Consider the following 144,179-nt stretch of genomic DNA (forward strand, 5'->3'; position numbering starts at 1 on the left):
GCTCATTTGGGGAATCGGTGTTTCAAAACCAAACCTCAACAAATTGTAAAAGGCCCTTGACTTGACCTGTAAATTTACTGGCTTCGGTGGTAGTAACGCTAACCTTAAAAATGTGATCTAAAAATTTTCAAATCCCTGCCTGGCTTAAAGCTCCTTACTTCCAAAAATAGCAATGACATAAACTACTCATACAAGAATGATTAGCTTCTATGCGTCACGTTAGCATGTTGCTATAATTAAACTATTTGGATCCAAACTGATCTGGACCTTTAAAATTCAAATAAAAAAAAAGTGGGCCACAATAATAATAATAATTGAGCTATTTACTGAGTGCCCAAAAGCATTCCAAAATGAGATTACGTTTCAGTAGACTAACAAACTGCAAACTTACAAAGTACAATTTGTTGCTTTCGCTAACGTTAGCATTTGTGTTGCTACAAGTGTACTACACAACCTAAAAATGCAAACCAAGACAAAAAAAAAACATGTCACGATAATGTTTGTGCTATTTCCTTCTTGCCAAAAAGGGAATTGTTCCCCAAACTTGCAATTAGATGTGGCCAACAAGCTGCTAATAGCCTGATTAGCTGCTAATTTGGCAGATCAATGCTGCTAAAAATGATTTGTCTATTTGCTTGTCCATGCAAAAAGAACGTGAGCCTCCAGGGGAAATTGAACGTCATTTAAAAGTATGATGTGTAAATAGACGTCCGGTTGACAAGCTTGCAATGTTTTTCTCAGACGCAAAACAAAGCTTCAAGCTAATGCGCGGGGCCAAACAAGCAGGCTTCGCCGTGGGACTCATGCTCCATGAATTCAGAGTTAGAGGACGTAATGAGGCCTGCAGCGCGAGCAACACACTGTGTGAGCGATGAGGAAGCTCGAGGTGGACCTGCATACAGATCAAGGCGCTCGCCGTGTTTGGGAACAATGGCACCTCTCCACGGGAGGGGGGGAGTGGGGGGGGCGTCTTGTTGCGCCAAGATTACGCCGGCTGACTCCGACAAAAAAAACAAAAAAAAACGGGGGGAGAAAGCGAGAGAGATTGTGTTGTGCCAACCAGAAATCAATACTCTCGAAAGCAACAGCCGCTAATAATTAGCTCAAGATTAGCTTGGCCTGTAAGGCTTTTATGGATATTGCAGGACTCCCCGCAACTTTTAAATACGAACAACAGTTGGCAACATTTGAATGTAACAACAAAATGGCAGCTGCTGTAGCTTTTGGGGTACATCTTGACACTGGAGTGGGACCATCAAAGTTTTTTGGACCCTCAACACTTTAACATCTTGCTTCATGTTCAGCACTGGAAACACTTCCAACTGCTGACTTGGAATCTGATTATGACAATTGGTACATGATATAGCGATAATGACAATATTTGTCTTGTAAACATAAACGACCTTCTACCGAACTACAGTAATTTTCTAACCTACCTATTTCTCCACCCTGCAAAACCACCCTGTCAGCAAATTTGGTGTGGCCCAGTGGTGGGCCACGTAAGGCACTTGCACTTGGCCCACATACCGCGATGAATTACGGTCCTTTGGTGGCCCACATCCGGCATCCACCATGTGGGCCTTATGTGGCCCACATGGTGGATGCCGGATGTGGCCCAGCATAGGGCCAGCTGTGGTTATATAATTTGGCTTAGATGTGGGCCACATAAGGCCCACATGTGGCCCTCATGGTTGCCGGATGTGGGCCACCAAAGGACCGTAATTCATCGCAGTATGTGTGCCAAGTGCAAGTGCCTTATGTGGCCCACCACTCGGCCACACCAAATTTGCTGACTGGGTACCAACCTACGCATCAACTCAACTGTAGCTGTTAATCCAGTCAACTTACCTGGTCATCTTTCTTACCTCTTTGTCGACCCATATTATCTGCCTCTCCTTTCGAACTACTTACCTACCTACCTATTTACTATCCACTTGACCTACATTCCGACCAACCGACCTTTTAGTCCATCCTACACACCTACATGTACCTGCCCATCTTTCCACCTAGCCTACTTACCTACTAACCTTCCTTTTACTCCATCCTACATCCATACCATATTTTACCTACCTCCAATATGCGTCCGTACCAACCTACCTTCAGGTTAGACTACCACAAGCGTGTCAATCTAGACAAGAGATTTCAACCAATAGATATTGCCACATTTGGAGCAATTTGTTATACAGGTACATATTTTTTGTTAGTAAGCTCAACTTTGGGTTCAGAGGCAAGCAGTAGAAGCAAATATGTCCCTAAGAGGCAAAATAAACTAAAATAATTTACACGCAGAAGTAAACATCCGTCTTTGATTATTAACGCGGAGTTGTTTTTATTATGAAAGTTAAATCTCATACAAAACGAGGCCAGTTGGATTAATAAAAGATTTTTGTGTTGATTGCAAAAACAACCAGCCAATTCTCACTTAGACAAACAAAAAAGGGGGATGTGGTTTCAGAAGTTTTGGGGGGAAAAAAAACGGTTCTTTTTTTTTTTTCTCTTTATAAATGGAACCCTTGAAAACCGGATCCAGTCACAACATGAAATTAGACTTGATGTAAAACAGCTCGTACCAAAATGTGACGTTTTGCATCGTTGCTGATTTTGTCACTTTTGTGCTGCTGTTACACTTTTGTAGCACATTGTGATGCATGCATTCTTTTTTTTAAACCTCAACTTTGGTTTGTCCCTAAGAGGCAAAAAAATTAAGGTAATTACATACTAAAGTAACCATCCGTCTTTGCTTATGAATAGAAGTTATGTTAAATCAGGTGCAGAACGAGGTCGATTGTATTAATAAAAGAACATTTTTTTTCTGCTGACGGAAAGAAGCTAATTAGATTTGTCATCCAACATTTACAGCAAACTATGAAAGCTTTATACGCCGTCTCCTCTCTTTTTGTTGGCAATCTGACATCGCTGGAACGTCGCCCGCCGAGGAAGACCATGAATATTTCAGCGCGCTCGGCTCTGGCGATTCCTCTCGGCGTTTTTTGCCGCGGCGCGCCGTCGGGGACGAATGGGGCGGGAGTGACGCAGGTGCACGTCTGCCTCTCCTTCCCCTTCACGCCGATGACATCTGACAGTGTCAATTTCCACTTGGTGCTTCCCACTCGCGCTTCGGGCACCTTGGCGGTGTCGTCTCATCTCCCGCAAATTCCGTTCATGGGAAAAAGCGCGCACCTGTCGCCTCGCGTTTCGTCAAGCCTTGCCCCCCATCCTAAAGATGTTACCTCAGCGCGGGGCTTCCTCTTGACTCACTTTGTGTTAAATAGTGCACTTCCTCCTCGGGCGCAATTGGAGTTCACAGTGCGTGTGGGACCAAAACAAGGCAGGCTTATGCAGAGTTCAGCAGTAAAAGTTCCATTAGTTTAATTGGTCCCTGCAATGCATGCACGGACAAAAGAGAAGAGATTCGAGGATGACTAAAAAGGACTTTTCTTTTTCTTTTGTGCTTTTGTGCTGAACAAAACACCCACAAAGGGCTTCTTTGGGAAGAGAGAATAGCTGTTAAACAGCCATGTGTCATTACAGTAAGTAGGGTCATTTGCGTTTTTGTCTCGCATTAAATGGCACTCGTGTTTTGTTCATAGCGTTCAGTCAAGTCGTCTTTCTCGTGTCTGAAAAGATTGCGAGATGGTCGTCCTCTTACAGTTGTGCCATAGACACAGCCGGCAGCAAGATTCCTTATCCATCAACATCGATGAGTCTTTTCATCAAAACAGTGAAAATGTCTGGTTTGTCCAGAGGTTCCGAAGTATTCAATCTTTCTACATTATCAATTAGGGATGTGGATTAACAAAAATATCCTAGTCCCAAATTCTTAACCCAAACCCATACACCTAACCCTAAGACTCATAAATCCTAAATGCCAATCCCTAGCCCCAACCCCTAATCCTGAAACCAGAACCCTAGACCACAACCCTTAATTCTCACCGTAGAACCGAAACTTGAACCTAGGCTTTCCCAATCCTGGTCCTCGAGGGCTGGAGTAGTGCAGGTTTTAGCTGTTTCTGTACTCCAACGCAGCTGTTTTTAAAAATCTGGATCGTTATCAGGCGTCTGAAGAGTTTGCTGATGATCTGATTGTAGGAATCAGGTGTGTTGGAGTACGGAAACATCTAAAACCTACAGGACTCCGGCCCTTGACGACGAGGATTGGGGAAGGCTGCTCTAACATATAACCCTAAAAGCTATCCCCATACCTAACCCCAAAATCTTAACCCAAACCTTTCAACCATAAAACTCTAAACTCTAACCCTAAAACCTTAATCCAAACCTATTATGCTAATCTAAAACCTTTACCCAACCACCAATCCTACAAAAAACAACAACAACAACCCCTTCTTTAACCCAATCCTTAAATGTAACCCAGACCCTCAAACCTTAACTCTACCTCTGAAACGCAAGAGACAATAGCTGCTTAAACAGCTGTATGTCATTAAAATAAGTAGGGTCGTTTGGGCTTTGTCGGCCATTAAAAAGCGGCCGTATTTTGTTCATAAAGTTGTGTTTATTGAGTGTGAAAAAGGTTTCGAGATGGTCTGCTACAGCTGGGCTACAGACACAGCCAGCAGCAAATGCTTTCTGCCAGGAAGTGAAACCTTTAGAGCCGTGACTTTCCATTATGTTCATCCATAAATAGCAATGCATCTTTTATGGGAGCTGCTTTCAGTAAAACCATGATTTGTCTAAAAAGTCCATAGATATTACAAGTTGCTACATTGCCAACTTGCGGATGTGGAAAATAAAAATTGATTTGCATTTTCATAAGTCGATCTCTGAATTTAAAAACGGTTCTAGATTTAAACCTGACTCCAACCCCTATTCCCAGCCTTTAAGTCAAACTCTAACCCTATCCCTAAACTCTGAACCATCGGAACTTGCACCCCCAAACCATAACTCTTAGGACATTTACTCAAACCACAGCCGTTATCCCTCAGCCTAAACCCAAGAGTTTTCTCTGCTTAAATGGCCGTATGTCATTACAATAAGTAGGATCATCTGGGTTTTTGTCAGCCATTAAATGGCGGTCGTATTTTGTTCATACAGTCATGTTTATCGAGTGTGAAAAGGTTAGAAGACGTCACTAAGGTTGAGCCATAGACACAGCCGGCAGCAAACGCCATCTGCCAGGAAGTGAAACCTTTTGACCCGTGACTTTCCATAATGTTCATCCATAAATATCACTTTACTTTTCCACCGCTGGACATCGCAGGCCCAAAGAATCGGTATGTGGCTTGGCTTAAAAAGCGCAAATCAAGTGTAGCTTGTCTTCACTTCGGATCAAATCAAAAGTTTTACACTCCCATTTCACACAATGGGCAGGTTGAAAAGTGAAAAGATGTTCGGGCGACGACAGAGCAGCTCGACCTCTGAGATCGACCGCCTCGTTCCGTGCACGTTTGCCACTAAATATGAAATACATCAAGTCTATTCTGTCTGTTTCTGGCCGGTGGATCAAATGTCAAAGCTCTTCTTGCGGGCTGCGCGGTCACTTTGCCCAGTTGGAACGCCAAAGGTGGGACTTGGATTTCATGCGCGGCTGCAAAAAGATATTATCGAGCTCATCAATGATTCAAAAGGGGAGACGACATGCAAGCAGCCATCGTTTCAGAAGAATGGTTGCTGACAATCGGATTTACACAATCGGAATCGGAGTTGTCGTCAGTTACACGACATCCTAGAATTGTATAAATATTCATCATTTTAAAATAGTGAGTTATAAATATATATTTTATACATAAATTGCTATCAATTAGGTTAGTGGACAAAAAAATGTATGCATCCATTCATCATAATTGTCACGATGTAATCACTTAATCACACATCTCCAACAATTTATTTTACCTAACCCAAAGTCCAAACAGTAACTAACTCTGCACCGTAACCTTGACCTATAATCCTAACCCTAAATCCAGAACTAGCCCAAACCTTAATAACACTAATCTGTATCTCTTTGCCATCAAAAAAAAGAAAAAAAAAAGAAAAAAAAAGAAAAAGAAAAAGATAAATCTTAAAAACTTAACCTAAGCCAAACCATAACCTCTTTGCCTAACCCTGGTCCTTACAATCTTGAATCTAACCCAACACTAAGGGGGTATTCAGACCAGAAAAGTCCTTTAGTCCGCTTGTTTGGTCCGGACCAAAAGCGGACTTTATTTTTTTTAGTTTGATGCGGTTCATATTCACACTGTGCTTTTTGCAAGTGGACTATATTGCGGAATCACGTTGACCCACGTGACGATCCGTGCTCCCATTGGACAGAAATGACGAGGGCTGTACGCGTACGAAACCCGGAAATAGCGGAAAACGTGAAATTCCGACGTGCTGCATTACTGCACTGCATATTTGTTGCGTTATTAGATGCAAGATATATGCGAGTGTCAAGGGCAGCTCATTCAACGGAGGTTCTGCCACGCTGTTTCTAATTTTGGAACGTGTCGTCGATTTTGCGTGTAGTAAACGGAGGAGCAGTTGCGCTCCGCTTACCCCGCCCCCACCACAACATGCTGACAGCAGAGTGGCTAAACAGAATACGGATGATTATGAAGGAATTTAGCACAATATTCACTACCGGGCAAAATTTTCCCCCGCGATACTTGACTACGATGGCTTGTTAAGCCCAAAAAGGCGCATATGTCCAGCAGTTGGAGTGGATCAGCCGTGGTTTGTATTCAGACTACAGCGCTTGTTTAGTCCGTACCAGGATTCGTTTATGTGTGTTCAGACCAGCAGAAAAGGTCCGCACCAGCGTGGGAAACGAACTCTGGTCCGTTTAAAGCGGACCAGACAGTGCAGGTCTGAATACACCCTCAAATGCATCAACCTAAACCATTACTAAATTGATCCCAACCGCAATGGGGTATATGCCACGGAAGAGGCGGGACGTGATTTTGCACATCAGTTTATTTCCGGTCTGGGTTGCGAACGCGCAACCCAGGGGCACAAAGTCGGAAGCACAAGTATTTTTGACGCAGCCCACACGTCGCAAACCAAACCGGAAACAAACTGTTGTGCAAAAACCAGTCCCTTCTCTTCCGTGGCATATACCCCATTGGTAACACTAACGAAATTCCAAACCCCAACACCTTCTACCCTTCCCAAACCCCTCGCGACCTTCCCGGCTGGTGCCGCTGTGACAAAAGTGCAGTGAATTTATTATCAACACTTCACGTCATCAAATATTCACACTGGTCCACACGAGAACTCACAACGGTTCTCAGGACGACCACATTTTCATAGCAATGGGATCAGAACGCTTACAACATAATGGTGGGAACTTCTGCCGCCCGCTCCTTCTCCCGCCTTCGGCAACGCCGCAGGGATCCTCCGCAGACACACCGACAACCCCCCCTCCCGTTCCGCCGTCCTCCCGCATGCACAATCCTCATTTAAGAGAGCCACAGTGGCTAGCTGTCTCACACTGAGACACAATCACCAGAGGTGCGACCATTCATCCATTCTAACGAGGAAATGATACGTTTGACGGGTGTGCGGAGAGACAAACACGCGGCTCCTTGCGTCGTCACAATTATTCATGTCGGCCATTGTTTATGGATGTACACAGTGCACTCCTCGTACTAAAGCACTTTATGGATTTTTAACGATGGGAAAACACCGAGCGCGGCATTAAGGTTAGATGCTTTGCAGCGAGAAGGAGCCGACTCATCGCAAGTGACAGGCAGCTCGCAGATCTTTCAAGGATGTCAAGAATACATTTCTGAAGCTACGGAAATTTGAATTAATGACGTTTGCAAACACACTCAACCCCTTTGACCCGTGTAAAAATCAATTCAGTTCAAGTCAACATTACGCCGCCATTTTACAAAGTAACCTTCTTGCAGTCTGCTGCTGAATGGCAGAATGAATTTGCGCCAGGAGGTGAAAAGTAGCGAGTTACTCGAAATTGATGTCACGGTTATTCTGCTCCAAGTGTCTTCACTTTGACCCAAAGGCTCATGTAGGGTAAAGGATTGGATGTTGCAGTGCAATATTAGGCAGGGGTGATAATTATACTTTTTTACCGGAACAGCCTCAAAATATGTGGACAAGAAGTACTAACAAGGATGATAAGAAATTTTTGAATTTCAACCTCCATTTATTTATTTATACGCCCCCTGAAAGTTTTTACCCCCAAAATCGGGCAAATCCTTCACTGACGGCTCCTACATAGCCTAAATCGCCAAATTATTATGTGTTCCTTAATGTATGTGGGGGTTCTGAATCCAAATGTGATATTTATAATTCCTGCCAAAAATCCAAAATGGCCTCAAAATTCGTTTCAAAGAAAGGAATACAGCATGTTGCATATCGTTTTCGTGTTTTTCTATGCACTGTCAATTGGTGAAGGGTGACGAAGAACACATGAAATCAAAGCACAGTAAAACGAACTGTATCGAGAAGAAAATGTTTTCAAACTACCATGGAGAAACCGGTTTGTTCTGAAAATTCTCACTCTGTGATCACAGCTACAAAAATGCTCCCTTCATGCGGTACCGTAATTATGACCACATTTCGAGTAGAAAACTGCACGTGAACTCATGTTATATTTTCCACTGGACAACTGGGAATTTATTTGGATACCCGAGTTTCCGAGTTGAGAGAACTATTCAAGTTTCAACATGGCGGAGAGCGCACAAGGATTTGTGAATGGCAAGTCATGTTAACACTTATAAGGGCGTTATCGTCCGCTCGCAGGTTTTAAACGTAGCATACACAATTCAATGTCCTGTTCTTTACAACTTATTTGCCGTAATTGTTCGGTTTTACGAGCAAAGAATACATCAGCGGTTACGTGGAGTTTTTAGCTACAACAACAAAAACACATCACCAGAACTCGGTAGTAATTAGGAGTTTCCGAGCGGTAAGGTCCATCTTTCCCATAGCACGTCAAGGTAGGGTAAATCACAATCGTTCTAAAGCAGCCTTGGAATCGTTCGTTCATTGTTTATGATGTTCTGGATTTGTGACGTATAGCTCATTACTCAGGTTTTGATACTCCTTTGTCAATTTCAAAGTGTCACTGCATTTCGGTACAGAAAGTGGCACAATACGATCAGGTGGTTCAAGACCAAAAAATTGGTTCAAGGTAGATAAGAAAGACGGGAACCGTAAACCGTAAGCTGAGGGACCACTTCCTTAGATGGAAGATATTTCAACTCTCATCTGAGAAGGCTTCATCAGTTCATGCAAACAAGGTTTGGTTCTTCGATGAGAGGCGAAACGTGGGTCACAAGTCCCCGTGTGACAACAGTCGGGAACCACTGATGTAGTACACCATTTATACTATCTTTAGTAACGGTACCAAAAAAAAAATAAAGAAATAAAAAATCTAACAATATAAATGCGTTATCATTACTAGTATTGATTGCGCATTTTCTTTGGAAAACCCCTCCGGCCACTCAGCACGAGAGAGCCAATGAGCCCCCCGGCTGTGATTTACAGAGCTGTCATTAAAAAGTCGTCAGGGAAACCGTCGCAAGATGTTCCAGTAACCTTTCCGGTGTTGTTAGGGAGAAGAAGCCGCTTGCCTTAACCAGGATTAGCACTTCTATGAGCCTGCGAGACCTCCCGGCGTGCATTCATAAATCATCTGCGGGATCCATGCGCGTTTACTAGCGTCATCCAGCTTTATAGGCTGTTTACTACTGTTTTAATACCACTTTACCGCCTCCCACCGGAGCCTTTCGCCGGGCTTTATTCAAGAGCTTTGTGCTTTCATCTTTTTTAACGCACAGTCTTCAGAGTGCCTCCTGCTCCTCTTCCTCCTCCTCATTTTCGTCTCCTCGCTGCTTCACAACAGACTGCTCAATACTCGGCTTGCTGAGATAAGGAACGCGATACTTGTTCGGGGGGGTGTTGACAGCCCGATTGTGGGGAAAATCACAACAAGAGCTGGAAGTGCAGAAGATGTCGGACTGCAAATGAGCTGTCGGTGACTTGGGACATCACAAAAGAAACGGCAGTAAGGATTATTTGGTTGGGGTTGCGTTTTAGGGATTGCTCAATTTTTTTTGTCCAATGCTGGATGAAACGACGGACAAATTCGACCTCATCACTCCCGGATGGGGACTGATGAGCAGTGTAAAAGGGGTTTCAGGAACTACTTTAAATGCCACAAAAGTTGTGCAAGTATAAACCCTCAAAGTTGTGCATATTACAGTAAGACTACTTTACATATACACCCGAAATTGCACGTTGGGCTTAATTTTTTTTCTCCCAAGGGTTACCGTAAAACTCCGTAAAAAGCCGTGCTCTCTCGTTACTTTCGATTGGATATCAAGACTGTTTTGTAACTTCCATGTCCAAATCGCACCTGATGTGACAGACGTAACCGAAAAACGTCGGGACACTCTGTTGTTAGGGATAGCAAATGATGAAAGTCACAAACTAATTATGCCAAAAAAAAAAAAAAAAAAAAAGTCAAAATGCTCTGTTGTTAGGGATATCAAATAGCGGAAATCACAAAATAATTGATGCCCATTTACGGTTACAATTTGTTTATAGATTGTATTATCTATAGATAATACAAGATGGTAACAAAGCCCCTTTTTTTTTTTTTTTTTTTTTTTTTTACAATTGGCCTGACTAAATGAAGAAGCTCCTTCACTCACAGTTCTTTGGCACAAAAGCACTATTTTTAGATAAGACATGGCTTTGACCTGACCACTGATGAACACAGGCTGCAAACATGACACCTGAGAACTGCTTGAAATTTGGAACAAATGCCACTTTTGGATCATACGAGTCCAAAATTGCTTGTGCGTGTTGCCAGGGCAATGATCCGCAAGCAAACTAAGACCCCCGCCCCACCCCCAGATGAAGTGTTGCTAATGGCGGCAATCAGCAAAATGGCTGACAACAACATGAGAAAACACACTTGCATTGCCTGAGAAAAACCCTCGGGGATGAAAAAATAAATAAAAAAAATCCCAAAATAAAAATTCAACTTCTGTTCCGCCGCATGTTCCTTCATCCGACTGGTTTCTGTCAATCAATTAGTCAGTCAGTCATGTCCGACCTGCGTCCGCCTCCGCCTGCCCGTCGCCTTAGGCCAGCTGTTGAGTCTGCCCATGATTCCAAGCCTTTGCTCTCCCTCCGCTGGATCCAAACACTAACTCCATGAATAATGAACGCCTCCGTGGAAGTGAGCGAGCGAGTGAGAGAGAGAAAGGTCCTTGAGGAGCAACAGCATGATGGAGAGCAGGGAGGGGAGGGGCAACTTGTTAGTGTTCCCTCATCAATTAGACCGTGGAGGAGAAATCAACAGGACGGAGAAAGCCATGCGTCATGGGCTGAGAAGTGGATTGGGGTGGGGGCGGGGTGAGGAGGAGGAGGAGGAGGAGGGAATCATTACAGAAAGGTGGTTGGCTAGTGGTGTACAAGATTTATAAAGTAGAGGTTGAGGTTGATAAGACATAAATGGCGAGCAGAAGTGAGCAGTCAGATGGCGGTCACGCACGGAACTTTCTAGAATGACACCCACAAATTACATTACGATGACAAACACAATGCAACCTTTCAGAGATTGAAGGTTGTTTTATTTTAACCTGCGCAATTTTTGCTGGATTTACGGGAATCTTCTTTCACCGAAAGTTTGACGGCGCTACCGTAGTCACATAACTGCACACATTTTTAGTACATTTTCAGTACTTTTGTTTTTACCTGCATTACGTTTGGTGGATGTCTGGCAGTCATATTTTAACATGCACTTTGTTTGGTGGATTTACGGTAATTTTTTTCCACCGAAAGTTTGATGGCGCTACCGTAGTCATAACTGCGTACATTTTTAGTATATTTTCAGTACTCGTTTTTACCTGCATTACCTTTGGTGGATGTCTGGTAGTCATATTTTAACATACACATTGATTGGTGGATTTATGGTAATCTTCAACCTGTGTGAAAGTTCGATGCTGTGGTAGTCACATAACTGCAGTCTTGTTTTAACCGCTGTTATTTTTGGTGGATTTACAGTAGTCATATTTTAACATGCACAGTTTTTGTTAGATTTACAATTGTTTTGTATTTTAACATGTGGAACCTTTGGTGGATTTATGGTAGCAGTCTTTTTTTTTTTTTTTTACCAAAATTTTGATTGTGTTACTTTAGTCACATAACTGCAACTTTTAGTGCACTTACGGTCGTCTTGTTTTAACCTGCATTATTTTTGGTGGATTTGCAGTAGTCATGTTGTAACGTACAACTTTTGGTGGATTTGCACAAGTGTTCTTTCATCAAAAGTTTTATGGCCTTAGCAGACAGTCGTCGCGTAACTGCAAATTTTGTAGTGCATTTTTAGTGCATCTTATTTCGACCTGTATATTTTTGGTGGCTCTACGGTAGTTGTACTTTAACATGCACACTTTTTGTGTCGGTTTATGGTTTTCATATTTCAAAATGTGCAATTTTTACTTTTTAACCTGTGCAACTTTTTTTTTTTTTTTTTCATAGGGTCGGCTATTACCAGATTTACGGTAGCGTGCAACCTTTGTGGGCTTTATCTTCGTCTTATTTTGAATCTGACTTCCCCCAGTGGTGTTATCTCAACCTGCCCATCTTTTCATGGATTTGTGATCATTGTATTTCAATCTGTACAACTTTGGGGGATTTGCTGTATTCTGACTTGAACCTGCACTTCTTTTGGGGGCTTTACAGTAATCTTATACCAGCAAACCTTTTGTAGGATTTCATGGAATTTTTATGTGAAATTTTAAGGTAGTCATACTTTAACCAGTGCAGCTGTTATTTTTATTTTATTTTTGTAACCTACTCATCTTTTCAGAGATTTCTGATAGTGTGCAACTTTTGGCTGATTTATGGTAATCTTATTTTAATCTGTGCAATTGCGTGGTTGACATGGATTTTACTTTAACCCATGTTTTAAGGTAGTTTCATATGAACCAACTTACATTTTAGGGATTTGGCCAAGTTGTATTTAGAGGTGTAAAATTTTGGATGATTTACAGTAGTCTTATTTTAAACTGCACAGATTTTGGAGGCTTTACGGCAGTCCTATTTTTAATCTGGGCTGCTTTTGGGGGTTTATGATGTTTTAGTGTATTTATTCCTGCATACAAATCATAAAAAATGTCCCACTCTGAGTTGTTTACTTCAAATGGTGACTGTTGCGTGGAACGACTCAGACGAAGACGCCGATGAACGGCAGCGGAGATGATGGCCGCGCCGCAGACGCCACGATACGGCAAAGCCCCGCGGGTCGCCCGCCCGCCCGCCCGCATCCTGTCATTGTCGCCAAATGTGTTGACACTCGAGCCCGGGAAGTGTTTTTGTCAGCGCCGAGACGCGGCATCGTTGAAAATCAGCGAGGAGTGCAAAAGCAAAAGCGTGAGCTTCAAATGCTGTTTACGCTTCCCTGCGAGCAGAAGCTCAGTAGGCAGTCGCGTCTGGATGCAAACGCACGTGACGATTTGATTTTTGTTTTTTTTAATCTTCTCACCATTGAACTGTCAGCGTCTCTGTCTCAAGCGTTCTTTTAATCTTCTCAGCAGATAGGCAAACGTCAATAGACACCTTGGTGCGATGGAATCGTCTTTCTCGAGATGAACGAAACACAAGTATTAGGGATGTAACGATATCAGCAATATCGTGATACGGTTTCAAAAGAAAGATTGGATGACTCCAACCTGCCGTCAGGAGAACATTTCACCTTCACAAATATTCCAAATATTCTGTTTTCCTTTTCATCAAAGAGAATTGTGGCACGGTTTTGCAACCTGTCAGGCTCTTCTATTCTGTCTTGTTTTTTGTTTTTTTTGTTTTGTTTTTTTAATGCCTTTTGGGCGGATTGTATCTCTGAACTTTGTTATTCACTACTGACGATGTATGACAATATAATTCGACTGCAGTCCATCCGCTCCAGGTGCATGTTCTACTATTTATTGTAAAATAGTTGGAATATCGATATTTTTGCTCCTGCAATTGATTCTGATGTGGCGAAGGGCCGGTATGGATACTAGGGATGTAACATATATCGCGATATCGTGATATTAACTCATTTGCTCCCAATAACGTGTAAATACGTTATTTTTTAACGGTTTAAGTGTCCCAAAGACGTATTTATACGTTTTGTTTTGTTTTTTTATGCTAGACCAAACATAAGACTTTGATGCAGCCTCTCACCTGCAAATAACGGTTGCAGAAATGGTAGTTGTGACACAAAAGGCCAGCAGGTGGCAGCAGAGCAAAGGAGATCAACCAGAGCCATGTAGAAAAAAGCTAAATTACTTACAATTTTGAATAGATTTGTGAAAATTGATGAAACTTAGCTCTCTAATGCTAATTACTGCAAAACGGAAACAGATAGAAACATACTTTTTTTCCTGATGAAAGAAGGGACTTTAATCTTTCTTTTTATAGGTTCCATGCTTTTATAGCAATCGAACACAATATTCTGTGGGCCTTGCAAAATCAGTCACAATCCAGTAAAACAGCCAGGAGCGAACGGGAGTGTTTCTGTGAAAATGGCTGGGAGTGAAAGAGTTAAACGGCCACAATATATCGTCGTCATCATGTCACGATATTAAAAGCAACACATCTTTTTAGAAAAAAAATGGCGGGTTGATTTCCATTTGTGCAGTTCTAGCACCTCTGGTGGCTTTTTTTTAGTGCAGTTTAATTTTCACAAGGCATGTTTTGGCCCTTCTCTGTTTCAAATCCACGCTAATGGTCAGATGAAGGGGATCGTAATATGCTTGTAAAGAGTCAATATGTGGAGGAACTCCGATGTGTGCTTGCATTAGCAAGTGCCTTAATATATATATTTACATATTTTTTATGTATATTTATATTTTTAATTGCTGTAATGTACCAAAGCACAATATTGTGTTGTTTTTTTTTTGTTAGTATGAGCTATTATTTTTTTTTTTTTACAATATTGTAACCTTTTTTGTATCGCCAACCTCCCTGCGATATCGTGATAATTATCGAATCGTGATATCATAATATCATATCGTGATGTTTGGATATCGCTACATCCCTAACAAGTAGACTAACATCTCTTTTTGTAGGGGCCAAATTGGTGTAGTAAATCTTCATAGCGGACTTCCTGAATAAATACTGAGGCCAAAATGCTGAAAAGGCGCTTGACTAATTAGGACTCGAACATCTAAAGCCGGCTTGCGTTTTTATTTTTTATTTTCTTCATGTGCGTGCCCAGGTTTACTGCAACTTTAGCAACACAACACATGGCCACGTCTCCAGCGTGTTAAATGTTCATCATTAATGATACCGACAAACTTCATTTCATTTGTCCTTTCTATTTCTATTCCCTGCACTGTTGGTGTTGCTTCAATATCCATATTTCTACAACTGAAAATCATAAATCTGGTTTTATTAATATTTATAGACGCTCTGTTGGCATTGAACCACTTCATTATATTCTTAAACTCTTTCTCTATTACATGTATTCATTATATATATTGTTCCTGACTTGATCAAGTGATACGATTCAAACAAACAATATATAGTCATATCAAAAACGACCCATTATTCCAAACATTTGGGTTCGATAAATTCATCGGCCCTCAAGAAGAGTACATTGACGAGTGTACCATCATGTACTGTGCATAACCTGGAGAGCAAATCATTCTCTCAGGTGGTCCTTGGCTTTTAAAAAAGTTTCTTTCCCCTCAAAAGTCTGGAAATTGGAATTTGTGTGCGCGGAAAATGAGAACGGGATTACACATCGCTTCCTGATGCCTATCTTATATCATCACGTGTTAACAGAGAAAGCGACGGATGAGGGAGGAGATAACGGGAGAGGTAAAAGAGGAGAGGATGAGGAGAAACAGGGAGAGGAGAGAGAGAGAGAGGGAGAGCGAGAGAGGTGGGGGGCGGGGCGTTCGAACGCCGATTGACGTGGGCGTCAACCAATCGGCAGCCGGAGGAGCCTCTGGCTGGACTCGCTCGTCCCGCGGCCGCCGTCCGCGCGCACACACGCGCCGAGGGAAGCGAGCAGGCTGGCAGGCAGGCAAGCAGGCAGACAAATTTGGTGAAGATGGTGGAAAATACGCGGGGGATGCATCTGCTGGCTTTTTAGGCGGGAGATCGCACAGGTAAGTTTTGTTGTTGTTGTTAAATATTCAAAAGCGTCAAGTTTGCCGGCGTGCGTGGGAATCCAAAGGGGGGGAAAAAAATCATGTTGCGAGGGAGAACTTGAGGATGATGAGGAGGACAGTGCGCACTTTTCACACCTTAAAGATGATGAAGGCTCCTCTTCATCCTCGAGTGCGCGTGCATGTCAAAACGCAGAGAATGCGCATGGTTCGGCTTGACCGACTGCTTGGTGAGTTGCTTGTGCGCGTGCACGTCGTGAGAGTTGAAGGATGTCCCGCCGCGTCGAAAAAGAGTGAGCGAGCGAGTGAATGCTGCAGCCGCCCCGCTGCAAAAAAAAAAAAAAAAAAAAAAAAAAAAGGGGGAAGAACGCCTCAGCGTTTGACGGCGTGCGCGCTCAAACCGCCGCACGTCGCCCGTGAACGTGCACGTTGATTGGCGTCCGTGTACTCGCTTGGTGTGCGGTTTTGGGCGCAGCAGGCACGCACGCACGCAGGCGAGTTGACGACGAGTTGGGCGAATTTGTTCCATGCCGCGGACGCTCATGCGGGCGGGACACTCGATTAGGTACACCTGCAGCACTTCATCACATGCAGCGCCGATTCGGGAGGCAAAGCGACGTTCGCTCACATACGCGAGGCAAAGAAAGGAAAAAAATCACGAGTTCAAAACGAGATTCGAATGAAAGGAAGGAGAAAATCAAAATAAAAGCAAAAGAAAATGATAAAAAAATGCATATAGACAAATTCACACGAAAAAAAAAGAAAGGCTGTGCTGATACTTTTGGTTGACGCTGTCCTAGAAATATTTTGGCTTATGCTGAGTCATAATTTCACGTATAAGAAGCCTGTGAACAAACAAAAATCGTGTCCACAGTAAACACATTCTTAATATAAACAAAGACATCCTTTTATGGACGTCATCCAGGCCAGGGGCGATTCTAGAAGTTTACAGAGCCGTCCGATTGGGGGTGGGGTGGTTCGGTTGGCGCAGGGTTGGGAGTGAACCATTTTTTGAATCAAAAAGGGAGAATCTTCATGTGGTGAAAGTATCACGTTCCAACCATGGTATGCTTTTAACATTTTGCTAACTTGAAAAAAAAAAGACTAATGCAAAGTAGGTAGGCTACATGTAAAGATCTCTCAAGCATAAAATGGTTTAAAAAACAACAACACCAACAAAATAATACTGATGCTATCTATATAGGCACAATGCTGACTTAAAGGTTTTCCATGTTCACAATCAACACGCGTCGATTTTGGCAATTCTGGCAAATCTGAGTTTTGCGTGCAACAGGCCAGGCCTGACTTTTCATTTGATGAACTCTAAAATGCTTCCGTTAAAGAAAATAATAATACAAACACGCGCGCACACGCATGCACACACAAATTAGGCTACCATGCTAGCTAGCATTAGCATCACTAGTAATTCATCTCATTGAATGCCAGCCATTTACAAGATTTTAACCCATTTTTTGACGGCCTACAGAATATTGTGTTATATGGGTATATAAACATGGGACCCACCAAAAGAAAGCTTAAACCCTCATCTTTCATCAGAAAAAAAAGTTTCTCTTTACCATTTGTCATTCCTGAGTAATCAGCAGCAGAAGAGAGGCAAATTTCACCGAAAATCCTGTTTTGACAAAAATAACGGCGAAATTGATGGTTTTGTGAAAAGATGCATTTCAAGTCAAAATTCAACCCTGAACTGACCGAATTGACTCGACCAGTACTTATCGTGCACTGATGTATACCACACATGTAGGTGCTTACCTACATGGCGATTGGCGACGCCGCTTGCCCGTCTTTGATTGGTTTTGTGAATACGTTTGCCCACGGCGATTCATCCGGTGAACGCGGCAGTCCGGAGAAGCTGGTGGCTTGACGAGGGGATGTTTAAGGTAAAAGCCATATGACGTATGCTGTGTGGCTTCTTTCATCATAACTCGATGCAGTTTGAACAGGAAGCATCATCGGCCGCATATCGAATCTATTCGAGAAATGTGTGCTGTAATATCGCGATATATTTCCGAATTGATTTTTTTAACACCCCTACTACCATTAGAGGGCACACTTGCGCTGTATCTTGAACTTGCGATCCGCAGGGAATTGTCAATCAGCGAGACGGCCCCAAATGATTCCTCATCAATTTTTGTCCTTCAGTCGACACAAAAGATCGGAAGAACGGGATCGCCTTTGACACGAGCATACCTCCCGCTCTTTGTGACCGCGCGTTGTCAGCCGCGCCGCCACCTTTCGACTCGGGTTCGCCGCTCCGATGATGCGCTGGTATCGGGGATGTTGATCTTTTGTGAGACAGCGTGCTGATATAATCAGCCGCGAACGTTCCCTTGGTCTGCAAAGGCCACGGCGCTAATTAGAGCCCTATTAGTCTTAAGCAAGACAAGGGAGTAAGTGGGGTGGAGTGGCGGAAAGGACTTTGAGAGTGGGGGGCGCCGTTCACACGTGAACCCGCCGTTGACACCGGCATGGCGTGGGAGGTGAAATGCTACGCTTGTGGCGCCGCCTGCTTATATCCCTTTAATTTTGCTGAATCCGCGCTCATTCTCAAGCGAGGAAATGATTTCAATTCACTTAAACGGCTTTGAAAATCCTCATTCATCCGCGACTGTCTCTCTATCTTTATCTATCTAAGCTTGTGATGTATAGTGACAGGCGGAGCAATGAAATGCTCTTCCACTCGATTTCAGAAGGTTACAATTCACCTGCTTGTCCAAGTGTTGACATTCATACACGTAAACGCGTCTCATCAAATCGGCCCAAATTTGATACGATATAAATTTGTGAACAAACTGAGATTAGAGTCAATCCATCGCTAGCATGTAAGGGATGCTCACGCTAATTCGTTGTTTCATTGACAGAGAGCAGTGCAGAGAACTCAATCGTTGTTGTCTTTGCAGTCGAAATTAGGCATGTAATGATACCGGCAATATCGTGATTTCGCGATATTAAAACCGCCACGATATATCGTCGTTGTCGTCATGTCACGATATTAAAAGCAGCACGTCTGTAAAAAGTTCAAGTTGATTTCCATTTGGTGCAGTTCTAGCACCCTCTGGTGGTTAGTATATTAGTGCAGTTTAATTTTAACAAGGCATGTTTTGGCCCTTCTTTGCTAAAGGTCAGATGAAAGGGAATGTGATATGCTTGTGAATCGAGTCAATATGTGGAGAAACTCAGTATGTGCGTGCATTAGCAAGTAAGTGCCTCAATATTAAGCCTTATTAGAGATTATATGTTGTTTATATGCATTGCTGTGATATACAAAAGCACAATAATGTGCTTTTATTTAATATGAGCTCTTTTCTTTTTTTTTCTTTTCTTTTTTTTAAATATTGGGACCTTTTTTAATATCACCATCCACACAATATTGTGATAATTATCATATAATTACTTCCCAAGTAGAAATCCGCCACAGCCACGGGGACAGGCAAACAAACATGCTCAGGCAGAATTTATGGTTGAGGGGATTGCGTTGTATTGTCTTGTGTGGATGCTTGTCAAACAATCAGACACAGGTTTGGCGGATTGGCCGAAGTGGGCGGGGCTAACCAATACTGGTAGACTGCGACATCTATCCAATATTTAAAAATAAACACCATGGGAGCGACGACAACTGAAAGAGCTTTTCTATTGGCTGCTGCGAGATGACGTCACTTCTGTGTGACACACTTTTGAACGCTTATTCCGGTTAATATAAAAATAAATTGACTTAAAATCACATTTAAAATCATCCCCAAAGGCTCATGCATTCAATTAAAGGGATACTTGACTCATTGAACAATTTTCAGCAGTGAAAAGTGAATATTTTGTCCAGAATGATTTTGATAACTTCATTATTTTTCATGTCCAATAAATACCTTTAAAAAGCCATTTTTCTACTCACTTTCAATTGATGACAACATCACCTGTGCTGAGGAAGTAGGTATACGGCCAATCATGGCTCACCTGTTTTCTGGGTTTGATCAGTAAATTGAGTCATCCGTCAACAGCAAGTAGAAAAATTACTTTTTAAAGGTACTAATTGTACATGAGAAATAATTAAGTTACCACATTAATTGTAGACAAAATATTAACTTTTTACTGCTGAAAATGGCTCAATGAGTCAAGTATCCCTTTAACTCATTGACTGGCAGCCATTTTCATTGAAGCAACCCCTGTTCGCTCCCGGCTGTTACTGGATTTTGCCTGATTTTGCAAGGCCCACATTATATTGTGTTCTATTTCTATAAAAACATGGAACCTACCAAAAGAAAGATTAAAGTCTCCTCTTTCATCAGGAAAAAAAGTATATTTCTATCTGTTTCCATTTTGCAGCAATTAGCATTAGAATGTAGCTAAGTTTCATCATTAGTCACAAATCTGTTTAGAACTGTGGGGAAATCAGCTTGTTTTCGACATGGCCCTGCTTGATTTCTTATACTCTGCTGCCACCTGCTGGCTGTTTGTGTAACCGTTCTTTGCAGTTGGCTGCATCAAAGCCTTCTGTATGCTCTAGCATATACAAAAAAAACATAAATATGTCTTTGGGACACTTAAAACATAAAAAAAGGTTATTGGGAGCAAATTAGTATTATTTATCAAAGACAAATAAAAGGACATTTTTGCTGTAATTATAGTTAGTTTAATATAGTTTCAGTTAGTTTTTTTTTTTTTTTTAAAGATTTTTGTTTTTTGTTTTTTTTTCATTAACGAAATTGTTTTTTGAATTTTAGTTAGTTAGTTTCAGATAACTAAAATAACCTTGGCTATAACTCTCAAAGTCTGGCCTTAAATTAATCTATGAAAAAAAAAAAAAAAAAAAAAAAAAAGGTTGCCACAACGTTACATATGAGTCCCCAAGAAGAAGAAGAAGAAAAAGATTTGTCTGCCAAAACGTTGAACGGCTCATTGAAAAGACGGATCGCACCTTCATGCATTCCGCGGCAATCTTATTTTCAGTGCTGCTTATTCATTTAGTGGGCATTTGGGGAATTGTGGTGGGGTGGTTCTGAAAAGCGAGACGGGTGTTGATCTGCGGTGCAATCTTGTGAATCCCGAGTGCGACAAGTGAAATAATCCCTGCCTTCCAATGCGGCGCGCATCTGCGAGATATAAACCATGCGTGGAATTTTTGTCATTACTCTTCTTATCATTTGTGATGGAAACGAACTGCCGAACACGTTGAGCAAGTTGGAGGCAGGAAGAAGTAGGGGTGTTCCGTATCATACCATCTACAATATTACCGGTGTATTTTTTTGGGGTGATAAGAATTTGAAATATCGCAAAATTGACATGGTGACGTAATTCATAAAATCATATGTCATGTTGTCCATTTGGACGTACACGCGTCGTTTAAAATCAATGCCGGAGCGCGTGACTGTGAGCAAAAGTTCCTTGCTGGAGCACTCTTGATCAGACGCACTTCTTATGAAAAATAAAAAAGCAGACGGTGGTTGGATAATGCTGAAGCGGTCACGTATTTTTTGGCCAAGACAAACAATCTGTGGTGGCTGCCACAAGCTGGCTGCTACCGTATCATTGGTGACAACACGAGACAACACCTGATTTTTAGGCCATATCACCCAGCCCTAGTAAAGAAGGATTGTTTAAAAAATTCCTGGCAGGAAGCAGAAACACACGCGAGGGGAATAGAGAGCTTCACAGAAGTCAAAACGTTAAAAGTGTCTCTCGGTCATTTGGATCGTTGTAAGGCTGTCACCTGATCCAGTGAAGAACCGGCCTTCTTCAGGTCCCAAGTGGATCCGGAATCCCGGGAGAGTTTCCCCCCTCTTCACGGTTCTTGAGGAAAGCATTGGATCACGAGTTGTCACCGTCAATCCCTCTTGGAGCCCACGTTTGAACGAGCGGTTTGTGAGTTGTAGTAATTACGACGGCAAAGTCGGCGTGATTTAGGAGAGACCACCCGTGGATGATATATTGCAGAGAAAACGTGATGGTTATTATCGTTTTGGAGAAAACGTGATGGTTATTATCGTTTTGGAATTTTTCAGTTGAGTTAGTTTTTATTTTGTCTTGAGTTCTGTTTTTTAAATTTAGTTTGAGTTCGTTTTCAGGGTGGTTCTGTTAGTTTTTTAGTAGTTTTAGTTATTTAACACATTCACTGCCATTGACGGCTATAGACGTCAAAGATTTATTTTAACTGGGCTGGCAGGGAATGAGTTAATAAATGCTTGTTTAGAGTTAGTTAGTTTCAGTATTAGTTTTAGTTTTTAAAAGAAATGTGTATTACTTGTGCGCAATATTAAAAAATAAAAAACAAAAAACAAAAACAAAAACAGCATGGGAGTCACATCATTTGAAGTGCTTTTCTATTGGCTGCTGCTAGATGGCGTCACTTCTGTTAATATTAAAAATAAATCTACCGGTACTTCAAATCACATTTAAAATCATTCCCAAAGGCTCATGCATTAAATTAATTACCAAAGACTAAAACGAAGGACATTTTTGCTATAATTATAGTTAGTTCTAGTTCGTTTTGTAAACATAAAATGTAGTTTCAGTTAGTTTTAGTTTTTGAGAAAGTATTTTCGTTTTTAATTTATTTCTTTAACGAAATTGTTTTTTGAATTTTAGTTTTTTCCTTAGTTTTAGTTCACTAAACTAACCTGATCCTGACAGAACATGGATTTGGTACCCCTCAAATTGGGTACGACATAGTGCGTTTCATTTGAAATTCATTTGAATGAACTTGTTCAAAAAATGCAATTTCGTTTGAGAGACATCTCTCCAATAAAAGACAACTTGATATATTTCAAAGTGGAACAATTTGCTTCGATTTGATGCTCTTGCATCTTTTAAGTAAAAAAAAAAAAAAAAAAAAGATTTTCTGTTTCAAACCGGTTTTCGTTACACCCCTGTTGGGATGATAATGTAAACAAGTCATAAACGAGAGGCGGTTGATTCTCGCCTGCAGTGCAATGCTGATGAGAGAATCTCGTCTCCGTTTCTCTCTGCGTGCATTTTCTTTCTTTTTTTTTTTTTTTTTTTAGTTTGCAAAGTGAGTCTCTCGGCCCAGCGTGCCGCATGAATACTTGATGCACTGTTAGGTGAGCCTGTTTTTTCTTTTTTTTTTTTTTTTTTTTTTAAGTCTCTCATAAGTGTCACGTTTGCGGCTTTTTAAACGACTCCGCCGTCATTATGTAATCGCGGCACATTGCTTGGGGGGTGGGGGGTTGCATGAAAACGTGTCAGGTTCCCCAACTCCTCCAGTACAGGAGAACTATGACATAAAATGCTCATTTCCATGATTTACACGTTTAATTTCCTTTTTAAAAGCACAAATAAATTGGATTATTTGCTTTATTGGTCATCCCAATGCAACAAAAGGCGGAAAATTGCAATTATCAACAAATCACTTCAGGAAGCAAATAATCACGTTTCGGAAATATTCCACTCGTGCGTTTTCATTCGTGCTGATTGCGTAACGCTGCTCAGAGGGAGAGCCGGTGGAGTCGATTTATCGAAGACGGAAAAAGAAACAGGTTGCTCGTCTTCGTTCGCTCATGCTCGAAAACCGTCACTGGCTTGAAAGCCTATTTGGAACCCTAATCCAGTGCTGATTAAAAAAATTGAAACCATAATTCACAACCTTAACACTCGGACTTCAAACCCAAATTTTAAATCCTAGCCCAGTTTGGAGACCCTCATTCAAAACCTTAAAATTGGCTTTCTAACTTTCCACCACAATTTGAAGCCCGAGCAACCCGAACACTAGTTGGAAGGCCTGGATTGTGCTTTGAAACCCCAATTTCAAACTCTAAACTTTTGTCTTGAAACCCTAATTTCACATTTAAAACCACAACAACTAACTTGAAACCCTAACAAAGTCCATAGTGTCTTGTCGTCGTATTTTCTCTCTGCTCTGACGGTTTTTCTTAAATCTGCGGTTTAAGCAAGCAACCCGCTGATAAAACCTGTCTTGAAAAAAAAAGCAAAAAAAAAAAAAAAAACTGCCACTGACCGAGCGGCTCGCACTCGACGCGCAAGAGTGAGCGGAGGCGCCGTAATTGGAGCGAGGCCAACGCTCCATAATGGGGCGTGGGAGAAGCACCGAGCGCCTCCGATAATTCAAAGGCGGACGAGGACGGCGCTGAGGGCGAGGATGAGGATGATGATGAGAACGAGTCAGGGGCGTCCGCTCCCTCCTCATTTCACTTCAAGTCCAGTTCAAAACCACAATGAAGCCTGGAAATAAGATTGACTGCGAGTCGACACAATCAATACCTTAACCCTCCTGTTATGTTGCGGGTCAAAATGACCCCCTTTCAAGTTCAAGTTTTTAGCTTTCTGCTATCAAACTTGGCACCAACGGAAAATTAAAAGAAAAAAAAAAAAGCCTAATTTTGGCATATTTGCAATGAAAACAGTTATGATACTTTTGTAACATTAATACTGGGTCAAATTAACCCAACAAAGTTTTTTTTTGCTATGAAAGTTCATATCAACAGACTAAGAAATAGTTGACGTTTGATGTAAGTGCAATGAAAATGGTTTAGCTATAAACATTTATTGGGTTGATTTTTTAATATTAAATATTCCGGGTCAAACTGACCCATTTTAAGTGAAGAGGGTATAAATATTAGTATGAAACGTCTCATGGACAGACAATTAAAATGGTTCACTTTGACCTATTTTTAATTAAATGTTCAATGTTTATCAGAATGCTTTTGTAACATCAAACAAAAATCGGGTCAAATTGACCCCATTCTAAAGTTAACGAAGCATTTTGTGATGAAACTTGTTATAAAACGGTTCATTTGAAATATTTGAGAGATGCATTTTTATCGTGAAACACCCGGGTCAAATTGACCCGAGAACATTACTTCTTTTCCTGAGAATGCAACCTAAGGATGGTTACATAAAAAAAAAAATAAAAAAAATGTCATGGTGGCAAATTTGTGTTTGCTGCAATGAGATTGTGGTGGTGTCCCGAATGAAGTGGCCGGAAAATGTAAATGAACCTTGCTCAACGCACACGCGAGCCCACGCGCACACAGTTGAACCTCGTCAATTTGCACTCTCACAAGGGAACGGACGTTACCTGGTGTCTGTGAAATGCTAATGCGAGAAGCCCGGCTGGCTGGGCCCCGCCTCCCTCTCGGTTTGCGAGCCCACCTGCTCGTCCAGACTCTGTGAATCTGTCGGCAAAAAAAGAATACATTACCATTGGCATTCGTCCCCGTCGCTTCGCCTCTCCTTCTTCTTTCACTTTTGGTGCTCCATCACTCCAAATCCCACAAGCGGACTCATCAGACCGCCGCACCGTGATTGGACCATTCGCAGGGAACATCCGCCACATGGCAACAACAAGCATGAATACCTTGACATTTTGCCGTTTAATGTTTAAGTACTTCATGGAAACTCTGACAGTAAGATTTCAAATCCTGGATTTTAGATGGGGATAGTGAAACCCTAACATTGCTCTCGCAAGATGAATTCTTGCGGTGTTTGTGAGTTGACAAACTCCGGAGAATACATCTTGTAGCGACCCCGTTGATTTCCGCCGATCCAAACTGCTGGTGGTTCGGACCAAACACAGAGCGACATTGTGTTCGGGGGCGGGACATGCAGCTGTTACGAAACCAGGAAGTCAGCGCAGACGCTGGAGCTAACAAACAAACCTAACGTGGACGAATGGACGCTGCAATTAATTCTGTTCTGGCAGAATTACTCACCGTTTCCTTGTTGAATTTTGAACCGCAAGAGGCACTTTGTGCATTTCTAGCTGCTAAGATGTTCGTGCTTTCCCTCCTTCGACGAGGAACAAAGACGACATTTTCATCCGTGGCCGTGATTGCTTAAAAGAAACGTGTACGATGTTGCATCGTCCAATCAGCTCGAATTATTGTACAGAATGTCCCGCCTTTCCCAAGCAAATTACTGTGGAATGTAGTGTTAATTTCGACAATGAAAACTAAACAAAAATAATTTCATCAACACACATTTTTCACCGGCGGATAAAATTAACACGAGTGGTGTGGTACCAGATGGATATTGCGGATAATTCCCTTGATTGAAGCGCAATATCAATCTGGCTTTTGCCAAGGTTAGTGAAACCCGTCTAAACACTAGACCAGTTCAATTTCGGGTTTCAAGCAAAATTTAGTACTTCCAATAATTGCGTCAAGGTGCAGTTAGGGTTCAAAACGAGAAATTGGTTAATTAAAGCCAGTTTACAGCCAGAAGTGGGATTTCAAATTAGGGTATCAATCTATATAAGGGTTTTAAGACAGGGTTAGGATTTCAAATTAAGGTTTCATCAGTTTTAAGAGTTAAGGCTTTAAAATCCAATTTTCAGCCAGGGTTAGAGTGTCAAATTCAGGTTTCGAGCCACAGGTTGTTTTTCAAATTAGGGTTTCAAGGTCACTGGGTTAGAATTTCAAACAAGACTTATGCTTTTTTGGCAGGTTTTAAAGTCAGAGTCGAGGTTTCCAGACAATATTTGGGGTTCAAGCAACAGGTTGAAATGAGACACAATAAGTATTTCCAGCATGAGTCTGCTTTCAGATTTTGTTTTCAGTCAGGGTCAAGGTTTCAAGCCAGAGTTCGTGTTGTGTGCTGAGAGGTTTGGATCCCAGAGTGCAGACACAAATAAGATGTGATTTATTTATTCACATCTAGAGGCACCGAAACTCATAGATGCTGTACACAGGAACAGGAACAAAATACACCCAATTCTCAGACTCTTAAATAGACAATCAATCGCATTGGATGTGGCTAGACATGCGAGTACTAGTACTGGCATGGAGTTCTCTGATTGGCTGTTGACTCCGTAATTACAGATTCCAGGTTCCTGACATTAACAAACATCATATAGCATAAAAGATTCCTGACATCACATAGTCCAGACATCATATAGCCTAAACTAGTTGAAACTGGATGCAGTTACATCAATACCCAAAACAGACACGTAACAGGTCGTGAAGTCTGGCACACGGTCAAGAACTCTACTCAAACTTAACCCAGGCATGACCCCAGACATGAGACAAGATCCAAACATTGCTCCTGCATGACAGTTAGGGTTTCAAATGAGGGTTTAAATCTGTTTTTTAAGACAGAGTTAAGGTTTGAAAATGGATTTGTCTTATTCAGGCTTTCCAAGCAAAGTTTGCCGAGCTCCAATTTGTTGTTTTCTTTTTTTGCAATTAGCAAACACGCAAAAGCGACGGCGGCAGAGTCAGACGTGACATTTGGCTCCCCAAAAGTTTGTTGTGCCGCAACCTCCCGAGAGCGAAGCTGATGCCTTCCTAACTTGGCAACTGGGTCACACGCACACACACGCTAATAACTTGTGCGCGTGCGCGCCTGCACACACAAAATGCTCATCAGCCAAGCGAGTTGGGTTTGCATTTGTTTGCCTGCAAATGAGACTCGGTGACAACTTTTACAAAGTTGATCTGGCAAAGACGCTTCTCGCTCGCTCACTCGTTTTGCATTTTATATTTAGCCAAAAAAAAAAAGATGCACATCAAGACAGTGAAGAACTCTGAGTTAGGGATCTAAATTAGGGTTTGAATCAGCGTTCAAGTTGGGGTCAGGATTTGAAATTAGTATTTGAAGCCAAGGTGAGGGCAAAATTCTCAAGTCAGGATTTGCAGCCAGGATTAGGGTTTCAAACTACGTTTTTGAAGTCCGGTGATGGTTAGGGTTTCAAATTGGGGTATCAACTCGAAATTAAGGTTTCAAAATGAGATTTCCTGCCATATTTAGGTTTACCAGATTAGGGCTTCAACTAGTGTTAATTTCCTCAACAAAAACTAAGCAAAAATAATTTCGTCAACACACATTTTTTCACCCGACTAAAACGAGATTAAAACTCTCATTATTAAACAATAAGTGGGACTAAATCTAAAATGCATTTTCGTCGACAAATGAAGATGAGGCGAAAATGTCCTTCACTTAATATTAATTGGAATAAAATCGATGGACATTTGAGTTCATGAATAAAAACGAGATGAAAATATGATTTTGCAAAAGATTCTCTGCTAATCTGTCATGTGACAGCACAAACATGTGGGACAGACAGGTTTAAAAAAAAAAAAAAAAAAAAAAAAAAAGTAAATTCTAGTTGGAACTTAACATTAATACTATTACGGCTATCACTTTCCAACAACAATGTTAATGTGACCGCTAACTAATGCTGGCTAACTTACTAGCTAATAGCATGGAGCCATAATAGCCACTGTAATTGTGTGTCAAGTTGTTTTTCATCAAAAAGATGAGAACATTTGATGTGAAATAGTTTGAGATCCAAAAAGGTTCAATATAATTTGCTGACAAAGAAAATATAGAAGAGTAATGTTTTTGCTGACTAAAACTAGACTGAAACGTTGACAGTTTTTGACTAAATTAGACCTATAAAATGTTTTCTTGGACTAAAATGAAGACTAAAATGCTCGATTTATAGTCAACTAAAAATGGACTAAATAAAAATGGGATGAGGTTGCCTAACTGTGATAAAAACTAACAAGCGTGATTGAAATTGGACTAAAAGTGAGACAAAATTTCAAAATGGCAGACAAAATGAACACTAGCTTCAACAGCTTTTTTGTCCGGCAAAGTGAACAGATGTTTTTGGAGAGTTTTGGAGCACACGCCAGTTGATTTTGGTGGTGGTAGTGACGAGTGGCGCGCCAAACGAACCTCGTCCCCTCGTCCCCGGGAGTCACGCGGTCCGATTAGCTAATCGGTGTTGGAAAAACCTGCTGCTGCTCCTCATTCGCGATTTGCCGGCAGAAAGGAGACCTGAACAGAGCCTCAAGCAAATCCAGGATTTAACAAAAAAAAAAAATATCCAGAATGTAACCTAAGTTATGCAGATTTTTGCCGTTTGCCACACAACAAGTTTTCAGGGAGGCAGCATGAAAGTGGCTAAAGTCTTTTTGCATACTGAACTCGAGCAAAGCAAGCATGTGGTGAAGGTCCGCTTGAAGTTTTTTTTCCGTCTCAAATCACCAATTGGCCCGCGGTGACAAGACTTTCTTTGGACCGCGGTGGTAAAAAAAACTTTCATCCCAGCAGGAGTTTTCCACGCCACTCGGGCCGAGCACAGAAAGAGCGGCGTTAGCTAGCAAGCGGCAAACAGCTGGACATAAATAGAAAAAGGGAGCGCGATAAGACGGCCTCAATTGAATGGGCTAGCACGGCGCTGTGGGATTACAAACGCGCACGTCTTAAGAACTTAAGAACGTCACGCAAAAGGACAAGACGCTGGAAGAGGAAATGAAGACTCGTATCGAGCAGCGGGAATGCCGAAATATTTCTTAGTAGTGCTCGCAGACTTTGGACTGAAGCTGCTTTAGATCAGCAACATGAAATTTGTGAAGCTTGTCTCTATATACATATGTGTATATATGTATATATATATATATATATATATATATATATATATATATATATATATATATATATATACTGACTGGATAGCTGATATCACATACACGCCAGTGCAAGCCGTTGAAGTCACAGGGCGGCCATCTTGCTACTCCTACCTCGCAAGCAGACTACTGTATAAACTAGGGGTGTTAAAAAAAAATCGATTCGGCGATATATCGCGATACTACATCGCGCGATTCTCGAATCGATTCAATAAAAAAAAAAATCGATTTTTTTTTTTTTAAGAGCTCAGAATTGTTCATTCGGTAGTCTTACCGATTCAACGTCTTATCATCATTGCCTTTTTTTTTTTTTTTTTTTTTGTGTGTGTGTGAATCGATTTTTAAACTTCCATTTTTAATGGAAAAATATTCAACAAAACGTCTGACTTCGGGTTAGGATTCACACCTTGAACATGGAAGAATGTTAGATGAACGGAACATTAAGCCTTAATATTTTATTTTAATGCTGTTCAAACATGAAACAGATTACAACCTCTATAAGACTGAAATTTCAGATAAATAAATAATACATTTTCATATAAATCTTACACTCTACAAGCTTACCGATTAGTATTTTCTAAATTTGAATGAAAAAAATCGCAACAATCGACTTATAAATTCGTATCGGGATTAATCGGTATCGAATCGAATCGTGACCTGTGAATCGTGATACGAATCGAATCGTCAGGTACTAGGCAATTCACACCCCTAGTATAAACTATATGGTATACATACGGGTGAGACATACAGGACTGTCTCAGGAAATTAAAATATTGTGATAAAGTCCTTTATTTTCTGTAATGCAATAAAAAAAAACAAAAATGTCCTACATTCTCGATTCATTACAAATCAACTGAAATATTGCAAGCCTTTTATTATTTGAATATTGCTGATTATGGCTTAATAGCTTAAACAAAACTCAAATATCCTATTTAAAAATATTAGAATATCAAAAGTATACTAATTTAAAGTATAGTAATTTTGGTCCTCAAAATTCATTTTAACCTCCAGCAAAACCTCCATTTTGGTTCATTTGTTTTTATCTTGTTTCATTAGCATTCCATTCCCATTAGCATTCCATTCCATTACCAGGTGCCTGATGCTGCTCGGTAGCACAGTTTGCATTGTCCAGTAACCAGGAGGTTAGAATTTCATAATTTATTTCTCAATTTACTTCATAAGCATTCCACATGCATTCAATTCTTAGCATTCAGCATTCCCACTCAATTTTTCCAGAAATTGCACTTAGTCTAGTTTATACATGTAGTTGTAAAATGTCTGAAGTTCTCTTGTTTGTTTAATACATTTCAAATATCATAAATTAAGCTGTTTCTACTAAGTACTGTCTCAAATGTTCTCCAATTTAGATAGTGTAAATGTATAGTATGGTATGCCGAGAAACATTTCTTGGAAGGAGCAATATGGCCGCCTCGTGACCTCAAAAGTCTTGGCCTATCAGCTATCCAGTCATGTATATAGATCAGTGGGAAAAAAGGCACAGCAAGTCGGCCATTTTGGTATAAAGTGGCCAATTTCAGCAATTTCCAAAGATCCTTCAAAAGATGGTCGATGCTAGTCGCAATTTTGTTTCACATGATTTTTGAGAATTCTGCCGTAGGATTTATCCAGCACGTTGACATTTTCTCGTTCCACGACATCATTTGAATACGCTTCCCATCGTGTACACTTCCTCGGATTCTTCCAACTGCCGCATCAGCATGGACCGCCCACCCGTGGTGGGGGCTGCTTTTAAATGGCTTCAGCCTAACGCGAGCGCGTCTCCCTCGCTGCGGTGGCCTCTCTCCCGCTCGCCGTCATGTGCCTAGCCGTCCCGGCGCGCCGGCTGTTTGTTGTTTGGCATCAGCGGGCGGGCGATCGCGCAGCGTGCGGGCGAGCATTAGCCGTTAGCGGCGACCACGGGGAAGCAAGCGGGGACCGACGACATCTCTCCGTCTTTTATTGGCCTTGGCAGGTGGCGGGTTTCCTGCCGAGCCGTCGGGGGCTGCGGGCAGACCTGCGAGGACCGTTGGTCCAAATTCGTGCTCGAGTCGCGTCCAATTGAAGTTGGAGGACCAAAACTGCCAAACTTCAAAATAAATAAATTAGTAAATAAATAAATAAATGACTAAAAGTGAAGATAAAAATGGATGTAAATATAATTCAAAAATTATATAAAAAAATAAATATAAATGGAAATCTACTAGTCATTTACTTAGTCATTTATGTATTTAAAATTTTGGCAGTGTTGGGCCATATATTCAAGTGAGGCGGGGGGGGTGGTGGACAGCAGAGTCCAACCCAAGACATGCTTAGGACCGCCCCCTCATTTGAATAACATTTCGACTTGGGCCCCGAATTTTTTTTTTTTTGCTCTTTTTATTTCCATTTATATTTATTTTTTGGGATATCATTTTCAAACATTTGTTTTATATCAATTTGTATTTTATTTTTATTTATTTATTTATGTAGTCATTTATTTATTTTGAATGTTGGCAGTTTCGTTCCTCCATATTTTACATGACCGTCATTTCAAATTCCCGTTTGAATGAATATAACACTTTTTTTTTTTTTTTTTGTGAGGTCTGATAGCGACAATGGACAGGGGCAAAATAAACAAGAAAAAAAAATCAACACTGCTTTGCATCGCGAGGACATCAAATATGACGCCTTTGCGGATTCTCTGAGGCAAACGTACAAAAAGTTGCTTGTTAAATTATTGAAGGTGTCACGGTGACCTCGTCTCCTGTGTAAAGCACGCTGAAGGTTCCTGCCAAGCGAGGAGGAGACGCCGGCTCTCTCCGCAGGTGCACCTCGACAAGCGCCGGAGTAACCGTGTTGTGATTTTACAACTCCGACCTCTGCCAACATTTTATGGAACTCAACTATCTTTACAAACTTTTGTTAATACTATTCAGGGAATCGGGACTTGAGTCAGTGCGACTTGGACTGGGAATCGTCGTGAGTGACTGTGTTGATGATTTGTGACTTGACATGACAAAAACGATTGAGACTCGACTTGGATTTGGGAGTTAGAGACGCAAAACTTGACTCGGGTTTTATACATACACATGAGTCAGATAAATTGGCCAATGATGTCATTGTTGGATTGCACCGGTCTTCTTGCTTAATGAGGATCAGATACTGCAGGTAAAACTGACTTCACTTGACTTATGTGAGTACAAGTGATAGATTATTAGTAGTCAAGGAGGCCGATAGTAGATATTTCAAGCCGATATACATTTGCAGTAAAAGAGAAAATATTAGCGTAATTTATTTTATTTTATTTTATTAAACTATATTGAGTTTAAAAAAATAAAATAATTGCAGGGAATTTCCAGGGTCATCAGCATGTGTTAAAGTGACCTATTAATCATTTTCCAGTATTGGATTAGACATTGTGTGCAAAGAATAAAAGTGCAAATATCTTTGGCATCTTATTCCCTGAATTTTATTTCAAACCGATTAAGTGTCCGAATTCGATCTTACGGTGTGGGGCGCCATGTTCCTGGTCACGTGATCGTTCATTTCAATGGGAAATTGTTGACGTAAGGGGCGAGAAAAAGACGTCTTCAATCCCAATTCCTGCACCAATTCTGTTCAGAGTGAAGTCCTCAACACGTTCGGTTTCATGTCATTCCGTGTGGGGTCGCTGTTCCTAATGTGGGCTAAAGCGTGCTTGGCACTCGACATGTAGCTTAGGCGAGCAAATTTCAAGAAACCCGGATGTTTACTGTCCAATTGGACTCGCCGGCGGCTGGATGTGTCAGTTTTATCCGGCTTTCGGTTGGAAACAAATCTTTGGCAAGTCCTCCGTGGCTGTACTGCTTTTGACGAAGTGTTTCTTTGCTCCTAAAGCGAAATACCACCTTTGATGTCCGCCATCATTCCTCGTGAGTTCTATGTTGTCATTCATTCAATGTTTATTTTATGCATACAATACATCACGATGATCACGTGACTGTCCAAAATGCCCGATGCAGTACTTAACGCAAAAATATTCATAGAAAGTGCTATAAAATCATAATCGCTCAACATAAATTGGCAATTCTTTTCAGGGAAGAGTTGACATTAACCATTTTACAGAATAGCTGGTTAGTTTTTCATAAAGTCTTGTGTTCCTTTAAGATAAATTAAAAACTAAGCAAGTACCGTAATTTCCGGACTATAAGCCACGACTTTTTTCACACGCTTTCAACCCTGCGGCTTATACAACGATGCAGCTAATTTATGCATTTTTTCTAACGGCCGCCAGGTTCGCTTGAGCAGAAAAGGTAAGAGTGAGACAGGTGGAAAATATGTGTCGAGGAAGATGCAAGTTTGTATGTACAAAATGCTTTTTCCCTTTGAAATGTACTGAGGTGCGCTCGAGAGCCCGGAAATTAATGAATAGTTCTTATTCTGTATGAAGTGGCAAATTAAATAGGTCCATAAATGAAAAGTAACCTCCATCTCACTGAGCGGCAAATGCATGTGAATGTAGCTCATTTGGGGTTTTCGTCGGGGTTGGTAAAACGATTCAAAAGATCTTCGCAGTGAAAAAAAAAATGCCTGAATATGTTCCAAGTTTGTTAATGACAAGTAAAAAGTGTCTGTGAACACCTTACAATTCCCGATGAAAACCCCCAAATTCGCTACGTTTGCAAGCATTCACTGCTCAGTCAGATACATAACACCTTTATTGGCCTTCAGATTAATCAAAAGGCTGATAATCGGTCTATCCCTAGTGAAGACACATATTTTTCCGTATTTAAAATCTGGTTGGAAAGTGTGTATTGCTATGAGGCCCCCCAGTAAGCACTGCTGAAAAATTGTGCCGCCCTCCATCATTGAAGTTGCCCGTCCCTGATAGAGTGATTTGGAAGACAACCATCGTCTCAACCCAAGAAGCGCAAATGATCTTATCAACGCTTGTCCGCCGCGCGCCAGGTATGGCATTAGCGGACACAAGGCGGGATTTGGGTGTCACTCTCTACCTTTTGCCGATGCCAATCTGGATGCAGATTACATGTGTCGTCGTCAGGCGTTTATCCGCGGCTTCTTAAATCCGCCACAACTTGCCTCGCGCCGGCGGCGAATCAATCGTCCGTCAACAAGCGCGGCGGCGCCTCCTTAGCGTTGCTAACAAGTGTCGCGCGGGATTAGCCGTGGCTTTCCGAGCACAAAAAAAAAAAAAATCTAATCAACATGTATGAATTATTTATGCAGGCGGGGGAAGTAATTCAGTCATTATCACTTAGCAAGTGTTTGGCAGTCGTTGTTGTTATGTGGCAGTCAACTTTTTGTATCCCGAGACAAAACAAATAAACGAATGCCAGTTTTCCATATTAATTAAAAAAAAATGCCTCCTGAAAATAGATTCAGAATCTAAAACGTTTTTTGTTAGTGTGCAGTAACCAAATCTGTACTGACAATCATTTGATCTGTCCGTGTCATCCATCCGTGTTGAGTTACGTCGCCATTTGATGATGTCATAGTGGAGTGACGCGATGCATTCGTTGTCCCCCGTCCAGCATTGCCAGCAGACACTTTGATATTTTTTCCACTGTACCTCCAAATTTAATGAGCACCTCCACATTGACTTTGCAAATGCAGACTTTTATTTATTTTTCTCCCCAGACTGACAAAAGCTTTCTTTGACTTTGTGTCTGGGTGACAGTCCCACTTGTAGAGTCAAGCTTGTCAGCAGAATTAGTTGGCGACATCCAACGTTTTTTTTTATTTTGTCTTGCGACTTTGAGAACCTCCGCAATGTTTGAGGTGAGCACGACTTGCTTGCTGTCACACCCCGAGATTCAATTCACAACAAATCAAAAGACGACAATTCCCTCTCTTACTTTTTGACTTCTGTGCACCAAAAAAAAAAAAACCTCAAGGAAAAAGTTGCGAGTAAAAGCGCACTCTGCAATTAATTGAGCCGACGTCACACTTACAACGGCAAACTTATAAGCCGACGTAGTCTTGTTGAAGTGGAAGAATAATAGAACAGGAGAATAATAGAATACTGCACTTTTTTTCTGGACGACAATGCGAACATTATAGCGCAAATCAGCAAATAGAACTCAGTTTGAGGCGGCTCGAGCTTTAATTGGTTGAGTAACTTTAGCATCTCTGTAGAGTTGGCGCACTCCCGCTCACCCCAGCACATACACCAAAAAAGGCAAAACAGAGATGTTTATTGTAGGGATGGGAAAATACCGATATCAGGGCATCTATTTCAGGCAAATACCAGCCTTAATTTAAAGTGTCGGGTACGTGTGGAAGCTGCCGAGTCAACGACAGCCACCGATTACTGAATTACTTTTTTTTTTTTTGGTAGTTGGCGAGTCATCTGCATCAGAAAAAAAGTTCACATTTTTTTTACAGTCAGGGTTTCAAGATCGGGGTAAGGTTTCAAATTACGGATTGCAGAAAAAAAAAAAAAAGAGTCAAAAGGGTTTCAAACTTGAATTAGGTTTTCAAACACTTTAAAGGGACATTTGACTCGAACAATTTTCAGCAGTACCAAGTTAATATTTTGTCTACAATTAATGTGGTAACGTACTTATTTTTCATGTAAAATGAATAACTTTAAAAAGTAATTTTCTACTTGCTGTCGACTGATGATGACATCACCTGTGCTGAGGAAGTTTGTAACGGCCAATCATGGCTGACCTGTTTTCTGGGTTTATATAGCTAAATTCCTTCCTTCCTTCCTTCCTTCCTTCCTTCATTCCTTCCTTCCTTCCTTCCTTCCTTCCATCCATCCATCCATCCATCCATCCATCCAATCTCAGCTGGCTTTGGGCAGTAGGCAAGTTACACCCTGAACTGGTCGCCAGCCAATCGCAGTAAATTTCATCATTATTCATGAATCTATTTAGAGTTGTAACTGAGCTTTTTTTTTTCAACATGGCCCTGGTTGATCTCTTATACTCTGCTGCCACCTGCTGGCCGGTTCTGCAATCAGTATCATTGCTTCAGGCATTCGCTTCAGTTCAGAGGCTGCATCAAAGCCTTCTGTATGCTTGTACATACAAAAAACAAAACAAAAAAAAACAAAAACGTATAAATACGTCTTTGGGAGCATTGTAATATTTAAACGGCAACATATACATTTTGGGGAGCAAATGAGTTAATGTGTTAACTTGATTATTTTTCATTTATAATTAATAACTTTAAAAAGTAATTGTTCTACTTGCTGTCGCCTGATGATGACGACGTATAGGTCACGGCCAATCAGTTTGCTAACCAGACCCAGAATAGAGGTGAGCCATGATTGGTTGTTGACTCGTTACCTACTTCCTCAGCATGGGTGATGTCATCATCAGTCGACAGCAAGTAGAAAAATTGCTTTTTAAAAGGTATTAATTGTACATGAAAAATAACGACATTATCAAATTAATTCTGTAGAAAATATGAACATTTCACTGCTGAAAATTGTTCAATGAGTAAAGTATTCCTTAAATGAGGGTTTTAAGACTGGGTTAGGGTTTAAAACTAGGGTTGGGTTGTCAAAATAGGGTCGTTGGGTTTTCAAAACAATGTTTCGAAAAAGGGTTAGGATTTGAAATTCCGGTTTGAAGTAAAGCATAGTGTTAAAATGAGGGTTCCAAAAGTGATCAAGGGGTTTTAGTTTGAAGCTCGGGTTAGTGTTTCAGGTTAGGGCTTTGAACTTTGCTTAAGCATTTAAATTAGGATTTAAACAAGAGTTAAAAAAAACAAAACAATATGTATGTATGTAATGCACTGTAATTGCTTCTAAAGTGGACGAAGGCTGCAAATAATGTCGTTAGTTTGCAAAAGCATGTCCGGAATGAAAGGCTTCTTTTGTTGTGACATGTGACGGGGTCCAGCCAGGGTGGGACCCCGACTCGGGATTAGCTCCAGACCTCTCTCCGTCGGGACCCTCCTAAGTTGAAGGCGCTGCGAAAGCATGAAATGGAGAACACTCCTTGAAAATGTCTTGGGCCCGGAACAAGCAGGTGCACAACTTTGAAGATCTGGCCAACAACTCCAACATTTCCTGCCAATTGGATGCCGCCACTTTCTTCTTCTTCTTCTTCTCCCTTTAATTTAGTCTTTCTTAATTTAGTTCCCCCCTAGTTAGTTTTTATGGATGGAGTTAGGCTTTCAAATTTCGATTTAAAGCCCGGTTTTTGTGTTGCCAATCAGAGTTTTAAGTAGTGTTGTTCCGATACCGATTCTGGTATCGGCAGAGGTGCCGATACTGCATTAAAACAGTGGTATCGGTATCGGTGACTACTCACAAGTAACATGCCGATACCATTAATTCCAACGCTAATATAGAATTTTGGATGCAGCATCTTGTGTCTTGCTCGTGCACGACATTCACTAATATGTGACATGTTCACTGCATGCCCATCTAAAATATCCTATTGGCCCTTGAATGATCTGAACCAATGGCAGGACAGCTTTTTTATGTTGAGGAAAAAAAAAACTTAAGTATCGGTATGGTATCGGCATCGGCCGATACTGCAAAGCTGGGTATCTGTATCGGTATCCAAAAAACGGTATCGGAAAAACACTAGTTTCAAGCCTGCCTAAACATTTCAAATTGGGATTTGAATGACATTTTTTAAAACGGTTTTTGGTTACTAACCAGTGTTTGGAGTTAGGGTTTCAAGACTGGGCTTCATTTTATTGTTTTGTTTCAAAATAGGGTTTTGAGACAGAGTTAAGCTTTTTAATTGGGTTTAGTAATCCCATGTTTGCTCTGCTCTCTCCCACAGGATATCCATCATGGCCTGTGGGATTAACCTCCGCGACTAGAATCGTTCGCGCCGTGACGTCCGTGCCTCAGCTGGGAAATTCCATAATGTAAAAAGGACCTCGTCTTTTTTTGGACCATGACCTCCCCTGGATTTACTAGGACCACTCTTCTCCTCATTGGGATTTAAAGTTTTGCCTTGGGAGAGGTCGGCAGCGGTGGCGGCTGCGAGGAAATTAAGGTCCCGGAGCGCTGGGATAATTGTACGAGACGCCGCGCCATGAGGATACCCGGCGCGGGCGGGCTCTGCCCCGTCCTGGTTTGCCTCTGCTTCATCCAGAAGGCCCACGGGGCGAGCCACCACCTGCCCGCCAGGGTGCTGGCCAGGAATCCCAGCAGGAACCAGAGCAAGCTGGCCAACGGGGAGACGGAGGTGCACCACAGGCCAAAACGGGGCTGGATCTGGAACCAATTCTTTGTTTTAGAAGAACACATGGGGACAGACCAGCAGTACGTGGGGAAGGTAAGAAGGTTTGGATCCATTCTCAATTTGTTTCATGCAAAGAGTCTCAAGAAATGTCTGCCTATGGAAAACACATGAATGTAGGCTTTATGGAGTCTTGGGATTCAATGGAATATGAACTACTTCCTCCTACTCCATTGGATGTTTTGAATCTGATCAAATGCTCATGATATGTGGGGTCCCTCAAGGGTCCTTGGACCCCTTTTGTTTAGTCTTAAACTTGGGTCAAACGCGATACAGGATGAACCCTTCAGTTAAACCAAAACAAAATTGAAGTCATTGTTTTCAGCAGTCAAGAAAAGAGGATTGCTGTTAGAAAACACCTCAAGTCACTGTCCACAGTAAACAACAGGATTGGGGAATCCAGGTTCGGAAAAGTAAAACTCTTGAAACATTTTGGCTTTAGCCGCAGGTGCTTCTACTCAATCGGCACTGGGGAGCTGGTTTACCTGCCAGTTGAGTATAAGCAACTGTGGCCAAGCCAATCTTTGGCAGGGGTTTTACTTTCAGGACCTGATGGATTCCCCAACCCTGGTAACCATAGAGCCTCGTCTGAAAATTTTGAGTGCTGTTAGACTCGGACCAGACTTTCAAAAGCCTTCTCAAACAATCCCTAAAGAGCCAAAAACAAAAAACAAATCCAGACTGAAAGGTTGAGTACTCCAAGTGGACCAGGAGAAGCTTATCCATACGTTTATCACCAGTTTACTTGACTATTGGAACTGTCTTCCCACTAGATTCCCTCAAAAGAGCATCAAAGGTTCTGAACAGAACAAAGAGATCAGAACATATTACTCCAGTCCCAAAGCATTCACACGGGCTCCTAGTCAGCTGTAGAATTGATTTCAAAATTCTGCTACTGGTCTATAAATCACTGAATGGTTTGGGTCCTGAATATATGAAGAAAATGTTTAATCCTCTGAAGTCAGCAGACCCTGATTCTATTAGTGGAACCCAGAGCTCAAAGCAAACATGGTGAAGCAGCTTTTAGCTGTTTTGCTGCCAACAGATGTGAAATATTTCAAAATTGGCCCTGGAAGATACTACGTGTGCATGGAAAATGATTTTGGGGCCTGAAGTCAGCATGTATTCTTCCATTTTCTTCTGACATTCAGAGTCAATTGCACGTCAGTTGCCACCATCTCCAAGTCTTGTCGGAATGTGTCAATCGTAACTTGCACATCCTGTGATGACTATCAGCTTCGGTGAGCACTCAGTGCCGTGTAAGACGACGTTCCCGCCTGGGTCAAAAGACTTGCGATTGGCTGACGTCTTTTGTTTTCGTGGAGCTGGCCCACATGCTGCGCTCAGGTGGATGGCAGCGTCAGCGTTGCGCCTTCTTCTTGTCTTGTGATGTGGAAATGCCGGGCCCGCTTTGTGTTTGTTGTCATTAAGACGACGTCGGCCATGTTTTATTCCGTGTGATTAACGAGGGCGCCTCTCCACTCGGCAGAGTAGCCCTCCACATGGAGTATCCTTAACGCGAATGATTAGAAACCCGGGTTCTCTGCGGGAAATGAAGCCAGATTTGATCTCTGCCTGGGAAATGAAGCACGGCGGGCAACGTAGTGTGTGGAATGTCATTTAAAAGTTTTCCCTGGCTGTGTTCGAAAGACACGAGTGGGTGTCGGCCACGTGACTGCTCGTGACTTGTGTTGTCTCCACCAGCAGCCACGGGGAGTCGCTTAAGTCCTCGTGCTTTTGCAGATTGCCCGCCCTTATCTCCCCAAATGTGAAAATGTGTTTCTCCGCTGCACTGATCATTATTCGAGGCACTCAGGCGCAGGCTAATCCCCTCAACTGCGCCGCCAGAGCCAGAAACGACAGCATACTGACTGCACATATGTCTGTATTCCTTTGGAAGAAAGAAAAGTGGGATGATGTGCTTGGGAAAAAGGCAACAACTGCAAATATCACTTTCCGCCTCAAAAGTCTGTTTATTGAATCAACGGATGCCGGGTGTCCTTGCCAGGCGGGCAAAGCCGCAAAGGAAGGTTGAAGCGTGTTCTTGCTAACATCATGTGAAGCTCCAACGCACCCAAAACAGACAACTTTCACCAAGCATCTTGTCCTGAGAAGCAGACTCACTCCACCAGAGAGATGGGCTCGCTGCAGCAAATCTATTCAGTCAGTTGACTCATAAAGACCTAGTCAAACTGTCCTGGTGATTTGTTTCAAGGCCAGGCCCTTGTAATTGGTCCCAGATTGGAATTAAATGGAACATTCAAAAGGATAAAACACTTTGTTCTCATATGCTTTGCCAGAGGCTGCTTCCAAAATGACTTTTGGCCACATGACGCTTAAAAAACCATCGAAATGATGACATGCTGACATTGGATATAATAAACCCATTAAAGAGAGGACATCTGATTGACACATAGAATATGTCGCAACACGAATCGGTTGTAACCAGATTGAGTTGCAAATTGGCCATTGTGAACCAACACTGAATCGGACTTTTTGGATTCGAAACCCAACGGATCTCGTCAGAAAGGACTGTTTGGATAGCACTTCCATCTCCGTGCATGTGACGCATCCACATGGACAGTGCACACTCAGGAACTCTACATTTGCACTACGTTCCCGCGGATGTCCGGAAGTAGTTGCGTGTGGCCATCCACGCAACAAAAACAATTTGTGTTCAAAAGAGTGATACATTTGCATCACAAAACTTCGCCCTAGAAAAAAAGTCACTCCGTTACCACCGGGCACTATTTTTCTGTTTTCAACTTGTAGATTAGTGCGTGTTTATCAGTTGTATGCAGGACGCCGCACAAGTGATACAAACAAACAGAAAAATAGTGCCCGGCGGTAATGGAGTCTGACTTTTTTTCTAGGGCGAAGTTTTGTGATGCAAATGTATCACTTTTCTTGAGCACAAACTTTTTTTTTAGAAGAAAAACGCTTTATTTCCGTGACCCCAGCCAACTTGCCGGAGTACTTTCCTCTCGACCAAAACCGGACCAGAACTCGTGTCACGGAACGCTGTCAGGGGTAAGTCAGTGGTGATCGCACACTACTAGAGGTGAGGATGAAATACAGATTCATATCCAAAAATCCAAACTATCCCTTTAACTGTTGTTTCCTTTGCAAAAGAAACAAGCCACCACTTCCAAGGAAGCATAAAATGGCTGACCAATGTTCCAGAAACGGAAGCTGCTGCGAAAACGAGGACAAACGCGACATATTTCACACGTCTCCATCGCAGGTTTTGTTTAGCATTGCACTCGCTGATGTAAAGCTTGCAAGGTTCGGAGTTGTGCACTACTTACTGAGTCAGCAGGAGCACTGACCACTCTTTTTTTTTTTCTTTTTTTTTTAAAACAAGCTGTGAGCTTCGACAAGCTGGCTCCCTAACTCACTCTGCGGTCTGCCACTCGGTGACTAAGTCCAAGCTGCGGTTTCCCAAAACACCTACGCTCGGCAATCACAGCGCTGAGAGTCGATGGAGGACGACCAAACGAGGGAAGGAAACATACATGTGGAAGGGATGCAGTCTCTCGATCTCTTTCGCCTTCACAGATGACGCCATTAGTGGACAAACCATTGTTTGTCACTTAACAAAGGCAGAGAGATTGAGAAAATATAAATAAATGGCCTACATGGTAACTTATTTTAGCTTTGCCTCAAAGGAGACGGAACGCTGAACGTCATTTATACTTCAACAAGTAAAGTGGTTTAAAAATAGACGAGTTGGAAATTCAGCCGTAGTTAATATAATCATTGAGGGGACTGGCTAATTAATTGCCTTTTCACGTTGCTTGGATTAATGGCACAGACGTTATCTTTTGACAGTGGAATGGATAGAACGTTGTAAAGCTGACGTTAGCGAGAAAGCTAGCCTACTTTTACTAAATTACTTCAGATGGCCCAAAATTGAAGTTGCAAGTGAGTTTTTCAAATTGGTGAAGAGAAAGGGCCACGATTGTCAGTTGTGTTGAGCGCTTTCTGAAAAACAAAAACACATCAAATGTAGATTTATGGATGACCTCCATGACTGACAACAGACAAAAGAAAAAAGTCCCCCCCCCATCACAACAGTATATATTTTTTTTAAAGTAAACATGACAAATAATAATAATAATAATAATAATAATAATAATAATAATGATAATAATGAGAGAATTTAACTGTCAAAAGCCTATTTCCGCCAGTGGATTTTATTTTCCTTCATTTTATTTTAATTATTATTATTATTATTATTTTTTTTATGTCAGAAGCCTGTTTTCTAACGGTGAATTGTTTGCTCCAAAAAAACTATGGTAGTAGAAGTAGGCGGGACAAAGCTCAAAGCAAAGTCAACTTTAATGTTTCAAGTGTTGCTTGCCTACTATTTGGGCATGATGGTGGAGTGACAGAAAAAGAAATCAAAAAGATTTTATTTTCCACTGCTGGAAATGGACTTCATACAGTAAAATGAATTATACATATATATATATATATATATATATATATATATATATATATATATATATATATATATATATATATATATATATATATATATATATATATATATATATATATATATATATATATATATATATATATATATTGTGCCATTTTCCCATTTAGTCACCTACTGTCCACTCTTTAATAATAGTCCATATAATTGATAAAACTCCTACTTAATCCAAATGTGTATTAATTATCTTCTTATCTTGTGGCACGAAAACCGTGCTATTTGTCTGTGACATGTAGCAAATGTCACGTAAACAAACCAACTTCATCTCGCATCCCCGCCCCCACCGATGGAGGCAGGCGGGCCCGACGCTATCGTCGATACCGCCGATTGAATCGGGGCGACGGCAGCGAGTTTGACATTCCAAATGCGGAGACGCTTTGATGGAGTCGCTCGAGCAACGCGTCGGCGTGTAACTCCCCTCGGGCGTGCTCGCCGATCAGCGCGGATACGTCAGAGGATCTGACGCCGACATCGCTGATAAGCATTCAGCCGTCCTCGTGTGAGGGAAAAGCCGCTGCGTAAATGTTGGGTTTGGCCCGACTGATTGCTAATGCTATGCTAACCTGAAGACGAGTGCTGTTCTCTCGCTACAGGTTGTCCCAATGTAGTCATTACTCAATAGAGTGACCCCCATTGCAGGGTCAATCCACGGTTATACTTCTATATACATATATATTAAGCCAGGGGTGTCCAAACTTTTTCATTTGAGGGCCACATACAGAAAATCAGAAGGACGCAAGGGCCACATAATGTTATGAAGAGAAATTGTGTAAATAACAAAATAATTTACAAACAAATAATTTAATTCTGCTTTTGCAGTTTTAGAAAAATGCTACAGTATATGAACCAATTTATTTGTAATATGGCAGTAGTTATTATAGTTTTGGATTTTTTCATTTTAATTAGTTTTTTTTAATTAGTTTTCAGAGTGGTTCAGTTAGATTTTATTAGTTTAGTTCTTTCACAAATGCTTAGTTTTAGTTTAGTTTGTTACCTTCAGTATTAGTATTAGTTTTTTTTGTTTTGTTTTTTAAGTGTATTACTTGTGCGCAATATTTAAAAAAAAAAAAAAAAAAAAAAACACCATGGGAGCAACGTCATCTTTTGGTGCTTTTCTATTGGCTGCTTCTAGATGACATCACTTCTGTGTGACATACTTTCAAACGTCATTTTTCCGGTTTATATCAAAATAAATCTACAAAAAAAATCACATTTAAAATCATCCCCAAAGGTTTATGCATTAATTGAATTACCAAAAACTAAAAGGAAGGACATGTTTGCTATAATTATAGTTAGTCTTAGTTAATTTTGTAAATATACAATGTAGTTTTAGTTGGTTTTCGTTTTTATTTTATTTTGGTAACAATATTGTTTTTTATTTTTATTTTAGTTTTTTCATTAGTTTTAGTTAACTAAAATAACCTTTAATGACCCAATTTTTTCAATACCCTCCCTTCTGACTTTGACCATCTCCAAACATTTTTGTTTTGTTTATTTTATTTTAACTGAGTCAAATGGCATTTTTAGCATATGGCGCGGGCCACTGAAAAATGGACGGCGGGCCGCAAATGGCCCCCGGGCTGTAGTTTGGACACCACTGTATTAAGGACATTTGCGTTTGAGTGCACCAACGTTATTCAGGGAATCAATTTGACATGCGTGCTTACATAGACTAGGCCTCCAGAAGGTTTGCGCAAATAAGGAAGAAAAAAAAACAAAGAATTTAATCATGCTGATGCGCTCGCTCCTTAAGTGGCCGACGGGGGCAGGAGGACCCTCAATTAGCCCCGAGTTTCATTTGGCCGCAAAGTGTATCTTGCCCGTATTTGCTTTGAATGCGCCGTCGAGGAGCTGCCGTTTTCATTGCTGCTGCTTTTGTTTGTCGGGATTATTACGGCTCGACTGGAGTCATCTGCACACGATGCAAACACGCCGATTCCATTTGGACCGCGACTAATTACCGAGAGAGAAAGAGATGCTGGAAATATGGCACATTAACAGTCTAGACTGCAAATGTGCCGTGTTAAACATGAATACGATGCAAATATAGAACAGTAAGTGTGTACATTGAATGCGATGTGAAAAGTGTCTGAACCCTCGAATATATCAATATGATATGTATATTAGAGGCACGGATATTAAATATGATGTTTTGAATTTCTATGTACTGAATGTTGCGTTTATTTTCAAGGTTTGTTACTTTTTATCAGCGTAATCATTCGGGATGTCACGATAACGGCAATATCGCGGTATTAAAAGGAACCCCGGCTGTCATGACAAGTTTGCTCTATATTATTTGATTGTTACTAACATAGCTATGAGATTCATTTTTCAAAAATAATTCACACTGCTTGGCAGAGAACCATCGCCATTCTACGTCGCGTTACGACGTAAATAACAACATCCATCTACATACATCGAAATAAAGTCTCTGCAAAATGTATTAAACTGGAAATGATTTTTTTTGAAAAATGAATCTCATAGTTACGTTAGTAACAACCAAATAAATAATATAGCACAAACGTCGTGACAGCCGGGGTTCCTTTTAAAACTGCCACAATATATCGTCGGCGTCATGTCACGATATTAAAAGCAGCACATCTTTTAAAAAAAAGTCAGGTTGATTTCCATTTGTGCAGTTCTAGCACCCTCTGGTGGTGAGCTTTTTAGTGCAGTTTAATTTTCACAAGGCATGTTTTGGCCCTTCTGTGTTTCAAATCCACGCTAATATGCTAATATGCTTGTGAAGTGAGTCAATATGTGGAAGCACTCAATGTGTGCATGCATTAGCAAGTAAATGCATCAATATCAAGTGTTATTAGAGATTGTAGGTTACTTATATGCATTGCTGTAATGTAAAAAAACACAATATTGTGTTTTTTTGTTTTTTTGTTTTTTTTACTATGAGCAATTTTTTTTACAATAATGTGACCTTGTTTATATATCGTCAACCTCACCACAATATTGTGATAATTATCGTATTGCAACCTTCATATAGTGATATCGTATTGTGATGTTTAGATATCGTTACATCCTTAATGTTAATTGTATGCAAATTTTGCCCATTCGTGGGTTGGCGCCTGCAAAATCTATTATAACATAAATGAAATGTTTAAAAGTAGATTGGATTGATTGGACCATCTTCTTATTGGATTGGTGATGGTGGTGCTCGGTTCTTTAGTTTTTAACTCGCTGATCCGTGATCGACTCTAAAAAAATTTGATCGTGTAAACAAAGCATGTACATTGAATAGAAAAAAAAAACAAAACAAAAAAAGATGTGGATTAAGGCCAGTTGCCTTTTGAATATTCTGGTGTCAGTCTATGAGGGAAAAGTAAAAAAATATAAAAAATGTTGATTTGAACGTATTCTTAGCTATCGAGGATAGAATTAGTGTTGTTCCGATATCGTTTTTTGGCCACCGATACCGATTCCGATACCCAGCTTTGCAGTATCGGCCGATGCCGAAGCAAGACAAGATTCTGCATCGGCATGTTACTTGTTAGTAGTCACTGATCCCGATACCACTGTTTTAATGCAGTATCGGGGCCTCTGCCGATACCAGTATCGGTATCAGAACAACACGAGATAGAATGATGAAGTTGAGTCTTGAAATGGAGAACATGAATTTGTGATTAACACCTGCAAGTGTCAATCCATCGTGGAAACGGTGCCTTCAAATTCTCTTTGTTCTGCGCTTCGTCAAAAATGCATGGAGGCCTTGCGTCGGGTTGCTTTGTTGTTGCGGAGGAGCTCAAAGGTTGAAGACAAAGATTGGCTGCCACTGGCGCCCAGCTGAGATTTTTGACAAGGAACAAGCGCCTGCTCCTCCTCCTCCTCCTCCTCCTCCTCCCTCTCTCTCCGCTGACATTTACATACGCGCAGCCAAACACGGGTACTTTTTCTTTTTCTTCTCCTTCTCCTTGTGTTGTCTTGCGGCCCGCTGCGTGCATGCGCGCGCCGCAACGCAACGTGACGGTTGCCTGATTCTGTCACAGAGCAACACGTTTTCAGACGACTGAATAAAACATTGTAGTCACCTCCTTGGCGCAAGGAGCGAGCGAGATTCTCCTCCGACTCGACACAAGACAAGATGGAGGCCAATGCGATTCGTCCCGGGTCGATTCCGACTGTTACATAGGCCGATTATCTGTCTTTTTTTTTTTTAGGAATAAAAGCCGATAAAGCTGATATCTCACTGAGCGGTGAATGCTTGCTAACGTAGCTAATTTATTGTTTTCATCAGGACTGTAAGATGTTCACATACAGTTTGTTTACTTGCCGCAAAGACATTTCAAACATATTCAGACAAATTTTCACTGTCTGCGAATATCTTTTGAAACCTTTTACGAACCCTGACGAAAACCCCAAATTAGCTACGTTAGCATTTGTCGCTCAGTGAGATACAGGGAAAAAATTTGTGGATTTATTTAAATTTTCACTTTCTAAAAATTATGCTACACTGTGAACTCCCAACACTTTTTATTGAAGAAAATAATAAAAATAAGAAATTACGTTGAAATCTTAGAAAATGTTTTACTATTTACAGTACAGAAACTATTTACTTGCTTAGTTTTTAATTGCTGAAGCATTCCCACATGTTATTGTGATTTTTATTCTCCGCCCTTTTTCATTCACGCCTCACGGGGTATATATCGTCTGATTCCACATTACTTACAGTATTTGCACAATTTAACGTTTAATAACTTTTCCCCATTCATTTTCAATGGGAGAGACATTGAACCTTTTCAAAGTGTCACTTTCCACGCCCACTTTCATATACATAACTTATGATCCTTACCAGGTGTCTGATGATACCAGGTGTCACAGTTGATAAAGTGCATTGTCCAGTAACCAGGAGGTTATAAATTCATAATTTATCTCTCAATTTATTTCAGAAATATTCCACATGCATTCAAAATCTTAGCATTCAGCTTTCAGCATTCCCACGCAATTTCTACAGAAATTGCACTTAGTCTAGTTGCTCTTTTACTGCAAATGAATATCGGCTTGAAATATCAGTTATCGTCTCCTTGACTACTAATAATCGTATGGTTATTGACCTTGAAAAAAACAGTATCACAATTGTGTTCCATCAACCGACCAAAGATATTTATTTCTTCTTATCAGGCACATTTTGCGTATAAGAGCTTTTCACAAGCAAAAAAAAAAAAAAAAGTTAGGGTTAGGGATTAGGGTACGCCCTATCCCTAACCTTTAACCCCTTTCATCCCCCAGCCACCAAAACTGTGTCTCCATCCATGGCGGAGCTGTCATTTGCCAAATGCGTCAGTCAGCCCTCCCGAAAAGGTGTCAGTGGGGATTACGGAACACCTGGCGAGGATTAAAAATGTTCTTGACAGGACGGCCACTTCGCTTCTTTTCCCAGCAGTCGCTCCTCGGTGGTGACGGCCCACCGAGCAACGGTAATAAAGTGCGCACATCTTCAAAGTTGCACGCACACTTTTTTGACATCAAATATCCATTGCCTCAACCATCCGTGCTAATCGCTAGCCCATGTTCCATTTTGTGTTAGCTTTAAGCTAATGGACGTTCCTGAGAAAGTTATGTGGTCTTAATGACTTTTGTTTTGCGTTTGGTTTAACAGTAACAGTTTGGTTTAACTAATACCCCTCTCTCCCACATGTTCAAGTCTTCGAGATTTGTTTGTTTCTATACTGGTTTTCTTTTCCAAATGCATACTGTGTAATATACGGCAGTGCCCTTATAGGAACATAGTAGGTGGCTTCTTTTTCCCACCCTCCCCATTCCTTATGTTTTTCTTTTTCATCTAAGAAAATTGGGGCGCTGTCTGGTGACCCGCCAGCCTTGCCATTCTGTCTTCTTACATTGTTCATTTACTTATTTATTTTGTTTATATCTGTCAAGTGAATTTCAATGTGACTTGTGCAAAATATCACTCCATTGTGTATTGAGCAATGTTTATACGCCTTTAATGTTCCAGTTACATCATATTTCACGCCTACTTGAAGCTGTGTACTATATATATCGTCTCAGTACTACATGTCCGCCATCGTTTTCATCTGTCTGCTGGCGATAGAAGCACAACCGAGCCCGTAACAACCCTCGTTACGCCGGCACGGTGACTCATCTCGGCGGGTCCAAGCGGCGGACGACTATTCAGGCGGAGCGCGGCGATTGGTCGCACTCGTCCGTCCTCTCCGTGACCCTCTGACGGCCCGCTCATTAGTGGCCGGGCTTAGCGTGACGGCGGCGAATCGGTGGCGAGCCGGCGACGGGGGACGTCGGCGAGCTGATTGGGAGGCGGCGATCGGACAATCGATGTGGGGGGGGAAAAAAAGTGATTAAATCCCATTGAGTGAGGTGGGAGAGGCGGAATGAATCAAAAGTGAAGCCGCAGACGCTAATTGCAAATATGAAGCCAAGGCAGCAGCTCGCCTGATCGTTTGCTTCACCCTTACCGCCTCCTCTCGCCGGGCTGCGATAAACACTCCAACAGCCTAACTTCCAACGCTGGCAAGTAGCAAAATACAAATACTTTGTTCCTGCACTCAAGTAGATTTTTCAGGTATCGGCACTTTCCTTGTGTTATTTACATTTGTCGTTCTCGCCCTGCATTTTTATACTTTCATTTACTACATTTTGTACCTCATTTTGACAAATTGACAGTGGTACCTTACCCCACAAAAAAAAGGGCACAGTTCACTCAGTAACGCAAGCATGCAACACGCTGCGGATGCTGATCCAGGTTGAGAGTCCATATATATGCAATCACCAGATTGGGCTGTGTTACAATAATGTGTACAATAATAATAATTATATTAATGATGATGATGATGCAGAGATAAATTAAACAAGCCTCACTGATATTTGTGCTATCGTTTTGATCAGTGAGTGTTAAAGCCGCCGTGACGACTTCCGGCTCGCGACATGCTGAAACAACTTTATTCCCTTCAAATGCTTCAGTTCAAAAACTTGTTACAAATAAACCGGCAGAATGAAATTGAAACTAAATACCATTTCATTGACTTCAGAAAAACAATTCTGTTACAATTGTTTCATTTCAAGTCCCACAAGGTCCTCCGTCATAAGTAAAGTACATTAGAATATTATCCACCGGAACTATTTTGAAACAAAAATCATAATTTTAACGTTTTTCTCTTTTAAATACGATGTTAACATATTTATTTCTACTGTTTTGTTTATTTTGGGGCAACCGAGCAGCTTATGCGTCAAGTGTGGTGTCTGGTTTTATTAGAAAACGTTCGTACACCAAATTAGATGGATTCATCTTTTCACACTAGTTCCACAGGGCTCAAATTTGGGGCCCCTTCTGTTTTCATTGTACTTGCTGCCCCTGGGTTCCATCTTAGGAATGGCATGGGATTTCCTTTCACTGCTATGCAGATGACAGTCAGATATTATAACGCTACGTCCCACTTTTTTCTTTCGGCTGCTTTTGTCCTGCCTCGAGGAAATCAAGTCCTGCATCATGGCGGTGTCCGTCCCTCCCTGTTGACTTAGGCCTTATCTAATGGCAACAGTCTCGAACTTGGGCTTTAAATTGGACGGGCAAATTGGCGCTGTTATTCAATCCATGGTAGCCGCCTCGAAATAATCCATGCATCCCAAATGTGGTCAAGCTGAGCGAATGGCGGGCCTTCAACATTACATTTGAAAGCGTCGAATGACATCCAAGTCGCTTTGCAATTCTATCAAATGTGATGTTGTTGTTGTCCAGCAATTCAATTTGTTGAGTCGGGTTTTTGGAGCAGAGTCGTAAGAGTGCATCAGCCATTTTTATGACGTACTTATCCCTTTTTTTGCGACCGCGGCGCTGGAGATGATGCCTCTTTACGAGAGGATATAGCGGACGGGCGGCGAGCGGCGAGAGTAGATCTGACAGCGCGTGGATGAGATGGATGGCGTCGATCTGAAGCACGGAGGCCGACAAGCGGCAAGTTTGGTGCAAAGGAAGTCGGATGAATGAAGGTCAGAGCGAAGCTTCAAAAGAGCGAGATGGAGGATTTGAGCAGCCACATTTGCCGCTTTGTCTTTTTCACACACGTGCTTTGTTCTGTTTTTTTTTTTTTTTTTACACAACCACAAAACCGTTTTGTGGGTGTTCACGTGTGTGTACAGAACACACAGTGACTCCTAATGTTTTGAAACCCTGCTTGGAACGTTCAATAGCGTTCCGAAAACCTGGTTTAAAACAACTCTACCTGAAATACCAATTTGAAAAGACTTGCTTTTCATTTTTAAAAGAATGGATGTTTGAAACCCTAACTTGAAAGACTAACCCGGGCTTAAAGCACTAAGAGTCACCAAGGCTTGAAACCTTCATTTGAAAACCTGATGTGAAAGTGTGATTCGAAACCCTAACGATGCTAAAACAGACTTGACAATTTATCCAAACCCCAATTTGAAACCCTGGCTTGACACCATGTTGGACTTGAATCCTTATATCGTCCTCCAAACCTGAAGCTTGGCTTGGGTCCGTATTTTTAATACATAATCTTAAATTGAACCCCTGGTTGTCAATACTAATCCTGTTTTGAACTCAAACTAGAAACCCTAGCACTTGTTTGAAACCACAACCAAGACCGGAAACATTCATTTTAAACCAATTATTGAAACCTTACTCTTATACCCCAACCCTGTCTTGAAACAAAGACTTGAAACCCAAACTTAGAACTGAACCAATTCCATCCATCCATCCATCCATCCATTTTCTTGACCGCTTATTCCTCACAAGGGTCGCGGGGGCTGCTGGCGCCTATCTCAGCTGGCTCTGGGCAGTAGGCGGGGGACACCCTGGACTGGTTGCCAACCAATCGCAGGGCACACAGAGACGAACAACCATCCACACTCACACGCACACCTAGGGACAATTCGGAACGTCCAATTAACCTGCCATGCATGTCTTTGGAATGTGGGAGGAGACCGGAGTACCCGGAGAAGACCCACACGGGCACGGGGAGAACATGCAAACTCCACCCAGGAAGGTCCGAGCCTGGACTCGAACCGGAGACCTCAGAACTGGGAAGCGGACGTGCTAACCACTCGACTACCGTGCCGCCCTGAACCAATTCCAAATAAACCCAATTTGAAACCCCTTTAAATCCTAATTTGAATCTTTGAAAATTCACTTGTAACTTCACCATTGCATGGAATGGTTGGTATGGTGCACCGATCACAACTTTCTGGCAGATCACCGATAACCGATCTTTAAAAAAGTCTGACCTGCCAATCCTGTTTCTGCCGATGCCGATTTTTTTTCCATAACAAGCAGCATATACCTTCAGTGTTCCAATTGTATTTTATTGGAAATCATTGAACAATATCGGTGAAAATATACAAATGGGTTGTTTTAAATGCACATGAATTTGTTCTCTTAAATCAAAATGAAAATCCGATAAGTCATCTCAGCAGAAGAGGACAGACTTTTTCACACCTCCGAGGAGGGAGATGAGAATGGTGGAAAAGATCGGTTAATTTGTAAGGGATCCGTCGATCACCGATCTTCCAAAATTAAGGAAATCGGGGCCGATAAATCGGCCGGCCGATTTCAATTGGCGCATCCCTAATGGAAACCTTTTGACGCCCTTATTTGAAACTTAATCCTTACTTAATTCAAGTCCTCATTTGAAGATGTAATTAGATTTTTACAAATCTTAACGTGAAACCCAAACAGTGTCTTGTCATTTGAAATCCTGATCATGCCTTGGAACCATCTTTCGAAAAAAACGCTAACACTGGCTTCAAACCCAAACTCGAAAACCTTAACTTTGTCTCACAAAAAACAACATGTCTCAAAACTCATTTGCAACCCTAAGCCCCCGTTTGAGCCGTGCTCGGCAATAAAAGCGTGAGCTTCTCATTATCTCTTTGCAAAGTTGCCGCGTGTTGTTGACAGAGGAAAGCGTCCCTCAATTGTCTCGCTGCCGTCAGGTTGCTCCCTTGAGCGCCAGATAAAATTGCGAGGCGGCTTTTCTCCGCAATGATCGCAGCGCCGAGACTCGGCTGATCTCCTTTAAACTCCCCCCGAAACGCCTCGCCTGCCGGCCGCCAGCTGCCTCGCTCCACTTATATCCTCCGGCAGCCTTTGACAGAGTTGCACGCAGAGGCGCACAGAAACACGAGGACCGGTCTTGCTTGGATTTGGGGGAGGATATTTCTCTACTTTTGGGGGGGGGGATGTAACCTGGCAATAGCATATCCATCTGGTATCTCTCCACAGTAATTTGGTCGGGAAAAGGCGGGGCATTCTGTACAATAATTCGAGCTGATTGGACGATGCAACATTCTACACGTTTGCTTTAACCCAGGGGTGTCCAAAATACGGCCATTTGCGACCCGCCATACATTTTTTGGCGGCCCATGGCAAATACTAAAAATAATTTTTCAATGCTGTTGAAAAAAAAAAAAAAAAAAAAAAAGAAAGAAAGAAAAAGAGGGTGGATTAAACATTTCTAGTAGGGCTGCACGATATTGGAAAAACATGCCGTATGTGATATACTTGCTGAACATCGCAATATCGATATTATTGCGATATTTAACATGTACCTAAAGAAATTAAAAAATTTTTACCTAATGAAAGAAAAACATTTTTCATGTGGCAAAATAAGCAACCTTAATGTAATCTTAGTTAATTAAGTGTAATTATGTCTTGATAATTTTCAACTATTGAATGGCGATGCACATTTTAGTTAGCATCTGACTGGTCAAATTCATATAAAAAGCATAAAATTCCATATAAAACTTATTGCATGCCTTTGCGATATGCATATTGCAAGGGCCAATATCGCGATATCGATATTTTTTCGATATATTGTGCAGCCCTAATTTCTAGCTATGCAAAGACACACATTTGCAGCTAATAATTCAGTTTCAGAAATAAAAATAGTTTCATCCACTTGTTGCTTAGTGTCAAGGTCCAATTTGTGAAAACATCACATTAAATTAATGGTTCTTAAGTGTGGTCAGTTTACTACTGATTGTTCTCGTTGTGGTTCAGAATGTCAAGCTGGGTTTCAGCTGCTGCTCAGTGGAGAAGCGTATCTATTATAGTGGCACACAAGGGTCACTATTTGCCTTGTGACTGTTAGCAGTTTTCATTAAGTAACTGTACATTATATAAACAATTTATAATTGCTTCATTGATTTTTACCACGTTTAACTCATTCACTGCCATTGACGGAAAAAGACGTCAAATGATGCATTTTTTGCTGGTCTGGCAATGAATGTGTTAATAAATAACCTGAAAAAAAAAATCAAAGTGGCACTTGCAGCTTTCTATTTTTCTGTATGTGGCCCTCAGAGGAAAAAGTTTGGACACCCCTGCTTTAACCAATCACGGCCATGGCTGAAAATTTCGTGTCCGTTCTTGCCGAAGGGGGGGAAACCACAAAATTCTTATCAGCTAGAAATGCACGAAGCGCCTCTCGCTGTTCAACATTCAACAAAGAAACGGTGAATAAATCTGCGAGAACAGAATTAATTGTAGCGTCCATTCGTCCATGTTAGGTTTGTTTGTTAGCTCCGGCGTCAGCGCTAGCTTCCTGTTTTCGTCACAGTTGCATAACCCGCCCCCAAACACAATGTCGCTCTGTGATTGGTCCGAACCGACGGTTATCGGTGGGAGCGGTACAAGATGTATTCTCCGCAGTTTATGAACTCACAAATACCGCCAGAATTCATCTTGCAAGAGCGAGGTTAAGGTTATTAATTTCTGTAGACCTTGATGGCCAAGATGGCGTTGACGTCCAATTCCGTGTTGGTTAAGGGAGGTGTTTAATTGTAAAGCCCACCATCACAAGTGCTCCATTGTTCTCCCTTTTTATCTCCTGCTGTTTCTCTGCATTGACTTTATTTCCACATTTAAAAGCGAATAGCATTCAGCTGGGCACTGGTGAAATTTTCTGCATGAGCAAAATTAATCAGCGGCGTGTCGGGCTCCCCGCGCAGACGAACGATCGGCGGGATTTGAAATAATGCGACAGAAAGTTAGCCGCCGGTCCGCTTTGGTTTCAGCTGTGATTAAGGACGTAAATAAGCACGGCGCAGCGAGGTCAGGATCATAAGTGCGCTTTTGGGGAATTGTGAGAACGCGGCGCACTGCTGCTCATGATGACTGGCGCTAATGACTTGCTGTAATGACTAATGCTAATGATTAGTGCTAATGTTCAGGCATCCTTACTTGTTAAATAACTCCGATTTTGGCCTCAGCATTGGAAAGAAAGTCAAGATGACACACTTCAAGTCAGGAAGGGGAAAAACAGTCAACATTGGCCAACAAACACAGTTAGCCCTAATTAGTAGGACTACATTTCCCATCATTCTTAGACACGGAAGCAGGTAATTTTATAACGAAAACACACCGGCTACCAATTCGATGTGGACGCAAATGAGAACGCAAACGTGAATAAGGAAGTAAATAGGAAGGAATTTAAACATTAAATTTAGTGGTCACTATTGAATATTTTTCAGATTGATTAATCGATTATTCAATCAATTAATCGACTCATCTGATTAATTATAACTTTGCATTAAAGTGTATTAAAGAGGCATTATTCCCCGTGATTCATTTTTTATTAACCAGTAGTTGTTTATTTTGTACTTCATATTCACATCGGAATTAACAAAAAAGGGGAAGGGGGGAGGGGGATTGATGATATACGATATTACCGATTCATCTGCAAATGTCTTATTTTGATTAAACACAGAAGATAATCAGTCTTCTTTAATGAAGGACTACAGAAATCAGTAAACAATTACTGTTGCTATGCTGAAATCAGACGATTTGGACCATTTTACATTAAAAAAAAAAAGTCTCTAAATGACTATTTGATTATTAAAATAGTTGTCAGTTAATTTGATAACCAATTTCTTGTCAATTAATCGATTCATTTTGACAGCTCTAACTAATTGCGTTCCATTTGAATGGGTTTAGCGTATGAATCGTAACCGTTTCATTTCCACATCCGTGTCAAAAAAAATGAGTTAGCATTAGGCAGCTAACATGAGCACCGCACACTTTTAATTTGACGTCGCTGGAATTTGAACCTCCTTCACACTTTTGTCGGCTCCAGCGCACATCATGCTTTTAAGCAGTGGATTTAATGGAAGCGCAGCCTGTTGGCCCCGAGGCACCTCCCAGATCTTTGGCTGCGAGCGCTCCTAATCTTTTCATTTTCTATCAACAACGCCGCCGAGGCGCGCAGGTGACTCGCGCGCCTCGGCGGGGCCGCCTTGTTTGCACCTTCCACGCTCGGAAACGAGCGAGGCCCGGCAGCCAAAGTGGTCATTACGCTCTCATCTGGCCCTCCGTCACGCCATCTTTGCTGTTTTTTTTTTTTTTTCCCCCTCGCTCGCCCTCCCCTCCGCTTTGCGCCTCTAAGTGCCTTTCAAAGAGCGAGGAAGTCTCAAGTTTGATCCCCACCGCATGAATAATTGATACGGCCGCACCAATGTTTATCTTCCGGGGCCCCTCCAAAGACTCGCGTGAAGCTCGTTAGGGATGAGACGGAGGTGTGCGGACAGGAGCCAAAAACGCCACCAGGAAGAGAAATGTTTTGGAAAGAGACATATTTCATGTCCAAATGTGGAGCAGGGGTGGGCAAACTTTTGTGGCTCGAGGGCCATGTTTCATTCTTAAAACAGATTGGCCTTGGCCAGGTTAATTATACATGAGGTATATATAAAAAAAAAAAAAAAAATATATATATATATATATATATATATATATATATATATATATATATATATATATATATATATATATATATATATATATAAATAAAAAAATAAAAAATAAAAAAGTAGGAATAGACCGATTATCGGCTGGGCCGATTATCGGTGCCGATATTCAGCATTTTGACGAATATCGGCATCGACCATTTTGAAGAATATTTGGAAAAATGTTAACTTAAGGGAATTAATTCAAATGTATTTATTTATTTATTTATTTATTTTTAACAAATTTAAATTTACAGAGATGCCGCTGACCCCGGGAGGTCTCTTCACCTTCTATTTTTGTTTGTAATTAAAACCAATTAACACTATGATAAGTAAAAAATTAATACTTCAGATATTTTGAAATACTTTATTTGATGTAGAAAACAATTCTTTGTTTTTATGTAACTTTTGAAAACATGCTACTGGTCCTGGGAGATCCCGGAACGTGTTTGATTTTAAAAAGAAACATGTCGATTGACTAAGATTTAAAAAAAAAAAAAAAAAAAAAAACTCAAATATTTAACTAAGCCTAAAAGTTGTTCAATAAACATATGCTTTAAAATTTGGCCTATCTCGGAAAAAAAACAAGAAAAGTAAAAAAAAAAAAAATACAGTATTTTAATAATAAAACATCATTGATTGAAGTTTTGTATTTTATCATTTATAATCAATTCAATTTTTCACCCATTATTTAATAAATACATTTTAAGTTATATGTACGCTGGTTTATTTTCCTCATCTGTTTTAGTTATTTACAATAAATTGATCAAACAATTATTCAATAAAATTCAAATAAAATGACAACAATAATGAGAAGTAAATGAATAAAAAACAATCCAAATTAATTTACTCCTTGCATGAAAAAGTGGTGAAAATGAATGTAAAAAGGACTTTAAATTATTGTGAATAACACTCATTTTTGAATATGAATATATATATATATATATATATATATATATATATATATATATATATATATATATATATATATATATATATATATATATATATATAAAGTGCAAAAAAAGTCATTTAAAATAGAATTACTCATTCATAGCTCATTTCATTCTGACCATACTTACAATATGGTTCATATACCGTCATTAAAATTAGAACATTTAAAATAAATAACTTACTAACACTACTAAAAGAGCATAGAGCATAACAGAAAGATTTGTAAAAACATGGTTTTAAATAGATTGTAAATTGTAAGATGTAGATTGTAAATTTAAAAAAAAAAAAAAAAAAAAAAAGCATAATTTTTAAACTGGATTGAAAATCATTCCCAATTTATTGGTATGATTTAAATGTTTGCTCATTCATGTTATTCATTCTGATAATAAAGCAAATTGGGGGAGCATGTAATACACAAGTAGAGGAAAAAAAAAATCTGCTTTTAAAGTAGGATTTGGTGTTATTCTGCATGCTTTGACCGTATTACAGGACTCTCGATCATGTCAATTCTCGATGTGGGCCGCATATGGCCCATGGGCCGTACTTTGCCAAGCCCAGCTCGCGACTGTTTAGAGAATAAATGCGTTAATCCTCTTGGTATCAATTAGAGCACAACTTGTCATTAAAAAGCCCCCTGACGCAACTCCCCCGAGGGTCTTTTTGCGTGTACGAAGCAGCGTGTCGTCTTCAGCGGAATAATTCAGCGGGAAGGCGCTGCGGGGTGCCGCCAAGTTGACGCCGCCAAAACAATAAACTAAAAGGACCCACGCAACTGGCGTCACTTCACGCTGGCTCATTTAAATGTTCTCAAAAAGTCATGTTATGCATTTTTTTTTGTTCTCAATAAAAAACAACTTCGCAGGTGTGTTATTAACATGAAAATGTCTTGCTGAAATGAGCAAGTTGAAAGGGGTCGTGATACATATTACATCATATGACCTTACCGTCGCAATGGAGGGGGCGGAGCTAGGGCGTTATCAATAAGTGAACGACTTCTATTTTGTGAAAGTGAAGTCTAGAGTGTGGGAAAAATATTAGCATCCAACAGATGATGATAATATTTTCATTGGTGTCGGCAGCACTTCATACATTGACTTCTTGGACTTGTCAAATAGTGTGCAGAACATGAGCGTGCATAAATATTAATTATGTCGCCTCCATAGCATCAATCAACTTCACCGACAAATTAAAAATGGCCGCTAATGTTAGGCATGCAAAAAAAAAAAAAAAAAATCAATGCAGCTTTGCTTACCTTTTGGTTATCGTTGAGCCTAGCTGTCATGTCAAGTCAGTTTTTTTTCTTTTCTTAATAAATTAGTCAAAATTGCATCATTAATTTTTCAAAATTATCCTTACCTCTAACCCAAAATTACAGATAATATAAGATTCACATTATTGTTTATTTCACACTTGATGGGTGGGCAGGTATGGAGGACCAAAACTGCCAAAATTCTAATTAGGTAAATGACTAAAAAAAACAAATGTCAAAAAGTGAAAATAAAAACGGTTATAAAAAATAGAAATCAAAAATTAAATACAAATATTATATATATATATATATATATATATATATATATATATATATATATATATATATATATTTGATCTTTTTATTTCCATTTATATAACATTTCTTGGATATAATTTTCTAATTATATTTTTATATCCATTTTTATTTTCACTTTTAGTCATTTACTTATTTACTTAGTCATTTATTTATTTTTTAATTCTGGCAGTTTTGGTCCTCCATAGGCAGGCACTCCAGATACACAATCATTTGTACACTTCCCCCCCAAAAAGCCAATTTGTCATTTAAAAAACAAAAAAAAACAAAAAACAAACAAAAAAAAACCTTTATGGGAATTTCAGAGTTATTTACCATAAAATATTAGAAGTCAGCATATTTGAAAACCTCTTGGGTTTCGACCATAACATATGTAACAGTATCAATTATTTGTGTCATCCTTTTCATTTTTTTTTTTTATTTAGATTTTTGCTTTGCATTGGACCTGGCTCACATGGTACAAAAGTAGAGCTTGAACGTTCTCTATTCCACTTTGAAATGAAAACGCCGACATTCGCCTGACGATTCCAACAAAGTCTCCACCATATCCGACATCATCTAAATCCCTCTCGTTGAGCTCTTCTCACCAAAAACATTGTTGGGAAATTTGTACTTGAGGGGAAAAAAAAAAAAAAAAAGTCCATGTCGGATTTTAAACGTGCGTATTTTTCCACACCTGTCTTCCCAAATCCGTCGACTTGTCAGTTGTAAGCCCCGTGACAGCTGCCGCTCACTTTAATAAGTAAATGTCCTCACATTGCCCATATAAGGACATGCAGACTTTAAATGTCATCATTTTGCCCATATAAGGATATGCAGACTTGAAATGTCCTCACTTTGCCCATATAAGGACATGCAGACTTTAAATGTCATAATTTTGCCCATATAGGGACATGCAGACTTTAAATGTCATCATTTTGCCTATATAAGGACATGCAGACTTGAAATGTCCTCACGTTGCCCATATGAGGACATGCAGACTGAAAATGTCCTCACGTTGCCCATATAAGGACATGCAGACTGTAAATGTCATAATTTTGCCCATATAAGGACATGAAGACTTGAAATGTCCTCACGTTGCCCATATAAGGACATGCAGACTTGAAATGTCCTCATGTCCTCACCTATATGAGGACATGCAGACTATTTGGTGCTGTTCTCTTTGCCGATTAATTTTGCTCAAGTATGTCGAATCTGCCGTCAATAAAAATGAACTTGAGTCCTGGTCGTTGTCCTCAGTTGAAAGCAATCCCACTCAATATCATCATCATCTGTGAAAAAGCGCCAAAAGTAGGATTTGAGAAGAAAATTGATGGTCGGAGCTGTAATTGGATGAGGTCCAATGAGCCATCGAAGGCTTTGCTCGTAATCTGGAGCTTCCAAACCATCAAAACACTTCTTATCCCGCTTTGTCTCGGCTGACTTGGAGTATATCCGAGCAGGCTTTGTATGCCGGAGACGTAAGGTTCACCCAGGACTGCTTGTCAGCCAATCACAGTGCACATACAGCACAATCACATTGACACCATGCATAATTCAACGAACCGTGAGGCACATTTTTCCGATTGTGTCATCACTGTTGTTCCTTGTTGAGCACCATCCCAAACCTGGCAACAGCCAGATTGATCATTGTGTTCACGTTTGTTTTGACCAATCACGGTCACGGATGAAAATGTTGTCTTCGGTCTCGAAAAAACATGAACATCATTTCTATATAAAAATGCACGAAGCGCCTCTCACTGTTCAACATTCATCAAGGAAACGGTGAGTAATTCTGCGAGAGCACAATTAATTGCAGCGTCCACTCGTCCATATTTAAGGAAGTTTGTTTCCCACGGTGTCGGCACTTCCTGGTTTCGTCACAGCTGCATATCCTGCCCCCGAAATACAACGTCGCACTGTGATTGGTCCGAACCAATCAACGGGCTCAGCACGAGATGTATGCTGCATTTGAGGATGGTCGGAAGTGGGACTTCACTTCAATGGCGACCCGTTCGGAAACACAGACCGTGAATGATAAAACACAATTTGCTCGAGTATAAAACTAGATAGCTTTCTTCATTCATAAATATTCAACATAACTTGACGTAAGACAAGGTACATGACCTTTTGCCACTATCTCCATGCATGAAATTATACGGTCAACTACTTAACTGTATAGAATGCTTATGAAATAAGATAAAAACAATAAATGAAGCAAAATTGCGAGAAGTTAAGTTTGCTGGAGGTCAAAACAAGTTTTAAGAACCAAAATAGAAAACAATTTACCGGTATCCGCCATTTTGGTTGTTAACTTTCACCTCGAACGCTTTCAGGTCGGAAGTGGGAAAAACCAACTCGGATATATCCGACTTCCGACCTTCCTCGAATGCAGCAGTATTCTCCGGAGTTTGTGAACTCACTCACAAATACCGCAATTCAGCTTGCAGAGCAAGGTTAAACAATCCCAGTCAATACCACAATCTTCAGTCAAAAGTTTCAGAAGAGGACATAAAATGAACTCATCCTTGCGTTTGTTTGTTATTCCCTTTGCAGCTTCACTCCAACTCGGACAAAGGCGACGGCACGGTGCGCTACATCCTGAGCGGCGAGGGAGCGGGGACCATCTTCCTGATCAACGAGGTGACGGGAGATATCCACGCCACCCGGAGCCTTGACCGCGAGAAGAAGTCGCACTACGTGCTGCACGCGCAGGCCTTGGACCGCCACACGGAGGAGGCGCTGGAACCAAAGTCTGAATTTATCATCAAAGTCCAGGACATCAACGACAACGCGCCACAGTTCCCCGACGGACCCTTTGTCGCCACCGTGCCCGAAATGTCCGACGTGGGTAAGTGAACAGCCGCTCGGTGTTGTCTGCACAGGGAAATGGTAATATATTCTAAAAACATTTTGGTAAAAAAATAACCCAATTTTGGTCAAACATGGACCGATCTACTAATTGGGTCAATTTGATCCAACTTTCTGGTTTGTTTTGTACAAAACTACTCAATTGTTTTTCAATTTTAAAAAAAAAAACGAGTCATTTTGTTCAGAACAATTCTGAACAAAATGACTCATTTTTTTAGGGTTGTTTTGCACGAAACGACCCATTTTTTTTCTCTCATTATTTTAAACAAAATGTCCCAATTTTAACACTAAACGACCCAATTTTTGGGGTTGTTTTAAACAAAATGGCTCATTTTTTCATTTGCACTAAACGACCTCATTTTCGGGGTTGTTTTAAACAAAATGACCCAAATTATTTAGGTTGTTTTGTACAAAATGACCCAATGTTTTGGGTTGTAACAAAACGTTCATTTTTCACCCCCCCTAAGTAGTGGATTGGTCCATTCTTGGCCCAAATTGGCTTATTCTTGATCCAATTGTTTTGAGAGTGTGGCGCTTGATCTACACTATATGGTGACCAAAGCCTCACAGTCACCCATTCACACACACACACCAGTGCCTTGCTCAAGGACACTTAGACATGGTCCTAAGGGGCTAAAGATTGAAGCCACAACCTCCCATTTGGGAGGCACCCACTCTATCACTGAGCCATGCCGGAGTAAGTCACGTATGTGCAGCTCAGAAGTCAGTCCCGAGTCTTCACCTTGTATTTTCAAGCAAGTCACAAGATGCTGTGGGAAGAATCAAATCGAGTGAAGTTATTTGGGTGAAGCAGGTCATGAGTTAAGTCAATCTTGCTCAGTCACAACATTGCTTGGTTGTGCTAATGAGGCGGCTTCATCGTCACATCTGCTGGGCTGCCAGGTCTTCTTCCAAAAACAACTATCTTGAAAGACCTGTCAATTCATGTGTCAAGTCTACTTCGAGTCTAGACACGAATACCAAGTTCAAGTCAAGTCAAGAGCAAGTCCCAAGTGTCAACTTCTAGTTAAGTCTGACTGGAGTGAAAACATTCGCCCACCTGTGTTTGTTGATGCTTCTACTCGGTTTTACAGCCTAAAGCCGATGCGGGATATAATTAGCCGGCCGCTCCTCTCAGTCTTCCGGCATCCCAAATGGGAAAACCTTTGGAAAGCACTCGACCAAAGCGAGCAAGTCCAAGAAAAGCTTCCCTCCGCCTCGGATCCCGCCCGATCCCTGCTCGCATGCTTCGTGTGGCAAGCGCATCCATTTTTTATACTTCTTTTGTTCTTTCGTGGCGGCCAACAAAAGAGGTCCTCTTCTCGCTTCAGCGGCTTCATCGCCTCGCAGAGAATCGCTCCGTACGTCTGACCGATGTTCCAAAAGTGCACTCGCCTGCCACTATCCGGAATACACAGCAGGGAATGCGCCAAACGTCCATCTATCCATTTCCCAGCTGATTTTGGTTAGCCGCACCATTTTAAAAGTGAAAATGCCTCTGAGAAGGAGTTTGAGAACGGAGGCGGTAACATGAAGCCGTCTGTTTTTTTGTATTTCAGTTGTGCGTCGGCGGCATGCTGTGAATGCATCCTCCAGACGAGACAGATTTTTTTTTTGTTGTGTGTCGATGACCCTCTAAATCCTCCTGTCCGTGGCGCTGAAGATCACATCACATAGCAAGTTTTTTGTGCTCTCCATGCAGGCATGATAAAAAATAAAATCAAAGAATGTCCTTGAACCACTCTGATGGCATCTCTGTTGGAGTGTACTTAAAAGTAAAGTCCTTGCAGGGCCTTTTCGATGACTAAAGTTCAGTTGTTAGGTTACGTGAGGGTCTCAGTAACTTGAACATTCTGCAAATGTGTAATGATTGTATTGTAAATCGGTGACATAGGACTTAGAACACAGCCTTGAGGGACACACATTTTTTTGTATCCCAATTATCTCAAGCCATCGATAATCGAGTGCTCACGGTATTCAAATGTGTTCCTAGAGTTGTGCTCGGCGACCATCTTCCTGCACCAAGTTGCACGGTAGAAATGAAGGAGGGAATGGCCATTAATTATGCAAACAACAACATAGCCGCGGGCGCCCTCTTAATATACAGTCAATACGTGCCAGCTCGCTCTCATGTGTATTCATGTACACATCGACAAGGAGCGAACAACGGCGCCCGTGCAAAAAACGCTGCAATGGCTCTTTTCATGTGGAATGTTTGTTAACATCAACAAACAAATGACGACGTTAATGCCAATATTTGCTCCATTTAAATTGGGCATTTCTCCATTTTCAAACTCTACCCTTGATCCTCGACTCGTCTGCATCCATTGGAAGAGACTAACCGAGGAGCTATTCAAGACCTGCATTGCGTAGCATCCTACTGAAATTAGGTCAGTTCAGTATTAAATATCGTCCAAAGTAAATCAGACATTCAACAAAATGTTGGACGCACATTTTAATTAGAATAATCGAGGAATAACAAAAACAAACTTTTTTTTTAATTTGAAGTTGTGTGCCATTGTTAGATGTTATTTTCAAGGAGCAAAAAGACTTTCAGAGGTTCCTTGATGAGAGCCCCTCCCTGGAACCTCCTCGATGCTCGATTCATAAGAATTGAGATGCTCCTTAACTCATTCACTCCCAAAAACGTACAAAATAAAACAAAATCATTCTATTTGAAATATTGCCATGGTCCTGTATTTGTTTTTTTTTTGTTTTTGTTTTTTTTTATGCTAGAGCATACAGAAGGTTTTGATGCAGCCTCTGACTTGAAGATCAGGTGGCAGCAGAGTATAAGAGATCAACCAGGGCTATGTTGCAACAAGCTCTTTCCCCCATTGTTTTGAACAGGTTTGTGAATAATGATGAAACTTACTTTTTTTTCCTGATTAAAGAAGAGACTCTACTCTTTCTTTTGGTAGGTTCCATGTTTTTATAGCAATCGAACACAATATTCTGTGGGCCATGTAAAATCTGTTAAAATCCAGGAAAACAGCCGGAAGCGAAGGGGGTTGCTTCAGTCGAAATGGCTGCGCGTGAATGAGTTAATAAGGCGACAGGAAAACAAATTTGGGGCTGCAGTCGAAGTATGAAGGAGCGAGGAACATTTCAATTAACAGAAGTGAGATGTAGCCAGTGTCCTTGAGACCGCTTATTTACATCCTGTTGACTTCCTTGGTTACCCACCAGTTAACATCTGCGTAAACCTTCACTTCCTGGGTTCTTGTCTGCTCTTATGTCCTCGTGATCTGGTGAAATGTCATCAGTCACGGCTAAAAGTCCTATTCCGATTGAAAGTAGTAGTAAAGAAGCCAAGAACACACGGAATACCAGGATGTTGTTCTTGTCTGCTCGCTTTAGCCATCGGTTGGTTAGTTGTGAATATTTGGCTCGGAAAATATGCCAAGATGCGTTTCTTGTGCTATCACAGAAATAGGTCAGCGTTACAAAACAACTTGCGTTTTTAGGAAGATCGTACTTGGCGAGTTCACGAGACCGTACACTGCCTTGTTCAGAATGAGAAACCACCTCTTTATATCTTGTTTAGTTTATATACTTTGGTATTTCCTGTTTACATCCTTTAACACACCCCTTCAGATCTTTATTACTTCTTGCTCACGTTCTTTTTGTGTCTTGGTTTTGTTCCCTTTTTTGGTTTTGAATTTCCTGTTGACATCCCGTTGACCCGAGAGAGGCTACGCAGTTCATGCTAGGTGCAATAACTGAAGCGACGGAAGGCCGTTGATGACACAAGGGAGGAAATCAAGGGCCGTGAAGGGGGAAGGTAATTAGCTCCCTCTTCCCGCCCCTCGCGCATGCTAATCTCCATGAAAGTAGCTGCTCTTAATCGTGCGTCTCAAATGCCTTTCAGCAGTTGTCAGAAGATGTAGACGTTAGCGGCGTCCCGTGTCTTCAGAGGTGAGCTCGCGTGCGATAATGGCCACTCGGCCAGGATACAAAATGAAGGAAACAGGGAGCTTTTAGCGCTCGGCTAATTCGTTTACTCCAGGAGGAAACAATTTGTTTGTTGGAAACCAGACAACTTTTAATGGATGTCAAATCTGATCAGGTCTTTAAGATCAATGAGATTACATACGGCGCACAATCAACTAGCTTATTTAGCATCAGAATAGGCTAAACTAAACAAAAATAATTTCGTCAACATGTTTTTCACCGGACTAAAACTAGACTAGATTAGACTAGACTAAAACCCTCATTAACAAACAATAATTGGGACTAAATCAGTATGAATTTTCGTCGACTAATAAAGATGAGACGAAAATGTTCTTCACTTAAGAAAAACTGGACAAAAATTCATGGACATTTTAGCTCATGAATGAAAAAACGAGAGGAAAATTCTGATTTTGTAAAATCTTGTCTCTGCTATTCTGTCAGGGCTTTGTCACTGTCATATGCACACAGCAAAAACACATCAATCAATCAATCAACTTTATTTATATAGCACCTTTCATACATTTAAAATGCAACTCAAAGTGCTGGACATCCATAATGCAATAAAATAAAAGAAAGAAAAAGCCCCCCCATCCCCATGATCGTACCCACAGACACACCCAAAACCCAACAAACACATGAAAACCACAACATGGCGGGGCACAGATGTACCCTGTAAGGAAAGGCACCCAGGAGGAGTTCATCCACAGTGAGATGGATGAAGACCAAGCATCCCTCTCACTGTGGAGGCTCCCCCATGAGAAAACACTGGAGCTAAAAATTTTATAACTACCAAATAAAAACATTTAAACACTAAAAGAAAACGGTTAAACACGATAGAAAAAATAAATAAATAAAAACAAAGCTACAAGACAATATAGATTAAAAGTTAAATAAATAAAAGGGGATAAAAAAGTAAAAATAATAATAAGTAAAATAAAATAAAATAAAATAAAAATAAAAAAGGTCAATCAAATGCCAAACTAAAAAAGTAAGTCTTAAGCCTCCTCTTAAAAACATAAATATTCTCTGCAGACCTGATGCTCTCTGGCATGCCATTCCATAGGTGAGGACCATAGTGGCTAAAGGCAGCTTCACCATGTGTCTTGGTCCTCACCTTTGGAATAGTTAAAAGGCCGCTGCCAGAAGACCTCAGAGGCCGCGAGGGGTAATAGGGTAAAAGCAAGTCAGATAAATAAGATGGGCCAAGACCGTTAAGACATTTAAAAACTAATAAAAGCACCTTAAAATCAATCCTGAAACGCACGGGGAGCCAATGCAGCGATTTTAAAACTGGTGTAATGTGCTCCCGCCCTCCGGTCCCCGTCAGCACACGTGCAGCTGAGTTCTGAAGGAGCTGTAGGACTGAAATATTCTTTTTGGGAAGACCAGAGAGCAGGGAATTACAATAATCTAAACGACAAGAAATAAAAGCATGCATCAGCACCTCCGTGTTGGCCTGTGAGAGAAACGGGCGGACTCTGGCAATATTCTTAAGATGGTAAAAACCGATCTTGGCTACATTTTTAATATGAGGATTAAAAGTTAGCTCAGAGTCAAAAAGGACGCCCAAATTCTTTACACATTGCGTGGGTTTAAAATCTTGTAGTTTAGGTAAAAGTTTCTCTCTCTGACCTTCAGGACCGATGACTAAAACCTCTGTTTTGTCCTGGTTGAGCTGCAGGAAATTTTCTGCCATCCATGACTTAATATCTAAAATACAATTTAAAAGGGTATCAATAGGCCCCATGTCATCAGGTGACACGGCGATATACAGCTGTGTATCATCAGCGTAACTGTGGAAGTTGACGCCGTGTCTCCTGATGACTTCCCCAAGGGGAAGCATATAAAGATTAAAAAGTAATGGGCCTAAGATTGAGCCTTGGGGAACCCCACATTTAATTTCATGGGTTTCAGAGGAACATGTATCCATACTTACAAAGAAATATCGGTGTGTGAGATAGGAATAAAACCAGTTAAAAACTGTACCAGAGATGCCCACCAGGCTTCTAAGTCTGTTTAATAAAGTGTGGTGATCTACTGTATCAAAGGCAGCACTTAAATCCAGTAGCACCAAGACTGTAAGCTTTTTCATATCTTCATTACACCTGATATCATTTAAAATCTTTAAAAGGGCAGTCTCGGTACTGTGGTTCATCCTAAAAGTAATGGGACAGACAGGTGGTGGATTCACGGTGAAAGGTTAAAAATGAATAGTAAATTATAGTTGTAACATTAATCCAACGGCTGTAACGTTCTAACAATAATGTTAATGTTAACTTAATAGTGTATAGCATTTGTGTGCGAAGTTGTTTTTCATCAAAAAGATGAGAACATTTTATGTGAAATGGTTCCGAAAAGGTTCACTATATATACAGCGGTAAAATGGTTGTCCTGACTAAAACTAGACTAAAACGTTGACAGTTTTTGTTGACTAAAACTAGGCGAATAAAATTAGGTTTTCTTGGACTAAAATATAAAGACTAAAATGCTAGATTGATAGTTGACTAAAAATGGACTAAATGAAAATGCGATGAGGTTGACTAACTGTGATAAAAACTAACAAGTGTGACTGAAATTGGACTAAAACTGAGACTAAATGTAAAAATGGCATACAAAATTAACACTACTGTGAAGCTAAGAGAATGTAATGTAACTTTAACAAAAAGTCCGAAAGTAAGATTCCAACATGCTAACCACTCATTCACAATGGAGCCCAGTTGAAATGTTTAGTGTTAATATTTCCACAAATGAAAGGTCGTGCTTTGCTTGGGGGTGTCTTGTCTTCTTAACGTAATTTGTATCCGCTAAAATATGAGGTCATGAATAAATATTGCCACAAATGACAAGAAAATCCAGCAGTGCCGACAAAACGAGCATGGGATCCACTCGTTTCGTGGGCCATTGTTCCGCTTTGACGGGCGTCATGTGATCCTCGCCCTCGTCATGTAATTATACGGCAATGGGTTAATGGAGCCTGTAATGCTATCTGAGCCGCACTGCCAGTGTTCAATTGGTGCACAATGAGCTTGCAGGCACACTGCGCAATGGCAGTAAATAAAAGCACCAGCAGGCCGCCATCATTTCTTGTCTTTGGAGGGAAGAAGAAGAAGAAAAAAAAAATCTTCACTTGCAGTGGAGATCAATGTCTTGAGAAAAAACAAAAACAAAACAAAAAAAAAACACCAGTGGTGTGAAGTAACCAAGTACAAATATTTTACGACTATACTTAAGTAGATTTATTTTGAAGTATCTGTACTGACTGACTGAAAAGTGACTTCTTTATTAAACGGAATGAACTGACATGCAAATACTGGGTAGATGAATCTGCTATAATTGTTATTGTCATCACATATTTGGACACGGTCGCGGCCCCTGATATGACGTGCGCGTCTGGTGCCGACTTGATGCTCGCTACGCTGCGTCAAGCCATCAAACCGGGAGTTACGTTTGAAGTTAATCGAGGTTCCCAGGAGAAAAAATAAATAAATAAAATGCATGGGAAATTACAAGCAGAATTGCACTGGCAAAGGTGAAAAAGAAGATATCAAAAACTGGCTTCCATCTCAAGGAGCTCATACATATCAAATAAAATCAATAATACTGTATTTTGTTTTGCCAGGAAAAAAAATTCATTTCACAATAGGTCAGCATGGACGTCACAAAAACAAGCAGACTTGTTGAAATGAGATCTTATATACTTACAGTCCATCAGCTGTCACTAATGGATTCATTTTAACTCATTCATTCGCAGCCATTTTCACTGAAGCAATCCCCTTCGCTCCCGGCTGTTTTACTGGATTTGGACTGGTTTTGCAAGGCCCACACAATATTGTGTTCTATTGCTATAAAAACATGAACCTAACACTTCTACCTGTTTCCGTTTTGCAGCAATTAACATTAGAATATAGCTAAGTTTCATCATTATTCACAAATATGTTTGAAACAGTGGGGGAAAGAGCTTTGGCCCTGGTTGATCTCTTATATGCTGCTGCCACCTGCTGGGCGTTTTTGTAATAACTACCATTGATTCAAGTGTTCTCTTTAGTTTAGAGGCTGCATCAAAGCCTTTTGTATGGTTTAGCAAAAAAAAAACAAAAACATATAAATACGTCTTTGGGAGCATGGTAATATTTAAAATAGAACGTATTTCTACGTTTTGGGGAGCAAATGAATTAAATGACATCTTAATCTGAAATAGTTCTGATTATAAAAGTTGCAAATCATAAAATGAGAAGTGTTCTCACTTTGCTGTTGAGATGTAAGGACCAATTTGGGCTTTTGGAGACATTTTGACCTTTTACTGTTTGTGATTGTCATGTCTGGAATCTAGTGATTGTGAATGATGTCAGATAACAAAAGAAAATCGAAAAAAAAGGTATGATATTATTTCAACTTGATTGCGTAATAACCTTTGAAAGATTGGTTTTAAATTATTGATGATTTTTAAGTGTCAAATATTTAGCCCAGCTAGCTTTGGCATCAAGTAATAACACGTTTGACAGCTCCTGATCATACAACCATTTCTTAAATGTACTGATTTAAAAAAAAGAACAAAAAGTTTTGTACTGAAAGCAGTTTTTGAGTTTTTTTTGTTTTGTTTTTTTTGTTTTAGGCACATCAGTGCTGCAAGTCACGGCCACCGACGACGACGACCCCACGTACGGAAACAGCGCCCGCATCGTCTACAGCATCCTACAAGGACAGCCATATTTCTCCGTGGACCCCAAAACAGGTGCGGTACCTCAAAAATTATTATTATTATTGTTGTTGTTAATTACAGTACTGGTCTGGATCCAGTAAGAAAATATACTTTGTTACTTGCTAGCACGGGTGCAAATGAGACGCTCAGGATGATAATTGTAAGAGGGATCAGCGTGTTCTTCATCACAAACAAACAAACAAAATTTCAACTCCCCTCAGAAGCACTTTTTTTTTTTTTTTTAAGTGTAGGAAAAATGTCACAGCATGAGCCTCCAAAGATCTCTTTTTTTTGTGCGTGCGATGAAATGTAAATGACATCTGAAAAGTGGACCACTTTTATGTGATGTGAAAAATGGATTGTCGGCGGCCGCTTTGTCGTCTTTGTCATGTCTGTCGACTGCTGGAAAGGCGAGCGCCTCCAAACCGCTTTGGCTTGAAAACCCTAATTTGAAACTTGAAACTCCAACTTGAAACCCGTCGCCTGGCTCAGAACCCTGCTTTGAAACCCGAACTTCAAAATCCAACACTGCCTTCAAATCTTACATGAAAAACTGTCTTGTCATGTTTTAAATCCTAATTTCAAATCTCAGGCCCTGTTGGAAAGCAAACCTTAATATCTGTTTGGAACCCTAATTTGAAACCCAAACCCTGCCTGGAACGCCAACTTAAAACCCCAAATCTGGTTTCAAACCCGACTTTGACACTAATCACGCTGTCCAGTCCCTCTTCAACAATCTATCCCAACCATAAAATCCGATTTTGAGACCCTAACTTGAAATCGTAATCCAGGCTGGAACCTTCGCGAACTTGGAAATCCTGACTTGTGTTTTACACCTGTTTGAGTTCCATATTTGGAATTTTACACCTGTTTTAAATCCTATCTTGAAATTGAACTTAAAATCCAAATTCTTTCTTCAAACCCTAACCCAAACTTGATTTTTTTGAAACCCTTACCTTAGCTTCAAACAAAACACTTGACTTCAAAGCCCAATCCTGACTTTGAAACCCTAACCCTGGCTTAAAACCTCAACTTAACCTATAAATACGTTTTTTTTAAATGTTTTAAGTGTCCCAAAGACGTATTCATATGTTTTTTTTTTATTATTTATTTATTTTATTATGCTAGAGCATACAGAAGTCTTTGATGCAGCCTCTCCACTGCAAAGAACTGTTGCAGAAATGGTAGCTATTATACAAACGGCCAGCAGGTGGCAGCAGAGTATAAGAGATCAACCAGGGCCATGTTGAAAAAAAGAGATTTGTGAAAATTTATTAAACTTAGCTCTGTTCTAATGCTAATTGCTGCAAAACCGAAACAGATAGAAATATACTTTTTTTTCCTGATGAGAGAAGAGACTAATCTTTCTTTTGATATGTTCCATGTTTTTATAGCAATAGAACACGATATTCTGTGGGCCTTGCAAAATCAGTCCAAACCCAGTAGAAAAAGCCGGGAGCGAACGGGATTGCTTCTGTGAAAATTGCTGGGGGCAAATTCGTTAAAAGCCTCACTCTGGCTTCAAACCATATTTTTACTTGATCATTTGAATTCCTAACCCTAGCTCGAAGCCTTACTTTGAAACCCTAACCCTGGCTTGAAACTTACATTTTAAACCCCTAATTCTGTCTTGAAATCTTACTTAGAAAGTTTAGCTCTTGTTTAAAACCCTAACTCTGGCTTGAAACACTCATTTGAGATCCTGATCCCTCTTTGAATCCCCAATTTGAAACCCTTAACCATGGCTTCAGACCCTACTTTTGACACCCTACTTTTGAGAACCCTACTTTTTAAGCCTTACCATTCCCAAACGTGTTGATGAATTGATGACATTCATTGCTGCAAATGACTTGGTGATTAACGGTCTGGATCGAGATGGAAGGACTTAAAAAAAAAATCAACAAGGGGCGTCGGGCGATTGGCTAAAACTGCCCGCCTGCAGTCCGCAGCTCACCTCATGTGCAAGCGGGCGCGTTCCATGACTCGTTTGCATGTGCTGACTCAGCGACTCGTCCGCACCGTAATTCTTGCTCGTGGCGTGCGAGACACTGGGCACGCGATACAAGGGCAGCTGCACATCACACACACCCCCATGCACACACACACACAAGTAGCCTGTTGTTTTCGCCACCGGCCATCCACCCTCGTCCCTCAAATGAGCACGCACGGAAGTACGGACGAAGAAGAAGACGGAAGTGGAAGTCTCGCATGCCACTTTGTTTCTCAAGTTGAGTTTGAGCGCGGGTGACACGGTTATCTGCATGCCGTGGCATTCCCTTGCTAGACTGCGCACCTCCGCTTCTTCTTGCTTGAGAAGAACCGAAATCAGGGGTCCCCAACTAAAGGTTGCTCCACGAACCCGATCAGCCCAATTGACCGGGGTCCGGACATGCAAAACACCCAACCGCAATAATTTCATTTTATGCTTTTTTTTTTTTTTTTAATTCAATTGTAAACATGTCAATTAACTGACTAATTCATTTTTGGTCTATTGTTCCAATATTTCCTTTGTTCTGTCCTCACTAGATGAGTCTGCTCTATCCAGCTAGACAGACAGTTATCAGATGATATGCTTCTTGTGGTTTTTATCTTTAATTTATTTATTTATTTACTGTAAAACTGAAACAAAAATACAATACAGCATATTTAGACAGCGCTAAAAATATCTGACTAACATTGTTTTCTAACTAAATTAGCATACACCAATCACAAATGTAAAGAAATAATAAACACACCAATAAGTGCACTTTTATGTTGTTCTGAATGAAAGTAGACGACACAACCAAGGTACGCTAACATAGTTAGCTTAGTTAGCAAACTCAAGTCCGCTAGCATGAAAAGCTAACGAACGCCAACATCTTCACTGACTCGTTTTTACCAACATTTCTAAATTTACAAAACATTCAACCAGACTTATTGGCTCTTTATAGCTTACATAACATTATACAAATGAACACAAATAGATACTTCGAGCATTACTTGGGCCAACGCTCAGCCATGTGTGCGTGTTGCCCTTCAGGAGTGTCATTGAAATTGATGTCAACTCAAGTGAGTCAGACATAATACGCATTTCACCACGAGAAGGTGCTAAAAGTCCACATAAATCACTGAAAATAAACCTATAACATTACTTCATGAATTTTTTTTGGCTCAAATAATCAATTGTTAAATCTTTCAAGGAGGGGTCACCATCACTCGTTCCTTTCTCTTTTAGCATTTCCTTTTATGGCTAAACATACGTGGTCTCCTCTCGTATGTGTTTTCAAAGCTATGATACTCAAACTGTCCTCTATAAATGTTTTAGTCTCCTCGTGATAGAATCGGACAAAGGCTACACCAAAAGCTGAGGATTGTCAATTTACATCAGTTGATTGATTCATCCGCATTGCACATTCCCACAATAATCATTTCACTTCATTCACTGCAAAAACGAGCCACGTGCTTCTGATATACCTGATGTCCTAAAAGTTGTTTTCAATTCAAGTTACAAAATTGTGACAGTATCGCATTGTGTTATTGTGTTGTAGAGACATTTTGTGTGATTTTGGGCTAACATTGAGTCATCTAAATTGCATTTTAAAGCAATTGTCCACTGAGCTAATATTGCTAATGCTAATAAGCTAGTAGCCTCATTCCTTATTAGCCTTAAGGAATGAAATTGTCTTACTCGGTGAGCCAGACTGCATGGAGAAATTGCACTCTACTCGCAACAGTCTGATTTGGATGACTCAATCAGGTAATCAATCAAGTGATCAAGTTGGACGCCCTCTTCAGTCCAAGTTACAAGGCAGAGAGATAAAGACAGCTTACGCAATGATCAATAAATGATCACATCCATCCGGAGTCGGAAGCAGGCTGCGCAGGTCATCAGGTTGTGCATTTACTTTTAGCATGCTAGGCTACATGTCACGAGGTCTTCTTGCATGCTCGTTCCGAGAACAACGACATCATAACCCCCCCCCCCCAAGGCCTCCCGCATCCTAAATAGGCTAATTTCTTTGCTGATCTGGGATTTGCCAGCATTCACGTTTACTCAAGGATGTGACACAGATGGAAGCTGCTACACTTTGCCTAAAGCCTCAAGCTGTCATACCATCAATCAAACAACTTTTTTTTTACGATGTCAAACCACGGCAGCCCTCGATTGGGAAAGCCGAAAAAGAACTTTGATTGCCATCTCGCGTTCGCTGCGAGGGCGCAACACTCGGGGATAACACGGAATTGGACGGGCCAGGATTGGCGAAGACGGAGATTGAAGGGCGCTTGGCTAATCTCCTCTAATCCTTTTTGTTCACCCAGGAGATTGTCCTCCTTTAGAAGTTTGCAGCCAGACAAAAGAGGTGGATCTCATGATGCTATCAGCGTTAATGGAGCAGGGAGGTTGGGCAAAAGGCCAACCACCTCGCTGTGTCAAATTCAAGCGAGTCCGCTCCTTCTCAATTATTTTCTAAATTAACCCACCACCCTCGCCGGAGATTCGGCGGGCAGACTTTGTGGGCGGCATTGTGGTCCGGGGTGCAAAGCTCAAATTTTTTTCCCCACACACTCCAAAAAGCAGAAGAGAGTTCCACTTTTAAGTGAAACGCACCTCGTTTTATGTCCTACAAAAGCAACGATGGGTAATGTTTGGACACCTTTGCATTGAAAGCACGCAGACGTTTGCTGCCACGTTCTGAGGTGAAATCGGCGTGCGTTAATGACAGGCTTTTAGTGCTGTAAACTGCACAAAACAGGAACTCATGCTGCTTCTTGGCATTTGCATTCTTGGCAGTGTTGTGAAGATCAAACTTTTTCTTCGCGTTCTGAACTTTTCCATTACACTCTTCCGTCTAATTGAGCATTTTGCTTTGTACTTTGGCGGCAAGAAAGGTTCAGAACGTTGTGAAAAGCACATTCTGTTTTTTCGACGAGGGCCTCCGATGAAAAGCAGCAACACAACTCAAGTGCTCGTTTATTCACGTTGGAAGTCATCTCGACCGCCAGTTGTTTTTGACCTTCTTGTGGATTCCCGCAGTTTGTTGAGTCTCAATCATTTTACACCTAGTACCACACCCCAAAACGTAGTTGGCTCAACAAGTACTACCGTAATGAACAACATTAAAATATAGCACTTGGCAAGTATTCACAAAAGTATGAAATTTTGCTTGTGTGCGTGCGTGTTAGCCAAAATGATTGTTAGCAAAATAACATATACACTGCGCTTAAATATGTGAATAACAAAACTGTATTGAAAGATTGATTTGATTCGAATGTATAGCATAATAATTATACCTACAGTATCACAAATATCTGCAGATATTTAATCATATCTGTTCACAGGTCAATGAAGTAATGACAAAGGAAAAGTTGTCTGTGTATAGTTTATATAACAATGTACATTTTTGTTCTTAATGAGAGACTGTTCATCCCTCATATATATATATATATATATATGAAACATCTATTGATGAAAGGTGTATACAAAAGGTCTCTAGTAAGCCTTTTTGTGTTTTGAGCTTTCATGCATGATTATTCTAAAGTGCGAGTGAGCGTGCGTGTTGCATTTTGTTGAGTGTTGAGAGCCCTGCTGACTGGCGACGCAGCACAAACGTTGAGCTCACAGGTCACTCGGCTCACAGTTAATTAGGCTGCGAGACTTCTGGAGTACACAGACACACGCCGATGATGATGATAATGTTGTGAAGAGGCCAATAAATAAAGAGAGAGAAGAGGAATTAGGGTCCTTTGAGCTCACCTAATAGCTGCTCTTTTTGAAGGCCATAATGCGGAAAATGACACGCTCTTCACAGAGATGAAGCGCAGAATACATCCTCCATTAGGTTCAAATAAATAAAAGAAAACCCTCACAAAGACTTAAAAGAAAAGCAAGTACGGCAGAATTTAGTATATGTTAACGTTTCCGTCTTGAGTCAAACTGCAAAGTGCACAAGAGGAATCCATTGTTTCAGGTGTGTTGCAAATCTCATATGTGATGTCAAATGACAGTCAATAATAACTAGAGCTGCAAGTAGCTATAAAGGGCCCTTCACAACCCTGGCCACGTTGGGGTACTTGGAACTTGAGGTACTGGCACGTTGGGGTAATGTCACATAAGACAAGGACCATCTAAAATAGAAATGTTTTTGCCAGGCCTTTTGTAGGTGCCAGCTGTTAAAGGCCAAAAATGGTGCACAATTCCCAAAGTAAATTCAAAATGGCGGACTTCCTGTTTAGTGTATGGCTGCAAAAGACTTACGCTTACGTCTTACGCTGATAGACATGCCTCCCAACTGTCACAAACGTAGGTGAAAGGAACAACCGGGAATGCGTAGAGGGCGCTATTGAGCAATTTATTGAAAATTGCACAAGAATCATGGCAGATGTGTGTGCAAAGTTTCGTGAGTTTTCGCTGATGTTTAGACCCTCAAAAATTAGCATCATTTTACATTGCAAACAACGCATCGCCACAGCAACAGCGTGCCGAAATCAAATCTTTCGATAACGTTTCATCATAAACATCTTAAGATGAAACACGCCAAGTTTGAAGACGATTGGATCAATTCACTAGAAGGAGTTTGTAAAAATGACCTCTATAAAATGACCCCCAAAATGACAACAAATTCCAAAGTAAATCAAAATGGGGAACTTCCTGTTTTCTTTATCATTCACTCCAAAAGATTGGGGGGTTTTTTTGTACGTGGTGGGCTGTTACATATGTCTCCAAATTTCCGAGGTTCTAGGTGATTCGTACATCTGGGAATGCTTCCGTAAGAAGGAATTTTGAAACCCAAAATTTGATGCCCCGCCCTCGTCAAATCCCCCCCGATATTGTCTCAGGTTTTGAGATAGTACAAATTTACCAAATTTGTAGTCACGTTAACCATCTAGGACAAGGGGGCAATATTTTCTACCAAATAATACATAGTATTGGTGAATAAAAGCTATAGTTATCTAGAGTGAGGTCAGTTTGCTCTCAATTTGTTTCTGACGTGGTTCGGTGGTGATTCATCGCTGACGAGCGCGAGCTAATGGGCGGGCCATGACAGACGATATGCCAGCGAGCGAGCGAGCGAGCTGACTGCCAGCACGTCGTCATCCTGCTGCCTCCTTGACCCACTTTTAATGAGTACTCGGCCCACCCGGAGGCGAGAGGGGATTACTTTCCATCTGCGGGGTCCTGACGCAGGAAGTGCGGAAGAAATGACCTTTGGAGCCTCGTGAAAAGCGCTTTTCATTTAGTCACTTTTGTGAAAGGGAAATTAGGCTTGTCCAGCCTTTTTATTGATATGAATAGTATGAATGAAATGGATTAGCCGGGAACTCGGAAAGCTTCAGGTTGCCACATTGTCCTCATCTTTTTGTAGAATACTCTGTACATAAATAGAATGACAATCTAATCGCTTTGCTTCTTATTTGACTTTGACGGTGTATCTAAAGACCTGGCCTGCATTACTGAGTGAGTAAGGTTAACGTCTAGTGCCATATACTGTAAATTGGTGAACATATCAGCAATATTAGGGTGTGCTAATCCGCCAATAATTCCATTGCCAACATCATTAGACAAGATGAAAACAAATCCATTTTTGAGTGTTCAAGGATGCACCGTAATCATGCTTGGTTTGGTTTCTAATGCCAGTTATAAGACCTTCAGTTTTTACCTCATTTGAATATGCTTATGTTTTGTCAAGATCCTTGATCCAAGATTTATTTTTAATTTTCATTTAACTATGCATGGCTTTTTCTTTCTGAAAGGCCGTAAAATCCCTGCCACAAGATGTCATCGAAGTCGTGCCCAAAAGGGAAAGTAGTCATTTGTTGTCAAGGAAGTCTTTTGAGGTAAAATCTCAGTTGAGACACAAGCTATATAAATATATTTTGGAGTCTTGCGATGTTCCGATTGCCGTTATGGTATAATTTCTAAGAATAAACAACGGACATTTTCACTTAGGGGTGTTCACACTTTTGTTGGCAGCGGCTGTTTAGATATTAACGGTTGTGTGTTGACTTGTTCTGAGAGCATACAAATTGTTTTGTGGTGATTTTTATCTATAAGCTTGAATTGATAGTAAAGCGTTTTGAGATCATAATTTGTATGATATTGATTGTTGAAACTGTAATCAGAGAATTTGGAACATTTTGTGGCAAGGTGTCATTAATTTTGCAGCGGGTTTCTGTACTCGTCACATTTCCGGTTGCATAAGATTGTGTTCTGCAATGACGTCCAACGCGATCTGTCAGACAATCACGGATGTCGGCAGGGAGGCGAGGGCGGCACGGCAGGTGTTTCCCATCAACAGCACGCCGTTCCCTCCCGGCTCTCGCCGTTCCCTGTCAAGCGTATTATTGCGAGGGGTTCAAAAGTTCACCAAAACGCGTATTCCACGGCTGCCCCCCGATAGGCGCAAGCATGCGGGAAACGAAAGAGTCAGATTTAGCGCTCGGGGGGCGGAAGTGCGAGTGTAAGGACGTTATTACATCTGGTGAATTAAGGTTCTCATTGCGACCGGCACCAAAAGAGAAGACGTGAACTGCACTTATTGCATCCAGTAAATCAAGGCGGCTTCTCGCTTTGCTGTTTCCATCTTGGTGGCGGTAGAAGAAGTTGCACTCATTTTTCCGACACGTGCACATTCGTGTACATTGAAATGTGAGCCAGATGTTTTTTTTTTTTTTAAGTCCTTGATTCAAGGCTGAGCAGTCATCGAATGTCATGAAAGACGAGGCAAAGCCTTGACGAGCGAAGCGAGGATGAAGGCGGCTGACTACAGTGATGAGTCTTATGTACGATATTTTATTTATCTCTGCTGGGTTATCGTTCTCATGCTTAAATGCTAATTATGACAAAGTATGAAGACAGAACTCTCTCGTCATTGTACAGAATGCAACAAAGTTTCAGGACCGCAATCATAAAATAAAGAAATGCATTACCATTCCATTTGTCTGCCTGTCATTGGTGTCAACACAAAAGATTATCGGTGAGGAACCATTAGCAAGGATGGCGGTCGTATTGGGGGGGATCCTTGGCATACAAACTGGACAGAAGAATACTTCATTCCAATTTTTCATTTAATTAGTATTTACTATTGTAGCAGAACATTTTCTGAGGAGTATAATACAACACCGGTAGTTTACCAAAGGGGTTCTAACAACAAGTAGTCTTTTGTTGCAGGGACCATCAGGACTGCCTTAGCCAACATGGACCGGGAAGCCCGGGAACATTACATTGTGGTCATCCAAGCCAAAGACATGGCGGGCCAAGTGGGCGGCCTCTCCGGATCCACCGTCATCAACGTCACGCTGACCGACGTCAACGACAACCCGCCAAAGTTCCCGCAGAGTACGTACCGTAGTCCCAAGTGGGTCTGATGGGAAGTTCTCTTTGTTACGTCCCGTTTGCATCCGCAGAAAATTACCAGCAGTACGTCCCGGAGTCGGCCCAAGTCGGGAAGCCGGTGGGGAAGATTAAAGCCAACGACGACGACTTGGGCGTCAACGCGGACATCAAGTACAGCATCATTAACTCGGAAGGGGCTAACATGTTTTCGATAGCCACCGACAAGGACACCAAAGAGGGAATCATCACCCTCAGAAAGGTAAACTCGGAATGCCAATATTACAGTTCGGACCGTGTGGTCGAGCAACGGTTTCCAACCAGGCCGCACAGACACACTGAACAACCAATTGATTGATCATGAGAGTCTGAAAGAAATACATCCTAGTGACATGATACAGTAGCAAAAATGTAAGACTAGAAGTGAGCAAAAGCAAGTAAAAGAATCTCAGCAGTGCTATTTAATATATGGGTTTATCACGACAGATGATTTTCACATACCGTATGGTTTTGCGGCAGGCTCTCATGAGGCATTCAAGCTCTCAAAATCCTCAAGAAAAACACTGAATACTTTTTTAAAATTTCCAACATCAAACTACATTTTTCTGCAATCACGGCAATTCAAAAAGCTCTTACATATGGACAACAAAATATTGCTTCCCTTGAAACAAGTCCATGGTTTGGGACTGCTGCTGCAATACGAGCCACCCGAAAACCAGCCACATGAGCATTGAAATCTTCACTCTGGTCCCGACAGCCACTAAACTACGAGAGGAAGAAGACGTACACGCTGCACATCGAGGGCACCAACACACACGCCGATCCTCGGTTTTCCTACCTGGGCTCCTTCAAGGACACAGCCACGCTGAAAATCACCGTGGGCGACGTTGACGAAGCGCCCGTCTTCTCTTTGGATTATTATATCATGGATGTGTACGAGAACTCGCCTGCTGGCACGGACGTGGGCGCCGTTACGGCCCGGGACCCCGACAGCAGGAACAGCCCCGTCAGGTAAAACTTCGATCGCAAGTCCGCATATTGGTTGTATATATATAGCTAGCTTTGTCAATCCCTGAAACCCTTCAGTATCCAGTTTAAGAAAACACTTTGGGGAATTCCCAAATCCTAACTCTAAATCTAACCCTGAACAACCCCTAATCCTAACTCTTACCCTGAGAATCTCAAATCTTAATCCTTAATTCCTTACATTAACCCTAATCCAGTTCACGTTCTCCGAAAAACTTTTGTTCATTGGACTCGTTCAGGTACAACACCCACGGTGATGCAAGAAGCCATGACCTTTCGGAGCCTGCCAGATTTATGCCAGGCCTCACCCATGTGGCTTGATGTCAGTCTGCAAGACTTGCAAGTTCCCGTTTTTCCCAATGAATATTTCCGTGAATGATTTCTTTGTTTCCCGGCGGAAGGAACCGCGGGCGATACAACTGCTTAGCACATTTTGTATGCGCTCTAAACTCCAGTTTGTTGAGGCGGCGCAAATGGAAAAGACAGATAGCGGCCCCGAGGCGGTGGACTAATCCGAGGTTTCAGGTATCTGCTGGTGTGACACTCGCGCACGTCAGCAGCAGCCGGCGACGGCGCTAATGAGATGACGTGCCGCTGCTGCTGCGGCCGTTCCACTTTTTTGGATGACTCCTTGGAGAAGCTTCGCTTTTTATGAACAGCAGCAGACTTTTATGGCTTCATGTGTGGTGTCGTCAATGTCTGATGTTATGACTTGTGACACCAAGTGGAAAACAAATGTCGTTTTATTTGCCTCTTTTCAAACAGGAAAGATATTCATCTGTCAGTCTTTATTATTGTTCTTATGGAAGTGACCTTTCACCCCAGTGCATTATGTTCCAGCCTGCAAGTGTGTAGGCCCCCCACCAAAGGATGCCCAAATGTGTCATTGACCATCAAAACTTCCGTTCCACTTTTTTTTCCTCCTCCGCCATATTGCCATTCTGTCTGAATGGCATTGTCACAGAATGGGGGAGTCGAAGCCACTTGGCAATTTTCTGGCTTACAAGGTGGAGTCAAAGGTGCCTGTCTCAAAAGAAAATAAAGACGTCTTTCCCTTTGAAGTTTTGCACCTTCTTGAATGTCTTGACGGGGTTGGGGAAAAACACTTCTAGAGCTCACTCCATTTGACTGTTCCACCCGTCTAGTTTGAATCCCTTCAGGGAATATTTCACTCTAACTCTGGGTATTCTGGTTTGTTTAGTTTCAGTTTTTCTGCACTGTTCCCAACTGCAATGGTACTCCATTAAAGGATGTCAAAAACGATAATGTTTTTCCCAAGTATGGTTGATCTTCATAAACAGCTTTAACACAGAATGCTGGGATGAGAGTGAGCTGGCAATTTCCGGGTTTGAGAAGTAGGATCAGAAGTAGGATGGTGCCTGTCTGGCAAGGCGATATAGCACTTTCATTCCTAAATTGGATATCAAATCAAACACTTTTCATATGTACACATGGAACTCAAAGTGCTGTGCAATGAAAACATCCATAGTTCAATATCAAAAGAAAACCCACCTCCTGCCCCCAACATCCCCATGAGCACGTCTATACGCACACACAACATGAGAAGTTTGTAAAAAGACATGGTGGGGCACAGAGAAACCATGTGAGGAAAAGCAACCAAGGGGAGCTGATCCACACTGAGAGGAATGACAGCCTAAAGAACCCCGGCCCAGATTGACCATGGTAGGCCCCACACAAGGCCCTTGTGTGAATGAAAGCTATTTAAAATCAAGTCCTGAAACACACAGGGAGCCATTTTTAAAGTGAACTGGAGAAAAACACAAAGGGGTAGATTCACTTAAGGTTTGCGTAGCCTTTGCGCGGACCTAACTGGTAAAATGGAGCAATCCGGGAGCGCCTAATTCACTAAACACATGCAGATGGGGAAATTTGTCACTAAGTGCCCTGCCAACCAGATTGCGCCCCGGTGTGCCGGCGGTATTTGCGCGTATGTAAATTAGGTAATTTGCATACATTTGGCGCATATTATGCCCACCCCAATGCAAATGAGACTCATTGATATAAAGCGTTTAATTCACTAACGCCAGTGCTAATAGCCACACAGTTTGAGTGACGCAAATAACATATATGGAAGGCTGGTGTAAACTTGGCGCTTCCTCGACAGCAGTGCATGGTGGCATGGCAAGCCCGTCCCCCTCAGGCTGATCACGCGGAGAGGAGAGAGGGAGGGAGGGGGGACATTTTTCTAAATGTTGGTTTTCGACACTTGACGTAACCCGGGCTGATCGGCAATGGGAGTGAGGTTGGCATTTTGCCATCATTTTTACATGCCAGATGCATACTGTACGCCCACGTCAACCTCTGAAAATATATTTTTAACAAACGATCGCACCAATAATTTGTACTTTATGAATGAATGACGTCGTTGTCGTACTCTCTGCTCTGAACAGCTTAATGGCGTTATAAACGCTTACTCTCGGTCCAACCTCGCTTTCTGATAATGTCAACTTTTTTGCAACTGTTACTATACTACAATGTTCTTGGTGCAAATCCGTTGCTATGTGTGGTAAATCAGGTGCAAAATTTGTCCAAGCTGTAAGTTTTGTGGGCGTGTTTGCGCCGGTATATGATTAGAGCAATATCTTTAGTGAATAGGTGGGTAACTGGGCGCAGACTGCGGGTGCAGTTGTGGTGCAATATTTCGCAGAATTACCCAATACTCACATTTCCACCTTCACGCACTTCCGGCAAAAGTGTGCCGTGTACACTGCAGTTTCTGGTTACCACTATCCAAGCAAAATGGCTTTATTTTTCACTCGTTCTCTGCTCGATTTACCTCACCTTACTTTGTCGGACGTAAGTCGTATAATAAAAGCACATTCATCCACGTTATCTTAAAAAAAAGACAAAGGATTTAAGCTATATGTGTGTTCCATTCAAACAACACAGAGATGGCTCCTCTTGTCAACGAACGCCGTCCTTCCTCTGACGTGGCCTCCAGTAAATCCTCTTTCAAAAAATGCCGACTACACACGCAAGTGTGGCGTGTAATAGCAAACTGCTCCCGGCGGATGGCGAAAAGCCACCGACGTTGTGTCTCCGCGTCGGAGGGAAATAAAAAAACAAAACAAAAAAAAACGAAGTATGCCATTATATCTAGCGGTAGCGTCACACAACGGGACACAGCAACACTGAGTAGAAGTGGTTGTTGTACGCATATGCCTCTATTTATTCACTTTTTTTCATTTTTACCTTTTTTTTTCTCTGATTGACTTTTTCCACCGGAAGTCCATCGACATATACCCCGTTGCGGGTGCAGGTGTCTAAGGTTGTGCCGTTACCAATGGGACGCGGCCAATTACGTCACAACAGGAACCGGAAACAAACCTTTGTGCAAAAACAGTCCCGCCTCTTCCATGGCATATACCCTATAAGGAGTGACTAATAGTGTCATGACTCATGACAATTGTGAACCCTAACAATGGGAATCCCTCATTGCTAACCTTTAACCCTATCATGTTGTTGATTTCTGTCAACAATTGATCCTGTCTAGTTTTATTGGCCTCGTTCCACTTTGATATGCTGTTGTTGCACATCTATGTTAGCTTTTGGTCTTTGGGAAGTGAGTCGTCCCTGCCTTCCGATCAATACACTGCACCGTGTCGATCTTACAATTGCTTGGGCAACCTGTCAAAGGCTGTGAACCATCATGAGCTTCAAAGCTGCCCTTTCCCGTTTTTTTTGTTTTTTTTTTTTCTCGTTTCGCTATTCTGTGTGAGTAACATCGAAGACGACTGCATGGCTGACTGTTGCTTGATGCTTTCAGGTATTACATGGACAAAAAGGAGGCGGAGCCCGTCTACTTTCGCATGGACGAGATGAGCGGCATGATCAGGACCACGCAGCCGCTGGACCGCGAGGACACGGCCTGGCACAACATCACCGTGATGGCCTCGGAGGTTGGTAGGTACCCGGCCAGTAAAAAAAAAAAAAAAAAAAGAGGCACCACCCGCCTTCAAACATTTTGCCTTTCCCGCTCTCGATGCAATCACCACAGTGAGTAAATATTGCCAGCGTGAAATGCTTTAAGCGTGAAATTTACAATTGCGCTTGCCGAGGATAAGAGGGGGGGATCATTTACATATTGATTAGAGTGTATTCAAATCAGATCAGGCGCACTCCTCCTTATAATTGACTACCAAAATCAAATTAGTCCCGATTGTTCAATGTCCTTTCATACAGTAACAATTAATTAAATGAAAGCGGGCCCCCGCTTACTTTAGCTATCAGGTAACTTGGCTAATTTGTAATCACAATTCGGCAAATCCCCTGCCAAGCAACGGAGGTAGCGCATGCTAATGCTTCATTATCTCCACCGTCTCTCATTTGCATGCGGCCTGGGCGCCTCCATTCAAAGGCGCCCGCCCAAAAAAAAACAAAAAAAAAGAAGAAGCCAGCAAGCCTTTGAATGGGCAAGGACGCCTGCAGTCACGCATAAAAGAGCAGCAGGCGAGTGAGTAGAAAGCATAAAAAAAAAAAAAATGTGTCTGTCAAAGCAAGCGTCAGGTGCAAGCTCACGCAGGCACAAAATACAAACATTTGTTTAACTCAACAACTGCACCTGCGTGACCTTCTAACAAAAAAAGTCGCAACCTGATCAACACATCAGGAAAACGGGCAGCTTGCTTTATGAAGGTGCCATCTTCTTCCGTTTGTCCTTCACATTGAATATCGTCATGACAAAGGGCAGACATGAATACAAAAAAAAAAAAAATGAAAGAAAGTCGACACGATATCAAAGTTAAGTCACATTCCTCGACAATTTGAATGGCTGGATATTTAAGAAGCATACATTTGAATATTATCCGTTGTACGTTTTAAATGTTAACTTTATAGCAGTGTCAGAAGCGGAAATGTCAAAGCTAGTTGAATCGAGATTTGATGAGCATCCCATTTGATTTAATTCCACAATATGTCACGTGTCTGCCAAGGAAAATTGTCTTTTCTTCTATCTGTGGGCTTTGCTCGCAATGCACATTTCACATGCACAATCCTTTTCAAAACATGTTGATGGATTTACTCTAGATTTGCAGTTCTTCCCAATGCTCTTCATTATACAGCACAGTCAAATATTTCACTATGACATCACATCGCACATACTTCTCATTAGAAAAAAAGAAAAAGAAATTGTTAAATTTCATTTGACTTAAGATTGAGATATTGAGAAAACCGGCAAACGACTTCAACGAGGATTCTTTCTTTTCTACTGCCGTAGTTGAACTGTGTGAAGTGTCAATCAAACTATAATGAGAAAATCAGAAAATATGGATGGCGTACATTTAAAAACACAAGGAGATTCAAAAATAGGAAATTCAGACATAGTTAAACCTGATCATTAAAGGACAGGCTTTTTTTTTTTTTTTTTTACTTTTCTGTCGATTTAAAAACATTTCAAAGAAAAGATGAAAAGTGGCTTTGTGAAATGACAAGAAGTCATTGATTTAGACAATTTTTAAAAGACCTTAATCAAAGAAAAGGAGGGGGGCGGGGGGTATTTTTTTAACCTGTATTTAAAAGCAAGTTGACTTCACTTCCATTTGTGTGCAGCATAGCTAAATGCCACATCACCATGTTTGCTTTGAAACCTGGGCTCTATTAACTCATTCACTGGCGGCCATTTTCACAGACGCAATCCCCTTCACTCCCGGCGGTTTTACTGGATTTGGACTGATTTTGCAAGGCCCATAGAATGTTGTGTTCTATTGCTATCAAAACATGCAACCTACCAAAAGGAAGATTAAAGTCTCTTCTTTCATCAGGCCCTGGTTGATCTCTTATACTCTCTTATACTGTGTGGCTATTAGCGCTGGCCATTTCAGTAATTACCAGCTCTTCAACCGTTCTTTGCAGTTGAGAGGCTGCATCAAAACCTAACGTATGCTCTACCATAAAACAAAAAAACAAAAAACAAAAACGTATAAATACGTCTTTGGGACACTTAAAACATTTAAAATCGAACGTATTTATACGTTTTTGGGAGCAAATGAGTTAATTGAGCAGGCTAGCCATTATTTGCTAAACAATTCGCAATTAAATGTTTTCTTTATGCCTGTGAGAAATTGCCTCCAACCAACCAAATCATGGATGTTTGCTTCCCAGTTTGTCCATTTTCAGTTCAGCGACGTTTCTGTTTGTTGACAAACATGATGAAAGGTTTGCAGCGAGCGAGCGTGAGTAGCAGCAGCCAGACAGGAAAAGCCCCGGGTGTTATTGCACGACGAATTAGACGGCTGACCTTTTGATATTTTGTGTGTCACCAGACAATCCGGGCCTGCTCAGTTACATCCCGGTCACCGTGCAGGTGCTGGACGTCAACGACAACGCGCCGCAAGTGGCCGCCGCCGACGAGGAGGTCATCGTCTGCGAGAGCACCAGGGCCGGACAGGTGGGTAGCGGCGACATCCTCCATTTTTAACAACCTCCTCGGTTGTAGTTGCTAACAAGCCAATGTAGAATTGCTAATGGTACGTGAGGAACTGTGTCTCGACTGTAGCGGCTAACAAGCTAATGTGGAATTGCTAATGGTACATTAGGAACTGTGTGTCTCGGTTGTAGCGGCTAACAAGCTAATGTAGAATTGCTAATGCTCAATAAAAAAAAATAAAAAAAATCTGGTTTAGGAAATCACTATTAATCAAATCGTAAAATCAGTCCTGTTTTTCAATTTTCAGGTTTTCAATTTCACATTTTCGATCTCACCCTAAAATTGACTTGTGAAAAAATGCTCTCATTTCACGTTACCAAATCTCTTTTTTCCATTTTTTCTTGTCTTAGTTTAAAAAACAAACAAACATAAAAAAAAACAATAATGAGCCACTTGTTTGTTTTTCAATTGCCATTGAAAATGGAAAGAACAAATGACACCAATTCTCACAATTGAAGCTCCTTCCACTTTGCTCTCTGCTGTTTAAGTCATTTGAATTAAGCAGATTTTTTTTCTCCTTTTCTGGAGATAGAGAGCAATCAGTCACACGAAAATGGCCGAGAGGCCGACTCGCTGGCGGAATAGAAAGACTAAAAAAAAAAGCAAACCTCATTTCTAATTATTTGAAGCTAGTTAGGGAGAAGTTTGAATGAAGGTTTTTTTGCGCTAAATGACGCAGCGGCTTTACTGCGGATTAAGTGCGAGCAATGACATTGTGCTTTAGGCTTGGCTGCACACGTTCAAGACATCAACCGCTTTCAACGTTTGCCTTCCCATGAGTTCATTAACAAGATCAATTCTTCACAACCTGCAGCTCAACCTCGTTTTATTTGGATATAGAAAGTGTAGTTATGATTACAGACTTCGTGATCAAAGAGGCAAACACAAAAACTAAAGTGCGTTCAAAAGCTAGCTAGCATCGCAGTTTGGCACCTGGACAAACAAAGCGGTGTTTAAAGTCTGAACTCTTATACTTCTACGGAATGGTTAAGAATTTGGTTGACAAAATGGGAGTGCACTACATGACTGCAACCATAAGAGTAATGTTAATTTTATCCACCATTTTAAAATTTAGTCTCGGTTTTAGTCCAATTTCAATTACGCTTGCTAGTTTTTATCATAGTGATTCAACTTCATCCCATTTTTTTTTGTCCATTTTTAGTCAACTATAAATTTAGCATTTTAATTGTTTATTTCAGTCTTTATTTCTCTCATCTTTTTGATGAAAGAACAACTTGACACACAATTACAGTATATCAACAAGTGGCTACCATGCTATGAGTTAGTAAATGAACTAGCTATAATGAACATTATCGCTGTTAGATTAATGTTGCATTATAACTATAATTTACTTTTTTGTTTTAACCGTGAATGCACCTCGTGTTTGTCCCATGTGTTTGTGCATGTTGCACTCGCTAGCTGCAGATTTGAAAGAGGGTCAAGTCAAGTCATCTTTATTTATATAGAGCATTCAAACAGACTTAGCTGTGTCACATGACAGTGTCACAGTGACAGATTAGCAGTGACAAGATTTTACAAAATCCTATTTTTAGTCACGTTTTTGTTCTTGAACTAAAATGTCCATGAATTTTAGTCCAGTTTTTATGAAGTGAAGTACATTTTCGTGTCCTCTTCATTCGTCGACAAAAAAATGCATACTGATTTAGTCCCAGTTATTGTTTATTAATGAAGGTTTAAATCTAGTATAATCTAGTTTTAGTCCAGTGAAAAATGTGTGTTGACGAAATTATTTTTGTTTAGTTTTCGTTGACGAAATTAACATTACATCAGAGGTAGTCTTGATTCACTCTGGAACGACTTTTTTTTTTTTTTTTAAGAATCGACGGACGGGCTGTTGGGAATTTCAGTCAATTTTCAGAAAGTTCTCATTTGAAACTTTTCGAAGACCCGCTGACGCACGGCAAGCCAGTATAATGATGCGGTTTATTCTTGGTGGCATTTTTTTTGGAAAAACCTTAAATAGAATGTAAAGATAAAGAAATGTAACAAGAAGCTTCTTAAAGACCTGCGGACAGCCAGTCAAGCCAAGCTAAAGATGGTTTGTTTGCCGTGTCGGCCCATAAAACCACATACTGTAAAACTGTAATTGGACGTAGTGTAGCGAGAGATTTCCAAAAGATGGAGCTCAGAGGAACAAAACAGATCTCTCACTTGAAGAGGAAAAAAAAAAAAGTGCGTTGGCAGCTTGTTTTTCTCCCGAGGCGGCTGTCACCAGTTCCCACACTGTCGCCAATTAAAAGGAACAAACTCAAGTCAGACGTTTGGGCTGGACGCCACCCGTCCTCGTTTTGGGCTAATGATCTTGTCCGCTTTCACCCGACGTCAGGTGATCCAGACGCTCAGCGCCGTGGACAAGGACGACTTTGCCAACGGGCAGCGCTTCTCCTTCTCGCTGCCCAGCCAGATGCCGGTCAATCCCAACTTCACCCTCAAGGACAACGAAGGTAAGTAAAGCCACGTTGTTGTCGCTTATGTTTGGATTTCCTATGAGTTGGCTCATCTGCCAGTGAATCAACATCATGTTGGTTATTGTGACTTGGGAATGACACATGCAAGTATTCAATGTGTCACTTTAAGGATGCGCAAGGCCATTAGTTTGACCAATTTGTGTCAACTCAATCCAAAAATGAAATTGGTGCCATTGACTGCCATTAAATGAAGCAATTTCAACACCAAACTTAGCAATTAAAGGTCATTTGTTAGGATAATTCTTGTTTTAATTTTGGACAATTCAATGGAAAACCATCATAAAGGAACACAAGACTTATGAAAAGTTACCGTAATTTCCGGACGAAAAGCCGCCACTTTTGTCACATGCTTTCAAGCCTGCGGAATATATGTGTGGAGGAAGATGCAAGTTTAATCTAACTTAGCACTTTGTGGATGAATAAAATGAGCATGAACAGACCCTCATCATGGAAAATACAAGAAGTCTCAATGACTTTTACCAGTATGTTATTTTTAACCACCCTGTTACTACCGTATTGCTGCTGTGTTACTGGCGCATCAGAGGCACTGTTTGGAAAGAAAAGCTAAGGTATATTCTAAAACCTTTGAAAACTCTTTCTGTGTACCGTCTTTCTTTGAAATGTGGGCACATGCAGCTTATAGTCAGGTGCAGCTTATGTATGTACAAAATGCTTTTTCCTTTACAAATGTACTGGGTGCGGCTTATAATCAAGTACACTCTATAGTCCGGAAATTACGGTAACCAGTTATTCTGTGAAATGGTTAATTTCAACTCTTCCCTAAAAAAATGTATGTTGAGCAATTAGGATTTTATAGCACTTTTTATCTCAAATCAACTCAACTCGAACAGGCATTGCTGTATACAAACTGCTGTATATAAACAGAAATTGGTTGTGCAGTAAAGAATAAGGTAACAAAACAAGAACAAAGCAAACATTTTGATGTGCGTATACAAGTTTTTTTTTTTTTTAACAAGTAAATAAATTTTACATCAGTAAATTAAGAAGTAGGCGAGTAAATAATAAATAAATAAATGAATGCATAGATAAATAAGTAGATTAAACATCAAACATCAAATTCATACACACCACAAAACACCAAAAACAAGTCTGATGGTGCGCCAAAAACCAAAGAATATAAATGTGTTTTAAGACGTGTTTTAAAAGAGGATAAAGAGGAAGATTGCCTAATATTTAGTGGAAGGTCATTCCAAAGGGGGGGACCGGCAACAACAAAAAAATATTTGCTTTGTTCTCCTCTATGCCTCCGCTTTGCCCTCGGCACCTTCCGATTGAGTCTGGTCTGCTGACCTGAGGCACGGGCAGGTGTGTAGAGGTGTAAGAGCTCAGCAAGATAAGGTGGGGCAAGATCATTCAGAGATTTGAAAACAAAAAGAAGAATTTTAAAGTGGACTCCAAATTTCACGGGCAGCCAGTGACGAGAGGCCAGGATAGGGGTTATGTGTTCCCTCTTACGGGCACCAGTAAGGAGACGAGCAGCAGCATTTTGGACAAGATGGAGACGTTTGAGGGAGCACTGGCTGATTCCAAAGTAAAGTGCATACTCACCTAAAATATTTGCTTTGTTCTTGTTTTTCTTATCTTATTCTTTACTGCATGACCAATTTCTGTTTCATATACAGCACTTTGTATACAGCAATACTTGTTTTAAAGTGCGTTAGAAATAAAGTTGAGTATTTGGGATTGAAGACTGTCTTTTTCTTGCCAATTACGTCAGCAAACTCCCATTGAAATGAGCGAAGGCAGCTTTTTTCGTTTTACGCACGGGATATGTCATCACGATCACGTGACCAGGATAATGGCGTTCACCATGGTACGTTCGAATTTTGATACTTAATCGATTTAAAAGAAAACTCCGGCAATAAGATGCCAGAGATTTTTGCACTTTTATTCTTTATACACAATGCCTAATCCAATACTGGAAAATTAGTTCTAAGTGTTCCATCGCTTTAAGGATCTGCGGAACCATATAAATCTAACCCAAAAATGGATTTTGTTTGCCGGTTAAGCGGTCTTGCCTTGCGCTTTGTTTGCGCCTAATCAAAACACACTTAATAGCAAAACTTATCTTAACTGACAGCCGAGACGGTCCTAAAAAAGCCTTCACTGGGCTGGACATGCGAGACACTCACGTCAGCTATCGCGGGTAGTCGGAGGTCAAGGCAAGCTTGGCGCTACTTGCGCCGCACCAGCTATCTAGCTAGCTAGCAACAAACTTTGACTGGATACTTGACTCATGGAGTTGCTCCTTCGTCACGTCCGAGGCAGTAAATTAACCTCATGAAACATCGGAATTAAGTGTTTGGGTAATCAAGTATATTTTTCACAGATGTCTGCTTCAGATGGTGTTAAACCAAAGCATAGATAATAACTTTGAACAGCAAAATAGCAAGCAATTTACTGAGTGTCTCATCCACTATGCTACGCGGCGAACGGGGCCGAAAGCAGAAAGCAATATGTTTGCTTAAAGACCAGACAACCCATTCGAAAATACAAATCTCTATATAAAAAAAATAAATGTAGACAGCGTATGGGTGGGGTGTTGGACTCCCAAGTCGGCGCAGAGGGGGGGGGAGTGTGTGCACGCATGCATTTTGTCGAATGGATTAGCGGCGCTTTCCCTTTGCTACTCTCCCCCGAGCGGCGACATTTGTGGCGAGCTGACGGAAGGTGTTACCATGGCAACCATCTCTGCCGCCGAACACCTCACTTTAGGTGGGACTGCAGTGATCGGGAGGCTCGCGCAAGATCGCTTTGGGAATGCCGTCTGATGATTTCATGTTTTTTTTTTTTTTTCATGCTTTAACATTTGACCGTGCATATATTCTGTATTGACACATTTAATTTCTTTCAATTATTTTTCCTGATTTTTATTAGATTTTGTCGACATTTACATGACATAAAAATACGTGATTTAATATTAATATTTCTGTGTAATTCTTTTTGGTAAAATAGCACTAATGCATTTTATTTTCCTTATCTCATTATTACAATTCCGTATTCAAATTTGTATAGCTATAATTTATGATAATTATTTCCACATACAGCCACAAAAAAAATAATTATTTTAAAATTAATTTAATTAATTACATTTTAATTTTATTAAAATTTTTAAATTTTAATTACATTTTAAAAGAAACAAATAATATTTCTGTGTAATTCTTTTTGGTAAAATAGCACTAATGCATTTTATTTTCCTTATCTCATTGTTACAATTATTCAAATTTGCATAGCAAAAATTTGATAATAAATTTCCACATACAGCCACAGAGTAGAAAAAAAATATTTTAAAATTAATTTAATTAATGACATTTTAATTGTATTTACATTTTTAAATTTTAATTACATTGTAAAAGAAAAAAATAATATTAATATTTTTAATGCATTTTATTTTCCTTATCTCATTATTACAATTATTCAAATTTGTATAGCTATAATTTATGATAATAAATTATTTCCACATACAGCCACAAACTAGAAAAAAGATCATATGATGTGGCTGTGTTTGACTTTATTTTGATCATTATATGAATGTATGTTATTCAAAAATATATTAAATATTTGCATTAAAATAGAGTATTTTCTATCATTAATTTTAATTATGATAGTATTACATTCATTCAAATTTGTGTACATTTAATTTATGATAATGTAATTTAATTAGGCTAGTACTTGTGCTTCCACAGAAGACAATGTATTTAAAATGATTAAAAAAACAACAACATACTAAATGAATATACAATATTTGACATTGCAGCTATACTATTCAAGGATTCATTTAATCCTTGTTGTGTATTTATATATCCAACTACGACCATTTCCAGATGGTTTAATGAGCTTGTTGTACATATTTGGATGACTTGTTTATTAAGAGCGTCCCACAGATGGTTGTTGAACAGCTCTCACCAATTGGCCAAATGTTGCGCCGGAGAACATGAAGACAAAAAGTCTGAGCATGCTTTCGTTTAAGGTGACATTAAAGTGTCGTCCCGCTGTCCTCCACGGACGTATTACTCGTATGACGCAGGATAAAAATAGCTGGGATGACTTTGCAATGGGCTCAAAGATAAATCAAATCAAAAGATGCGCAGCTCGGGACGGCGTCAGATCGGAAGGCGTCGGATAATAAAAACGAGGCTCGCCCGGCTGTACTTGTTTTGTCCTCAACCCGAGAATGACTGAGAGGCCGCAGTCACTGAAGCCATTTTGAGCGCCAATAAAAGCAGCTTGATACCATCAGCCGGCCCCCTTTAACGGACACGGGGAGCGTGGTCCCGCGCCGCTCGCTTGACAACATTATGCAAAGTTGCTCAAGTGCACTTTGCAGAACAAAAAGATGCTATGGCCAACTTGTGACATTTTCGGGGGAAAAAAAATGTGAAATTGAAGCGGCTGAGCACTTGAGGATGCCATGTAGTACTTCCGTCAAAGACGGTGAGATTCTCGAGCACGGGGTCCTTGAACTTGTTGGGTACAGGGAGGAGTTTGTCCAAGGACAACGACCAAGTGCACCCACACGTGCCAAAGGAAGGGAAAAAGTCAGAATGTTATGATAGCAATTGAGAGAAAAACGTTTTGTTGGGATAAAAAGTTCTAATTTGTTGCAACTACTTCATATTTTTAAAGTCAATATCCATCCATCCATCCATCCATCCATCCATCCATCCATCCATCCATCCATCTTCTTAACCCAAGGGTCAGCAAGCTTTATTGTCAAAAGAGCCGTTATAGGCCAAATAAATAACAAAAAAATCTTTCTGGAGCCGCAAAAATATTTGAACATTATGATGAAGATGTATACTGAGGGCCCATGAGCTAATTAAAGCTGTATCATAATAGAACATTTTTAATTATTGTTATTTTTTTTAATTAATTTTTTATTTTATTTTATTTTTTTTTAATTCTTCGACATTTTTGGCAATTCCACAGAATTTTATGGTAATTTTCCTACTTTTCCTCTTCCTTTTTGGACATTTTATGGTCACTTTTTGGACCATTTTAGGTGATTTTTAAACATTTAATTTAATTTAATTTAATTTATTTTTAAAAAATTAAAAATATTTTTTATATTTTTCGACGACCCTTTGATCTCTCATTTTCTGTAAACTTTAAAATGTGGACATTTGTTGACTAACTTAATTATTCTTTTTTTTTTTTTTTTAAATCTAAATCATTCATTCATTTAAAGAATATTTTATCCAAAAACTAAAAAAAAATATGTTAAAAATATTAATTTGGATTCATTTTTTTTTAGAGCTCCACAGGGAGCAAGAAATCCTGAGTCATCTTTCCTGACTTAGTCATCAAAGCAGAAAGTGAACAAAACGTCCGGCCGTTTCTTGACGGCATTAAACGACTTTTGCTCATGTCGCTCTGGCAGTAGCTACTTGATGCTAGAAGACGATCATCTCGGATGAGATCAAGTGTCAGTCAGGGAGGGTTTCTCTGACCAGTTTGAAGTCCTTAAAAGTGGGGACCAGAACTCGGTGATCAGGTTCGGAAGTAAACTTTGCTTGCAAGGCATTCTTGATTTGGTCTTGGCAAATTCCAAAGTTTCTTGCTGTCTCTCAGATGTCATTTAGATGAGACTGTCTGATGATGTCGAAGGAAGTCCACTATCATCTCCCCAGCTTTGATTGAGTTCAGATCCAAAAGCATGCCAGAGCATTCAAAGCCAAAGGAATTCTTTGAGTCGTGTCTCTGAGTTGTGTGACTCTTGCCTTCCAAGTCCAGTCGAGTTTGTCCAAAGATGTCAAACACCAGCTGCGTTCTTAGCGTTAAGCTGCTTTCGGAGCCCGCTCGCTCGCAGTCTGCATCCGCACTGGCGCTAAAAACGTTTGAGCCCCTCCGAAAGTGGTCCGCAAGACGCCCCCGTGGATTAGAAGTCCTTTGCTGTGTCGGCCCGAGCGACACAATGCGGCACGCCGGCGACAACTGCCGTCTGGTAATTAAAGTAAGCTCCTCGCACGCAGCGAGCGGCTTCCTTGACGTCTTTTATGTGACGGACGAGCAACAGCGGCTGGCCTGCTCACTGGCACTAATAAAGTAAAGGAAAAAAAAATCAAAAAGCCTCTGTTGTTGTACGAGTGGAAAAAAATATATCCCTCGCAGTCATTCACACCGCTAAATCTCTCATGACCTCCTTTCTGCTTGGTGAGACTCGGACGAGGTATTTTGGAGTTTTTTTTTTTTTTTCCTGGCGCTTGTTTGTGCGACAGTCAGCGGGATTATGCGTACGGACGGACCAACAGGGTGAATTCAATTCAAGTGGGAGCAAGGGCCAAGGACGAGATATGCGGAGGAAGCCTTTTAAACACGTAGGTCGCAATATTTGCTTCCAGTTGTCGGGAGGATGCAGAACGCTGTTTCATCTTCCAGTCTGCAGATGTTTGCTTTTGTAATCTTCTTGCAGAGCCAAATTCAAATAGCCTATTAGCAGGGTTGGGGAATCCAGGTCCAGGAAGTAAAAACCCTGACACAGATTGACTATTTAACCACAGGTGCTTCTAATTAACTGGCAGGTAAACGAGTTCATAGAAGCACCTGTGGCTGAAGTCAAACTGTTTCAGGGTTTGCTCTCTCTGGACCTGGATTCCCCATCCCTGCCAATCAGTTGTATGCCTTTGGCGTATCTTCTCAGAGCGAAAATTCCCCGCTCAAGTTACCTCTACGGGGCCTCGCACACCAATGCTCATGAGCAGAACTAAACCTGTAAGCAAGAAGTTCTGAGAACTGGTTGAGTAGATTTCGACTTTACTCAAGTAAATATCTGTTACATGCTTTGACGAAAAACGTAGAAGCAAAAAATTGTGAGTAATTACAGAAAATTGTGTGATACCGTATATACTGAAATGTTTCCATGTGTATGGCAATGTTTAGCTGGTTAATATGAAACTGGTAAGACGCAATTAGACAATAAAGACCATCAACCTTCCTCCAGGTTAGCTTAACGCAAGCTAGCTGCTACGACAGACACAGCATGGATGGGTATAGACAGAGATAGATTTCAAAACTGTACCAAAGGTGCTTTCTGCTGCTGGCCAGTGAAAGGCAAGGAAGGGAACCTGCAGGATCACCTAATTTATTATTTGAAAGTCAACAGGAAAACCTTTCCGTAGGTTGACGCGGCTGCGCTAGCGTATTGGCCGCATATGTTCACTTTAATGGTGAAGCGCTTTGGACAACATGTGGTGTCGATAAAGTGCTACATAAGTGTACTCCATTTACCATTAACAAGTATGATCAAATAAATTTTTCATGTTTTGGACAATGATGTGTTTTTCAGCAAAAGTACAACTACAGTAACCCCTTCAAATTGATTTGTAATTTGGTGGTGTTTGGGCTCTGAGTCCAGGCACTAATATATACGTATATATTTTTTGAAGTTTAATTGTACTTTTTTCATCAATCAGCCAGTGTTCTATATTTGTATCTAAAAGTGACTTATGTTGTCTATTTCATAGCAGGAATTAAAATCTGCAGTAACTTTATTGACAAATAATCTCTGGAGGGGTCAGAAAAGTCGCTAAATATAGCGCGCAAATTGATGAGTTTGCAACATGGACAACTTTTTGTTTACAGTAATAAAGTTGAGTAAGCAGCACATGTCAGCGGGGACACGCTTTGAGCCACAGAAGCTGCTAAAAAAAAATAATCCATTTATAAAAACAAAACACTCAGCTTTCCAAGCAACGCATTTCCATCGATCACTTTCTAACCGATTGTAACTTCAAGTTTCAACATAAAAAGAATTGAGTGACAATGCTTTGCAGAATAACGAGGTGAGTTTTCTTTGCATTTAGTTACGCAAAGTCGCCGATTATTTCCCCCTCGAGTTCATTTGAGTCACTTTAAGCAAAGTTGACTTTTAAGAGGAGCCATTAGTGACGGCGTCAGTCGCGCTTTAAATGTCAACGCTGCGCTGACGAATGGTTGGGTCAAAACGCCGGCGGCAAATCGCTCGCCATTAAAGCCGAGCACTTGGTGACTAACTAGTCCACGTGGCAAAAAAAGTAAAAAAGTGGGAAAAACATTTTTTTCTGGTACATGCACTGTTTCAACTCATTTGCTTCAGTACAAAAGCACAACAATAAAAATACAATACGAGTCCAAATGTTGTGAAAATGTCTTCCATACTCGGGTTTTTGTCTTCTCTGAAAATGAAAATGAAAGGCCGATTGCAAAACCATTTGGAATCATTTGTTCCTTCCCCTCCAACTTTGTTCCGTTGCAGTCGCCACCAAAAGCAATGCTACTTTGTTCTCTTTATCTGTCACTTTTGCCATGACATTTCCCTTCAGAAGGCGACCAAACGGGGAGATGATCTTTGAATACCCGCCCCAAGCCCCCCCCAACTGCATAAAGAGATGAATTGATTTGTGGAACTCTCCCTTTCCGCCGTGCATACTAAGCGGCCGTCTCGCATTGCGGCAGTTGCGCACACACGAGCTGTCAAGGCCGTTGATGTGTGTGTGACGTTTAATTAGCCTTCGTGTCATTCATACTTTGGGGCGGGTGGGGTGGGTTAACGTGCCTTTCTGGCGCAACCGGACCAGAGCGGTGTTGGAAAATTAAGTCAAAAACATTATTTATTCGTAACTTTTATGATTTCTTGTTTTGTCTGCAGGCTTGCGTATGCACAAAACATACCCCGTGGTATTATGGGAAAATATGCTATGTTTGTAGCGTTTAGCCTATAAGTACATTTGAACATATTTAAATACTTTTGAATGTACTCAACAATCCAAAATGTTGACTCCACATTGACAATTCCACACTTCCAGAATTTTCATCTTGTGGCATCTTCGGGTGTTTCTGAAAGAGCACAAAAACTGAATGAGTATGTTTTGGAGGTGTCACTTTGTGAATAGGTAACCACAAATGTGCTGATGTACTGCTTTCCTGCTTGATACTTGCGTTTTTTATTTGTTTTTAGAATATCTAACTCATTTGCTCCCAATAACGTGTAAATCCTTTTTTTTATGTTTTAAGTCTCCCAAAGACATATTTATACGTTTTTTGGGTTTTTTTTTTTTTTATGCTAAAGCATACAGAAGGATTTGATGCAGCCTCTCAAATGCAAAGAACAGTTGGAGAAATGGTAGTTATTACACTAACGGCCAGCAGGTGGCCAACCAGGGCCATCTAGAAAAAAAAGCTAAATTACTTACAATTTTAAATAGATTTGTGAAAATTGATGAAACTTAGCTCTCTTTGAATGCTAATTGCTGCAAAACGGAAACAGATAGAAACTGATGAAAGAAGAGACTTTAATCTTTCTTTTGATAGGTTCCATGCTTTTATAGCAATTGAACACGATATTCTGTGGGCCTTGCAAAATCAGTCAAAATTCAGCAAAACAAGTGAACGGGATTGCTTCTGTGAAAATGGCTGGGAGTGAATGAGTTAAAGTGGTTCCCCGAGATACAAGCCATTGTTTCGATTTTTTTTTTTTGTTGTTGCTTGGATTTGTGAGAAAACAACATCTCACGTGAGTGAATAATTATTCTATAAAGAGTCTTTAAGCTATTTATTGCCACACTATACTATTAAAAATAAATACATAAATAAAAATTGTCTATCGACCCTTCCAGCTGACGTCACTCCCGCCTCCCGGAGGGCAAACATCCCATAACAATTGAATGTAAAGAGCTTGATTTTCGGCGAGCGTTTTCGTTAAAAGGTGGGAAATATGTCGAGTGTCACAAAAAAAGGCCCAAGTAGGACATGACTGTGACTCATTGAAACCAGTCGTTTGGAGCCGCTAGCTACAAAAAATGAAGTTTGTTGGAGGGAAAAGTGGAAGTGGAAGTTGAAGGTATGTTGTTTTTGCTTGAAACAGTACGTCGATCACTACTTTCATGGTGTAAATTGTCATTCAATAAATCGTTTGTGTCCGGATATACTTGTCTTGCTGTATATCGAAGTCTTCGAGCTATCTTAGCTTGCTAGCTGCTAACAAACAGACCGCACGTTTACAACACATTCCTCAACAGAAATCAAGCTTGAGTTAAAGTGTTAATTGTGATAATCGTGTTCAATCGTTAACTTTTTGTTCAAAATGACTTGAATACTTATGCAAAAAAAAAATTATGAATGATTGTTCCACTAAAAATAATATGGCACAGTCATCACGTCTGCCTGGAATTTACAATCAGAGGTTAACGTTATGACCCACTGTATATGAAAAAGAGAAAAACTACCTAATATAAAATGATCTGAGTACTTATTGTGGGTGCAAAGCAGTTGCGTTGTATGTTCGCGCTAGCCACCATGCTCGTCTTTCACGCCTCACTGTTTTTAGAATCACTGCCGGCAGCCGAAAGAACAATCTCATCTCTCTTTGAGTCATTAGAGCAACCATCGGCTGTGCACAAGTCACCATAGCATTGGTCGCTGATTTATCAAACTGTTTGACCAATTTTCTAGCTCACACTGATTGTTTTTGAATACACTCGCATTGACGCCCTGCCCTCCAACGCAAGAGGCGCACTTCAATTTGACGTCACACTGGAAGGAACTATATAGTCTGCTAGCTTAATGCTAACACAATACTATATAGCCACACAAGCTAACAATTAGCATCTATGTGACGCTCACATAAGCACTAAATGGAACCGATATTTGAGCATAAAAAGTGCAAAGAGCGCATGTAAGGCATATATTCTTTATCCTCTCTGAAAATAAAAAATGAAAGTGCAGTTTACTGTATTTCACTGCCCCCAGGTGCTGAAGAGCAGCACAACGTCCATTGATTGAAGTAAAAATAAAAAACTAGCAAAAACTGAACAATTCTTGAACTTCTATTAACTGCATGGTTGAATAAAACAGAGAGCTATTATCTTATTGAAAACATGACATCTATTTATCTGAAACCATCTTATTACTGGTATTTTGATCCTTTTCAGTGGTGTTGAGGTGTGAGCATTTTGAAGTTTTCTCTGTCCGGGAAAAACTATGTAAATGGCAATTGACAAAAAGTCCTTTGCCCAAACGTATCTTTGTAAAGGACAGAGCTGTTATATGATTAGTCCGTGGCGAGCCAATGTGATATTTTTATCCTGCGAACTAAAGCGTCCCCCCCCCCACAGCGGAGGCCGTCGTGTTCCTGCGGCGCTTTAATGTCCGCTTCAGCACATCCTGGAAGGGAAAAAAAAAGAAAAGTGCTCCGTCCGTCCACTTCAGTGAGCTCTCTCTCCCAGGCAAAATGTGTCCCGGGACTTCATTTTTCATTCTTCTGCAGCCAAGGAAGATCGTCCACTTGCACACCTCAACCCCCTCGCAGCTACTTTCACAGCTTTTTTTTTTTTTTAACAGTTTTTTTTTTTTTTTTTTTTTTTTTTTTAATACCTTGCCATGCGTGGAGTGCCGCTCGTAAAATGGACATGCTGTTATCATCCCATGAAAAGCGTGTATGGCCGTTTCATGGCTGCACATACATGCGAATGTCCCTATTTGCCTCTTTGTACTGTTGAAAGTAAACAGTAGTCGGAATGTTTTATCATTTCCTTTTTAACAAGTATCTCCATTGGCTGCCATTTGGGTCAATTTATGGATGGATGGATGGATGGATGGATGGATGGATGGATAGATATAAAAAAAAGTTAAGTGTTCTGATTAGTAAATAAGTTTTCAGGCTCGTCAGGGTCCAATCTGGCCGGTAACGACAGAACACAATTCACTTTCTGATGAGAAAATAAAAAATGTGCTAATTATTGTTACAAAATTTCACATTAATCTGTAATGAGATCATAATAAATGGGAATATTTACAGAATGCACTTGTAATTACTTGCACCCAATAATAATAATAATAATAATAATAATAATAATATTAATAATAATAGTAATAATAATAATAATAATAATAATAATATTGTGACTTGTCTTTATTTATAGCTTTTTAGGCCATAGATAGAACTGTCAAAATTAATAGACAACTAATTAATAAATGATTATCAAATGAATGAACAGCTATTTTAACTAAGTGCAATTTCTGGAGAAATTGCGTGGGAATGCTGAAAGCTGAATGCTAATTTGAATGCATGTAGAATGCTTATGAAGTAAATTGAGAGATACATTATGAAATGATGACCTCCTGGTTACTGGACAATGCTTTTTACCAACTGCGCCAACGCGCAGTATCAAACACCATCATTCAGGAAACACATTAAAAAAAAAAGTGACTAACTGTAAAATACAACCGACATTTGGAACAGCGTGTGTTCCACAATTAGAGAATGTCCCACATACTCTTCTTTCAAAGGAAATCTTAAATGTTGGTTCAAAGACAATCAGAAGTGCGACCATTAACTCTTTTTACATTGTTTTGTTTTTATCGAGTCGTCTTTCTATGGTATTCTATGGTTTTATTGCAATGTTCTTATTTGTTTTATCTTGATTTTGTATTGCTATATGATGTGTATTTTAATGTACTTATGTATAGGGGACTACAAATGCAAATTACCAAATTAATTAGAATCTGGCATATTTACAACTTGTTCATTAATGTGCGTTGTCCCTTTCAAATAAAATGAAATGAACACCTGGTAATGATGATAAATTATATGTATGGAAGTGGGCGTGGAAGGTGACACTTAGTAATAGTTCAATGCCTCTCCCATTGAAAATGAATGGGGAAAAGTTTATATTTAACGTTAAATTGTGTGAATACTTTAAGTAATGTGGAATCAGACGATATATACCCCGGGGGGTGTGAATGTTTGAAGCAAGTTGAAATTTGAACAGTGTAAATCCGAAGTATTATGTGGGAGTAGTTACATGGCAAAAAAAAAAGAAAAAGTGTGGAGAATAAAAACCATGATAACATATGTGGGAATGCTCCAGCATTCCCACAATAACTAAGTAATCATTTAGAGTCATTGTTGAATTTGAAATTGTCCAAATCCTATGATTTGAGTCTCTCAGCAATCATCATCTATGATTTCTGTGGTCCTTCATGAAGATCAAAATGAGATATTTGCAAACATCTGCTTTCACTCTGGAAAGTAGTAACTGAATCAATAACTGAATCTGTTTCGAAAAGCTAGGTGACTACAACATCAATCTGTCTCGTGTGGTTTTACTTAACTGTTGTTTAGTTATTTTATTATTAAACAATACCAAATAAACAACATTATTTGGTTGATAAACGGTAATGGGGGGAATGTCTTTCAATGCCAAATTAAATGTATCCAATCCTTCGACTAATCGATGGAATAATCGATAGAAGAATTTATTCTAAACATAGTTTCTAGTAACATCAAATTTGGCCTCTGAATTCAAATAATTTTGACATTCCTGACATACATTTATGCTTATATGATGTTTTCAGTGGACAAGTTTTTTTTTGTTTTTTGTTTTTTAATGCAGTCGTCTGATATTTTCTGGCTAGTAAGTAGTTGTCATGTATCATGCTTTTTCCGTGAACATAGGCATGCGTGCAGTTAGGCAGATAGGACGATGTTTCCTTGAGCCGGTAATTGGACATATGTGGACAGCAAATCTGCCGCTCGGTGCCTTGGTAATGATGATGCTGTAGTAGTGCTTCAAAACGCGCAGCGGGACGCCAAGTGCAATGTTGGCGCGCTGAAAACCTTTAACGAGTGTTCGAGTCGCTCTTCGGAACACACTCTGCCTCCTGGCTGATTACCTGCGTCTCACGTACGCACACTGAGTGAGCGTACAACACAACACAACAGTCCTAACCCTGCAGATGGCCGTCACGCCGCACCGTTAATCAACAGGCACGCGGCTCTCGCCGACCCACCTGCGCCTCACATCTTCTCATTGGTGTGAGCTTGTGGTTTGTGCAAGACGTCGCACTCATAAAAAAAACAAAAAAAACATAACAGTCAGCTTAGCGGATGCTGAGGACAAAGGAGACGGGAAGATTATTCGGTGCACTCGACAGCTTCTCAAAGTCGGATATTTGAACCGTTCTAGAGTATTTCTTTGCTCATTGGGAATGTTCTGTATGGCTAGAAATTATCCACAGTTGAACAATAGATGAAGTACTTGTCGACAACAACATTGTTGCAACTACCGTAGTCAGGTCAGCCCTTGCCACACGCCACCTTGCAGTGGTGTTCCTAAGCAACTTGGCACCCTAGGCAGGATTTCTGGTATTGCCCCCCCTCAGAGTGTGCACAACTAATTAGACCAGCCACAAAATGTTCATCATAAACTCACGACTTCTTCACGTCTCTGGAATTTTAATAACCGCAGTTGCAGTGCAAAATTAATAATGTAGTAACTGTACTACAATAAATCCCTGTATGGGATAATGAGAGCCTAGCAAAGAACGAACTTGTTTGCGTCAACCATTCAGAGTATTATCTCAGTATCATGAATTGGGATTGCAGAAGTTAGGTTTACACACAAGAATTGTATTTTCGTGTTCTTTGCTTTCATTTCATTGTTGATGGTTCTGATAACTGATCCTGATGATGCAGACCAATCTGAGTAGCACTCAGAGAGAACATTTATAGTTATATTCTTACTGATGAAATATGCATTTAGAGCATCTCCAACACTTATTTTACACTTGTTACAACTGGACGTCACACAGTGGTGTTTTCACTGTAGAGGAAGACAATAACATGGAAAGTATGCTGCAGGAAAGTCAACTTACTGTAAGTGTGGCAACGCAAGATGGCCACCGCCAACTTCAATTTTTGATATAGCATGAGCAGCCGAGTTTATTTATGACGTCCGTGCTGTGTCAGCCTGCAAATACACCTGAGAGTCTGACGTGATCTTTTTTTGAAACCTTGAGCCAGGACAGCATAGCAGCGTTTTCATTTCATTTTCTTAACTAAAGAGCTATGGTTGTACACGCGTGTGGGTCGGCTAGCATCGGGCTAGGTAGCGTCACGTTTACAGCCGGTGACTTGAATGACTTATGCACGCTTCTCTCGCGAAGCACAGATCGAGATGAATACTGCATTATGTGTGGGCATGGTGATGTGATAAGCGCAGGGCTTCCATACTAAATGTGAATCCGTGAATGAGCAGAGCAATTGCTCCTCTGGATAGCTACAACAGAAATACTGTAAATGCTTGAAATTAGGGATGCACGATAATGCTATTTTCAACCGATACCAATAAACCAATAATTCAGAAAGTGCCGATGTCGATAACAAATAAGTAAGCCGATAATTGTTTGTAAAATTAACTTGAACCCAAATATACTTTCGAGTCCTACTCTCAGTCTAACAAATACATTGAGTAAACTTTACACAATATTTCAACGTATGTAAAGCACCATGATGCTGAATTTTATTGATATGAGCCAGAACCACAACAGATGGATCAATGTGGCATGTCTATTATTATTGCTGGATTTCGTTATTATCTGGTTCATCTGTTTGACGTCAAATAGGTCAATAATTGCCGCTAATTATCGGCCACGATATTATCGTGCATCCGTCCTAGAAATAATCCAAAAATTGTCCGTAGCCTATTTCTTTGCCAACATGTCTGCAAATGTGTCATGTGATGTGTTTGAACTTGCCACATGCAATCAAAATAAAAAGATGACTCAAAATAATGAAAACAGCCCCCCCCCCCAAAAAAAAAAAAAATGTTGTATACTGTATCTTATTTGTATGCCACGTTCATGTCATTCTTATTAGACAAAGTTATGGTCTATATCAATGAAGCTCCTCCCAACAGTTTATTGGCAACAAGATGCCACAAAATGGGCTTATTCATGAAATGTGCTGTATAACTCTACAAATAATCCACAGTCAAAAAAAAAACATTGATATGCTTTGCCACACATCCAAACACACCACTGCCTGCATGCAAGTCTCATTTGCATGCACGTACTCTCACATCCTGCTCCTCCCCACCACCCCTTCATCTCCTTCACCACCCACCCGCCCGCCAACCCGCCTGCGTGCCGATTCGCTGATACGGCGAGTCCGACTTAATCAAGCTTGAAGTGCGTGTTGTGGTTCCCACTGTCCATCACAGCAATTATTCACAGAAGATTGGCGAGGGAGGCCGCTCGCTCAGCGCGTGGGAGGCGCCAATGCGCATCCGTACGGAGTTTAGACTTTATACCCATTGGTACGCCTCACATTGGGCGACAGCCAATCACAGGTCACATGGCAAAATAAAACAGCCACACTCTTGACATTTTAAAGCAGGGACATGGAAGATACAATTACAATATCGAATACAGTACTGTATTGTTTATTTATTTGTTTATTTATTTATATATTGTGGTGATCATAAAAAATCATAGTTAGAACAAAAAGAAGTAGAGATGGGGCGTAAGTAAGTTTAGACTTTTCCCCCCTACTTTTCAAATATGTGCATTCACACGTTATTTGACCTTTTTGTTATTCCACCGTTCTTCATCCTTGAACTACTTCAACATCTCTCGAATGATTCAAACCATTCCAACTTTTGCATATTCCAAAAATTCATGCTTTATGTGCTATTACGTTTCTCATTCCAAACATCCATCATTTTCCCACAATTCCACGTTTTTTCCCGTCCAAAAATTCCCCATTCATTTCCGATGGTATGTTCAACAATTTCCATTCAAATTTCTAAATGTTTAGCTCATTTAACTAACTTGGAGATGACTTTCCAACATGTCCCCAGTTCCCACATCGCAGGAATTTTTCACCAACAAAATCCCCTACTCATTTCCAAGGGTATAACTCATTTCCATAGTAAAATGTTTGTGAACCGAATCAATATGTGGAAGAACGCAATGTGTGCTTTAGCAAGTAAATGCATAAATATTAAGTGTTATTAGAGATTGTAGGTTACTTATATGCATTGCTGTAATGTACAAAAACACAAGATTGTGTTTTTTTAAGTATGAGCTCATTTTCATCCCCACAATATCGTGATAATTATCATATTATGATGTGTGGATATCGTTACATCCCTACATTCCACACAATTCTACATTTGTCACCCCTCCCACAGCACCCACGTACAAAAAATTCAAAAATTATCACCCACATTTTCACAGTATAATTTCACCTAATTCCATGCAATGTCATTCAAATGATTTAATACCAATCCATATATTTCAACATTCCACCTCATTCTATCATGTCAATTCAAATTAGGACTGGCCAATATATCTAAAAAAATATCGATATTGCGATATTGGCCCATGCAATATGCATATTGCAAAGACATGCAATAATTTATGGAATTTTGTGCTTTTTACTTGAATTACTTGACACAAACTTAAACATGCATCACGATCCAATAGTTGAACATCTTGGATAATTACAATTAATTAAGAACTAAGAACACATTGAACTTGCTTATTTTACCACATGAAAAAATGTTATTCTTTCATTTGATAATAAAAGCGTTATTTCTTTGGGTACATGTTAAATATCGCAATAATATCAATATCGTGATATTCAACAACTATGTCAACTACTATATTGCATGTTTTTCCAATATCGTGCAGCCCAAAAGTTTCTCTATTTTTTCCATTCAGCATTCACACGCATTTTCTGCAGCAATTGCTTCACATTTTTAATCTGCCTGTGCAGATGCTTTCCATCTGACGTTTCGCATGAAAATAACGTTTGCAGCAGTGGTGGCATCTCGCTAAGCGTCCGTGTTTGGATGTCGCAGACAGCACGGCGAGCATCGTGGCCCGGCGCCGGCGCTTCAACCACCTGACGCAGGAGCTGTACGAGCTGCCGGTGGTGGTGTGGGACAGCGGCGAGCCGTCCCTGAGCGGCACCAGCACCCTGACGCTGCGCGTGTGCCCGTGCCAGCGCCACGGCAGGATCCGCATGTGCCAAGGCGAGGCCTTCCTGTCCTCGGCGGGCCTCAGCACCGGCGCGCTCATCGCCATCCTCTTGTGCATCGTCATCCTGCTCGGTGAGTCGGGCACAAGCGGCGTAAAAAAAAAAGGAGTCGCAACTCGCAAGTACGCAAGCGGAAGTGCGGTGGTTCTAGTTCTGTGACTTTATGACCAGTGTTGCCGCAGTTACCTTGAAAAATTAAGACTTGCTTTAAAAAGTAACTTCATTACTGATTACCAAGGTTATTTTAGTGAACTAAAACTAACAAAAAAAATACAATTCAACAATTTTGCTAATGAAATAATACCGAAAATGCTTCTTAAGAAATGAAAACTAACTGAAACTACATTTTATGTTTACAAATCTAACTAAGACTAACTACAATTATAGCAAAAATGCCCTTCGTTTAAGTCTTGGGTGATTTTAAGCAGATTTATTTTGATATGAACCGGAATAAGGACATCTGAAAGTGTTTCACACAGAAGTGACGTCATCTCGTAGCGGCCAATAGAAAAGCACCAAAAGATGAAATTTTTTGAAGGTTTTTTTTTTTAAATATTGTGTACAAGTAATACAATTTTTTTAAACTAATACTGAAACTAACTAAAAAAAAAAAAACAGAACCACCCTGAAAACCAATTAAAACTAACACAATTCAAAAAAACAAAATTCAAATTGGAATCATAACTCACTAAAATGAAAAATTCCAAAACTATAATACTCCTGCTGATTACTTGATATTAGTAGTTAGATTACAACATAGTTATGTAACATAGAAATGATAGCAAAAAATATATAAAAAAATCGCACATTCTGCAACACAGTGTATATGTGCAATGTACTGTTTATGATCACTCCTACTGTCAGTTATTGATAACTGCCACCTTGCACAATAAAATAAACATAAATAATCTGCAAAGTTCATAGCACATTCATGTTCCATCACATGCGTGTACAACGTATGTGTCGATAATGACCAATGCACAATGCACAATGGAAATCAGCGGAAGGACTCGAAATAATCCACAGTCAAGAGTCGGTCCACAGCACCAACACGTGCAATGTCGTGCAGGCGTAATCGGATTAACGTGATGTCTCTTGTCGGCGGTTATTCACAACAGCTGCCACCTCGCACAATGGAAACACACACATCAACTCAAAATAATCCACAGGCAAAAAACAAACAAAAAGACTGGCCTAGTTCAATCCGCAATACTGTCATCCCTGAAATTGCGACTTTTGCGTCACTTTTGTCTTTTTGCAACTTTGATGGAGACCAGGATGTAAACAAACTTGTGAAATGGACGACAAACAAAAAAAACAACAACAAAACGTGTCTTGATGTTATGCGAAGGAATTTGGAAGAGCCGTCGAAAAACATCCGGCGTCAGCTCGTCTCGTCCCGTGGCCCGCCAGGCCTTTTGGGAGCGGATGTGATGCGAGCCAACGCCTGGTGCCGCGCACTGTCTCGGGCTGTTAGCGCTACAACATCAGGCCATGGATCGAGGGGGAGGGGGAAGAAAAAAAAAAAAAAAAAAAAACAGGCCCACTCCACCTCGCATCTTCATCACGAGCGAGCGAATGAAGCTTGCGCTGAAACCAGGAAACGACCTCAGCAAGGTCACGTTCAAGCGCAATCGAAATAATCCACAGAGACAACAGGCACTCGCTCAACTGAAACCTTTGCACAATAGAAACTAACTCAAGCACTCGAAATAATCCAGTTTAAAAAAAAAAAAAATCCACTCATCTCCATCATGTAAATGGGACAAATTATCAATTAATTAAAAAAAACAAAAACATTATTTTATTTTTATAAAGGGATACTTTTCAGCAGGGAAAAGTGAATATTTTGTCGATAATGTGGCAACTTCATTACTTTTCCATGTACAATTAATACCTTAAAAAGGATTTTTTCTACTTGCTGTCGACTGATGATGACATCACCTGTGCTGACAACCAATCATGGCTCAATTTACTGACCAAACCCAGAAAGCAGGTGAGCCGTGATTGGCCGTTATCTCCTTCCTCGGCACAGGTGATGTCATCATTCATCAGTCAACAGCAAGTAGAAAAATGACTTTTTAAAGGTATTCATCGTAAATGAAAAATGATGACGTTATCAAATTCATTCTGGACAAAATATGAACTTTTCACTGCTGAAAATGGTTCAATGAGTCAAGTATCCTTTTCATATTTATAGTAGCAACATGACTACTTTCTAATACTTTGTTCATTATTATTTGTTTAACTTTACAACATTGAACAATATTCATGTACAAAAAAAACGCATTCACTGTTGAAATGAAAGCAGGTAAATGTGCAACGCAAGTAAATGTTTTGACATTTGTCAGTCCCATACGAATAATCTGATCGCTATCATAAATCATATGTATACTAAAAAAAAAAAATGTATACAATGTTCCCTATAACGCGGTTCAATTTTCATGGTCTCGCTGTATAGAGGATTTTTTAATTGCATTTTTTATACTAATGTACCCGTTTATAAAATTTATGAATGTTTGAACATTGTGAATGTTGAAGTTACGTGACAAACTGTAAATGCCTTAATGATAAAAGCGTATAAATTGTGTGGTACGGGATTTTAGAGCCTTAAAACATTTATAATGTCAAACATAAAGCGAACAACTTCATTTATTGGATTTCATTTATTGCGACTATTTTTTTGGAACCTAACCCCAGCGGAAAACAAGGGAACACTGTACTGTATATATTAGGGATGTAATGATAACGGCGATATCGTGATATCGCGATATGAAAACTGCCACAATATAGTCGTCGTCGTCATGTCAGGATATTAAAAGCAGCACATCTGTTAAAAAAAATAGTCGGGTTGATTTCCATTCGTGCAGTTCTCACCCTCTGGTGGCTAGTTTTTTGTTTTTTTTTTGTTTTTTTTAGCGCAATTAAATTTTCACAAAGCATGTTTTGACCCTTAGATGTTTCAATTCCACGCTAATGGTCAGATGAAGGGGAACGCAATACGCTCAATATGTGGAGAAACTCAATATGTGCATGCATTAGCATTATATTTAAATATTTTTTATAAATAATATTTATAATATTTTTATATTTTCCATTAGTTTTTTTTAGTATGAGCTCTTTTTTATATAATATTGTGATCTTTTTTGTATCGCCAAGCTCCCCACAATTTCGTGATAAATAATAATAAATAATAATAAATATAATAATATAATAATAATAAATAATACATTTCGTCTTATCATGGCCTTCATATCGTGATATTGTATCGTGATGTTTGAATATCGTTACATCCCTAGTATACATACACAGTATTTACAGTCATGACTGTTGTGGTAATCCCAGCCAAAAAAAGTCCTTGCAAACAAACTATAACAACTAGAAATAATCTGCAGTCAAAAAAAAAGCAACAGATAAAATAAGAGACAATAGAATATATCATATCCGTATAATGTGATTGCTCTTCTCACCAACTTTCAAGATAGAAAAAGCAAAACAAAAAAATGAAAACAAAAAAAATGTTGCTTTCCCCACAAATCAAAACGTCAGAAGAAAAAAAAAAAAGTTAGTGAGTCATGAATGTGAAATCTTTGCTGGGCTTTATCTTGCTTTTGCCCGCGCAACAGTGTCGTCATCTTCAAGCGTTTGCTTATCAACATCCCCGCATGCACGCACGCTCGCATTATCCCGACGCTTGAATGAAATCTCTTGTTTATCCGTTGTCGAGACGCCTCTTATCTGTCATTTAGCAAAAAAAGAATCTATTTTAAGAGTTGGCTTTTGATTTATTTGTTTGTGACGAGCTGGATTAGCATGTGGCGGCTGTGCGCTCGCTTATGGAGTGGAAATCGAGTCCCCTTTTTCAACGCTGTAAAGACACAACGTTTATTTCAGAGGATGATAGAGTTGATGTGTCGGACAATCACAAGAAGCACGGTAATGGTAAGTAAGAATAACGTGCATTTATAAATCGACACACACAAGGATGCTTCAACAATAACTGGTGGAACATTTTGCACGTATCCGCTGGCACGAAAGGGATTTACGTTACTAAAGTTGGAGCGATAACGGAAAGTTTGCCCTTTCCATTTGCTCAATTCTAGCACCCTCTGGTGGCTAATTCTTTTAGTGCAGTTTAATTTTCACAAGGCACGTTTTGACCCTCCTATGTTTAAAATCCACGCTAACACTCAGATGAAGGGGAACGCTTGTGAAGAGAGTCATATATATATATATATATATATATATATATATATATATATATATATATATATATATATATATATATATATATATATATATAATATTTTTCATTGCTGTTTTGTACAATAGCACAATTTTGTGTGTGTTTTTTAGTAGAGCTTTTTTATTTTATTTTTATTTATTTATTTATTTATTTATTTATTTATTTATTTATTTTTCACAATATCGGCGATACGACCCCTATATTTTATTTTATTTTTTATTATTATATACTATAATTTTCAAAAAGTATTGATATTGAAATTTGGTATCATGATACTGGCCCTGTTTTTTTTTATTATATACTGTAATTTTCAAAAAGTATAGATATTGAAATTGGTATCGGCATCGGTAAAAAAAATTAAATAAATAAAAATAGTTATCGGCGATACTGGCCCTGTATTTTACTTGTTTTTATTAATTAGATATTATATATTTTTTTAAGTATCGATATTGAAAATGGTATTTTCTTGGTATCGGATCGATACCAAAACCTCCCACTACTACCCACAAGGGTGTGTGACTGAATGAGTCCCCAAATTGTAATCATTTTATTTGAAATAATGCAGTTTCATCTCTTTTTTTTTTTTTTTTTTTTTTTTTTTTTTTTTTTGTATTTTGTGCCCTCCGGCAGCCATCGTGGTCCTGTTTGTGACGCTGAAGCGCAGCAAAAAGGAGCCGCTGATCATCTCGGAGGAGGACGTGCGCGAGAACGTGGTCACGTACGACGACGAGGGCGGCGGCGAGGAGGACACGGAGGCCTTCGACATCATCGCCCTGCGCAACCCGGCCGCCGCCGAGGAGCTCAAGCTGCGGCGGGACGTGCGGCCGGAGGCCAGGCGGCCGTGCCGCGTCCTCGGCCGCCCCTCGCCGCCGCAACTGGACGAGGCGGACGTGCACGAGTTCATCCAGCGGAGACTGGCGGAGGCCAACGCCGACGCCAGCGGGCCGCCCTACGACTCGCTGCAGACCTACGCCTACGAGGGCCAGGGCTCGCCCACCGGCGCCATCAGCCCTTTGGACTCTCCGGGGACGGCGGCACCGTCGGACGAGGACTGCCGCTACCTGGACGACTGGGGGCCTCAGTTCCAGAGACTGGCGGAACTGTACGCCGAGGCGCACCTGAACATGACCAAACCCGAGTGAAAACCTTTTTTGGAAATGACAAAATGAAGCCAAATGGTGGTTTTTACCTTCCGAACTGAGAATTTGTTTGCTTTTTTTGATCCTGGAACTACTTACGAGGATGAGATTTTCGCGAGAACGAACAACACTATGGGGGAAAAAAATGAAAGGGATATTTTCCTTGTGTATATTTTTTATTGCTCAATAAAGTTGCGATATCCACGTGGGTGGATATTACGTGAGAAAAGTGCACGCTTGTCTCCTTCTCGTCGTCTCTTCTGGATCCTGTCGGATCGACTTGCAAGTGGTGTTCATTTCGTCAATGAAAACTACCGTCATTTCCTGACTATAGAGCGCACCTGATTATAAGCTGCACTAAGTACATTTCTAAAGGAAAAAGCATTTTGTACATACATAAGCCACATGTGCCCACATTGAAACATGAGATATTTACAAAGAAAGACGGTTCACAGAAAGAGATTTCAAAGGTTTAATAATACACCTTTCCATTTCTTTCCAAACAGTGCCTGTGACGCAGCATTGACAATACGATAGTAAGTAACAGGGCTGCTTAAAAATAACATACCGATAAAAGTCACTGAGACTTATTGTATTTTCCATGATGAGGCTCTGTTCATGCTCATTTTATTCATGCACAAAGCGCCAAGTTACATTAAACTTGCGTCTTCCTCCACACATATATTCCACCTGTCTCACTCTTACCTTTTCTGCCACCTCATTGTATAAGCCGTAGGGTTGAAAGCGCGTGATAAAACTCGCGGCTTATAGTCCAGAAATTATGGTAAACAAAAATAACTTCGTCAATACACATTTGTCACCAGACTAGACTAGACGAAAACTTTCATTAATAACCAATAACTGGGGCTAAATTGGGATGCATTTTCGTCGACTAATGCAGACGAGACGGAAATATACTTCGCTTTATAAAAATTGCACTTAAAATCTATGGACATTTCAGTTCATGAACAAAAACGAGACGAAAATGATATGATTTTGTAAAATCTTGCCTCTGCTAATCATGTCATGTGACACCGTCACGTGACACAAATCTGCAACTCGTGAGTGCAACATCCACAAACACACGGAACAGTCGGGAGGTGGATTCATGGGCAAAGGTTTAAAAAAAAAAAAAAAAAAAAAAAAAAAAAAGGAAATTGTTGTTATATTGTTATTGTTGAATCCAACAGCTATAACATACCAACAACAATGTTAATCCGATCGCTAACTAATGTTGGCTAACTTAGCTCATAGCATGGAGCCATCGTAGCCACTGTCATTGTGTGTCAAATTGTTTTTCATCAAAATGATGAGATAAAATTTTATGTGAAATATTTAAGATCTGAAATGTTCAACATAATCTGACAAATAAACACGGGGTAAAATGATTATCCTGACTAAAACGAAACTAAAATGTTGACCGTTTTTGTTGACTAAAACTAGATGAAAAAAAAGTATTCTTCGACTAAAATTAAGACAAAAAAAATGCTAGATTTATAGTCGACTAAAAAATTGTCTAAATAAAAACAGGACGAGGTGAACTTAATGATTAAAAATCAACAAGCGTGAGTGAAACTAGACTAAAATTTTAAAAATGACATATTAAAATGAACACTACTTGCAAGTTCCTTCCTCGGAAATCCTTTTGGACGTCCTTGGTCGTCCGGATGTTTATTGTCCTCGGGTTTTGGAGTTAATTAAGGAGGCCCTTTTGACAGCCTGTGTGTCTTTATGGCGGGAATATTGCAACGGGACGGACGTAACGACGCCCCGTAGGGCCGTAGAGGAGGCGACGCGGCGAGCTCGCGTCAGACGGAAGCTGGCGAGCAAACCGCTGAGCCGCTTCGGAGGGCCTGATGAAAGAGTTTTAAGATTGTTGGACCGAGTCCCAGTTCACAAAACATTTGCATCAATGTGTTTATCTCCAACGCTGTAGGATAAGATCATTTTTTTATTTTTGTTTCAAATCCAAGTCCAAAAATAACCCAAGGTGAACAAGGGTTCATCCAAATGGGCGATATTTCAAATCTTTCCACTTTTGAACCAAAAAAGTAACATTGAGCACTTGGCAGGTCGAAGTTCCTTATCCCCATTGTTAACATTTGTTAGCATAGCATTTATTCATCAATTATTTGCACCTGTAAAGTCTCAGATTTACAGCAGGTGTCTAACAGACAAGCGGCCGTTTTCAAAGCCAAGTTCCCCACATTGGCGGCAGTTTTAGAACCGTTTTGACAATATATGATGGCTCCAATTGAACGTCTTTTTTTTTTTTTCTTTTTACATAGTGTTTGCCAGTGACTGGTATGAATTGCGTCATAACACACTTTCTACGACATACCGCGACACATAATGGTCTATTAGAGATTTTTTTTTTCTCGAAAATAAAAGACCTTTTTTTTATTTATTATTATTATTTATTTTTTTATTTTAACGCAGCTTAACTTTATAAAGCACTTTAAAACAAGCATTGCTGTACATGGAACAGAAAACAGTCATGCAGTAAAGATCAGCAAAACAAACAAAACAAACATTGTAAGTAAGTATACAAATACAAAGTATATATCAATAAATTAATAAGGAGGCAAATAAATAAATAAATAAATAAATAAATAAACATCTAATTCATAACACAAAATACAGCAGACACCACAAAGCACCGAAAAAAAGTCTCATGGTGCGGCAATAGCCGAAGATTAGAGATTTTAGATGTTTTTAAGACGGATTTTAAAAGTCGATAGATATTGAGGGAGATTAATATTTTGTGGAAGGTCTGTTTAAAACATAACGTAAAATCCCGTGTATAATATGCACTCCAAAAAAACACCCTTAACTCATTTGCTCCCAAAAACGTATGAATATGTTCTATTGTAAATATTACCATGCTCACCAATGACGTATTTATATGTTTTTATGTTGTTGTTTTTTTCTGCTAGCACATATAGAAGGCTTTGATGCAGCCTCTGAACTGAAGAGAATGGTTGAACCAATGATAGTTATTACAAAAACGGCCAGCAGGCGGCAGCAGAGTATGAGATCAACCCGGGCCACGTCACAAAAAGCTCTTTTTCCCACTGTTTTAAACACATTTGTGAATAATGATGAAACTTTGCCATATTCTAATGCTAATTGCTGCAAAATGGAAACAGATTCAAATATACTTTTTTTTCTTGATGAAGCAAGAGACTAATCTTTCTTTTGGTAGGTTCCATGTTTTGATAGCAATAGAACACAATATTCTGGGCCTTGCAAAATCGGTCAAAATCCAATAAAACAACGAAAAATGTGCTTGGGAGTGAATGAGTTAAAAAGCTGTTTTGTTTTTTTTCTCCGTACCCGTGTCTAATACGGGCCACTGATTTGCTGGCATCTTTATTATGCTGATGGAATTTCATAATAATTCGAGTCGAGTTAATCTTTCCAAGCCTTTGAAAGTGAAATATTGTCTCAATCGTAGAAAGTCAAGCAGTGTAATAAAAGGAAAATGCAGTACGAGGAGTCACCCTTTCGAGGTACTGTCACTTCATGTGTGTAAATAATACGTGCAATTAGCCGTCTTGATGAGATTGAAGCGTGTAAGGTTGACATTGTCGTGAGCAGCCAGACAATTTTTTGCTCTAATGTGACGCTAATATCCATTTCCTGTTCTTGACATCTCATCGCACTATCCACACACTTGCGCAGGTAAGGTCTCAAATGGGAACAGTTTCTCATTTCCTTAGTCGCAGACGATTTATCTCTGACTCCACAAATGAACGTGAAATTGGATAATTCCCCGAGCAGAACGTGTCGAAGTCTGTGAACGTTTCAAGCAAGGGAATACGTACACCGAGTGTCGAGGAAGCACAAATTGTTTTGACTTTTTTGGGTGATTTGTGTCTTTGGACTTTCCATTGTACCCGATGCAACGTTGATGTTTGGCAAAAAATCACATTTTGTTTGCCTTACAAAAGCTGACGGCAGTCTGGAGAAAAGAGAACGAGCATGCAATGAATATTTTAAATCCTTTGCATGTCTGTTCTCTTCCCACGTCCTGCTTTTTGTCTCCTGACTGTTTTTTTTTCTCTCTCTCTCTCACAAATAACAGTGTGGTTGTGCCTTCTCTCTCAGCGTCCTTTCAAACTTTGTTTGTCACAAAATAATTTGCAATCAATTATTATGCAATTTGAATGCGTGCAAATGGTGTACATTTGGTGCACTAATTCAATCCCTCTTTTAGTTGTGGGCCAATTAAAATCTCTGCTTGGATTGTAATGTGTCATTTTGACATCCCCATTTAAAAAAAAAAGTTTTTATTTCGAATAATAAAAGTACCTTTTACAGAATGAAAGCATGATATAGGAGAATAAAGTTAAAATATGACTCTCCTCCCTCATTTAACTTGAACGGTATCTTGGAAAAATACGACTTATCATTTACCGCAGCAATATTTTTTTCTTTAAAAAAGAAAATACGCCTTCATTTTCATTACATTGCAACTTTTCTTCCTCAAAGAAATAGAAACGGTTGAACTTTTTTTTCTCATGAAAAAAGTTGTTTTAAGGTCAATATGGTGTTTAGTGGTACACATGGTTGTGATATTTTGTTGCCATTACAATTATTTGGATAAATGACCAACGTATAGGAATTTTGACCAAAATGTCTTAGAGCTTTATCATTGTTATTATTATTATTATTATTATTATTATTATTATTATAAAATAACAATTCTGACTTCTAACTTCATTTGTAACAACCTCAAAGGCAGTGGTTACCGAGGTGATGCCGGCAGGCACCAGGTAGCCGCCGAGGACCAAATAAGTAGCCCTCATAGGACCTATTTTAAGAATAAATAAATAAATAAACTAATAAATTAAAAAAAATAAAATAAAACATTGTAGAACTTTGCAGAAGTGACCATTTCAAAAGGTCCGACAAGCTGATTGTCGACACCTTAGATGCCATTCGGAGATAGGCGACTCCAGTTGCCAATTTTCGGACGATTTGACGTGGAACTTTTGGGATCTAAGTGACTCGACTTCAGGTCAGTGGACCACAATGTGTTGCGAGTATGAAGAAAAACATGGCGCAAGCGTGACAATCAAAGTGATGCATTAATATATACTACGGAAATAATTCACGTGTTTTTAGTTGAACTGATGTTGTACTTATAAACTAAACATGGTGCATGTTTCTAAATGTACCAGTTTTTTTCTATATTTTGTTTAACTCATTAGCACCCAAAAACGTATAATACGTCATATTTTAAATGGTTTAAGTGTCCCAAAGACATATTTATACGTTTTTTTTGTTTTTGTTTTTTTTATGCCAGAGCATAGAGAGCATAGAGAAGGCTTTGATGCAGCCTCTCTACTGCAGAAAATGGTTGAGTGGCAGCAGAGTATAAGAGATCAACCAGGCCATGTTAAAACAAGCTGATTTCCCCACAGTTCTAAGCAGAATTGTGAAAAACGACGAAACTTAGCTATGTTCTATTGCTAATTGCTGCACAGCAGAAACTGATAGAAATATACTTTTTTTCCCTGATAAAAGAAGAGACTCTAATCTCTCTTTTAGTATGTTCCATATTTTTATAGCAATAGAACACAATATTTCGCGGGCCTTGAAAAATCAGTCAAAATCCAGGAAAACACTTAAGTGAAAATGGTTGGGAGTGAATGAGTTAAAAACAAAATGGAATGTGTCACATGAAAAAAAAATACCATTTACTGTTTCCCCAAATATTTCAAATAAGCACATTTTAGAGCTGTAATTCTAATACATTGAACAAGAAGTTCAGGGTCATCAGCATGTCTTAAAAAGTCCAAAGAAAATTGAAACAAGTAAAATATGGTAGCGCCCTGTAGTTTTCTACAGTAAGTATATATTTCCAAAGTTCCAGTAACCAAATGTTAAACTTTCTCATGTCTTAGTTTTAATTTCAAACACAAAGAAAAGGTTCAGAGGGTTAGGGTCAGAGAGACTTGCGACTTGCTTGTTTTTGCCCCCCCCCCACAGCAGCTTGTGACTTGTTAATTTGCAACTGGAGACTTGTAAGCGACTTCCCTCTGATGTCACTTTATATTTAGATGTTCGAACCGCTTTACATTTTTGACATCATTTCATGGATCAAACACCACTTGTTTTTCTCGCACGAGGATCTATACCGGCCACAGTTGCCATGGGAAACAAAATGGCTGAAATACTTCATTTTCTTGCTGCGGGAAAAGTAAATAATAAAAAAAAAAAAAAAAAAAAAAATCATCTTTCGTCTTTACGCACTATGATTTCCCCGCACCATTTGAATGCAATTAAAGCTCGATTGGAAGCGGCGCCGACGACATCACTTCCTGTTGACACAAGCTATTGTTCTCCTTGCGGGAGATAAACGACTTGTTGTGTATGTGTGTGTGTTCTCAGCCATGAGTGGAAAAACTCATCTGTGGGCAAAATGCTTGCTTGTAAATGCTAATGAAACACACACACACACGTTTTGAGCTGAGAAATGAACTCCGGCGCTAATTAATTAAAAGGCACTTGTAGAGTTTTCGCTCGGGTGGCGAGTGTGTGGGAAAGCAAGCGGGAGATAACCACCAGAGGTTTACGCCGATTAATGCGTCACTCCTGAAATAAAGATTTCATCCTGGACAAAAGCCCCGCAAATCTATCGGGGTCCAACGTGGGAGGATGGATTTCAAAAGCTGACAGAATTTTCATTTCTTTGACTTTCCTTGTTTTGCCTAAATAACTACAACATGCAAACATGACAAAAAAATAAAATAAACATCATGTTCACCATGATCACATCATGTGTCCAAATCAGGCCCTGTTTGGCTGTAACTTGACCAACCAATGAGAGGACGGAAAAAATACTGACATCGTCGTGAAGACAAATTTGAAATGTGATTGAAGAATATTGTTGACATTCCATGGGCCAACACTACTGTTTATGAAGATCATGGGCAGAGAGCATTTTTATAGCACGATCAAAATGTATCTATTAATCGACAAGTAATCGATTAGCAAATTATTCAACAACTATTTTACTACGTGAGTATAGAGATAGACCGATATGGTTTATACAGATAATTACCGGTAGTAGTCAAGGAGGCCGATAACCGATATTTCAAGCCGATATTCATTGGCAGTAAAATGGAGAACAATTTATTTTTTTTTTAACTATATTTACACATTTGTTTAAAACATAATAAAAATTGCAGGGAGCTTCCAGGGTCATTAGCATGTGTTAGGCTAAATTAAAAAATAAATAAAAATTAAAAAGCAAGTAAATAGATCCCTAAAGATTTCTAATATATATATATATATATATATATATATATATATATATATATATATATATATATATATATATAAATTTCAACATAATTTTTTGATTTTTTCTTTTTAAATTAAACATGTAGGGAGTTCCTATTTTTTTATAAAGTGGAAATTTAAATAAATGAAAAGTTCCCTGCGTCTCACTGAGTGACAAATGCGTGTAAATGTAGCTCATTTGGGGTTTTTGTTCAGGTTCGTGAAACGTTTCAAAAGAGAAAAATTGTCTGAATATGTTCCAAATGTGTTGATGACAAGTAAAAACTGTCTGCGAACATCTTACAATTCGTGATGAAAATCCCAAATTAAAATGGCCGATGTTTGCCAAAATGCCAAATATCGGCACCGATAATCGGCTAATCTGTCCCTAATTGAGTAATAGTTTTATATCAATCCTCCTTTTTTAATCACTAAACGACAGGAAATAAACAATAGACATTGGTCAATAAATAGCACTCAGAAAAAATCCTTATGTAAAACCACTTCAATGCAAAATAAAATTTTGTTCAATTAATCGGTTGACAGATTGTAAAAATATTTGATCATTACAACACTAGATTTTCCCTTAAACTTTCATGTAAATAACTTTTTTTTGTTTAATTTTCTAATAACTGATTTAAATTTCCTGATCGTAAAACCAGAGGGAGGCCGATGCTGGTATCGTAACCCTTGTGAGTACCAATACCTTGAACGAGGGGTGGGCGATATGGCCTAAAAAATTATATCACGATATTTCAAAGATTAAAAAATTACGCATTACGTCATCACGTCAATTTCGCGATATTTCAAATTTTTAGCACTCAAAAAATTACACCGGTAATATCGTAGACAATATATGGATCACCCTTACTTTGATCTAATACTAATGCTCAATTTGATGCTGGCGCCACAGACGTGTGCAGGTGGCATCTGCAACTGGATGTAGTTTAAACCTCTCAGAGTCACAACATTTTGGATACCAGGTCAAGGGAAAGGGCGCTTTTTTTTGTGTGTGTGTTTATTTGAGGTCGGAGGCCAACATACGTGCGTGCGTCTGTGGCGGCGCATCTTATAAATGTTCATGACGATGATGTGCAAATAAACACATCAAAGACACACACAGACACTTTCAAATACAAGCGAGCAGCGGCAGTCATTAGACGAAAACTTTGCCTCCTCCAAACTTGGTTTGTTTACTGCTGAGAAACTTTTTTTTTTTTTTTTTTGTGGGAGGGACTTGTCACTATCATGTTATTTATTTCCGGATTATTTTCCACCTTTTATCAGTTGCTTAAATGTTTTTCAGGTCACAGCTCACAAGGAAAAGGTTTTGTGTGCGTGTGTGTCTGCAACACAATTGATATCGATTTGACATTTTTATGAGGTTTCTTTATTTAACTGCGAAGCGAATTAAAGTTGATCAGTGAGTCATTTTCCGCTCGGCCCACTGAAGTGCGTCAAAGCTTCAAAGGTTGCCAACCACATCGCTGAGATTCCAATGCCACATTTGGCCATAAAAAAACTCTGTCGCACACTGGAGAAGGCGTTTTTTATTAGCTAACCTCATGTAAATATTACTGGCTGGCTTGACGGATTGGCAAAATTACGACTTTTTTTTTCAACCCGCATCATTCAAGTTGCTATCACATATTGTACCGTCACGTCTCGGGGTTGTCTATTATCTGGCAATTCGATCCGTGTCACAATTCATAGGTCACAATTTGATACCGATTAATCCCGATACGAATCTAAGTCGATTATTACATTTTTTTTTTTAATAAACTCAAATTTAGAAAATACTAATCAATTAACTTGTACATGTATGCTGTAAGATTTGTATGATAATTTATTTAACTGAAACTTCAACATTGTATTGAACAGTTTGCAATCTGTTTCATGTTAATGTTCCGTTAATATTCCCATAAAAAATTTATGTTTAAATATCGATTCGGCCGCATATTGAATCGATACAAGAATTACACACTGTAATATCGCGATTTTTCTTACGTCCCAACATCAGCGCATCGGTGCCCCAAAATCATGTTCAATCGCTTGTGTTGGCAGGCGTCCACATCAAAGTCTGCGCTCACGTCCACCTTTTAAAATACTTGACAAAGACACTGTGGTTGCGTCATCTTTCCAAATTCGTTTTCAAAGGCCTTGGAGCTATGAGTGATGAAATAAAAAGAAAATGAACTAAACATAGTTTAGTTTAAGAAGCGTGAAGTGCATCTGCACGCAGTTACCTTTTTTTTCTGCACCAAAGTGTTGCACTGGTCTATTTCGAACAAAATGGGCTCCCAGCTCACTACTTTCAATCTTGAGGAGACATAATGCCACAAGGCTCCCGCAGTGACACTTATTAGTAAGATTGTGCAATTAAACGAAAAATTCAGTTACGATTTCCATTATTACACTCCACGATTACAAAATTGGCAACCAGATGATTTGAAGTCTTTCCCGTAGTTTTTCTCAACTTGTTGTTATGGAAATGTGGAAACAAACAACAACATGTCCCTGGGCAGTAGTTTGGACATCCCAGCTGAAGAAAAACATTTGTTTGTATGTGACGTGACGACGACGGCCCATCAAAGTCTTCGGATCTCATCAGCGTCTCCCCAAAGGCCTCATTATCTTCTTCATTCCCAATTTTATTCCCCCAAACAAACGAGCACACCTGGCACGCGCCAACCCTGTCAATGACCAACCCGGGACACGATCGGGCTGACAATCAAACGCACAACAGGTACACGACGGCCGATGATGGATGGATGGCAAGCGGGCCACTCGCCAGAACTCAGCTGGCTCGGCTCGGCCGTCGGCCGCTGACGTCTTTACATCTTGGCGCCAACTCACAATATTCCTCTTGTGCGGGAATCGTCAACAAAGATTGCAGTAACCATGGAAACAGTCCTGGAATTGGATCATTTCCACGTGGGGAATACGTGCGCCGACAGGGGGTTGGGTTTCAAGACAGTTAGGTTTTCAAACAACGGTTGGGGTTTCCAGCAGCTCGTCTTTGTAAGCAAATAAAGGTCTGTAAAAACTGGAAAGCCGACAGCTTTTTTCGCGCAAGTTGTGTTAAATCCGAGAGGTTGTTTCTGTACGTGTGCCTTTTGAATGGCAAAAAAGCTGGCAGTAATAGCAGCATATCTGACAACGCGCATGGCTTAGTTTGAAGGCAGATTTAGGGTTTGAAAGTTTAGGTTTCAACTGAGCCTGCGTTTGGGTTGTGCGATGATTCATCAGATTCATTTGCATCAGATGAAATCACTTTGTTGGCACGTCGTTATTATGCGCGATTGTTGTGATGGCAAAACACTTGCACGCGCGTCTCACTTGATCAACGTCTTGCCGCGGTGATTGTTTGTGTCACCGGTGAGCAGCCGAGCACTTAATTGATGCTTAATTGTCTGCTTGCCGTGTTGACTTGGAAATGAATCGCTTCAGTCTTGAAAGCACGTGTCAAACGTAATCGGCTCTTCTTGAGCGTGTCTCAATTTGATTTGCTTTGTCCTGCTCCTGGATAGCGCTAACTAGCATTAGCCAGTCACCATCAGAATTGATATTAAGATCGTAGAGCTTCATTTTTCATGACAATGAAATGATCAAACTTACAATTAATAGTGAATGAAAAATCGGTTTCACCTTTCGACATCATCCATCTCTCGAGGATGCTTGCTTCAAATGTGCTCATTTTGTGTTTATGTTAAAAGTATTCATCAAGCTGTCCATCTGCCAAACCATCACATTTCACTTTCAGGTACACGTGGATAAAATTTGGTAGCAAGAGGACGAACTACAACCAATTCAAATAGAAAAACAAAAACAAAAACAAAAAAAATCAACCAAATATAACCCCTTCAAGAGACAAATAAAAACAATGACCAACAGATGGAGACAGAAAGGCAAGCCTTAGAATGAAAAGAAAAACATTAGTAAGTATGGACAAAATATGCTCCTATAAGGTAGTATGGGTTTGGGGAAAAAAACAAAACCCTCAGCTAAAAGCCTCATGAATAGAAGACGCAACAAACAACTACAATACTTGTGCGTGTAAGTGTCGTCGCTGGGTATCGGCAAGATGTGTGTGTTTGGGGAGGGGCATTTCGGCCCAGATGCACTAAATAGAACCACCCTATCCCAGCTCAACTTGAGGATTCCTTTCCAAAGCAACCCGGCTGGAATGAAGACAATCAATCAATCAATCAATCTCCGACCGGTAGCCGTCATCCAATCACTTTGGCATGACCTGAGGAGATGTTTGAAGACCAGTTGAAAAAATGATGACTAAATAACCAAAATCGGTAGATTTAGAACATGGACTTGAGTTTCTTGGACAAGTAACCCACTTTACTCCAATGGACGCAAGGGTTTTTGTTCCATCTTTATTGGAAGAAAAGAACTTGACAATGCCTGGCTGGGATCTTCATCAGTCAGCAATGGAACCATCAATTGATAGGCGATATAGCCAAGTTGCGTGTCCATCAAACTTGAGCATTATTGTGGAAACCCACACCACGCTATTCGACACAAGGACATCTTTACTCCACTATCCAAGCCTTGAAGTCAAACTTCCTTCCCTCCTTGTGCCCCAACGTCTGGTACGCTGACGTTGTTGACATGCGGGACGTGTGACAGGAAGCGCAGCTGCGAGGAACGAGGGCACGCTAGCTAAGGTAAGACGGAGGAAACCCATCCCTCTTTGTTTGCTTGGGGCTAATTATGTTTATTTATGTGGCTCCCTGGTGGAGGTCTCATGAGTCAGCTGCATTATTCCGAGACAGGAAGTCTCCGGGGAGGACGTGACTCGGCTTCTGCTGTCCATGTTTGTTTTCTGTCGGAGAACAAAGTAAACCAATGTCTCAAGGAATATCAAATTAGTTGAGCATGAGGAGGTTAAGAACTGGGCAGAAAATCTTTCCAAGCACCCAAAATTGTAACCTTTACAAGGGCAATGACATATTTTATCGGGAAACAGATCAAGTCAAAGATTAACGAAGCAAGAAAGTCATTTTAAAAAATGCAGCTTTTTTTTTTTATCGTAATAATCCAATATTCTTTATGAAAAAATGAAATGCCTTTAACAGGGAAAAAAATATGTTGGTATATTGCCGAAAAAAATACACTTTAAATCTGACTTTATTGCTGTACTGTGCCTTTTGTTCGAAAATGTAAGAAAGTCCATTATGTCCTTGCATGTGGGAAAGGCGAGCCACAATCGTGAATTTCAACCATTGATTGAATAGCACGTACTTACAACAGCAATTACACTTTATAAAACCGGTTCATTTCTTTACGTGCTCGTTTATTATGTTTTTATATGATACAGAAAAATATATATATATTTTACAAACAGGTTAAACTTTTACATCAAGGTATGAACACTTTTTTGGGGGCAGCGTGCATTTGCGAGGCATTAAGATGCAGTTCACGTGTAACGGTGGTGCAAAACAAATGTTTATTAGCGTTTTGTGAGATTTCTCCATGGAGAAGCAGAGAAGATCATTTCCTGTTGTGATCACAACATGACGACAATCCGCCTCCCTTGACTCCACTGCAAACGTTTGGCTGGCATATTGAAACGTTGCGCCGGCGTTACTCAAAGCTAATAGCGGCGGGCGCTTACGCCCCTCGTCTCCGAGGTGAGCTTATTTGGCGAATCCACAAACAAACACGCAAGTTTTATGAGCTGGCTGGCTGGCTAATTCCCGCAAGCGGCGGCTGCGGCGATGCTTCACACATAGCAACTCGAAAAGTGTGGCCTCGCTCGCATGCACCTTTTTTTCACTGGGCTAAGCAAACGCTCCTCCAGCAAACTGTGCAGACAGCTCCAGATGAATATACAAGAGCAACCCACGCCTGGCCAGCTGCCATTTCTAGACAGCTGCGTTTGTTCGCGCCAAGGCTGATGTGAGGCGTCGTGCACAAGAGGCCCATTCAGTCCCGAGCGGCGCTTCACTATCAACTTTGACCTGCTGAAACTACTCCAAATATCGCTGATTGGACTTGGGCAGAGAAAAGTGCGGCTCGGCAACGAGAGGAAATTCAATATACGGTGCTACCTTGACCTTCTGTTTTGCGAGGTCAACTGCTTCATAGTTTCAGGGAAATTAGCTTTGTTGTTTTGATGTCATTGAGTATGCAAATGTTACTTACAGTGTAGTGGTACAACCAAATCTCGCTCAGTGAGTGACTCACTGAGCATGAGTAACGAGAGATGCCCATGCATTGATTGGCTGAATGGTAAGTGCCCGCCCCCAGGAGACGCTCCCAAACAGGAAATCGAGCAAAACTCAAACCACCTATCCAGTAATATATACAGCTCAGTGACGTTAACCCGCAACGAAGCCTTTAGTGCCTGTGAGCGGTGAACGCTTTTAACAAGAACGACTACATTTGACTGTCGCAAATCAGTGTATTTTGGTTATGATGGGTGTACGAAAATTTCCATCAAAATACTATAATTTTGAATCTATGGTACGATTATCCTATATTTCCCACCTGACAACGCTGGTCCAGGGATAGATGGAGGCCAACGTAGGTAATCAGGAAGTTTGCTAATTCACTCGAAAGATTGTATGATCCTAGTCATTCCAATTACAATGTTTTACTTCAATTCTGACAGGTTTCGAAACAATTATATGATCCGATTTGCGCCAATTATTTATAACAAGATATATTTCACAATAGGATATACCCAATTCCTTAAAATTTGCACCATTTGTGATATGTTTCAGTCTAAATATGGTGAAACATGGCTCATTCTCATGACAAGATGCAATTCACTCTAATTATGACAAGACAGAATTCACTCAAATTACGGTATGCTTTACGCAAATTGTGATTATTTCTAATTACATCAAGATATAATTGACTAATTACAATGTGAGCCAATTCACTTGAATTCCGATCCAATTTACTTTAATTATAGTACGATCTGATTCAGTCCAATTATACAGTGTGCATGCGAAGTGCGCATTAAGTTTGCGCATGCGCGAGGGAAAAAACGAGGCTACCAACTACCCTATCAATTTGAATGGAGATTAGAGTGGTGACAATCTTTGCGTAACTGTACACTTGAAAGCTTGCAAGTCAACTTCCCCGGTGTCAGTAAACCACATGCTATGCATGTTAATAAAAACAGCAACTTTCCAGCGGTTGAAACGTTTCTATCAGAGCCGATTCCATTGGATCCAATTCATTTTCAATGACCGTTTGGTAGTTTCGCCTAGCCACAATGCACCACACCGCTACCCATAATGCACCTTGAATTCGAGATGCGCACTTCGCTTATTCAATTCTTTACAGTTAAATTTAATTATAGTACAATTTGATTGAGTCCAATTATGTTTTGATTCACTTGACGTATGGCAAGATATGCATTATTTACTCAAATACTGTATGGTCCCACTCACTCCAATTATAATACATCTAATTGAAATTCTATTAAATTCACTCTGATTCTGATATGATTCACACTACTTAATATGATACGATTCACTCCTATTCCATTATTATTTGACTCACTTCAAGACAGCATATAGATGGCACCTACTTCCGCCAAGGCCAAATAATCCTAATTTGAATCAGATCAGCAAATTATTTAAAAAAAAATAATAATAATCTGAAATAAGAAAAATGTTCCAAAATATTCACCAGATCACCAAATGTTGTGCATTAAGTTTTAATCACGATCCTATTATGAATCATGAAAAAAAATCCACCCCCTCCTTGGAGGAGGCAGCAGCAAGTTTTGTGGAGGAGGTGCTAGGAGCCACCACTCAGACAAACAACACGCGCCGCCAAGCATAACACCTGCGACATTGCGGCTTTCGGTGAAATAAACACCCATCCCTGGATGCGACGACTTCATTAGCGACTCGGAGTGCTTGGTATGGCGAGGCTCGCCGCTCTGCTTGTTTTGGGGGAGCGTCTCCCTCCTCCCATGAGCCTCTCTGCTCCTTTCACACACAGCGCGACTAATGGAGGCGGAAAAGGATTTGGAAAGGGAGAAAAAAAAAAGCATCTCCCAAAGTGTGTGAGCGACTGCATTCATCGGAAGCATTCATGGGGCAAATAAAGACGTTAAAGACGGTTCGTAAACCCTCTTTCAACTCTCTTTATGGACTTGATCCACCTTTAAGAAGAAAATAAATCTGCATGACACAAATAGATTGTGTTGAGCAAAATATAAAGTGATAAAAACTGTTTATTAATTTGAGTATGTAGTTTTAATTTGTATTCAGTGGGTTAAGTAATCCTGCACGTAGCCGTCTGCCCCCAGGAAGCTAATCGCATTGACATTCCAGCCGCCTATTTGCGCCGAAATCCAATACTTGATATAGAATTCAATGCCACGTTTTAATCATGTATGTCGCACGGTTGCAGTAATCTGATTTCCACGCTGAGGGCTGGTGAAGAATGTGTGAAATGATCTTGTGAATAAAATGAAAATGAAAGGTTCAGCACGCCAAGTGCGTTTTCACAAGTTTAAATGAAGACGCTTGCGTGTACCCCTCCGCAGACAAATGACCGACATTCGCCGTTACGTCGTCGTGCCTGACCACAATCTTTCTGGAATGGAATGATGAAACAACGATGCAATAAAGGCAATACCAAGCTTCCCGGCTGTCAATATTATATATGGGCGGCGGAACAGTGAGACATTTTATTCAAAGAATTATGTATTTGTATCGCAAAGCCGTCTTAGAAATACATTGACAGCGAGTGAATAGAAACGGATGCCCACACTCTGAACAGTACACACATTTAAAAGAGAACGTACATTTAAACAAATTATTCTGTATACAGTATATTTTTATGATTAGTAGCGTCTATTGCCATCGTTTGTACCCCTACAAGTATGTTTTATATATCCTTTATTGTCAATTGAAAAATTTGTCCTTCTCACTCGAAATAAAGCAAGAATTGGAGAAACACTTTCTGAAAAAGTAGCAGCTGGTTAGCAGTTAGCTAATTATGTACATAGTTATTCAAGTAACTGGTTGGTTAGTTAGTTGTTATTAGTGTTGTTCCGATACTGGTATCGGCAGAGGTGCCGATACTGCATTAAAACAGTGGTATCGGTATCGGTGACTACTCACAAGTAACATGCCAATACCATTAATTCCAACGCTAATATAGGATTTTGGATGCAGCATCTTGTGTCTTGCTCATGCACGACATTCACTGGTATGTGACATGCTCACTGCATGCCGATCTAATATATCCTATTGGTCCTTGAATGCTCTGAACCAATGGCAGGACAGCTTTTTTCATGTTGAGGAAAGAAAAAACTTTATCGGTATGGTATCGGTCGATACTGCAAAGCTGGGTATCGGTATCGGTATCGGGAGCCAAAAAACGGTATCGGAACAACACTAGTTATTGCTTCAAATTTCTAGTTAGGGCCCTGTATTCGTGTGCAGCACAAGTCTAGCGCAAAGTCCGGTCTAAATGTGCGCATGGGTGGCGTTATCGATTCCTGCTGCAGAAGAACTGAGACAATGACCATCCACCCTGCCCCCTACTTTTTTCACCTACAGACCTCTAATATTCTATACCAGGACCATCCCGACCAGGGGCCTTGTCATAAACTGCATGGGATACGTTCTAATCTCATATGCATGCACAAAAGCTGAAAATTGCATATTACAAAAATCAATCATGCGAAAATTGCTTCTTTGGACATTTATGTGGATGGTGTAGTGGAAATGGGCATTGCACTATTGTGGGACTGAACACAGCCGGCCAATCGAGGCAGCTCAGCTGATTCGTGTAAAACTTAGTGCAGGTTGGGCGCGTAGACTACATGGTGGAACCGTGCAGGAGATCGGCGCATACAAAGTAAGTTTATAAGGAACTGCAAGAAGATCTCCTACTTGCGGAGGATCGAAAGTTGGCTGCTGTGAATTAGGCACTTGGAGACCGCTTTCAAGCCCCTATTGTGTGTTTGTGTGTGACACGTTCCGCCGGACACCCAGCGAGGAGTAGCACGGTCAGCTAAATTCCCAAATATGGTAAACTAGACTTGCACCGGCACAAAAATGAAGATGCACCGGTTTTTGCGCCTGTCTACGAAAATAGGGCGCTTGGATAGTTACGGTTGGTTCACGAGCTGATTAGTAAGTCAAGTGGTAGTAGTAGTAGTAGTAGTAGTAGTAGTAGTAGTAGTAGTAGTAGTAGTAGTAGTAGTAATTTCATCAGCCGGTTAGTTAGATGCATTTGGTTGGTTGGTTAGTTGTTTAGTTTTGAAGTTATTCAATCAACGAGATAGCTAAAGTTCTATCTGTCCCTTGGGGCTAATCACAGAGAAATTTCAACACACTGGCGCTAAAGACCCAAACGTAATGAGTCAGTGAGAAGTACCATGGCCAAAAGTGGTGTCTATCTGCTATGTGGGTGTACACTTAAATCGTCCACCTGGACTCTCCCTATAGCCAACCTGCGCATTTTATCGGGCAGCTTTGAAGCCGGTCCAGCTCAGCGGCGCCTTGAAGTGTGCGCAGACATGCCGAGCTCCCGATAAATGACAGCAAGAACTTAAGAAGGCGAGCTCAAACACAGCGGTGGTGTGTTAACAGCTTCAAGCCAGCCTTGCCCCCGCTAATGTTTTCAAACACATTACAAACGCAGGGGCGAGCTCCTGAAGCGGATGCTGAGGAGCCAGGAGGCCAGAGGAAGGGGCGTGAATCATGGGAGTCACATCATAGACCTTGGATTTCCACTTCCTGTCTCAATACTTTTGTGCAAAGTTCAAAGTTTCAATTAATTTTGCACAAGTTGTTGTTTTCTAGAATGGCAAAATTCACAACTGGTGTATTCTTTTGTGTCGTCATTTCCAGAAGTTGAAAACAAAGACTACAAATATATATTTTCAAATGTAGACAGTTGTTAAAAAGTTGTCAGAAAGATAAGCCAAAACCAAATACCTGAGAAAATCTACTTGGGCACAGGAATGGTGTATTTGTACTTGTATTTGTACCACTGCTTATTAGTGCATTAAAGGCTGCATGCATTTCCAAGCCCCAAATACAGCTATTTAAGTGAGAAGAGGCAGTCGGCCAGGAGGAACCACCAGAGGAGCGGACGTGAATCACGGGGACGTTCGCTGTCGCATGATGGATTGCCCGGAGAAGTCAACATCACACCACACAAGTCAAACAGGACCTTGTCATCATGAACACGGATTGATGAAGACGTAAAAGATTGGAAGAAGAAGAAGACGCTGACATAAATTCAACCTTGGCAATGAAGCCTTCAAAGGAGGTCCTCCGTGTTTTCAGGAGTGCCTACGTAACCATGGAAAACAAAGCCACCCGTCAGAAGTGCAAGGATTTTCCTGGTAGCATTTTAAAAAATTGATTTGGAAGTCCCAAAATAATCGCACACCGTATTGATAAAAAAACCTCAACACAGAAAACCATGGGTGAAAGATGACAAAGGCAACTAAATCTTTATTAAAAGAGTCAACAAAAACATGAATCATGCCATCCTTAGGAACTACAGTCAAATTTCATCCTGCTGTAATTTTTCAGTTAAAAAAAAAAAAAAAAAAAAAAAAGACCTTGCCGTGATAGAAAGTAGTTTTCAAGAGACCCTAAAACCACTTGATGGCGTCTGCAGTGTTGAACTTACTGATTGGAACCTCTGTGTTCTAATTAGCCAGGGTACATAAGCGTGGATTTATCCTGATAACACTGTCCAAAACAGGTCAAAGCCAACAAACTCAAACGTTGAAATGTGCTCAGTATTCCCAACAAAAAAATGTGGGAACAGAGAAAGAATAATCTTAAGTAATTTGAAATGTGACCGAAATAGAATGTACACCCATCCATCCATCCATCCATCTATCCATCCATCTTCTTGACCGCTATTCCACACAAGGGTCGGGGGGGAGGCCTATCTCAGCTGGGTCTGGGCAGTAGGCGGGGCACACCCTGGACTGTTTTGCCAACCAAACCAATCGCAGGGCACAGAGATGAACAACCATCCACACTCACAAGCGCACCTAGGGACAATTCGGAGCGCCCAATTAACCTGCCATGCATGTCTTTGGAATGTGGGAGGAGACCAGAGTACCCGGAGAAGACCCACGCAGGCACCGGGAGAACATGCAAACTCCACCCAGGAAGGCCGGACGGAGCCTGGACTCGAACCCGAGTTCTCAGAACTGGGAGGCGGACATGCTAACCCGTTACCACTGTGCCGCTAGAATGTACATTAATCAATAAAAAAAAAAATTGCCCTGAGAGACCAAAAATGATTAGACAGCAAACAAAACAACATATGTCCCACCCATTGTTGTGGTTTTTGTATATAAGTGGGTTCCCCAGACGCTAAGTAGCATTTTCCAAAGCAAATCTTTATTTGGTGACATCGCCAATTTACAACGCTCCCGTCTCACGTGTGATTAGGCAAGATTTCTGTCTCAGAGGACTTTGTTTCAAGATCGGTAGTGGAAGAAACACATCATCTGTAAGTTGCAGATGATGTTACAGACAGTAACACAATCATTTACCATTTAAAAACTCCTTATGTGTGTATCAGGCCTTTGTCAGTCAGTCCATTTGTACTGGTTTGGACCATAGAAACTACTTTGATGGAGTTATTTATCCTGGCCCAAAAAAAAAAAAAGACTCAGTTATGATGGAAAGCACTTCCAAGAGGTCTAAGAACCATTTGGATGGGGTCAGCAGCGTTCAACATACTTCCTCCTACAACTTCAAAGAGGTGCAGTTCAATCTTTTGTCCATGGAGTAGTTTGAACTGACCATTACTCACTACACTGGCAACACAATAATCCATCCACCTAAGTTAAAATCATAGACACTTGCCTGTTTTTTTTGTTTTTTTTAAATATATATATATATATATACATACATATATGTCATTTTGAACCGTGATGTTATTTATTGGAGAGAGCAGGTCTTGTGGCGCGATCATTAACCTGCGGATGTGCAGCGATTGTGTGGCCGCCCTGTGAGGTATTTACAGTACATGCGAGCGTGGAAACGCGATGCCTCATTAGACGTTTGCTGCCCCCGCCGGCCCAAACGCAATCACCCGTCTTATTACGTATTACGTGTACTCCACTGAGGCCTCCGGCTTTTAAAGTCAAGCTGTCGCCGGGCCTCGACACGCCCGAGCATCTGCCACAGACGAGGTCTGGTGCTGTCTAACCTCCATCAAACACCACACCACACTTCAGTGCACTCTCGTATGCTTTAGCAACTCAGGTTGAGGTTTTGCAAAATAATTTGCAAAGAGTATTGTCAGTTTAAGGACTGTGCAACTATGAATGGGGACTGACCCCCACTAAAGAAAAAGAAGAAATGATTTCTCCCTACTTTAGCTTTGGTGTATTATAAAGTTGTATTACAACAGCAATGAAATTCATATTTTCAAGAACAAAATGAGTTTTTATTTTTTTTCCCCGAGGATGTAGTAGCATTCTTAGACAGTTTAAGAAGCCCTGCTTTACATAATCTATGACTCATCTCTTATATTTTCTTCCTGGCTACCTTCACACCTTGCCTGCTCACTTTTTTGTTGTTTTCGTTTGCCTCTGCATGTTGTTTCGCTTCCTCCCCCATGCGAGATCTGTACACCTGCTTCCCAACTGGCCCTTTGGGGTTGAGGAGCATCGATGCCGCGTTTGCACACGTTCGGCAAACCGTGGCTTATCTGGACACGAACCCCTCTGGGGGCTCGTAGCGCGTGTTGACGGTCGGCTGCGGGCGGATCGCGGTGGGAAAACTGGAAGTGACTGTTGACTTGGATAGCGTTTAGTAACAGTCTAGCGCTATGATTGTGGCTTGAGGTGCGAGAGGTTCAAGGTACGGTCGAGCCCTCGGGCTGTTTGGGGAGTCGGCGGAGGTTTGGGAGACGGGGAAGTGGGATTGGGGGCTTTAAAATCAGCTGAGCCAAACAGTAATGAAAACAGACTGCAGATTGACAAAGAGAAATAAATACAGCATTAAACAATGTTTAAATGGGCAACATTGGAGGTCTATGGGCATTATATCTAAATCTGTTACATTGGGGTTGTATAGCGATGATGTCAAGTTGTATAGAACATCAAATATGACTCAAGTATGCTATGGTGGAGATGAAGCACTATATAGCCTAATCGCAATACATTTAAAATTCAGTATGTAAATATGGTACATTAGAAGTGTATGGATTTAATATGTTGTATGTAAAATGGCAGCTGTCAAGGGCCTGTGACTGAGGTAACATTAGCGTGGGCACATGGTCGTGGAGCATTAGACGTCATGTCATCGCTCGTTATTCCGCAAGTGGCTTGACGGCCAATGAGTCAATGAGAAGTACAGACACTTGTGTGAAAGAGGGAAAAGCAGAAGTGATGAAAAAATGTTAAATTACAAACTGAAAGGTGCAGAAGTAAAATGAGTTGCCAATTATATGCGATGTGTTCTGATAACTTGGAGAAATAAATCTGCTCAAATAGTTTCTCCGTTTTAACAATTTTTTGCTTGTTTCACTGAGGGGGGAAAAAAGTTGCTACATGTTTAAGAGCTAGCGTTAGCTTGACTTGTATTGTATTAAAATGTGCCCTTTTCGCTTTGCTAACATTAACAAAAAAAATGTTGAATTAGCTAATGGTTACAGCTGTCAAAACACACCTTATGGAGATTTTTTTTTTTTTTATGTATGCCAGAAACTGGTGCTTTCTTCAGAGGGGGAAAAAAAAAAAAGTACAATGAAATAGGTCTGCTGGTACTTAGCAGGGGAACCTCTGCCGATTAACCCGCCACAGGCAAATTGCATCCGAATACGAAGTGACTAAACACCCACGGCTTTGTTCCGTAAGCTAATGTTTTGATGCTAATGTTTGATGCTAATGGAGCGGTCACGCCACACTGAGATCCTTCACACGTTAATGAATGCCGCCATTGGCTTCATGCGGAGCTTCAAAAGGCGTTAGCTATCAAAGCTAATTGCTTCGTCTGCGGTGAACACGACCCCGGACCACTCCGGCTTTTGTAAATATGTCATTTAACATCAAAAGACATAATAACACATTCATTTGGATAATTAACTCAACAGTACTTGCAAGAGTGTTGAAATTGTGAATGCTAGTTGCTATTCGCTGCGAATAGCACAGATTTTGTGAATCATTGATGCCCCCATGCCCTTAAAATGTTTTATAAATGTCAGATCATATTAATAGTTAAATCCGTTAATATACCACAAACTTTGAGCCTAAAATACACGAACAGTTGCCAGGAGTGTATGTGTGTATATTGCATTATCAGCCGGTAAACTTAGCATGTGGCATACTCTCCGTAAATCACATGCATACAGTATAAAGATATTCGTTTTGGTTGTGAATGATCAGTCCAGCATTACTACTTTCATAAATTCCTTTGGCACCACCTTGTATTATTTTAGGGTGGTTGCACAAAAATATCAAGGGAACATCAAACAAAATTGTTTTTTTCACGAAAAGTTGAAAGTTGGACAAAAAAATTGCTCAAGTGGGTGAATTGATGCAATGTACAAACAGGTATTGTATGTGAAATCAGATGGAAAAAAAATAGCTTGTGACTGCTATGCTAACGTTACTTAGCGGCTATCAATCGTTATGGTGTTAAACAATAAATTTCAGATCAAAAGTCATTTTGTTGTTGTTGTGTATCTCACAGCTATACTGCTTTAACACCGACAAAATCTACAAAAAACACATTTTGTGTTGAGCTCAAACTAGCATTAGCACACTAAGCTACTCCCCGCGTTGAATAAATGAGGCGGCACACGGTGATAAATCATCGTAACGCGCTCGGACTTCATTTGCAGCCCTTTTGTTTTGAACACCATCGATCATTTTAAAACGGGTTTAAAAAGAAATGTGACACTGATAAAGAGCAGATTGGGACGTAAATACTAAATAGCGTCGATGATGATCACGATGTATCTTCCTGCCAACGCGCTATTGTGATGTATGTTGTTGTTTATGCAGGGTGTCCGCAAAGTATCTTCATTGGAAAAAAAAAAAAGAAAATAAAAATGCAATTGGTTTGTCTTGGACTGTGTTACATTTTTGGATTTCAGGTATCTTATTGATTATTTAATGTGATTAAAAACTGATGGCACGAAGAACAAATCAATGTAACATGATTAAGCACCACTTAATTTAACATACTCAGGGCATTGCGAAGCAGCCGTGTGTTGTGCTGAATGAATACAACGCCGCAGGATTTATTTTTATTTTTTTTTGGTGTGACAACTCGTAGTTTGGGTTTCAAACATATCTTTTGCGACGCCAGTCCTTGAATCTTTCTAACACTCCTCATAAACATGCATTGACATTTCTTTCATATCATTGGAGTGGAGACGGACTCGGCCGTGACACGCATCGCCTCCTCGTTTGGAGGCAATCAGTACGAACAACGCCGGCGGTTTATTTTGTAGGAGAAGGGGCCGCAAATGAGCTGAAATTAATGCAGTTGGCCTGCGTGACGGAGCACAATGTCCGCGCTATTAAATGTTATTTGCGCGTTGACGAGCCAGGAGATGAGAGAAATGCAGACGGGGAACACGGGATGAATGGAAATGGAATTTAAAAAATAATAATAATAATAATAAGGGGCCTCGCACGGACGACACAATAACCTCGGACCATCAGAATGCAGCCGAGTTACTTTTGGAGTCTGTGAAATGAAATGCAATAAGCCGCCGACTCAAATCACTAAAATGCTAATCACATTGTTGGCCCAATACGCGGACACGGTTCACGCTGCATATAACAAGCGGTTTCTTCTCTTTGCGTCAGTCATGGGGCCTTATTTTCAGAGACGGCCGCATGTGCGCTCGCCGTATAAACTGGCGCGTCTTCATTTACGGGCTGGGAAAAATCTAGTTTACCGTGTTTGAGAATTTGCCAGAATTTGTCGCTAGGTGTTCTGGTGGACTGAGGGCATTTTTCTACAACACGCCCCTGATGTGACTAGATTTTAGACCAGGTGAAAGCAGGACTAAGTTGTGGCGCAGCTTAGGGCTGAACGATTTAATTGCGTTTGCAATTAAATTGCGGTTTGACAACATGCGATTACGGAATCGTGAAAAGCTGCGATTTAAATGCTCATTGAAACGGAGCGGAAGGAGGTAAAGGGTGGGGGGAGCAGGAACGTCACCAATGTAACTAAAGCTGCATGTAATTTTGGTGAGTTTTTTTTTTGTCTCATGAGACATTGAGACGAGTAACATGTTTAATCTGCTTGATCTTGGTTTTAAAACAACACTTCACCGTTGTGAGTTATGACTTCATAAATTTGAGTTGTCCTATATTTTGAGGCTAAATAGGTCTGTATGAATGAAAATTAAGCATGGATGGTTGTTCGTCTCTGTGTGCCCTGTGATTGGCTGGCAGCCAGTTCAGGGTGTCCCCCGCCTACTGCCCAGAGCCAGCTGAGATAGGCGCCAGCAGCCCCCGCGACCCTTGTGAGGAATAAGCGGTCAAGAAAATGGATGGATGGATGGATGAATGAAAATTAGGACCAAAACAAAAGTTGCCTTCATGGACCGTCCAGACCATGGGAAACTACCCAACCCACAACCCACCCACAAGGATTGCTACAGAATGCTCGTGTTTTTTTTTTTAATCAAATCAGAAAATCAGTTCCATCATATAAGCATGTATAATTTTACTTTGCCTACACTTTAGCATATGTGAGATTAATGACTGGAGATTGCCAAATTTTGTGTTTTTAAATATGTATGTTGAATTTATTTAATGATAAATGCAATGTTTAAAAAGTGCAGTGTTTACATGTCATGTTTCATGCAAAATGAAAAGGACATGTTGAAGTGGTAAATTGTAACTGTAATTGTAGTTGAAAAACTGTGATATTAAGGCTTCATTTGCCATTATCTTAAAATCCTGTAATCTATAATAGACCTCATATTATTTATTATAATGACCTTTTTGTTGGGTAAAAAAAAAAAAAATCAATGAAAAGGACCTTGAAAAAAATAATCGTATGGGGAAACAAATCGCAATTAGATTATTTTCCATAATCGTTCAGCCCTAGCGCAGTTGTTGTAATGCTATTTTGGTAGATTTCACCCAGATGCATGCAGACGGATTATGCGGGGTGTAAGGCGGTCTCCAAGTTCCAACTTTGCAGCGGACAACTTCTGAATGGACGACAGCAAGTCCGTGTCCGAGTCCTGCAGTGAATTTAAAGGGAATGAGGAGTACTGCTTCGATTTCACTCCCACAACGACACACATGCAAATTTGTAACCGTCGATAAATACGATAAATACCCATGCACACAGTCAGACTGCACTTTACGCCGGGCATGAAATTAGGGCCCTTAATGTCAACATTTTGTATCAGCCCCCTGAATTGGGCAGCGCTTCAAAAGCTGATGCTTTACATAGGCAGCGGTCTTGGTTTCAAATTTGCGCTTCAGTCACTACAGTTGCAAGACCAAGTGACTGTTTTGACAGCTTTTAAATGCTAAACATGAGGTAATACATAAGCTGCCACATGATGATATTAAATCTTCAGATGAGCTACAAAAACATGGAAGAAGACTTTGAAAAACATCCACCCTGCGTGTTGCCTTTGTGTTCCCGTTCCAGCAAAATGAACACACTTGTTTGTTCATTGTCTCCACGTAAATATCGCGTCCTTGTGTTGCTCTACAAAAGGGAAAATACTTTACAAGCAGCTGACAACACAGATTGCGGGTCACAGACGCCGACCCGAGTAGGCAATTAAAACGAGGATCCCGTCGAGCGAAAAACAATAACAAAAAAAAAAAGCAAACGGCGACCCCCGTTTTTGTAGGCGGCAGGAAATGAAGCGAAAGACACTCCACGTTAGCCTTTTGTGCTATAAACAAACGTGATAAGATGCCGCCCCGCTCGTGCTTCACCTGCGTTTCATGTGCTCAGGCGGCCAGATATGCTAATGCGGCGTGCACAATTGCTCAGCCAAGCCCTCGTCTCCAGTGAGCCAGTCTGTTCTGATGTGCAATGCTTGCTGCACAGGAATCGTCAAGTACGGGCTAATGAAATGCACTCAAAAAGCACAATGTGATTTAGATTGAGCAATGCTAACGCTATGCTATGCTAACTAAGAAGCTAAAGATGAGTGTTAGCCTTGTAGCTGTTACGATGGTGAAAAAGTATACAAATGATCATAATTGTGTACGATGTGATGACTTGCTTTAAAAATGTGAGACAGAGAATAATTGGAAATGAATGCAATCATTATTGGTGTCATGAGTTGGAGGTTGGATCCCAAAGCACAGATACAAATAAGATTTTAACTATTTATTCACATCGAGAGGCGTGGAACAAACTTGACTAGACGAGAAACAAAGAGAGTTGCACAGAGACAGTGGTAACAGAAGTAATAATCCGACAAAGACACACACTTCTCAGGAGGCAAGGAATCGATCTGATTGGTTGTGGCTAGACATGTGGGTAACAGGACTGACATGGAATTATCTGATTGGCTGTTGACCAGGTAAAGGGATTAAAGTTTCCTGACATCACATAGCCCTTGACATCAGATAACATCACATACCCTAAAACCAGTTGAAACTAGATGCTAGTTACATCAGTACATAACAGACACGACCTCACGGTCATGAACCCAACTTAACAGGTCATGAACTCAAACTTAAGCCTGGCGTGACCCCAGACATGACAATTGGAGTCAATTACTATATCACAATTGATCTCATATTGTATGTCGAGTGCATTGTATCATAATATAATTGGAGTGAATTGTTCTGTAATTGGAAAGAGAAGCTCAAGGCAGCTTCCTTTTTAAGCTGCATCTTAAACCTGGCTCGGGAAAGGCGAGGAGAACGGTTGTGGTGGTCCGAAGTTCCTCAAACGAGCCGGTAACTGGCACCGGGCAGGCATCGGCGGGATTTAGGAAGCGCCGGGGCTTAATGAGGTGAAGAACTGTCTTCCCTCGTGGCCGTGTTAGCCCGCTGGCTGTTAGCTGCAGCCGTTAGCTCATCTGTACGCTGTGTTCCATGGTGGAAGCAATGGTCCAAATACCGAGGGGATTTCAGTACCGTGTTTGAAGCCGATGAGCTCATTGCAGGTGGAAGACAACGTCGTACACGTCTGAGCCAGCAACGTGAACAAACTTGGAAACAAGTCTGTATTTGCCACCCAAAACCTCATGGCCCTGCATCTAAAACTGACAATTTTGATATTAAGATGTCTTCCATTTTTCCACACCGCACTTTATTACCTATATTGCATAAAAGTACTTTTTTTTGCGTCACTTCATGTTCCCATGCCAGCAAATGATTACTTTTATACTGAGGCGACATTATCACAGCTGGAGTTGTCTGGAAAGCACACGGTCACATTGTCCTGTTCCATTTGTTCTCCTCGGCGTCAGGCCCTAAATAACCCAGACGCACACTGCTCGGAATTAGCATGAAATTCCTTTATTGGCCGTCTCGTTTTGTACCTGAGGCACATGAAAAGAAGAAACGGCGGAGAGGACGTGCAAATTATGTGGCTGATAAGAGAGTGAGAGAGACGTCTTTGTGTGTCCTGGCGAAAGGTTATCGCGCTGCTCAAAGCTATCCGCTAACGTCCCACGTGATTACATCGGAAAAGGTAATTGACACAGTGTGTGATGTTTAACATACAAATCAGGCCAAAACCTTTTGATAAGGTTGCATTCTCTAATTTGCACATCAAGTATGTTTATGGACAAAAGCATTTTGACACAAGTGAGAGGATGATGAGAGCCTTGGAGTTCATTTCCTGTTTCCATTCCACTCAGAAAAGCCTACAAAGAGGCATGATTGGCTGAGTTTCATATGGAAGATATCTGCTGATCATGCTAACACATCAAGCTAAGTCAGGCTACAAAGTCGCGCTATTGACAATTGGTGAAAAAGTACGGAGCCCCTAAAGTGGATGAGTGGTTTCATTTTTTTCCCCATGTCACGTTAGGGGTTCTGTAAAAAAAAAAGAAAAAAAAAAAGAAAAAAAAAAAGAAAAAAAGTGACTTCATAATAAAAGGGGAAAAAAAAAATCCTGTCCCAAATTGAGGCAGAGGTGGCATCACCCTGACTATGATGGGTGACTACCAATACCAGGTATCGGTATCGGTATCAATACCAGTCTTATTTAAAGGTATTGGTACTTGCGGCGGTGACAGATACCATAATGGGCTACCCTTCTGCAGCCATTTTACGATCAGGGACTAGAAATTAGAATTTATATGAATACAAAGTTGCCATAATTTTTTGTCATTTTTTAACTACGATTAAAAATTCATCCACTAGTTAATTACTAAACTGTAAATACCGGTATAGTTCAGTGCTTTTATGTCTATTGTGTATATACTGTGCTCCATGATCTGTTTCTTCTTCGGTACGTTAAATATTAAAGGGGAAAAAAAAATAATAATATAATTTGGTTGTTGCTTCTGGTCTTTCCGGTGCATTGCTGTTGATATAGCGCCTCCATATTGGTGCAACACTGTAACAGCAGTTAAATGCGCTCCTGCAGAGCTCAATTAGGTGGAGGCGGCCGCCTCTTAATTTTGTACACAGGAAAAACCCTGCCTCCAACCGGGTTTGACGATGTGAAATGTGAAAGGCATGTAACCAGTAATCAGAATGCACGCTGATCGTAATTGTTGTCGATGGCTACAAATTGCATGTGAAGGCTTGCTAATGATCATTTCTTAAGGAGCCTTTAAGAGCAATCTAATGCGCACATAACAGTCGGGAGTGCAGCCTTTAAATGTGCAGCCATTATCGCCCTCCTTGAATTCTGGGGGAAATGCTAATTGTTGTTTTGCTGTAGGCCAGATCTCAAATAGAAATATAATCATATGCCGAGTGCTTTTAGAAATAAGACGTATATATTCCTTTGCCTTGGAGAGGATGATTGGACGTCTGCTACTCACAAGTTTTCACAGGGTGAAAATAAAAGTTCTCTCTGTAAGTATGATGTGAAATGTGATGGAGCTCCGATTAATGTGTTGGTAACCAAGGACAGCTCCGATTATTGAGTTGGTACCAAAGGCCAACTCCAACTATTGCGTAGGTCCCAAGGACAGCTCCGATTATTGAGTTGGTGCCAAGGACAGCTCCAATTATTGTCTTGGTACCATGGACAGCTCCGATTATTTGGTTGGTCCCAAGGACAGCTACCATTATTTATTTTTTTTTCATCGTCAGAAATGATGACGGCTTCCGTCTTGTCATCTCTTAGTACCAAGGTTATTTTAGTTAACTAAAACTAACGCAAAAATTCCAAAAACCAATTCGTTAACAAAATAAAAATAAAAACGAAAATACCTCTTAAAAAACGAAAACTAACTGAAACTACATTTTACAAAACCACCTATAAATATATCAAAAATGTCCGTTTTCGTCTTTGGTAATTTAATGCATGAGCCATTGGGGATGATTTTAAATGTGATTTTTTTTTTTTTTTTTTTTTTTTTTTTTTTTTTTTAAGTAGATTTATTTTGATATTAACCGGAATAAGGACGTTTGAAAGTCACACAGGAGTGACGTCATCTAGCAGCAGCCAATAGAAAAGCACCAAAAGATGAGGTCGCTCGCATAGTGGTTTTTTAATATTGCGCACAAGTAATACACATTTTTTCTTAAAAAAAAAACCTAAAACTAATACTGAAACTAAACTAAAACTTTATTAAATATAAATAAGTAAAACTAAAAAAAACTGCACTGAAAACTAATTAAAGAAGATTACGGGAGATTGTTGTCACGTGGAGGTCATTATCAAGATGAGCTAAAAGGTACGCAGAGTTTTAGTGTTAGCATAGCTTATTAGCATTAGCTGTGTCGGGGTCGACAAAATCCATATGGACCAGTGGAGTCAATGTACACATTGAAAATGTTTATTCATTCATTTCATGTTAACATACATTTTGACAAAAAGGATTTTTTTCCCCCAGGAATAAATTTGAACGGAAATTTATATTTGTGTCCACAGAAAATGTTTCGAGGTGAGAAAATATAGTTTGCTGCTCGTTTCAATGTGAATTTAAGAAATGACAAAATGATGATTTGAAAAAGGAAATAAAATGTTCATTGAGTCTTTCTATTTGCTCGCTCATTTATTTCTCCTCTCTGGCCTTCCTCATCTCGTCTAATTTCTCGCCGTTCAGTCATTTGCGCTAGATTAACAGTGTCCACGTGGGGAAGAGATTGAGGGCGAAACAGGTGTTCCATTCAAAGCCATTAAACGCCTTGATTGGAAGACCGAACCATCAAAACGTGTTGATTTACGAGCCGCTGTCTCCCAAATCGTGTTCATTTCGACACGGCGCGAGCTCCATAATTAATTGCCGCTCCTTTGATGTGGGCGCACGTGTTGGCGCTATCCCCTCCGTCAGTCTCATCAATGCCATCGGGTTTAAAGGTCAGGAAATTGGTGCGGGGGCGGGGCCAAAGGATTTTAGCAAATTCAATGTCAAATCAGCCTTGACGAGATGAAA

The 144,179-nt window shown here is 40.4% G+C and overlaps 1 protein-coding gene across 3 annotated transcripts; it reads left to right on the top strand.

Annotated features, from left to right (window-relative positions):
* Positions 1-15,928: 15,928 nt before the first annotated feature.
* On the top strand, positions 15,929-113,619 carry LOC144009262 (cadherin-18). 3 transcript variants are annotated; one of them, XM_077508893.1, is made up of 12 exons: positions 15,929-16,073; positions 38,203-38,703; positions 61,944-62,238; positions 70,825-70,944; positions 80,060-80,227; positions 80,296-80,483; positions 80,979-81,232; positions 85,035-85,171; positions 87,529-87,653; positions 90,040-90,157; positions 107,824-108,075; positions 112,879-113,619. In XM_077508893.1, the coding sequence occupies exons 2-12, from the start codon at positions 38,461-38,463 to the stop codon at positions 113,388-113,390; spliced, it is 2,412 nt and encodes an 803-aa protein (XP_077365019.1). In that variant the 5' UTR covers positions 15,929-16,073; positions 38,203-38,460; the 3' UTR covers positions 113,391-113,619. The 3 variants fall into 3 exon arrangements, with proteins under 3 accessions (XP_077365019.1, XP_077365021.1, XP_077365020.1); XM_077508895.1 differs by lacking the exons at positions 15,929-16,073; positions 38,203-38,703 and adding exons at positions 48,416-48,594; positions 50,994-51,142; XM_077508894.1 differs by lacking the exons at positions 15,929-16,073; positions 38,203-38,703 and adding an exon at positions 48,621-51,142.
* Positions 113,620-144,179: the final 30,560 nt, after the last annotated feature.

The sequence above is a fragment of the Festucalex cinctus genome, chromosome 20 (assembly GCF_051991245.1).
Source record: "Festucalex cinctus isolate MCC-2025b chromosome 20, RoL_Fcin_1.0, whole genome shotgun sequence".
NCBI classification, from domain to species: domain Eukaryota; kingdom Metazoa; phylum Chordata; class Actinopteri; order Syngnathiformes; family Syngnathidae; genus Festucalex; species Festucalex cinctus.

Bases quoted from the DNA above. Each gene is read 5' to 3' on its own strand.
- LOC144009262 (XM_077508893.1), top strand. From the start codon at position 38,461: ATGAGGATACCCGGCGCGGGCGGGCTCTGCCCCGTCCTGGTTTGCCTC. The intron at 80,228-80,295 runs GTACGTACCGTA...TTGCATCCGCAG, and splicing joins CCCGCCAAAGTTCCCGCAGA to AAAATTACCAGCAGTACGTC. The intron at 108,076-112,878 runs GTGAGTCGGGCA...GCCCTCCGGCAG, and splicing joins GTGCATCGTCATCCTGCTCG to CCATCGTGGTCCTGTTTGTG.